Source organism: Coptis chinensis, chromosome 3 (assembly GCF_015680905.1).
Source record: "Coptis chinensis isolate HL-2020 chromosome 3, ASM1568090v1, whole genome shotgun sequence".
Lineage (NCBI taxonomy): Eukaryota > Viridiplantae > Streptophyta > Magnoliopsida > Ranunculales > Ranunculaceae > Coptis > Coptis chinensis.
The window spans coordinates 76,242,164-76,386,342 of record NC_141458.1 but is presented as its reverse complement, the minus strand read 5'-3'; the positions used below and the strand labels follow the sequence as shown (position 1 = coordinate 76,386,342).

Sequence of the window (144,179 nt, the reverse complement as noted above, 5' to 3'; positions counted from 1 at the left end):
TCTCCCTATTGCACGAGGAGTTGGCTACCCAATGCAAATTGAGGAGAAAACTTTGTGCAGAGAATATGGGTACTAAGCCAGCATTCTTGTGGATGTAGACTTGTTAAAGGCAATACCAGAACAGATATATGTTAAAACTCCAAAATTTAATTTTTGACAAACAGTGGAAGTTGGGAAGCTACCAAAAATGTGCAACCACTGCAAAATTGTTGGGCATTTAGTAACGGAATGCAATAAGCTAAAGAGGGCTATGACTACATGTGGGAAGACTGTAGTTACTGACTCTACACCTCCTCCTATAGAAACCACGCACCAAAAGGAAAAAGGGAAACAGGCATAGGCGGGAACATGGGGAAACAAGTACAGAAGTCTGGAAAGTAAAGGAAGGTAGTACCTCAGGTATGGCAAATGGACCTGAAGTAAACAATAGATTTGAGGCTTTGAATATAATCAATGAAGAAGCTGAAGGGGGTGCCAAAGAGGTATTCTTTGATGCAATAGAGCCGCAAATTGTCCATGAACCTGTTGATGTGGTCATGTGGATAAGGATGGATCCTCATCTACACTGGTAGTAACAATGTTAATCACTCCACTCTACCAACATTGGAAGAGCTGGAGAGAGAAGTCATAAATGTGGAGGTAGATATGGTTCTTCATATGGTTGTCCATCAGGGTATTTCATATGGGGAACAAGAAACCTCAAACAATATGAGCCCTCAACAGGTTGAATCAGGTCTAAACAACGCATCATTTAGTACTCCCCCACAGCCAAGAATTAAGGGAATGCAGCACGCGGAACACTCCGAGTTAAATCAAGGTTGAAATACTTCCAATAGCTGGGATGACATGGAAGAGGAAGTATTACCACCTGATAAGGAGGATAACATAGCACAGAAAAGAGGTTATAGGCCTCAATGGAAGTTGCAAAATGCTTCTCCACCCAAGGCAAGGCTTCAATCTGGGGTGAAAGTAGCAAAATAGAACTGAGGCTTGCCTCACTTGATAATAAACTCATCTCTTTTTCTAATGAGGTGTATCTTTTGGAATGTTCGAGGTATCTCGAATGATAAAACACAATGTAGGCTTGCAAAGCTCGTGAAAAAATGGGAGCAAGATATCATAGGAATTTTTTAACCTAAGATTGATCCCTCTAGCTTTTCTTTAGCTTACCTCTGTTCGTTGGGGCTCTGCACCCAAATTGTCCACAATAATAATGATAACAGGGTGCCTAATCTATGGTTACTCTGGAAGAATGACATGATGGCCCCAACTATACACAGTCAATCAAGCCAACACCTCACTGTTGAGTCCCAGAATCGATTGATCACTATCATTCATGCAAGCTCAGTGTATGTGAGAAGAAGGGAACTCTGGGCGGAGTTGAACAACATAAACTCTTAGTCTAAAGCATAGCTCATTATAGGAGATTTCAATGCTTACCTTAGCCCAACGGAAAAAAAAGGCGGAAGAAGTCCCCTATCTGTGGCAATGTCAGACTTCAGAGACATGGTAAGCACAAACCAACTGATGGAGGTGCCTCACTCCGGGTTTCAATTCACATGGTGGAATAAATAGATGGGTGTTGACAAGGTGGTGGGGAAGCTGGATAGAGTATTTTACAATAATGAATGGAACCTTTTGCACCCAGGATGGAGATATAAGGCTCTGTGTAAGTTGTGTTCTGACCACTCACCCATTGTTGGCTGGTCGATTTCTATTCCAAGGCCCAGGAATGTACCTTTCAAATTCTTCAAGATGTGGACCACCCATCCAAGCTTAAAGGACCTGGTGATTCAAAGTTGGTCGGAGCCCATGGAAGGTTATTCAGTATTTGTGCTCACACAAAAACTAAAATGCCTGAAAGGCAAACTGAAATCCTGGAATCGCAATATCTTTGGGAACTTGGGCACAAAAGTCAGAGAGGAATCCAAGGCTCTTGAGAATATGAAAAAAGAGTCGGAGCGGAATTACAATGATACTTTGGCCAATGAAATTATAAATCAAGCGAATAAAGTAGAGGGCTTACTGGAACAAGAAGAATCTTTCTGGAGGCAGAAATCCAAGGTTAAATGAGATAATGATCTTGATAAGAGAACGAAGTTCTTCCATGCTTTAGCTGATATGAACAGGAATAAATCTTACATCACTGAATTGAAAAACAAAGAAGGGTCGACTTTCACTGATCAAAAGGATATTAGAGAATTCATTATGTAGCAGTTTACTAAGAAATTGAAGAGAGTTGAGCTGCAGCTTGACGAAGACCTTATCAATTTGATGCCAAGGTCTGTAACAGATGAGGATAATAAGAACTTGATTAAGATGCCTCCCTTAGAGGAAATCAAGAAGGCAATTTTTTATTTGAATCCAGATATCTTACCAGGGTTGGATGGGTTCACAGCCACTTCTTTCAGACTTGCTGGGACATAGTGGGGTTGGACATGGTCAGAGTTGTATAATACTTCTTCATCAGAAGTCGCATTCCCAGCAGCTTTAATGCTAACTTCTTAGTACTGATTCCAAAAGAAAAGGGTGGAAAGCAACTGGGTAGATATAGACCAATATGTCTTGCAAACTTTGGCTTCAAAGTAATTACAAAAATCTTGGCTTCACGGCTAAATATCCTCGCTCAAAGGATTGTCACAAAAGAGCAATATGGGTTCATTGCCAATCAAAACTCCACTCAAGCAGTGGGGTTGGCCTCTGAGCTCTTTAATGAGCTGAAAGTCAAGAGAAGAGGTAGAAATATAGGTATTAAACTGGATATATCACAAGCATTTGATACCCTGGATTGAAATTTTCTTTAGGTAGTTATGCATAGAATGGGATTTGATGGGAAATTGATAGGGTGGATACAGGGAGTAGTAGCAAATAATACCATCTCCATTCTCTTTAATGGATGCCCTATTGGATGTTTCACAGCGGAGAGAGGACTCAGGCAAGGAGACCCTCTCTCTCCGATATTATTTGCCTTTGTAGAGGATTGTCTGAATAAGGGATTGGAATGGCTTTGTGTGAACAAGAGAATACAAAGAATGGTGATTCAGAGCAGTTACTCTAGCCCTACACACCTTATATATGTTCACAGATGATATCTTCATCTTCTGCAATGCAAGTAGGCAGCATCTCATTAACCTCATGGAACTTCTGGACTCCTACCAGTTGGCCTCGGGACAGCTCATAAGCAAAGAAAAATGTAAGATTTTCTTGAGCCCAATGACACACAGAAGGAAGCATGACATTGAGGAAATCATGGGCATAAAAGAGTATGGAAATCATGACATCTCCCGAAAAATTATTTGGGTATTCCCTTAATTGTGGGTAGGGTTACAAGAGCAACTCTTGCTCCTCTGGTTGACAAGATTAGAAAAAGGGCAGCTAGCTAGGCTGGAAAGATGCTATCCTTCAAAGGTCGAGTGGTTCTAGCTAAGCATGTACTAAATAGTATCCCTGTGCATAACATGACAATTTATAAATGGCCAGCGTCGGTGATCAAAGAATGTGAGGGCATAATCAGGAACTTCATTTGGAGTGGTAGCCCAGCGGATAGGAAATTCATCACAGTTGTTTCGACCAAATATGATCAAAACACTAAGTGTTGATGAAAGAGATGAAGAACATAGAAAAATAGTTAGAAAAATGATGGTGATCGGGAGAATAATGAGACTGTACCTTGCGGTTGCCTACGTACCCAAATTATCAATGGGATCAAGTCTCAAGAACGTAGTTCTGTATGAAAAAAATAGTTTTGTATTTATATATGTAGAGTGGAGATTTATTGTAGCTCAAGTAATTGTAATTGATCATGACTCTTAATTGATGATTATCTCTTTGATACGAAACGAATCTAGACATAAATTAATGTACGTTAGTTGCAAGCCATGTGGTTGAGGTTCAACCTTAGACACATGAGGTAATGAGCTTGTATATCAATCCATGGTATTGCAAATTGGGCTTTAGCCCTGTTGATTAAACGAATAAAGTGGAGACTCCTACCAATGGATGTTTGCCACGTAGGGGGTGGTCGAAATACCGCCCCCTCTTTGGCATGTGAACAAAGTCCATATGACAAAGAAAAGAAAATTGTAAAGAAAAATCGTAAGAAAAAAGAACGAACACAATGATGTTCAAAGAGGTAGACAAACAGAAACTGAATGAGTTGTAAAGTGGTAGACAAATAATGGTGTGAAATGAAAAATTAGTGTGGTGGTGAGATGAAAGTAATGACCTAAAGACTAAATGAAAAGAACTAAAGATGAAAAAGAAATAATTGCAAACTAATTTGTATGTAGGTGTCGAATGTGGAATTAAGTGAAAATGGTGAAGTTAAAGATGGTGGCCTAGGGCAATTAGAGAAAAAGAATTGGCTAATAAAGGTGTTCTTAACCAACTAGAGCTTGGAATATGATAGTGAGTAAAAACAAATTTTGGCAAAACATGTGCGGGCCTAATAATTATTGGAATTGGTGTGGCTGTGAAATTTAATCAGATTTGAAAAGAGATAGAGCTAGTGTCCAGTATAAGTTGTACTTGAATAGTAATTTCACATGAACTAGAATATTTGACCCACAGTATAAGTCTGAACACTTATCTAGTCAGGATCTCATCGTTGAAGACATTGAAGAAAGACTCTGGATTTTCACCACCAGCGCCAAAGAACTCCCTGAATGTGTTGTGGATGTAGAAACAGGTTGAAAGAGTGAGGCAATCTAGAACTTGTCATTGCTATCTCTATTAATTAAGTAGATCAAAGCACTTGCAAGGACCCTAATCACATCTCCACGTTCAAGGTTGTATGACTCCTTGTTCTGTTGGTGGATTAGGTTGATAGTTCCTCTTCCTCTAGCAAGAAAACAATTTCAGCATCAACATGGTGAGGAATCATGAAAGTGCTAGGATTTGCTTCAAAGAGGCCCAAACGCTAGTTTTCAATTCCCCGAAGAAGACTTGAAATTTGAGAGAACCTCTGGTGTATCCATGTTGAGTCCTGAACCGATCTTCAAAGCTTTCTTCATCTAGGAAGTAAATATTGTTTCTCTGCTCTTGTTGTTCCCATCTGCTATCTCCTTGTCGTTGTTGCTGCTGCCCTTGCTCTTGCTGCCGACAGCGGTGTTAGCATTGTTGGTACTCTTGTTGTGACACTGACTGAAACACAAAAATAGAAAGCAATAAAGAAAAGAAATTGTGGAGAAATTATAGAATTATGACAAAATTACGAGCAAAAGATGATGATGAAAAATTCGGGACTTTTGTCGCAGGTTGAGGAACGGCAGAATTATGAGCGAAAGATATCGATGAAAAGTTTCGAGCGGAAAGATCTCATGCATTGTAAAAAATAAAGAAGCTGGAAAAAGTTTTCGCACAGAAAGTTGACGTAATGTGAATTTTTACTGCACAGAAAAATAGTGGTATTACGAGCAAAATATATTCATAAAGAGTCGACGGAGAAAAATTTCGCGCAAAAATATGTCAATTAATGCTGTAGAAGAATTAAAGAAGCTGACAGAAGTTTCGTTGAGAAAAATCGGCTCAGTGCTTTAGAAAAAATAATGAAACTGTTGGAAATGTTCAATTCGCTCGGAAAAATTCTCTCAGAAAAATCGGCGCAATGCCTTAGAAAAAATAATGAAACTATTGGAAATGTTTAATTCCCTCGGAAAGATTTGCTCAGAAAAATCGGCTCAATGCTTTAAAAAAAATAATGAAGCTGTCGAAAAGTTTCACTCATAAAGATTGGCTTAATGTCTTAGAAAAAATAATGAAGCTGTCAAAAAAAATTGCTTAGAAAATTTCTCGTAGAAAGATCGGCACAATGCCTTAGAAAAAATAATGAAACTGTCGAAAATTTTCGCTTGGAAATTTTTTCGTAGAAAGATTGGTAGAATGCCTTAGAAAAAATAATGAAGTTGTCAAAAATTTCACTTGGAAAATTTCTCATAGAAAGATCAGCAGAATGACTTAGAAAAAATAATGAAGCTGTCAAAAAATTTCACTTGAAAAATTTATCGTAGAAAGATCGGTAGAATGCCTTAGAAAAAATAATGACGCTGTCCAAAAATTTCGCTAAGAAAATTTCTCGTAGATAGATCGGCACAATGCCTTAGAAAAAATAACGAAATTGTCGAAAAATTTCGCTCGGAAAATTTCTTGCAAAAAGATCGGCACAAAGATTAACTTAATGCCTTAGAAAAAATAATGAAGCTGTGGAAAACTGATAATGTTGTTGACTTAGGTAGATGAAACGAAATAGAATGAAACTCCCCTAATACTAACTTAACTTGGCAAAATTAGACTAAGCGAGCGTAAAAACGCTCAAACTCAAACTGACGAAACTAAACGTTGTAACTTCATCAGATTTTGTCGTAGCGATAGTAACGAACTAAGTGAGCGTAAAAGCGTTCAAACTTAGACTGACGAAATAAAATATGGTAATGTCGTCAGATTTGATCGTAGCGATAGTAACGAACTAAGCGAGCGTAAAAGCGTTCAAACTTAGATTGACGAAATTAAACATGGTAACTTCGTCAGATTTTGTCGTAGTGATAATAACGAACTAAGCGAGTGTAAAAGTGTTCAAACTTAGACTGACGAAGCTGAACGTGGTAACTTTGTTAGATTTTGTCGTAGCGATAATAACAAACTAAGCGAGCGTAAAAGCATTCAAACTTAGACTGATAAAATTAAACGTGGTAACTTAATCAGATTTTATCGTAGCGATTGTAACGTACTAAGCGAGCGTAAAAACGTTCAAACTTAGACTGACAAAGCTAAACGTGGTAACTTCATCAGATTTTGTCGTAGCAATAGTAACGAACTAAGTGAGCGTAAAAGCGTTCAAACTTAGACTGATGAAATTAAACGTGGTAACTTCGCCAGATTTTGTCGTAGCGATAATAATGAACTAAGTGAGCATAAAAACATTCAAACTTAGACTGACAAAATTAAATGTGGTAGCTTCGTCATATTTTTTCGTAGCGATAATAACGTACTAAGCGAGCGTAAAAACGTTCAAACTTAGACTGACGAAGCTAAACGTGGTAACTTCGTCAGATTTTGTCGTAGCGATAATAACGAACTAAGCGAGCGTAAAAGTATTCAAACTTAGACTGATGAAGCTAAACGTGGTAACTTCGTCAGATTTTTTCGTAGTGATAGTAACGTACTAAGCGAGCATAAAAGCGTTCAAACTTAGACTGACAAAGCTAAAAGTGATAACTTCGTCAGATTTTGTTGTAGCGATAGTAACGAACTAAGCGAGCGTAAAAGCGTTCAAACTTAGACTGATAAAGCTAAACGTGACAACTTTGTCAGATTTTGTCGTAACAATAGTAACGGACTAAGCGAGCGTAAAAGCGTTCAAACTTAGACTGACGAAATTATACGTGGTAATTTCGTCAGATTTTGTCGTAGCAATATTAACGAATTAAGCGAGCGTAAAAGCGTTCAAACTTAGACTGACGAAATTAAACATGGTAATTTCATCAGATTTTGTCATAACGATAATAAGGTTCACTATAACCAAAATAATACCATTGGAACTGAAGTGAAATAACTACTTCTTTATTGATTACCGAGTCTTGAAAAATGCAAAGATAATAACGTAAAATAAATGACTGAACTGGAAACAAACTAAAGATTGTATTATTTTTTGTTTCCAGGATAACGGGAAAACAACAACTAAAATCTACTTATAGAACTTGCGCAAATTAAACGCATTCCATGGCTTATCGAGAGCATTCCCATCTAAATCTCGGAGAAAATAAGATCCTTTGGTGGCGGGGCGATCAATGATGTATGGACCTGTCCAATTTTCTCCAAATTTACCGGAATCTATCAACCTTGTCTTTCGACAGAGTACCCAGTCATCTTTCTCAAACACTTTAAGTCGAACTTTTTTATCATATTTTCGTTTCATATCAGCCTGATAACGAATTAACTGTTGAAGACCAACATCGCTGCGTCTCATCTATCAAGGCTTTGGCTTGAGCAAGTGCTCATATATATAATAGTGAAATGGCAAAAGGTATGTTTGCCAGTGGAAGAGGGTGGTCTCGGACTCCGGAAGCTCAGAGACATAAATCTATCTATGCTTATGAAGCTAGTAGCCTGGAATTTACTTAATGGAACCTTGGATTGGTCAGAGTTTATGAACGGAAAATATAGGAATAAAATGGGGGGTTGGTCTAGCCACAAGAGATATACAGTGTGGACTGGTTTACAATGGGCTCTCAGAGAGATGGATACTCATCAAGGGTGGATCATCGGAAAAGGAGAGAATATTAGTTTATGGAGGGACAACTGGATAGGTGACGTGATCATTGGAAACTTTATCCAGGACAAGAGGCTTATGTAGAAACTCAAATCCCCCCTCAGCGCTTGCATTCAGGGGAATCAATGGAACTTTTCTGAACCTCTGAAACAGATCCTACTTAACCTAGGGGTGGACATCAGCTAGCTGGAGCTTCCAGATCAGCACAGAGAAGATAGCAGAGTTTGGCGTCAATCCACTAATGGTTTGTTCTCTGTGGGGTCGGCATATGAAGCTATTAGAGAGAGGGCTAATGTGTTGCCGTGGACCAAGTTTCTTTGGTCAGCAGAGGTGATGCTAAGGACTCTTGGGACAGGCTGGGAAATTCTTCATGGTGCCATGCGTACATATGAGAAACTAAGGGGGAAGAACTTCCAGATGGCTTCTCGCTGCTGCATTTGTACGGTGGCAGAGGAAACACAAGAACACATTTTATTTGAATGCAGTTTTGCGCAGAGATGCTGGGAGCTCATAGCAAATAATATGCATCACCACACGAGGATTGCCAATCGGGAAGAAATGTTCACAAAATGCAGAAATGAAAGTCCTCTCTTACAAGATTTGTGGAAAGCAGCCTCAATTTCTTGCTTTGCGATTTGGAGGAATAGAAATGGAATCATATATGGAAGCAAGAAGTCGAGCATAAGTTCCGTCATGTCCCAAGTCCGAGGTGCAGTTAAAAGAGCTAATGATCAATCGAAGAAACACATGAATAACACTACCAGAGACTTGGAAGTCCTGAAAGCTTGAAAGCTACCGCCCAAGTTAAGGAAGGCTCCACGCATTTTTGAATGTTATTAGGTGGCACCACCAAGTAACATGATAAAAGTGAATGTTGATGGTTGCTCAAGAGGAAATCCCAGAAACTCAGGTTGGGACATGCTTCTTAGAGATAGTAACGGCAATATTATTGCCGCATATATAGGAGGTCTGGGTATTGCCACAAACTTTATAGCCGAGTTTCGCGATAGTGAAAGGCATATCAAAAGCGGTGGAACTGGGATGGAAACTATCTGGGTGGAATCCGACTCTAGTATGGCAGTAAAATCTTTTCAGAATGATCAGGTACATTGGCAAATTCGTGCAGCTTGGGACAAAGTGAAAGGGCTAGTGGACTGGATCATTGTGACTAACACCTGGCAGGAGGTTAACTTTGGCTCGGACATTTGTTCTAAAGAAGCAGCTAACCTGGCAAAGGGAGAGAAGAAGTGGTGGAATTGTAGGTCAACATTCTTGCACAGAATTGAGGATATGAACATCACGTACTACATATTTGTAAAATAAGCTCAACAACTCTGAGATAGTGATTTACTATCAATCCTATCCATTCTTTGTACTTTGTAACCTTTTATTTTATTAATACAATTACCTTTAGCAAAAAAAAATCCGGATGAGGAGTAATTTCCACCACTTCCCACTCTACTTTTAGGAGGATGCAAAGCCATTGGACTCAGCCTCAAAGTAAACTTGGATAATGTTTTTGGGCCTCCCAAACCCAAGTCTGATGATGTCTGCCTGAGCTCGAGCCCAATTCAAAGTATCACTTATCACAAACAAGTAATTGGACTAGGAGCCCCTTTTTCCAAAAAACAATTCGTCCAAATCCACTATGAATTTGAATTATGAATAAAAAGTGGCTAGTCTAAATAATTATGGATTTACTATTTTGGCCTATATCTAATTGTGGCTCAAGGACATTGACCAATTTGACATGCATTAGAAACTACAATTATACCCTTCGTGTTTATTGTATTTCATCCAAAAATCACTCGCTAAGTTTTCAAACGTCTCTCTCTCTCCTCAAACCATCTTGCCTAAACCCGATAAACCCTCCAAATCAAATCTCATAAAAATGAGGAAGATGAAATAAATAACAAAGAAGGTGAAGAACGGCTTGATGTGAGTTGCAAAAATAGTCTTGAAATATGATATTGATTTCTCCATTTGTGAAACACATTAACTTTGTTTGTTGTTGTTTTTGTTTTTTTCCCCCATTGTTTCCACACTAAAAACAAACATTTGCACCTGATTTAATTTTCTAATTCTATGACGGTTTTTGCCCCCATTAAAAATGTTAAACTCCAACACAATAAAATGTACAAAAAATGGTATTAAAATTCGAGACAGGGGTAAATATGTTATTGCGGTCGAGTGAGTTGTCACTATCACACCCAACTTTTTGGTCCATTTTTTTTTACTATATATTTAAACTCCAACATAATAAATTGTATAAAAAATGGTAATTAAATTTGGGCCAGAGATAAAAATGTAATTGGTGAGTATATTGAGTTGTCACATCCCACTTTACATGAATTTTGTTTTAACTGTTTTGCCCCTATTCTTTTACTATATTAACGATTTTACCCATCTTTATTATGTTTTAAACAAAACGTATGTGTGTGCATCCATCTAGTAAAATATAAAAACTAAACGGCTAAACCTAATTTAATTGTTGGGGAAAAAAAGAACGAGAAAACAAAAAAAAAACCTTATTCATTATGCAACCAACCCACGAGAAGACTTACTCTACAATAATAGAAAAATGCAACATCAACAACCTCCGGTACCTCAACAATCTCCACCACCAACTACAAAAGAAATATTAACTGATAACTTTCTCTCCCCTGACCCCTTTGTCCTGTTTGACAATTTTCCCTAAATATTAAAGTGTCCACACCATAAATCCTTCCTCTCGCAAGAAGAAAGCATATATGTGAACACCATAAATCAATAATCACAATAATTACCTCGCCATTGATTTGATAGCTGATATGATAACCTAAAATGGAAAAATATGAAATGAATTAAAATGGGGAATAGTATATATGTTTGCAGTAACTTTAAACTAAATGAGTATGTTTACCTATTAAGGAAATATGAAGATGGGTGCTTTCGTCTTGGTCTGATAATTTTTTCTTCTTCTTACGAGAGATGGGGTTTTAGGATAAAAACGTGCAAATCACAACTTTGATAGAAATTAAGGTTAAGGACACGTTTTTTATTTTAAAGGGCCTACGCTTTCTTAAAATATCAGGACCCACCAAGTTAATAGCTCGTGTTAAATCATTGCATTCGATATCATAAGACTGAAGATAATTACCCAAAACTGTGTTTTAAACCCCGTAGAGACATTACATTTGGGTCAATTATGTGTTTAATAAATGTAAATTAATTGTATTTTCATGTTTTCACAGGTTTCAACAACGATAAAATAACCACAAAACTTGCGTTTTAGCACATAATATAGTTGAATAAAGATTGGTCTTGAAATCATCCGTCTCAGCCTTGTAAAGCTCACAGATGCCAAAACAAAGCTCATGGACTCAACTGTCATATTTTGGAGAAATTGACGTTCGAGCCCACCAATGGACACATCACATGGACCTACCTTGCGGGCCCATGAGAAGAGATGAGTCATCAATCATGGAGTAAGTCAAGATAAAATTGCCAAATTATTGGCACAAATTGACACCTTGCATGTGGTTAAATACATCATTATCCAAAATAGTGTCAAATAGTAATTATTATTCCTTCAAGTCAAAAAGTTGAATAGTGATCAAATCTCAGTCGTTGGATCAAATTTCTGAGATTCGATCACGACCATCCTTTTAACTATAAATAGAAGGGTCTAGTTTTAGTTTTTCTCATTGAATGGTTAGCATTCAATTATAGCAGTAGAGTATTTTATTGCTTTTTCTAGTGTAATGAAGAATTTAATTAATTTCCAGTTTTTAATTAAAATGTTTTTAATTCAGTTTTATTTTCTATTAATTAGAATAACACTTTAGTTTATGTGATCTTGGAGTAGAAACTCTGCTCGAGTGAGGATTATATCTGTTAGGGAGGGTGTTTCGATAATTATAACGATTAGGAACCGAGTAAGTTCACCCATAGATGGGGTTCTGAATCGATTCCACGTGCTAATAACACTCGTTCAGAGATGAAGAGTCGTTATTAGGGATAAAAAATTGAGACTAACTCTTTTAACGGAGATATGATTCGCTCAAACGGATTTTCTATCTCCGAAATCCAAAGTCTATTTTATTTTATTTTCATCATTTTCTCACCTAAATTCACTCTCACAAATTCACGTGATCATATTAGTTTTGTTTATAAATAACGTTTTGCAATTTTATTGAAATCCGAACGAAATGATAAACCCGACCACTGTTTTATAGACAGATTAATGGTGCCGCTGCGTTTTCAGTAAAATTAGCAAAATATTTAATTTGATCACATACATAAATCATCAAATTCATTTCTTCTCCCTCCACATAATTTTCATTTTCCACAGTTAAAAAAAAAAAAAAAAAAACGCACCCATCTTTTTCTTTTTCTTCTCTTCTCTTCCCATTTTCATTTTTCACTTCAATTCTTCTACTTCTCTGTGACTCCTCTTCACCAACATCAATCAATAATAATCAATTGTCAATTCCTTCTCATATCATGTTAGGGTGTAAACGAAACAACCTCGAAAATAAATAGGATCTTGGAAGCAATGTAACAAGAACGTTACAAATGAATGTGACGAAATTATGGCAACAACAAGAATTTACAAGGTTCGGCAATTTGCCTACGTCCTCAAGAGCACACCAATTTCTCTTATTAAAGATGATAAGCCCTTACAAAGCTCTCTATCTCTTACTCTCTAAATTTTGGTTTCCTTAATGAAACCAAAACACAAAATCACTCAAGACTACTGATTCTTTCTCTCTGAATCATGTATAAAAGAATGAATCAAAGCACTCATTTATAGGCATCTGATTCCCCTCTGCAATACTTGCAATAGTTGCAAATAGTTTGCAAACTATTTTGAATCCACAATTTAAGGCTTGTTGTCTCCATGTTTTTTGTGATTTGCATTTACAAAGAGTCTCCTTTGTTGACAAGCTTAAGTTGGCAGTGGTCACTCATTCACTTTGAATTGAGTTGCTGCTTTAATTGACTTATCAATCAAGCTTAACACTTACCTATCAATCTCCCACTTGGAGACTGAAACCAAATCATCTTTAATCCTGTGAAACCTAGTGCGCTCGTTCCACGATCTTCAAGCTTGAAGACCTACTGAAGTTGAACACAACTTCAGTTTGTCAATTGTGACCATCTTGGTCAACATGTCGGCTGGGTTCTTACTCCCCTGAATCTTCTCAAATTTTAGAGTACCATCTTCCAAAAGTGTACGAATGATATGGTACCTCCGATCTATGTGCTTCGTCCTTGAATGAAACGTCGAGTTTTTCGCAAGATGAATCGCACTTTGACTGTCACTGTATAATGTGTTATTCTCTTGTTCCTTACCCAGTTCCTCTAAAAGACCTTGCAACCAAATCATCTCCTTGCTAGCTTCTGTGACTGCGACATACTCAGCCTCTGTAGTCAATAGAGCTACAATCTTCTGCAGTTGAGTGACCCAACTTACTGCGGTGGAACCCATAGTGAACATATACCCAGTAGTGCTCCGACGATGATCAATTTCACCGGCTAAGTTAACGCTACATAACCCTGTAGTAAACTGTCACCTTGACCAAAGCATAAAGACATATCGTTGGTACCTCTTAAGTACTTGAGAATCCACTTCACTGCATCCCAGTGATGTTTTCCCTGATTGCTCATAAATCGGCTTACTGCTCCCACTGCATTGGCAATGTCTGGTTTGGTACAAACCATAGCATACATTAGACTGCCGATAGCTGATGCGTATGGCACCTTTGCCATAAATTCATTTTCCTACTTTGTCTTTGGTGACTGCTCCTTGGATAACCTAAAATGACTAGCCAAGGGTGTGCTAACTGGTTTAACATCACTCATGTTGAAACGTTTTAGAACTTTTTCAACATACTCTGTTTGAGATAGCTTTAGTGTCCCATTTGCTCTGTCCCTATTGATTCTCATTCCAAGAATCTATTTGGCAGCTCCCAAATCCTTTATAGCAAACTCATTTGCTAGTTGCTTCTTCAAGTTCATTATTTCTTTCATGTTTGACCCTGCCACCAACATGTCATCCACATAGAGTAAAAGGATGATATAGCTGGTGTCAAACTTCTTGAAGTAGTAGCAGTGATCCGCATTGCACCTGTTGTTGCCATTACCATGCATAATGCTGTTGAACTTCTTGTACCATTGCCTGGGAGCTTGCTTTAGTCCATACAAGCTCTTTATTTTCTCCTTGCCATGAATTGAGTAACTCTGTGGTTGCTACATGTAAATCTCTTCCTCCAAATTGCCATGGAGAAATGCATCCTTCACATCAAGCTGCTCAAGATACAAGTCTTCTACAGCCACAATACTCAACACCACTCTGATAGTGGTTAGCTTCACAACTGGGGAGAAAAATTCTATGTAGTTGATGCCTTCCTTCTGTTGAAAGCCTTTGACTACCAATCTGGCCTTGTACCGATTACTCCCATCATGTTCTTCCTTAACTCTGTAAACCCACTTGTTATGTAGAGCCCGTTTTCCTATGGGTAGTTCAGTCAACTCCCAAGTTTGGTTCGAGATGAGAGATTCCATCTCATCCTGCATAGCTAGCTCTCACTTGCTTGCATCATCTACCTCTAATGCTTCATCATAGCATTGGGGTTCACCACCATCAGTAAGCAACAAGAAGTGGACATAAGTAGATGACGGATACCTCGTGCTCGGCACAGGTGGCCTAAATGACTTCCTAGGTTCAGGGGTAGGAGTTGGATTATGTGGTGTTGCATCCTCAACATTACCATTTGTGCCATCTAGTTGAGGAACCTCAACAACTTCTTGTTGAATAATATGACGACTAACTTTGATGTCTTCTAACTCAACATACTCAGTATCACTGAGTTGTGTATCATTTCTGTCTTTGTATATCATCTTCTCATTGAATACCACATCTCTACTTCTTATGATTTTCTGGTTTTGGTAGTCCCAAAAGCAATAACCAAACTCGTCGATACCATATCCAATAAATGTGCATTTCAAGGACTCCCAGCTTGCCCTTAGCATTGTCACTGATATGTACATAGGAAATACAACCAAAAACTTTCAAGTGTGAAAGTTTTACCTCCTTTCCACTCCAAACTTCCTCTAGAATTCCAAAATACAATGGAACTGATGGTCCATGATTCACCAAGTAAGCTGCTGTACTGATTACCTTTGCCCAGAATTGTTTTGGCAATCCAAATGAAATACGCGATGCTTCCAAAGACGCCTTCGACAAAGTTCTCGTTTCATTCCTTACGCAACACCATTATGCTGAAGTGTCCCTGAATAGTCTTTTCCATCCTGATCCCACTGGAAGAACAAAATGCTTTGAACTCTTTGTCGCCATATTCTCCTCCATTATCGGACCGCAAGTATTTTAGCTTAAGCCCTGTTTGATTTTCCACCATGGCTTTCAAAACTTTGAACACGGCGAAGACCTCTGACTTTTGTGTAAGGAAATAGACCCAGACTTTTCTTGTGCAGTCATTGATAAAGGTGACGAAGTAAGACTTCCCACCGATTGAGGCCACAGTAGCTGGCCCCCAAACATCAGTATGAACTAGCTCAAGCTTCTGGCATTTTGGAGTTTTTCCGACTTTATGAAAACTTACCCTTTTCTACTTCCCTAAGATGCAATCTTCACACATGTCAATCTCAATAGATTGTACACCAGGTAGCTTTCCCTTTGAGTGTAAGATTTTTAATCCTTTCTCACTCATGTGCCCAAGTCTTCTATGCCATAGGTTTGGATCATCCTTGCTATGAGCCACTGCAATGGAACCACATGCATTTGTTGTTAAGTAGAGAGTATCGTCTTTCTGGCCACGTGCAACTATCCTTACACCATTCAAAACCTTCCAGGCATCATTTGCAAAGGTTGTAACATAACCTTCATTTGCAAGTTTCCCCACTGAGATTAGATTTCTCCTTAAGTCAGGTACGTGCCTAACTTCCTTCAATCTCCATACATACCCATTTAGCTTGATCTGTATATCACTTTTTCCGATGATACTGCCTGGTTGGTCATCTCCCATATATACCTTTCCGAGATCACCAGGTACATAGTTCTCAAAGAACTCTTTGTGTGCAGTGGCCATTTAGCTTGATCTGTATATCACCTTTTTCGATGATACTGCATGGTTGGTCATCTCCCAGATATACCTTTCCGAGATCACCAGGTACATAGTTTTCAAAGAACTTTTTGTGTGCAGTGGAGTGGAATGAAGCACCAGAGTCCAACACCCAGGACTCGGCTTTGCTCTCCATAGAGCAAATTAAGGCATCCTCAGCAACAATATTTGCTTCGTGATCCTTCTCAGCTTCCCTCTTTGGAGATCGACATTAGCTAGCAAAATGGCCTTTCTTGCCACAATTCCAACATACACCTTTCGGTTTTCTTGACTTTGACTTGCCCCTCTTGGGTTTGGATCCACCGTGACCCGAACTGCTATGTGAGATTCTTCCTCTACTTTCAACATTTAAAGCAGTACCTGAAGACTCCCCAGTAGCTTGTTTTCTAATTTCTTCTGTCAGAATCAAACTTACCACATTGTCGAATTCCAACTTTAACTTTCCGGCAGAGCTACTAATAGTTGTTACCATACCTGCCCAACTCTCGGGCATTTGACTTAGAACCAACAAGGCTCTAATCTCATCGCTGAACGTTATTTCAACTGACGAAAGTTAGTTGAGAAGTCACCGTGTTAAACTCGTTTAAATGTTCTGTGAAAGATCCTCCTTCATGCATCTTTAAAGTAAATAACTTTTTAATAAGATGCACCTTGTTTGCTGCTGAGGGTTGCTCGTACATCTTTGATAGGGCGGCCATGAGAGACGTCGTCGTCTTCTCAGTTGCAATATTGAAAGCAACTGATTTTGTGAGCGATAGTCGAATAGTGCCGAGTGCTTTTCTGTCAAGCACATTCCATTTATCTTGTGTTATGTCTGTCGGTTTTTCACCAAGTGGAAGATAGAGATCCTTTTGATAAAGGTAGTCCTCTATTTGCATCTTCTAGTACCTGAAGTTCGAGCCATTGAACTTCTCCATTTTTAACTTCCCTTCATCTGCAACCATTGCTCCCACTCCAACTAAGCAAGAAATTAATTTCTTCTTAATTAGAAACTAACCGCTCCGATACCAATTGTTAGGGTGTAAATGAAACAACCCCGAAAATAAATAGGATCTTGGAAGCAATGTAACAAGAAAGTTACAAGAGAATTTAAATGAATGCGACGAAATTATGACAACAACAAGAATTTACGAGGTTCGGCAATTTGCCTACGTCCTCAAGAGCACACCAGTTTCTCTTATTAAAGATGATAAGTCCTTACAAAGCTCTCTGTCTCTTATTAATGAAACCAAAACACAAAATCACTCAAGACTACTGATTCTTTCTCTCTGAATCGTGTATAAAAGAATGAATCAAAACACTCATTTATAGGCATCTGATTCCCCTCTGCAATAGTTGCAATAGTTGCAAACTATTTTGAATCCACAATTTAAGGCTTGTTGTCTCCATGTTTTTTGTGATTTGCATTTACAAAGAGTCTCCTTTGTTGACAAGCTTAATTTGGCGGTGGTCACTTATTCACTTTGAATTGAGTTGCTGCTTTAATTGACTTATCAATCAGGTTTCACACTTACCTATCATATCCACCATCAAAACCCATTCCCATCGCCAAATTAACAACCACCATCAATTAAAACGATTTATTTTGTAATTATAATAAAGAATTGTCGACTGTTGTGAGGTGACTGATGCTGGTTGTTTCAGATTAGTTTTGTGATCAGATGATTGGGTGGCGTTTGACCTGTGAAGTGATGACACTAGATGATGGCAGGTGTGCTATGAAGCAGACGGTGATGGAAGGTGCTGGTGGTGATTCGAGATGGGTGCCTAGAAATGGTGGCTATTGGTGTTGAAAGTTGGAGGTCACGGTGGTTGGTAGTGATGATTGGGTATTGAGGTGACTGGGGTGTTGAATTTGTGACTAGAGTAGAACTTTAATTGGTGTCGACTGAAAAACTGAATTAGGTGGTGGCACTTGGTTGATGTGGTGTGCTGCTGCTACCTCTTTGCCACTGCTACGTCCAAGTGAATTGTTCTGGCTTGCCACTGTTACCATGATGGCTTGATGAGTGTTGACTGCTGAAAAAAATGAACTTCGTGTTATTACGAAAGGTGGAGTGGTGCTATGTTCTCTGTGTAGTGGTGGCAATGTTCTGCATACTGTGTGGACTATGGAGGAATATAGGTGGAGCCGCTGCTGCTACTGCCTGCTTGGACTGGTAAGTGCTGTGTGCTTTGCTATGGTGTTGTCATGCACCTGCTTGCTGTTAATCGTCCTGCCCCCTCCTTTTGCTTGTTCTTGTTGGTAGTGTGTGCTATAGAATTTGGGCTTAGTTGTGATGTCTGTTTGAGCTGGAATATTGGTGATGTGTGGTGGTACTAAGAATGTGTTGGTAAGTGCGTGCTCGTGATGCCTTGTGTGTGCACGTCCTCAAAGTGTGCTCACAACTCAATTGGCGTTCGCCAGCTATTTCTTAACCGATTGTAGTAGGCACACGCCTATGAATCATTGTACATACTTGTAAATTTCTAGTTCAAAAAAAAAAAAAAAAAAAAAAAAAAAAAACAAACAAACTCTACTTGTTGTTGCTTAGATTAGATGCTACAGAGAGTGTTTATGGTGGTTGGCAAGATATTGTGATGATGGCTTATGAAAATTAGTGATGGCTATTTTGTGTGTGGTGAAGTGGGAAGTTTGTATGAGGGCAGGATGCCCTGCTCTCCTTGATTGTGTGAGTGTGTAATAAGGTAGAAGAGATGAACTACTAGTGGTGATGGATTGGTTTGGTGTTAAAGGCTTGTTGCTTGGGTTGAGTTAGCTACTGATGCATGTGCGTGGACTGCGTGAGTGTGTGTTTGTGTGGCAGTTGTGGTAGTGAGTGAAGTGTTGGTGGCTGTGTTTGTGTGTGTACTATGGCCAAGTGTAATGCCTTGTGAGTGGAGTGTGTGTCTTTGCCAAGTGAGTGCAAGCTAGAGTGTGTGCTGGAAACTTTTTGTGGTGAGTGTACTAGTGCTAGCATCTGCCTGCAACTGCCCTGGGTGCGGCCTAATAGCCAATGATGTAGAAATGTAAAGAGCGTGCGCCGGTGTTTCATGACTAAATTATTAGTGCACGCCCTATGGATTATTGTAAATAACTGTAATAAAATAAGATAAAATATAAATAAATAATAATAATAATAATAATAAATATTTTTTGTGTGTGTTTAGGATTTAATCCTAGAGGACATTGGACAATGTCTAATGGACCAACAAACTTCGGACTTAATGCCTTTTCGCCTGATCATAATGCCTCCTCTCACGTTTGATTGTGCTGAATGCACAAGGACTGTGGACCCCAATTTTCATCGTCCAAGCACCACACATTTAAAAATAATAATAATAATAATAATAATAAATTAGGATGTAGAATTATTAGGTTCTTATTTTATTTTTTACTTGTAATTTTGTTGTTTTTATTTTTACATATATTCGTGTAATTAAGCCCTCTAAGGCACCAAATTGTAACTTATTGGCCTTGTGCCACCTGACCTACTTCTTTTTTGTGTGTGAGATGTTGGATGGTTTATGGATGATGTAGATAAATGATGGTAGTTGAACAAATAGAAGCGTATCAAAACCTAATTATCCCTCAATAAGTAAAGGATGAGTAGGGTATCGTTCCACTTTTAAGTGTATGTTATATGAAAGACAGGACTGGAAAGGGGGTTGAGGGATTAAAAACTATTATTATAGATATTGTAGATTCTAATGCTAAACTAAACTATTGAGAATTTATAAGAGAGGGAATTCAAGAGATTAGAAACCACTAATACTTTTGATCTATGACCTTCTGCTTCATGGTTGTTCTCACAAGTAGACTACAATTAGGCAATCGAGCGAGTGTCGATGCCCTCTTGGACGAAACATCGTTAACGAATAGCTCTACTTAAGGTTGTTCCTATGTTCATGTTACTAGTATCTTTTTTCCTTTTATGTGAGCTTGGGCAGCTATTCAATAAATCACCATCTAAGGCAAACACAAGGAATACTTCCCTTACTCTAAAACACTACACAACTAGAAGAAAAGTAGAGAATAATAGTATAACATTCAATTACAATAAATAAAACCCTATTCTAGCATTATATTCAATTGCAATAAATAAAAGTATGTCACTAGCAAATATTCAATTGCAATAAATAAAAACCTTAATCTATACTTCCATCCCCTGGTGTGGGCAATAAAACTAATAACTAAAAACATAAAGAACTAACCTGATTGGAGAACACCATGAACCAAAATAATCAACAAACCCTAAGCACCGGCTTCATCTTCTCCTTTGAAGGAGAAGATTAGCCTTCCATAAAGAAGGAAGAACATGAAGAACGAGAAGAAGAAGAGTCGAAGAACATAAGACTAGAAAGACTAATTTATTAAGACTCAGCTAGTTAAAACCAAATATTTTATTATTAATCTCTCTCTGCCTCAAGTTCTGGAGACAAGAGTATAAGTGAATTGGCAAATTACATGAGGCACTTAGGTCCTCTATTTATAGGGGTTACAATGAGTTCTAGAAGCATTCCAAACCGTCATTTGTTTCCTAATACAAATAGACTTCTTTCAGAGTCCAACTTCGTCTTCAAAACTGAGAAGGAATCGGCTACAGTGTCGTTTCATGCGTCTGGACACACGATCCATGCGTCTCGAACCACATCGAACAATGCGTCACGGGCCATCCATCCATCGTCCCGCACGCGAAGTCTATTTTGTCTTTTCTGCTCTTTTCTTCTATCCTCTTTTGCGGGCTTTGGTCCAAGCAATGAATCCTTTGGCCTTGGGCTTCCAAATAGGCTTTAAAATAGGTCCAAGTCGCATCTTTAATAGCTTCAATTCCTTGGCCTTCTCCACGATTGTCCACGGGCTTCCCATGTGATCCTTAATGCTCCGAATTGCTCTGTTTTACCCCTTTTTCTCTAATATTCTACAAAACTCTCTCTTTCACCTGTAGAATCAGAAAACATAACTTACAAAAACTATTAGTCCACTAAGATGGCTAAACAAGAGGCATAATTGAGGGTTAAATTGCACTTTTTGAGCACTTATCACCACCATTTCAGCCTGGTTTGTGGGCTTTTATATGTTTGTAAATAATTTTCTAAATCAGGTGAGTGGCATTGACCCCGACTTGTCAACAGGTCAATGACCACTCAAGTCATCTTCGACCCTAAGTGTGTGTAAGCACAACTTGGGAAGGTATATTTTCTTTTATCTCTCCCTTGAATCTCCTGTCAAAGAGTCATATGCAATTTCCAAACATGATTAGGCTACTTTAACAAAAATCAATCTTAGCCTTTTGGAAATGATATGATAGCATGTTTAGAATCATGATTTAACGTTAATACATGTTTAGAACGTAGGATTAGCAAACATGATTAGAATTCAAATTTTATGAATGCTTAATAATTTTGCACACATGATCAACTTTAAACACATGCTTTTATATCGGGTATTTGAAACATACTTTTAGGGGCAAAAAAAAAAAAAAAACTACCATAACGGCAAATCAAAATGTAGACTAGCCTAAGAGTAACGAATCTTTACCCTGCTTACAAGAGATAATTCAATCATTCTCGTAGTTGAGAACAATTTTTCAACTGAACATCTTCAAAATGCTAGTTGTCCTATTTTATATATCTAAGCTTCATGAAGGAAAATTTCTGATGCATTTTTCATTTTCTATCTCGACACGGATGTGTAAAAATACCAATTTTTGGGGATTACTCGCTAAACCCCCAAATCTTTCAACTATTCCCTTATAGTTGATCAAGAAACATGACACCCCAGTTTCATCCTATTTGGGGGTGTGCATAGTCTAGGGGAATCTGACATAAAAAGACCCCAAAAACCTAGTCTAGGGGAATCTGACGTAAAAACACCCCAAAAAACTAGTCTCGGGAATCTGACTTAAATAGACCCAATATATAGTCTTGAGTATTTGACTTAAAACGACTCATTTTTCCTTGCATTCAAGTAATGCCACAATAAGGTAATCGCGCCCTTCTATTTGGAGAGATAGTTGTAAGCGTCGGTTCCTTCGTCCAAATAACTCATGTATTCCAATTAAGTAATGTTTATCAACGACACGAGTTTATTTGTTCAACATATTTGCGAATAATCTATATTCGCTAAACATTCCACCATCTGGGTGCGAATGCCAAGGGTTTCTACAAACCTTTATGCTTGATAAAAGTTTTAGGAATATGACTATAAACGACCTAAATTATTATGTATGTATATATATGTGTGTATTTTGGTTGTTTTCTTTGATTGGTTTGCTATTTTCAAAATTTTCTTGTTGCATGCTGTAATTTTTTCAACCAAATTTTTGCTCACGTTTCTCAGGTACTTTCTTTCCCTATCTCTCTTGATATTTTGAGGACAAAACATCTATCTGTTTGGGGGTGGGAGAGAAACATTTTGCAAAAATTAGACACTTTTAAGTTATTTATTTTTCTTTCTTTCTAAAAAAATTTAAAAAAAAAATAAAAATAAAAAGTTAGTTGTATTTAGTAATAAAGGTCTTGTTTCCTTTTATGTGATGAAAATTGTCTAGAAATCTCACATTAGCATTAGAATTAGGATTGGTTTTTAGAAACTTAAGTTAATACGAACGCAATAATTTTTACATCTTTTCATGAATATTCATGCAATGAGTGTCATTGACTGCACATAACAGTAAGTTTCTGGGACCCACGGTTAGAATACTTAATTTCAAAATCCAGTGAGAATCTAGCCAAAAAGCCTCAACATAAATGTATCTAATCGAGTAATGACCTAAGGATGAAGCAATTCCGAATATAAAGAAATCACACGTCCACTTGCTTTATCACTATACCATATCCTAGGCGAGAATTTAGGCATTATTTGGACCGATATAGCCAAATAAAAAAAATATACAAACCCAAAAAAAATGTATTTCCCCTAGTTTTCCCCGTTGAGCCTTTATATTAGCCATTTCATTTTTCAACCATTATTTCCTTTCCCATATCCATATCTGATGAGTTCGAGAAATATGATGAAGAGCATAAAAGAGAAGAGAAAGACCTATACAAATACGAAAATTTGTTCTATTAGTTGGCATCGATTGATGAATTCAGTTAGTTGTGTCAAAACCAAGTAAAAGTAAATTCCATGACAGGAAAAAAAAAAAAAAAAAAAAAAAAGTTATAAACTCCAAAAATAAAATCAAATGGAGTAGAAAAGCCAAAAAAGGCCAAGTATGGAACAGTTTTGAAACAAAAGAACACTAGGTTTTCTCCAGTAATTATATATTTGAAGACCATATTTTCTCTAACTCATTGTTTTGTTATCCCTTTCATTCATTCTAAACCATTTCCTAAGCCTCGTAATACCTAATAAAAGTCTTCTAGCTCAATTAGGATAGGTTAGTGTGATAGTAAGTGGTAGTCGTGATTGATCAACCTCGGCTTCCTTGGACGTCATTGAGAATGTGAGAAAACGTGTGCCCACTGCACACTGGAGTAAGAAAAACCTGAGTGGTAAAAATTATGAGAGAATTTGTGTTTTGACACATACCTGTGAGAACCTACTTAGGGACGCTCTCCAAAGGATCTAGAAATGGCCATGCTTGTACATTTCATTGTAAAGTTCACTGCATGCATATTCATATGTAGATGTTTTGATTATTGTACATTTATTAACGTAGCTTTCAAAGGAATTAATCTTCGTTCCCCACTAGTGAGATGTATAGATATCTGATATCTAATTTAGGGAACAAGCTTTTGTTACTGAGTCGTTGTAGTATAGGTGAAGTTTGTGGGTATCTTCTCTGGAAAACTCTCACGGGGCTAAAACTCATCCACTAGGGAATTCCTAGTGGTTTAAGGCCTTGTTGCATATGGTTAATGCAATCGCACTCTGCGAAACGAGAATTAGCTTAGGACTACACATTTTTGGCCTCTTATCTATTTTAGTGTTTCTTCTTTGCTTGAGGACAAGCAAAGTATTGTTTGGGAGTGGTTGATAAGTACCCAAAACTGTGTTTTAAACCCCGTAGAGACATTACATTTGGGTCAATTATGTGTTTAATAAATGTAAATTAATTGTATTTTCATGTTTTCATAGGTTTCGATAGTCAACGATAAAATACACACAAAACCTGCGTTTTAGCACATAATACGGTTGAATAAAGCTTGGTCTTGAAATCTTCCGTCTCAGCCTTGTAAAGCTCACAGATGCCAAAATAAAGCTCATGGACTCAACTGGCCATATTTTACATAAATTGATGTCTGGGCCCACTAATGGACACAACACATGGACCTACCTTGCAGGCCCACCAAAAGAGATGAGTCATCAATCATGGAGCAAGTCAAGACAAAAGTGCCAAATTATTGGCACAAATTGACACCTTGCATGTGGTTAAACGCATCATTATCCAAAATAGTGTCCAATAGTGTTGAATAGTGTCAAATAGTAATTACTATTCCTTCAAGTCAAAAAGTTGAATAGTGATCAAATCTCAGTCGTTGGATCAGATTTATGAGATTCGATCACGACCGTCCTTTTAACTATAAATAGAAGGGTCTAGTTTTAGTTTTTCTAATTGAATAGTTAGCATTCAATCATAGGAGTAGAGTAGTTTATTGCTTTTCTACTGTAATGAAGAATTTAATTTCCAGTTTTTAATTAAAATATTTTTAATTCAGTTTAATTTTCTGTTAATTAGAATAACACTTTAGTTTCTGTGATCTTGGAGAAGAAACTCTGCCCGAGTGAGGATTATATCCTTTAGGGAGGGTGTTTCGATAATTATAACGATTAGGAACCGAGTAGGTTCACCCGGAGATGGGATTCTGAATCGATTCCACGCGCTAATAATGCTCGTTTAGAGATGAAGAGTCGTTATTAAGGATAAAAAATCGAGACTAACTCTTTTAACGGAGATATGATTCGCTCAAACGGATTTTCTATCTCCGAAATCCAAAGTCTATTTTATTTTATTTTCATCATTTTCTCACCTAAATTCACTCTCACAAATTCACGTGATCATATTAGTTTTGTTTATAAATAACGTTTTGCAATTTTATTGAAATGTGAACGAAATGATAAACCCGACCACTGTTTTACAGACATATCAACTAACGTCAAGGGTATATTTGACCTTTCAGCTACTCAGTCCTTGTGAGTGATTAAAAAAAAATGTGGTGTTGAGAGTGACTTTTTCGTCCGATTTGTCCTTGAGAGTCACTCCTTGTAATTTTTAGCACCAACAATTCTTTGTTATTAAACACATCAAGGTATAAAGAGTTTCAAGGAACAATTGTAATAATTTGGGAACAATTGTAATTTTCACCAACTGTAATTACCTTTATTATCTACAAAATCCAAATTAAATCAATAATCACAATAATTACCTCGCCATTGATTTGATAGCTGATATGATAACCTAAAATAGAAAAATATGAAATGAAATAAAATGGGGAATAGTATATATATATATGTTTGCAGTAACTTTAAACTAAATTCCAACAAAAAAAAAAACTTTAAACTAAATGAGTATGTTTACCTATTGAGGAAGGAGGAAGATGGGTGCTTTCTTCTTGGTCTGGTAAACTTTTTTTTCTTCTTGTGAGAGATGGGGTTTTTGGATAAAAAGGTGAAACACAACTTTGACATAAAGGTGAAAAACATGTTTTTTATTTTAAAGAGCCTATGTTTCTGATAAGCACCCAAAACTGTAATACTAAATCCCGTAGAGACATAGCATTTTGGTTAATTATGTGTTTAATAATCATAAAATAATTATATTTTCGTACTTTTTTAGGTTTTCGCAGTTAACGTGAATATGATGATAAAACCTGCATCAAAGTACGGGAATATTGTGCATACTTGAAGTCTTCCCACTCAGCCCCAGTGAAGCCCAACAAAGCCTGACTAGAGCCGAAGATTCCAAAGGGACAAAACCAATGCAAAATGGGACCACGTGTAAAGAAGCAGCAAACTTCCGAAACTCACATCTTTCAAACCTGGACTCCGATTTCGGCAAGTGTACTGCCAGAATGACTAGGGCGACGAGCTCTACGCAAAGGCAGAAAGTTGTAAAAATGCCAACAATCTGGGCTACCACTAGACACAGCACGTGGACCCATAAGAAATAATGAGTCATCATGCATAAACAAGTGACAAGTTATGGACACTTTTGTGACACCTTGCAAGAAAAGAAAAGACAAAACAATAAATGTTTGACTAGACTTGTGGGTAGGAAAGGTGTGCTAATTTTTGGCGTGGTTTGGTGGAAAAAGACAAATTTGAAATAAAAGGTGGGAAGGATTCACGTGAGAGAGGGGGATTTATATTTTGGGATGTTGGAGAAATTCACATCTTCTTGCATTCCATTTTTTGTTGTTTACATTTTATGCATAGTATTTTTGGAACTTTTTGTATTAGGTTGGTGTAGGAAGTCTTGAACTTCTAATAAAATCTATTTTCTTCAAGTTAAATTTCCAGTTCTTCCTTTGCTTCTTTTCACTTTTCCATTTCATACATGCAAGACATAAAATCCATCCAATGACTGTCACACCTCGAATTTCGACAAAATCGGAAAAACAATATTTGTTCCCGACTCTTCGATTTTCGAGGTGTGATGCACTCTCAACTTCCAAAAATCCATTATCCGTTTAACTATTCTAATAATTTGAAACCAATAAAAAATTTAAATAAACAAAAGTTCTCTTCATTACACAAATTCACAAATATGATTAAGTTACAAATTTCCTTTCAACAACCCTTTAATTATAATTACAACTGAAAATATAACATATTGTCTCAACTAAAATCTATTGTACCTTAAAGGAAAATAAAACATATCCTGTAATGAGACGTTAACGCGAACCATAAGCAACAACCAACCTTCTTCAACACTAATTCTGTCAAGACTTATCAACTGGGTTTATTTTATGAACACACCCGATAAGTAAACATGCAAATCGGGCCAGCATTATAAACAATGCTGGTATAAGTAGCCATAAAATACAAAATATACTTATACATATATATATACACAATCCATAAGGCAATTAGTTCCTCCACTGAGGCGCCTTAACTTCCAACGACTAATATAACATTCTTAATTACAATATATTAAGGTAGGTAGTTCATCCACTAAGGTGCTTTAGCTTTCAATTCAATAATAATAAGGCATTTAGTTCCTCCACTAAGGCGCCTTAGCTTCAAACCGTACTAAATCAACTGCATCTAATAATAAAATAACAAAACTAAAACTTACTATATACTTACACTAGTGTAGGCCTAATCACAGAGTGGGTCACACCTGCATAAATAATCAATTCAACCCACCCTTCTGCAAAATCATTGTGAATGCAACATAAATTACAATAAAAACATTTATTATAGATTTAACGTACACTTTGATATATCATCACAATTATTGTTTAGAGTTTCTTCAAGTGTCTCTAGAATCACGTCGTCTCTATGTCTTACCCAGTTTCCCTGGCTACCACAATCGTTTCCCAATGCCGAACATGTACATCCACATGCATCCCTTCACATAATGAACCACTACGTGCGTAGTCTCCCTAAGCGGGATATCGCATACCAGGTAACCCCCACACGAACGCCATTATGTGGGTACTGCCACTATTCGGTATAAAATATCGCGCGTCTCGTTCTAATTTTGCGAACGAGATAATCAAGCCACTATATATTCGGCTACGATTGCCCTACACAAGGGCCAATCAACATCTCATACACCCTACACAAGGGCCAATCATATCACATATGCCCAACACATGGGCCAAATCACATGAGTTGTGGTAGCTAGGTTCTAGGATTTTCGTTATGTAATTTATTCAGGTATCATACATTAGTATCTCATAACCATTTCACTTTATCACGTGCATGCCAAATAAATTATTGCACTAAGCCACAATATTTATAAATATCTCAATATATCTCATAATAACTTTCATTCTTTCACGTGCTAAATAAATTATTGCACTAATCCACAATCCCTTGGGAAATATCCACAAATATTATACTACCTCATAGTAGCATCTCACATATATAATGATGGAGCGTTTACATTTATTTCTCTAAAAAATATCACATTTAATAGATATCCTAACATATAATCTTATTTAACAGAACAACAATTTTAGCATACCACATAATGTCACAATTGCTCCAAACATACCGCATAACATTTTTATAGTGTTTTAGGAATATCATGTCTCTTAAAATTTCAATCTCGTCACGTGTCAAAAATTGCACAATATCAACGTCAAATCTTTCTTAAATAATGACAAACCAGTTTATACAGACTTCCACAACATTCTACCATTTGATTAGTCCATACAATTTAATATATAAAAAATAGTACAATAAATAGTCAACAGTCAAAGGGTTGACTGGTCAACAGGTCAAGCCCAACAGTCCCAAACCGGTATTCATCCATAAACCCGTATGTAAAACACTTCAACCCATAGTCCTAATCCAACTAACCAAAACAAAGCCCAACACTAAGGCCCAAAACGAAAGCCCAAAAGTCTAAACAACTTAAAGACTCAATTGGACCCATTTTAAGTCATATGGACCCAGCCCAAACAAAATAGAAACTGTCCCAAAGAACTAATAGGTTTCGGCCCAAAACAGCTAATAAGTTTCGGCCCAATAACAAAACTAAAAATTTCGGCCCAAGGCCCAACTAAGAGGTCGTCTTCCTCCCCTCACCAATAGCTCTCCTCCACCACCAGCCACCACGAGTTCCACCCACCAGCACTCCCAAAACAAACCGAAATAGTTCGGTTTTGAACCCCCAGAAAAACCCAACCTCTAGACATAACCAAAACTCGATTCCCCTCACCCTCACCAGTGCACCAACGCAAATTCCGGCCACCACCAACCTCTCTTCCTCCACTCTTATCCCACCAATTTTGATCCTGGTGAATAACCCTCACACTTCAATGAACACAAAAACCCAATACATTACATCGATCCCCTTCCTCTAATCTAGATTTGGATTCCCATTAACGAATCCTTCAAGCTTCAACAACCCCATTCTTCAATACTCACACACACCCACTACCACCAACCATTTGTTCAACCCAAAACAAACTATATTATGACCACCTGCAATTTCAATTAATAGTTCTAACGATTTTTTTTTGCTCGCGCCGCCATTAATGCACATAACAGAGTATCAACAATAGTTCAGCAAAACAATATACCAACAGTGAACCATTTTTAACAATTCGACGAGACCGCAGGATAATATAGAATAACTACATAATAATAAGCAGAAAAACATACTGCACGGAAAAACTTTTGATAGTAAAGCTATTTATGTGTATACGTAAAATAGAAAAACTAACTACTCACCTCTTGTATTCCCGCAAAGAGTATATATACTAGTATGAAACCCCAGATAGATGAGCCAATTAGGATCCCACTAGATGGCCAATTAGGGTCTCCCCCCTAAATAAACGGTCAATTTGGATTGCCCGTTAAATTTCAAGTCAAGCAACTAAAAATTACACAAATGCCCTCATTATTTTCAAAGAACAAATGTTTAATTTTAATTAGGTGGGGGCAATTGTGTCATTTTTAACCATTTGACTTAAAAGTTAATAGTCAAACCAAGTTGACCGTGTGTTTTGGGGGAGGAGACCCTAATTTCACATCTATTGGGGGGGGGGGGGATCCTAATTAGCTCATCTAGTGGGGGGTAATACTACTTAATCTTATAGAATATGAAAGAAAACCGAGCCCAAGCTAGCTGCTAAAAGATGCACAAATCCGTCCTATCTCTGTTTTTTTTTCTTCTTTTAGTTAATGTGTTTAGTTCTTAAGAAAACCTTATTTTTATGAAAACCCTGAATTTTTTGATAAACCATTCAATTCTAAACAATTTATATTCTGCTTAACATTTTAGAAACTTCATATTTTACCAACTATCTATATTCATAATTATAAAATATTCTTCTATACTATAAGTACTATATTTATTATATACCTTATATTAATATATCTTTTGAAAATTTTCCAAATATTAAAAATCTCTACCCAAAAATTCAAAATTCAAAATACTAATTTTCCCTCATTTCTCTTTCTATCAAAAAGTCAAACCTACATTTACTAGCACGTTGACCAAGAAATAAATATCAAATTCCGAAATGCTAAATATTGTTACGAAATAATGGAAAAATAATTGGGGTCTTACAATGACCATGAGCTAAAACTTTCCCAAGGGGAGGGTTAATGATGCTCATATGAGGATAAGGCTGCATTTTAGTAGTCTAGAATTACTACTTAGGAAATAAGTTTAATTATACATCCGGTCCCAAAATGACTGACACTAATCAAGGTTGGTGTCACAGCCCGAATTTCTAAACAATAACAAAGTGAATATTTGAAATATAATTATCTCAAACATCACTAGGTTCACTTGTTTAAAAAAAACAGACTATGACGGAGAATACTACACATACAAACCCTAATAGCCATGTCATAAAAGAACAACTTAAAATAAAATCATCCCCATAATTATCCGAAATCTCTTTATTTAGATAACATCCTTCCAAATAAAACATCAAACAAACTCTCCAAATAAAGTTCATCACTACCATGTCCTCATGCCATGAAAAAGGTAAACTACGTTATTACATTCTTCCAACAAAGAAATCAAACCTAAAAGAAAACTAACGAACCGCCCGGGCACGAATCCCAATCACACGCATTTCCATTTGCCTTCCACCTATGTTCCCAAAGAACACACCCACGTTGCCAAAATAAAGCAAACATGGGTCAAAAAATGGAATTTTTTGGTATGAAGAGAACTAACTACATATAAACATTTCAAAACCTTACTTATCCCACTAACACTTTAAATCTATCATAACCTAATCATTCTCAGCTTGGAAGACAAGTAGTTCCGTCATCTCAAACGGCATAGTTTCTTCCCAAGCAAAACTTCCATTTTTATTAACCTCCATTTTATTAATTCATTCTAATAACTCCATTTTAATATCTAAATAATTGAATTACACTTACCGATATCTGCCGCTGTATAAGGGTAGGACCGCGTCCCTGCACAAAATATTATTAAGTCCTACCCTCCTGCAAAAGAAAGTTAGAACTTGTATATATAACATATGTAAATATCCTATATGCATTCAAAAGTAAATGACACTTGCATCATCAAATAAATTTCTCTTATCACTTAATCAATTACTTTTCTTATACACCCACCCTTTAGTACCTACTCCACGATTTGCACTCCACACATTTGCCAAATCACACATTCCTCGTGTGCCTCTCCCAATCAATACCACAATATCATAGCCATCTCCGGGCTTTCATACACATATTTCACGACCTCTTTTTGGCACAAAAACTTCGGTCATTCATGGCACATTCAATGAATACCTTAGGTCATTCCCCACATTCAAGGAATACCTATCATATCACTAATCGGGGCATTCATGGCACATTCAATGAATGCCCCGGTCATTCTGCCACATTCAAGGAATACCCAATCCTACATTCCCGTACATTCAAGGAATACAACTCACCCGCAAGGCGAAATACCTTAGTTCCTCTTTAGGGCAGTCAACTACAATTTGGTCATTCATGGCACATTCAATGAATACCCTTATATAACACTAACGGGCCATTTATGGCACATTCAATAAATGCCTACCTACATATGACTTCATCAGTCATAAACTCAATTCTAAAACTTGAGGCGTGGAGAGTTCTAAAAGGGTGCGGTAGGTTCTAACTAAACAAAAACCAACAAAGCATATTATATCATCTATCTAGAGATATATCATTTACCAACATATTACCATAATTATATTAATTAAAGCTTTATTTGTGTGTCCCTAAAATCACGTCATTATCTATGTCTTACCTAGTTTCCGCTACCACAATCGCTACCCAACCGAATATGTACATCCATTATGCCTCCCCACATAATGAACCACTCGCGTGCGTAACCACCACTGGCGGGATGCCGCGACACCGTAAATCCTCACACTAAAGCAATTATGTAAGTAATGCCACTATTCGGCATAAAATATTAGCGCATCATCGCTCTATTTTGCGAACGGAATAATCAAGCCACTATTCGCTTTCTACGCCGAGGGCCATTCAAATTTTATTGAAACGCCCGGGCGGGCCGTTCGGCCATTCGATTAACTCAAAAGCGCCGGAAGGGCCAATCACATGAGTTGTGGTAGCTAGGTTCTGGATTTTCGTTACGTAATTTATTCAGTGTCATACATTAATTACTCATAATAAATCCACTATATCAATGCGGTCAATTGCCTTATTGCACTAAGCCACAATATATAGAAATATCTCAATATATCTCATAACTATTTTCATACTTTCACGTACCAATATATTATTGACTACACCACACTCCCGCAAATATTCACTTCAATACTATCTACCTTCATAGTAAGATCTCACATATATAATAATGGAGTGTTTATACGTTTATTTCTCCAAAACTATTCCATTTAATATATATATCCCAACATATATATGTTTTACACACTACTCACGCGTCAAATCTTAATTAGATAATGACAACTAAATTTATATCGGCTTCCACAAAGATTTCCACATTTAATTTGTCCATACAATTTACAACATAAAATGTAAAGCACAATTATCTGATCTACAATCCACAATCAAAGCCCAATATATATATCTTTCTACACACTACTTCACGCCAAATCATAATTAGATAATAATGACAAACAACGTTATATAATGTTCGACAATATTTTATTACTTATATTAGTCCATATAATCAAATATGTGAAAAAGCGGAAAAGCGATCGACATTCCACATCAACGGTCAACGGTCAAAATCAACGGTCAAAGTCAATGGTCAATCACAAAGTCAACACGCGTCATGGTCAAAGTCAAACTTGCATGGTCAAAATCAAACTGGCATGGTCAAAAGTCAACATGTCATGGTCAAAAGTCAAACCGGTTCAGGTGTTAAACCGAGGTTGGTCATACCCGTAGTTACGGTTCATGGTAAGAAAAGAAAGATCGTGGCTATGGCTCATGACCCAGGTAATGGTTCGGACCCAACTCCCAAGCCTCCAAACCTTATAACCCGAAAGTCCAAACATTTAAAGACCCAATTAGATCTATTTTAAGTCCTATGGACTGGCCTCCAGCAATATTAGAAACGGGCCCAAAAATTTGTATTGAACTGGCCCAAAACATAATTGGATTCGGCCCAAAAACTTTAATATAAACTGGTCCACAAATTTAAAACAAAACCGGGCCCAACATCAACTGAATTGGCCCATAGGCTAAGCCAAATTAGTCTGGCCCCAAACAAAACAAGCTAGGGCCCAAGAACTTAAAACAAAACCGGCCCAATAACTAAACAAACTAGAATCGGGCCTAAACAAAACCGACCCACTTGGTCTTGACCCAAGCCCAAGCCCAATTCGGTCAACAGTTCCCCTTCTTCCCTAATTCTCTCCTCCACCACCTTCCAGCCACCAGCCACCACTCACCGGCACTCCAACCCAAACTAAACCAACTCGGATTTGCAATCCCATGAAAACCCAACATTTCGATACCCTCCAACTCGATTTTCCTCTCACCCTCACCAGCGCCAGCGCGAATTTCAACCAAATCGCGCCGCCATTAACGGCTTCTACCACTTCCGACAGCCCCCCACACACCCTACACTACCCCACTTCAATCCATTATTAACCAACCAACGAAATCCCTCCAAAACAGTTCGAATTATGTTTTACAGGAGGATGATGGGCGAGCCACCATTACTGCCGGTTCAAAGCTTCAACAACACCTACCCAATCAACCCTCAACAGCCAAACATAAACCCAATCATCCCCAATCAATACCACAAGAGGAATTTAAAACCACCGGATGAACTGTACAAGACGATTTCTACTTACTGGCTTGCGCCACCATTAATGCTACTCGAAGCTTCAACAGTTTTCCCGATTTTTTTTTGGGGTATTTAGCTTTTGGGCCACATTATAAATGGGTAATATGCAGTTGGTCATCAATTTTTCGTTTATTAGCTATTGGGCCAAAATTGACGGTTGACTGCGTTGACTTTGCGTTGACCGTGACTGGACTGTTAGTCTGAAAAACTGATTTTTTGTAATGCCTAAAACACCCCTCGCACGTGTCTATGATGTGAAATTTGAAATCAAACAAAAAAACGGTAAAATTAAGATGGGGCTGATCCAATGGCCCCAATCAATATAGCTGTTAGAACTTAGAAGCTGTCTTCTTCCACTCCCTATAATTTTCATAGTCTCCCTAACAGCTTTCACCTACAATTACACCAAAAAAAATTCAACAAATTCATCACTAAAATTTCAAAAAACCAAAAAAAAATCTTATTTTTCCATAGATTCATAATTACCTTATCAAATCTCCTTGATTCAAAACTCAATAGACCGCGACGATTTAAACTCCGAAACTAGATCTCTCTCAACAACAGCCACTCTCTCTAGTGCCTCGGCCGCCGTCTTCCTAGATGCCCAATCATCACTGCCCAAAAACTCAACCAAACAAGGAATCAAATTCCCCAACAAACTCCGACTCAAAACTCCTCCCTTCCCAACAACACTTCCAACCAAAGTCAACAAACCAGCCTTCCCTTTAAAACTCTCATTCCTTAACAACTTCATCAACTTCATCACACATCTCTCCAACTGAACAACACCCGGATCACTACAACTATCAATAGCTTTAGCAAGACATAAAGAAACGACCCATCTGTGAATGCACTTCTTGTTCAACCGATATCGCTTCCATCAACGGTTTCAAGAAAGCGTAAAACGGAACTTTCAAATATGTAACACCATACTAGAAACCGCATTGATCAATGCGGTCGAACCGATGAATCGAAATCACGCAGTCTTTTTATTATATTACTAAGCATTTTCGCGACAAATGGCTAAGTCATTCCCATGCGCCTCGGACATGAAACCAAGTAGACGTGCACATTGTTTACGTGTCTTGGAGATTTCGAGATGGATCGATTGTAGTTTATACGCTTAAGGTATATAGAATATGAGTCATGATGACTCAATGATTTAGCTATTGATTCAAGTTCAGTTATAGCTATAGTGTAAGTGTCACGATCAGATAGTTTGTTTATACATGTTATAACTCTTTGTTTTAAATCACGAGTTTGATGAGTTGATCTAGACATTGATGAAGTGTGAAAATGTGTTAAGTTGGTTCTTAGTGTTTGAAAACAGGTTGTCTGAAATAGGTTTGCTACCCTCGCACACAAACAGGTTGTCTGAAAAAATGATGTAAGTGAAAGAAGTGAGTGTTTGTCTGAAAGAAGTGAGTGTTTTTGGGCGGTTAATTAGTGTTTTTCCCGCTAATAGTTAGTGATTAGGACGCGTGTCACAAATAAACGGTTAGGATAAAACGTTATGGTGGCTGTTGATTTGAAAATAACTTTGATCTTAGCCGTTTATTTCAATCACGTGCAATACACGTGGAAGGGTAAATGTGCCATTTTAGAAAATATGGATGGATCACCGTCAATTTTGGCCCAATAGCTAATAAACGAACAATTGGTGACCAACTGCATATTACCCATTTATAATGTGGCCCAAAAGCTAAATACCCCTTTTTTTTTTTTAAAGCTTCGACAGTTCTATATCAACTCCGAGTTTCACTCGAGTTTTAACAACTCGACAACACGACGTCGAATCAAAACAATATAATGAATGATATAAAAAAAGCGAAACATTAAATAGTATACCAATATCACTAAAATCAAATCGGTGAAATAGCAAAATAGCTACTCACCAATTAAAACCCGACGAATCCTCCGTAGTCTGAACCATCGCGCTCCACCGCTCGAGCAAACGAGCTGCCTCCATTTTCATTATTTTTCTCTGAACCCTATTTTCTAGAAAAATGTGTTTATATACTTGGGTCCAAACCCAAGCCCAACACCAACTCGGACCCCAAAACCAGGCCCGCGTATCCCGAAATCCAATCCGGCCAAATTTTTAAATAAATAATTAATTTAATTAATTAATAAATAGATAAAAACGTATTTTAAAAATACGGGCGTTACAGTTGTGGTTTGGATCGGGTGTGTGAGCTTGTGATGGCAGAGAAGTGCTGCATAAAGCTCGAAACTTGACTCAAAGTTGCGGTGGTTGGAACTTTGGAGGTGACCGTTGGCGAGGAGATGACCTTTACAACTTATCCGGGCGGGTTTGTGTTGGATTGGGATCGTGAGTTGGCTTCTTGGATCACGAAACTTGGTTTCTATGGTAGAATTTGGACGCTTAAATGGGTTAGTTGGGGCAAATGACATTGTATGGAGGGGGGTTGGTTGATTGGTGGCGGCTAGGAAAGAGTTCTTTGCCATAATTGGTGTTGGCTAGTTGTTGGCGGGTAGAGAAGATGGAGGTGGGTTGTTTCGATCCAGATCCAATTCTCTGGCGGTTTGTATTGGTTGGGCTCGGGTTGACTGGATACTAGCTGTTATTAGCTGATATCTACGTAGACTTTAGCCTGGACAAAGGTTTTTCAACAGATGGGGATGAGAACGCCTTAGGCGTTGGTGGTTGCAGGCGGGTAGAGATGGTGTAGTTCGGGTCGCCCAGATCCATACTCTTATCTTGGGCCTGAATCCTGTTGGGCCGATAGACATGAAGACTTGGTCCTTGTTTAGTCTTCCGGCTTGGCTTGGGTTGTTTATTCATGGACATGTTTCTAGCCCAGGAAAAGTCTTTGGGCTTGGCTAGGTTGGTCATGGGCATGTGTATAGAATAGGAAAATAGCATTTGAATGGTCCAATTTGGGCATTCTCTAGTTAAAGTTTTTTAAGCCCATGTAAAAGAGGATGCTAGTGGACTTGTCTATGTAAAAAGTTCGTGTTTTTAATACAGGTGAGGGTCTGCCTAACCCTAACTTATTTGGAAATATATATATATATATATCTTATATATAATGGGAAAACTTGCCCCGTTTATTAGTCCCCGTATTCTTCTTTTTAGACCAAGCTTTTAAATCAAAAAGGTACCCAAAAGTTTCACCCACGAAATTTTCTACACTTCACGTTTGAAGGGTAAATCGGTAATTTAAAATATTTCCAGAACTATAAGACTCAACGTCTTCACAAAAGAAACGAGACGCCCACTCAACGTCTTCAGAAAAGAAACGAGACGCAGTTGTGCGGTTTCCCAATTAAGCAAAAAGTAAACCGTTCGTTCGCTTCACAGTTCCTAATATTCCCAAACACTTTGCCCCAACCAACGAAACCCTATTTTCATTTTCCCAAATCACAATTTCCATCAAGTTTCTTCAATTATTCTGGAAACTATAAAGGTCAACTTATTCAGCAAACAGAGACAAAGACACCGTTTCGGCAGTTTCAAACGTTTTTTCATCTTCGACCCAACTTTCCTCATCAGCCCTTTCGTTGGTATATTGGTAAAACGAACTCACAGAATAATAACCCGGAACAGACGCATTGTTTCGATAATTTTTTCATAAAGCGATAATCCACATTCTTTTCAAATACTCTTTTCAAATTTGAGTCTTCCTCCTGCTCAGAGATTTTATTTCTGGAAAAAGGTAAGTGAACTTCTTCAGAATAAAACTTTCTTTGTTGGAAATTACATTCAATTTTCTTATTTTGATTTGCAAGCAATCGCAGAAAATAAATTCTCCTTTTGATTTGGCAAAAGGAATGTTTCATTATGTACCACTTTGTCACTTGAACTGCGATTATGGACCACTTTAAGATATTGTTAGAATAACTCAGTTTGGTAGTTTTCGTTCCTTTATGTACTTTTGTTTGAGAGTACGTACTCATGCTTTAGATTCCTATGTTTCTACAGTTTACAACTTTGGTTTGGTACAATTTATTTTGCGATGCTCTATTCCGGTCTACAGTTCGTCATATGTTTTCTTCAATATTGAAAACCCTGACTATAAAATACAACCTCTTCAGCAAACTGCAGAGACACCGTTTCGCGGTTTCCCAATTAAGAAAGGGAAAACCGTTAGTCTAATACATGGGAGGTTATAGAAGCGAGTTTACTACCTTTTGCTTTGAGGTTCGTTGGTCTTTGTATAGACATGCATCCTAATGAAGAGTTGGCTATTTATCAGTGGAGTGGACATTCGGTATTGTCATTAGCAGGTTGGGAAGTTTTTGATGTATGTACGCAAAAGTATTTTTTAAATAAAATTGGTTAAAGTTTTTGATATTATACTTTTGACCCCAAGTAATATTGATAAAGACAAATGAAGAAGGTGTTGTGCTTGCTTTCGAAAAGCGCATTACTTCGCCATTACTGGTAAAGTTTATTCGTTAAAATGGTTTTCCTTCCTTATTGAGGTATAGGTTAAATTATATAATTTTAAGTAAGATTGGGGATCTCTGTGTATGCATGATATGGTTAAGGACTAATGAGTTTGGAACGTTTATGGGTGTAAAAATAAGTTGATTGTTTCATTCAAAAAACACGAAGATTGAATTTGTTTCATCACAGTTTGGTCTTATGGGAATCCCTATGAATCCAGGAGGTACTGTTGTTTGCCACACCCTTTAATAGTGAAGAAATAGTCGAGTCCTACCACACCTAGGACTCACTGATCTTATAAGCTTTAAGCTTTATGTGATTTAACGAGGGGTTGGGAGCTTGCAAATCCAAAATTTATTTTGCCGAGATTTCCATTAAAATTTCTAACTAAACATCACTTTTATTATTTGTGTAAGTTGATTTATAGTCTTCTTGGATCATTGGTGTTGAATATATTGTATTTTATCCCAAGTGCTAGCATAAATTGATTTATATTCTTGGTGTTTAATATATTGTGTTGATTATATTGAGTTTTATCCCAAGTGATAGTTGTCATTGAATGTTTTCTTTTCTACCTTTTCAGTTAGCTTCAGAGTGATGTATTGAGAGAATGTATCACCCAAATCGTGACTACTTTAAAGGAAAAAAAATGAAAAATTGTGGATATAGTTAAACTTTAGATTGGGCTGAAGAACTATGACCCATAGAAGACAAGTGTTTCAGTGGTTCTGTAAGCTTCCCTCTATCCCTTGGCGTAAGATGAAGGTCTGCATGCTTGGTGATGCTCAACACGTTGAAGAAGTAAGTATTGGTGTACTTGAACATAGAATTTTTGATACAGAAGTAAATTGCTCATGTGTGTGTTATGCCTTATGACAAATTGTTTGAGATGCGGTTCCATTAATTATATGTTCACGACAAATTTTTATTTTTTATTTTATTTTATTTTTCCTTTTTTTTGAAGGACAACTGCTCTAAGCTGAAATTATTGTGTAGAACTAGAATTGTGCCAATATATGTTATGTGGATATATGCTCTGCACACATTTCTATTTTATAAATCACATTTGTTGTAGTTTTGGTTTGAGAATGACGGTACTGGGTTAGGTATGTTAAAGAGGATGTAAAGCCTCATTTTATTTTTGGTTTGTGATTGAGGTTGAACTAAATAAGGCATGGGAGGCTCACATGTAATATGCAGAAAATTTAGAATTTTGTTCAAGTCATTTGACTTGGGTCCACGTATATTTTTGATTCACAGAATGGGTTGGATACCAAGGTGAAGAAGTCAAGAACGCAATTGAAGGAGAGGAAGAATAGGGCTAAGAAGGTCCGTGGAGTGTTACTGTAATTTCAAATATATAGCTGTATTAGACTCCCTGTGTTGCACCTTTGGCATAATTCTTATGTCTTTTCCTGTTTTGCCGACCAAGGCTGGGGATGCTACCAAGAAGAAGTAAAGCGAATGATCAAGATGTGTCTATGGCACCTGTTTTTGTTTAATTGAATCCAAATAAGTTCAGAGATGAATTTACTTAAACTCTTCAATTCCTTTCTTTCCTTCTTTATTATCTTCATCTATTTGATATTTTTTGTTTCACGATCATTATCGTTGTTGTTTGATGATTAGAATGACATGTGACTACAAAGGTGACGAAGAGCAACGATGACATGGGACTACTAGCAACTAGGTATGCATCCTCTTCTTCAAACCAAATCGTATGAGTTATGTTGGAATGTTTATGAGTTACGTATCAAATTGCTGTTTTGGATTGGATTTCAATGTTAAAATTGGTTGTCTTGCATAATTGGTTCGAATTTCTTTCACTAAGTTGGATTTTATCTTTACAATAGGTTTAAAGCTTGATCTAAAATGTGGGAATAATGTCAAACAGGGAAGGTTATGCCAAATTTATTGGGACGAACGGTGTTCATGGGCGTTGAGGAGATATCTACCATTCCACGAATGCAGAGGTAATGTAGAATGCGCACACGCCAAGATACAAGACGGAGACATTAGAACCTTTATCATGAGAATTACTATCTTCAGTTTTTATAATTGTTTTATTTGAATTGTTTGTTAGTATATATTTTTGTTTTCCTTAAATATAAACTTATTTTTGTATATATAATTAGAGAAATCGTCAGATGTACCTATAGAGAAATCGTCAGATGTACCTATAGTATGAACTGAGTCACATGCCAGTGTGTAAAATGTTCCAGCATAGGAACAAAATCAGGCTGATCTTTTAGTGCTCCAAATGTCCATTAACAGCCTTGGTCACTGTTAGCAGATTGCATTGAAGCTGCTGATCACTCGGCAATTCAGAAGAAACGTAGATGGTCTGCTTATCTCCTAGCCCACAGATCTGTCTAATTTTATACCCGTGTTCTCTTGCAGTTTAGCTCTGACCTCCAAAGGGAGCGTCTCCAATACCTCCTGACAGAACCCAGAAATCAAGGCTTTGACAGCCTTATCGTGGCCATTGCCTCTTTGCAGGAAGTAGAAAAGCTGATCTTCATTAACTTTGGACGTACTTGCTTCATGCTCAATACGAGATGCTGGATTCTTTGCCTGTTAAAGGGGGAAGAAATCATCTTAGAGGAATGCATACATCTAGATACCCAAATTTATTACATTTCCACATTGAAGAAAAAATATAAAGATTGAAACCAGACAATCATAGATTCATAGCTTAATATTTTATTTCCTCTCCCAGAAGCTCTGGTTTATCAAAAGATGATAATATATATAGTATCTAAACAAGCCATCTATAGGAATTCCTCGATTTCCCAGCTGAAATATCCTTGGAGAGTATTGTACTTTTAGTGATCTTCCCCTTATGTATCATCTTTGCTGATAATTTTTGTCAACGCCATAGAATAAAGCTCACCCACTGCATTATCGCCTTCCAAAACAACACTTGGGTACTTCGAAGTAATGGCAGACCCAGTCTCAACCTGAGTCTACTACATCCTTGAGCGATCACCAGCACAAATACCACGCTTCGTGACAAAGTTGTAAATCCCACTTATTCCTTCTTCGTCTCCTGCATACCAGTTCTGCACTGTGGAATATTTAATTTCATCTCCTGCATACCAGTTCTGCACTGTGGAATATTTAATTTCAGTACCTTCTGCTGTATACAACTAAACCACAGAGGCATGAAGCTGGTTTATATCGGAAGAAGGCACTGTACACCCCTCCAAATAGCCAAATAGTGATCTTTACTTCCCTCATCATCAACTATAAGTGTCCTCTCAAATTGTCCAGTTTCCATATCATTGATCCGAAAATAAGTCTGAATCAGCATTAGGCACATGATGTCTTTCAGGATATAACAAAAGACACATCTCTAAACACCGCAGAGTTTAGTTCAGCGTAAAAATTATCTTCACAAGCTAGGAACAACTTTGCCTAAATACTTCCTAACTAAATTTGGATACTCCCTAATAGCCTCAGAAATTGAACATAATATAACTAACAAACGATGTTGGATTTTTGTTTTTTAGGTTTTCACAAACAGAACTATGTTAGATCTTTGTTTAATTTGTAATCTATAGTGATTATTGCTTCTTGCTTCAAGGTGGATTCATCGAGCCAGGTTGGATTATTCTGTTCAGTAGAAATGGTGTATGTTTGTTTAACAGAGAATGGATTTGTGCTCTAAAGACTGCCAACTCCAGTAAAGTCCATAAACTCACGTGTTACAGTCACATACATTTATAGCCTTTGAATTATGTTTTGGGTTAAGAATCAGCTCAATCTATTCTCGTGGGGTTTAGATAAAGAAACTAATGTATATCTTGCAATATTTTTAGGACTTGATGGGAGGAAGAATGGAGGAGCATACTCTTTTAGATGAGTTAGATTTTTTTTTTTGCTTTGCAAGCCATTTACAAGCTCAATTTTTTCGCTCTCTCATAGTGAACTATTGTAGTATGGATAGGCTTCGATGTTAGACACTAAAGTTGACCTCGGTATGGGTAACATTGAAATTCCTAAACCGGAGGAATGGATTCCTCATCCTCGACCTAGGTTTTCATAAGGTTAACCTTGATGGAGTTCTTGACAAAAGAAAAATATGGCTTGCTTGTGCTTTCGATCACTAGGATTGTGGGATGGGAGCAGCCGTGTTTAGGCTACAAAGCCAACAAACCTTCTACAGGGATTGCATTGCGACAACAGAGCGAAATAGAAGAATGTGCAAATGGAGTGTTGAAGACTTTTGGAAATAGAAATACTTTTGTGGATTGGAGGCTTAGAGCATCTCTAGGTGGTGGTAGCATACTCTTCATATTTGAAGAATTTTTTTTAACTAGGAGCTTATACTTGCATTTCTTTCTTTTTCTGGACATGTTAAACTTGCTACTACAAACTTGGCAATTAAAAGGGGCCCAACATCTATGTATGTGGACTAGGAGCCACGGAGTGGTAATGTTACCACTTAACTTATTAGTAGAATTTCAACTGATAAAAAATAAATAAAATAAATGATGATGATGATGCTGACGATGACCACCACCACATTAGTGCTATTCTCTCCCACATCTGCAACAGCTTCTCCCCTATTGCACATTGATTCACCATGGAATAGGTCACATTACTTTTCAATTTTTCGTTAACTCATATTCGTCATAATTCATTCTACAATTTCGCATATTTTTTTATAAATTTTTTGTTTTACTTTTAGTTTGGATTTTGAATTACTTTTCATCTTTCTGCCTCCCCCTTCAATTCATTACTGTTAACGTTAACGTTAACCTTTCTTATTAACAGAATCATATCATAGCTTGCCAAAGTGGCAATGCGACTCACTCAACAAGAATTCTTACCTTTAATTTGCCACTAAAGGTAATGATCTAACCTCAAACTATAACATTAATATTCTTTATTTTTATTTTTTCCATTTGTTGTGCCCACTCTATATTAGCACGAGATTCTCCCTAAAAAAAATTTTGCATTTTGATTGTATAATTGCACTCTCTTCCTAAATTTCCGTTACGTGGAATTACGGCTAAGCATATCTTGCACTTTTATTGTTTTCCGTGAGTTTGGGTGTTGTCCGGATATCAATTTTTTTTTTTTTTAGAAAGTGTTTAATGATTTGGGGTGTTGATGGTTTACTCATAGATTTCTTCCTAAATCATGTTGTCATTATCGGAGACAGTCATTTATCAATAGTTTTGGTACCAATCAATTTTGAATAGTGGTTACCGTTATATGAACATCTTTTTCCAAGGTTTGACACAATTCTGGTGACCCTATTATTGCTTCAAATACTTGACTGTTTCATAATAATTCTTTGTTTATTTTTTTGGCTTTTTTTTTGTCTTATCCATTTTCTTGGTCAAGTGGAGATTCTTCATTGTATCTCACGGCTTTTCTTTGTCGTCTTTGATGTTTTTATTATTACTTTGTGAGTGTAATGACTTTGTCATACACAGGCTGCTTGCTTAGATAAATACTATGTCGCAATGTAAGACAGTGATCAAATGGTGTCAACGTGTCTTGCTCCGTACATATTGTATAACATCTGCATCGCAAAATGCTTAGGTGCTTTATTGTCATTTTCATCTCACATTTTAGTCTTAGTAAGTATTTTGCCTTTCCGTATTTTTGTTCTCCAATCCCAAGGGATTATTCTCCACGAATAAACTCCATAAAACGGTGGCGTTCTTTGCTTCCTTATTAATGCACGTGAATAAAACTCTTCAATACTATTCTCTTCTTTAATTTCTAGGCAAATGCCAAAATGGTCTTCTTTGTCTTCAGATTAAGGTTTTACTCCCTTTTAAATTTTCTTCCTTTTTCCCCATTTATTTGTTGCTAATTAATGCTTTGCCTCGAACTGTGAATGTATTTACTCCAAGGCGACTACATTGTGGGTTTCGTATAATTTCTATTTGATATTGTTTTCTTGCCGTTTCCAATGCTTATTTATGTTTTGATTACTCATTTGGATTGTAAAATTCCATAATAGTTCTGCTCAATCAAGGCTTTTAACCGACAGTTTATGCTCAAACTCGTTGGTATGGTATATTGTCCCTTCTACATTGAAGAACTTCTATAATATTTTTATATTGTAGGAATACCCTTTCGTTTTTCCTCAACTTTGAATATAATCAATGTTATGGTTCCTTTCTAAACATTCCATGAATCTCTTTTTGGGTTTTCCACTATCCATCATTGGACGCAATTTTCATCCTAGAGTGTGCAAATATAAAAAAAAATGGCATTTGTTAGTAGCTACAATTTCTTTCTTTGTCCAAACTACCTGTTTATTTAAGCCGACAAAAAAAAATAACGAATGTATTCGTTAGATCATATTGAAGACAATAATAGTAATAATAATAATAAAAGTTACTATTCTTGCATTTTTTTAAAGATATTTTATTCTGCAGTGTAGAATAGTAATTATGTTGCAGACCATGATATAATATTCTTATATCTTACAGGTAGTACACTCATATGAATCCAACAATGTTCTTCAATCACATATAAATGCTCGACAAGATAATTACACAACCAGCAGCACAAAAGTTAATCTCATCAACATAATACCTATTTTTTTGGTAAATTAGGTTGTGGCATATGTGGCATATGCACTAATAATTATATATTGACTAAATTACAGACGGTTAAATACCTTTTTTGATATAGTTATTCTCAACATAGAAGGGTAGCATAAATCGAATTGAAGTGTTTTTTTTTTCTTATATATATATATATATATATATATTTTTAAAAAAAAAAAAAAATGAATATGAGCTTTGTCAGACCTTGACCTGTATTAATCTAAAACATGTTACATAATCCATTCAAACAGATGTAATATGTTACTATTCTATTTTACATACGTTCGTTCCTTTAATTTTCTCCACCCTATTTTCTTTTTTATCACGTGCAACGCACGTGCCCGTTTACTAGTATATATAATGAAATAAAATGGGGAATAGTATATATATTTGCCGTAATTTTAAACTAAATTCCGGCAAAAAAAAAAAAGAAAAAACTTTAAACTAAATGAGTATGTTACCTATTGAGGAAGGAGGAAGATGGGTGCTTTCTTCTTGGTCTGATATATTTTTTTTTTCTCCTTGCAAGAGATGGGGTTGTCGTCCATACTAAAAATCGAGCTTTAGACACGCATAACTATGTATTACAATCCAATATTTTAATCGACTTCATCTAATTTCACAACATTTTCTTAATTTACAATGATATAATTTCCCTTTCAAACAATTACATTACAATATTAACATCATTCTAACATTGGAAAGTTATGAACATGGTTTCTTTCACCCCATAACCAAAACAACACAATCCACGGATAAACTAACAACCCAATTTCAGAAAACCAACAACTGAATCATTATTTTAACATAGTCTAAACTATAAAAGAAGAGAAGAAATGTCCTTTGAGAACGCATAGTTTCTGGCCTTGACTGTTTCAATGACATTGTCGCATATATTCCCACCCAAGAGAGTAGTTGAAGAGAGGTTTATATCACTGTTACAAAACACGGTTAGGAGTTTGAAACACATTAAACTGATTCACTGTCTAATTATCACTAACGGATTTGAACAAAATGAATATATTGCACCTAAGTTTATTTCCGCATGTGCTGGACTGAAGAAAATGTTGTATGCCCAAAGAGTTTTCTATCGAGTTTTCGAACCCAATGTGCTTCTTTGGAATGCCATGTTTAAAGGGTATGCTGACAATGAGTTTTATAGACAAACACTGGTTTTGTTTAATCAGATGAATACCAAATATGTGAGACCCAATTGTTTTACATTCCCTGTTGTGTTAAAGTCATGTACCAAGTGTTCTGCTTTGAGTGAAGGGAAGGAAGTCCATTGCATTGTGGTGAAAATTGGGTTTAGTGATAACCATTTTATAGGTACAAATTTGGTTGATATGTATTCAAGTGGGGGAGAAGTTGAATCTGCTTATCTTGTATTTGTTGAAATGACCGTGAAGAATATAGTTGCGTGGACTACAATTATATCTGCGTACATTTCATACGGTGACATTGAATCTGCTCGTGGCCTCTTTGATAAGACGTGTGAGCGTGATGTTATCTTGTGGAACATTATGATTTCTGGTTATATTGGTAAAGGTGACATGGGTATGGCAAGGAAGCTTTTCGATGAGATGAACGTGAGAGATGTCATGTCATGGAACACTATTATGACTGGTTATTTTAATAATGATGACCTTGAGGAAGGTGAGAGGTTCTTTGAAGAGATACCTCAGAAGAATGTATTCTCTTGGAATGGGTTGATTGCGGGGTATGCCAGTAAAGGTAGGTTCTTTCAGGTTTTGGAAGCTTTCAAAAGAATGTTGGCTGAGTCAAGTGTTTGTCCCAGTGATGCAACACTTGTTTACGCCTTATCTGCTTGCTCACGATTAGGAGCTCTAGGATTGGGTAAGTGGATACATACTTATGCGGAGAGCAATGGCTTAAAAGAAAATGTCTTCATTGGGAATGCATTGATTGATATGTACTCGAGAGGTGGAAGCATAGACACTGCAGTTGCCGTGTTCAATGGCATGGGATTAAAGGACTTGATCACTTGGAATAGCATGATCGGTGGCTTAGCAACACATGGTCGTGGTACTGATGCTTTATACATATTTGAGCAGATGAGGAATAATGGAGAGACACCCGATAGGATCACCTTCATTGGTGTCTTGAGTGCATGTTCACATATGGGTCTAATTGATGTAGGGCTTTCATATTTTAACTCGATGACTAAAGATTACTCCATTGTGCCTGAGATCGAGCATTACGGATGCATGGTTGATCTCTTAGCACGTTCTGGTCAGCTTAATGAAGCTGTTTATTTCATTAGGAAGATGCCTATTGAAGCAGACGATGTTATTTGGAGTACCTTACTTGGCGCTTGCAAGACTTATGGAAATGTTCAACTGGCTGAGCTTGCTCTTGAATGGCTTATCAAACTCGAGCCAAAGGACCCTGCAAACTATGTCATGCTTTCAAACATATATGGGGATACCAAGAGGTGGGCAGATCTTGCCAGATTGAAATTAGTGATGAGGGGAACGGGGATCAAGAAACCACCAGGGTGTAGCTTGATTGAGGTGGATGACAGTGTTACTGAGTTCTTCTCATCAGATAAGAGGCACCCTGCTAGTGCTAATATTTACCAAGTGTTGAATGGTTTGAGAGTGCTTTTAAAATCATCTTGGTGTGGACCAGAGCTTGAGGAGCTCGTAGAAGGAAACTGAAGAAAAGACGAGCAGCTATGAAGACTGAGGAAAACATCTTTCTTTCTACCCTCTTATCATGCGGGCCAGTGTTTTATCAACCTGCAAAGTTTCTCTACTTGCCATGAAACTTGATGATTACAAATTTTCAAGTACATTATCGGAATATGATATTTCACTTCCCTGCAGGTAGTAGTACCATATCACAAATCTCAGAATGTTGGTTAAATGTCGAAGTGATAGTCTACATTTAATACCCTATATTCGGTAGTTTGTCATTTGACTATGTGAGCCAGTGTCATTCTTCTCCCTTTCATACCATGCAGTTGGACGCCATGGTAAGCTAGATGAAGGTTTGCTTTGAAACTTTTGTACCTTTAGCACCCACAGCAAGAGTGAACTAGCAAAACAGAACAAATCTCATCTTTTCACTTGGAAAAAAGAAATCTAATGGCTGCCAGCCTTAATTCAGCTGTGAAGGTACAATATTACTTTATCCTACCATTTTCTTTTATTAGTTGTACCTTCCTGTCAGGCTGTGGTTAATTGTTTAATATCTTCTTGCTGCAATTTTACTGTTCTTGAAATATTTAGTGTGAATTATATTTGCATGAAGTCACGTTTAAATTGTTTTTGGGGAGCAGGAATGTATATCATACATTGTGCTGGCAATTATTATATTCCTTCTTAACTATCATATTCAGGACTTGCAAGCAGTATATGTGAACTATCGGCTAAAGCTGATCAGGTGGCTGTTAGTTGTGTTTGTCCAAGATTCATTAGTTAGTGATTTTGGTGATATTTAATAATTTTTTATTATTATGGTGATGAAGTACTTCTTGAAAAAACATATATGTTTTGGTTCATATGTTAAGCGACATGTGTTTCGTTTGTTTGTAGTTTTTATTCATTCTAAATTCTAATGAGTATATATTCTTATACTTTTGTCCAGAATGATATATTAGCTGTCACAATCTAGTACTTCGTAATTATCTAATATTATTTGTTTAGTTGAATTGGGATTCTAGGTTACTAGGTTAGTGTCTGTAAATGATTTTAGTGAAGTCTAGCTGCGTTAAATAGTACGTAAAATGCACGACTTGTATGCACTTTCAATTATTTCTTTTACTATGTATGCACAGCCTGTATAGATCATAAACTTATGCACTCTTTTTTACTCCTAATTAGCTTCTGAAATCAACTATTGAGAAGTTCTGAGAAAACAAGATGGATTTTCACATGGTTTTTGTTGGCTTTAGATACGACATGATCTGATAGGGTGCCCAAAGTCTGATTTGGTGGATTGTGGAACAGAAATGAGTGTCTGTAGGATAAAAAAAATAATCAAGAACATTTGTTATGGATTTGTAACCAGTATGAGAATAGTTGTGGTTGAGAAGTCTCGTGCTCTTGGGAGGACGGCTGTAGCAGACCTTGATGTATCTTGTTGGCGGAAGCTTCAACAATAGATGAACATCAATAAGATTTAATAAATCAAACACCTAAATCTAGGGTTTAGACCTTCAAACATGATGAAAGAATAATATTCAATAACAACCATCTTATAATGAAGGCTGGCATGCCTTTATATAATAATCCACGTTCCTAATTCTAGTTGGACTCCAAATAGAAACTACTAAACAACCTATTACTAAAACCAATAAAGACTAAGGAAATAGAGAGTAGTTACTAATTCTTAAACTAATAACCAATTAAGAAACAGGAGGCAGCCATCTTGACATTAGGATGACTTCAGCATGATGTCATCAATGCTCATGCATCAGACCTTCTTCTAGTTTGACAGCTTTCGTTACTAGAGCTTTGCTAGGCTCTCCTTCTGTCTCCAGTCCCTCATCCCTGTTCCTGTGGATAATTAACTGGCCTAACCGCTATTCACCAGCTTCTGACCTTCTCTTCCAAGCTCTCCTGCTTCTGCAGGATTGCGATCAGCCACAGTTCCAAATCCAGTTACAGTTGTGCTTGTAGTTTCAATTTTTGCACACCTACGATTGGCAGTCAGCTCGTAAATATACCTGCTTTAGCGATAAATGAAGTGATGAACTCACCACTCACATTCGAGAAGAAGTTCATTGGTGTATTTTATTCTGGTGACATACTCTTAGTTTATTGTACTGTACTCCGAAGGAAAATAACTGAAACGTAAGAAACTTGACGAGATGCTTTAGAGCCAACCTTTATGAAATAAGTGAAAGCAACATATTGTGGATAGGTTAAACTTTAGTAAGAATGTAGTTACAGATGTACAGTAGATTCTAAAATATGACAAGTTCCAATATTGTGTGTCTACATTTACAAGGATGAGTTGATTATGATGATGCGACCCAATGAGTTTAAGCTGGATGGTTGAAATGGAGGTGTTCTGGGGAGTGGTTTGGGATATTGTTAAAAAATGATGGACACTGATTACTTGATAGTGACAACTTCCGATATCTTGGGCCTATTATTCATTAGTATCGGATGATGTGGCCCAAAGAGTTTAAGCTGGATGGTTGAAGTGGAGGTCTGCTGGGGATTGGTTTGGGACCAGCACATCTGGATAAAAAGGAAAGTCAAGTTTTTGTAAAGAGCATTACGAGCATCAATGATTTCATGGAGCATAATGTTGAGCAATTAAAAAGATGTGCGCAGAGTTACTATAGCAAAGATGGGACTTTCCAGATAGATGCTTTAAAGGAGTATACAGGTTGAGAGTTTCAACTTCTAAAAGAGCAAGAGATAGACTAACAATGGCATGGAATAGAGTGTGACAAAGATGGACTTTAATTACCAGAGACTATGGTATTGGACCACATTAGATGGAAGAATAGGATGCCTTCAGGCTCAGCTGGCTCTGACTATTTGGATCAAGGCATTGAGGTTGTTGCTGTTGGCTGCGTCTGCTATATGGTTGGCATGTAGCCAGGTTGGTCTCTTCCCCTCATAGTAGCATTTTAGCAGCCCCTGTTATATTTTACCTGAATCATGTATACCCAAATCCAAAGGACAAGGCAAATCAATTTCTTATAGGTCAAAACTCGTACTTGTAGAAATGGTTATTAAGTAGCGTCATCCTTGATGATTGAAATTTTACAAAACTTGGGAAGAAAAGCTTCATTGTCATGAATGAGACTAGCCGTTTTATACATTGTTGTGTCAAACAATCATGATCAAAGATGACATGCAAGTTTTCTTTAATTGCTTTTGTTATGTAATTAGTATGTGGTTATTGTTATTTCCAATTTGTTCCAAAACTAGCATATTTGATAATTTTTATTTTGGTTTTTCTAAACCAATTAAGGATAGGACTTAGGTGCTTTCCTATTGGATTTTCAAATAGAGTTAGGAGTCATTGGTGCTTAATTATCAGTGCGCTGATCTCCTAAAAGGCTTGATGCACGCCTTAAGGCACAAGCCTCAATGCGTTTTTTTAAATAATACCTGAAAAGATTACAGTTGCTAACTATATTTTAATCAATTTAAGCATTTAAGCTGTGTCATTTTACTCTTTCAAGTTAGACAAAGGATTTTGTATTAATCTTTCTACCAAACAATTTAAGCAGAAGACAGATTTAGGTAAGCAAAACACCTAACACGTCCATGAGAATTTTAAAAGATTGAAGTTTATAATGTGACCCTCAGAATGCCTTTCCTTGAGACAGTTTGGGTGAAGAAAGTTTGATGGTTATTGATGGTACTGGGTTTGGCCCATTTGTGATAAGGATTCCTTAGTTCATATGATAGAAGGTCCAAAGAGAGCCAGAACTGCAATGTTTAGAAGGCTCTAGGTGAGTTGCATTACCTTTTCGTCTACTCGATTCACAAGAGTGATGTAATTGACTGAAGCTATTAAGCTGACATTTTACTTTTTTAAACTTACACAAAGGGTTTTGTATGAATATTTTAACAAACACTTAGAGCAGAAGACAGATGTAGGTATGAAAACAGTTTACACGTCCATATGAGATTTAAGAGATTGAAATTTTTATTGTGGCCTGTGTAATTACTTTCCATGAGACGGTTTCGGTGACTAAAGTTTGATGTCCAATTGATGGTACTGGGTTGGCCCGTTTGTGAGAAGGATCCCTCAACATGACAGATCATATTATAGAAGTTCCAAAGAGAGCCAGAACCACGTCATAGAAGGCTCTACGAGTTGCATTTCCCTTTCTTCTACATGATTCACAAGAGTGAAATAATTGATTTAAGCAATTAAGCTGTGACATTTTACTCTTTTAAGTTAGACAATGGGGTTCCTATTAATCTTTCAACAAACAGTTAGAGCAGGAGACAGATGTAGGTAAGCAAAACACTTTACTCGTCCATATGAGATTAAGGAGATAAAAGTTTTTATTGTGAACTGCGAAATGCTTTTCCATCAGACGATTTGCGTGGCAAAGGTCTGATGTCCACTGATGGTGGTGGGTGGTCCGTTTGTGAGAATGATCCCTCTAACCATATAATGGAAGGTCTAAAGAAAGCCACAACCGGAGCTCTACTTGAGTTGCATTATTATCCAGAACTGCACTTTTTAATAACATGCATCTGTTATGCTTGTCAGGGGTAAAAGGTATCTTTTCTTTTGCCCCTTAATAATGGAGCCTTTTAGACCTTTCTTATGTTTAATTGAGGGTATATAAGTATTATGAGGTTGTAGTAGGAGTTTCTAGTCCTTGCTTTAGTTTGCATCCTTAGGCTGTGTTGGTGATGCAAATTCTTGGGAAAACGATGCAAGAAAGTTAGCTATGATTGAGAGGAAAGAGGGAGAGAGAAAAAAAATCCCCTCATTGAAAAAGGGAGTTACTATACTTTTTTTCTGCTCCTATTAATTTTGAGTGTTTTGTCCCTCTTTTCTTTTTGTAGCAGAATTCTATCTCGTTTTGAACTTTTGATGCAAAATTTTGATCCAGCAAACCAAACACAGCAGTAGTACTTGCATGTTAAACAAAGCTGTTATCCTGGTTGAATCAAATTCCTCAAGGGCATGTATTACACATCTCAGTTAGTCTGCAATATAAAATGGAGAACCTGGATAAGCATGGTGTTGTTGCAGTATGGTTATTTTGTTTTGCTTTCGTTATTTCCTTCTGTTTTTGTTTTTTATATTTGTTTTTCTCCCCATTTTAAACTGGAATAAACTTATCACCATGTATTGAATTTCTTATGTAATTATGTATACAAACCCATGTTGACCAAGAGTTGAATGGTGCTAGTGCTAATAGTTACTGAACTTATACCATCTTCATTGCTGCTAGTGCTAATATTTACCAAGTGTTGGATGGTTTGAGAGTGCTTTAAAAATTGTCTTGGTATGGACCAGAGCTTGAGGAGCTCGTAAAACGACAAGCAGCCATGAAGACTGAGGAAAACATCTTTCTTTCTACCCTCTTATCATGCGGGCCAGTGTTTTATCTATCGGCAAAGTTTCTCTACTTGTCATGAATGATTACAAATATTCAAGCATATTGTCGGAATATGAAATGTCACTACCTTACAGGTAGTTCCATATCATAAATCTCAAAATATTGTGCGGTTAAGTAGTGAATAGCAATAGACTGATGCAACTGATCCAATAACATAGTGTTGCATCTTTACACTGTCTAGTTGGTGTTTGCAGTCTGACATTGGTCGGCTGCACATGTAACTCCATTCTTCTCCCTTTCATACCATGCAGTTGGATGCCATGATAAGCTAAATGAAGATTTGTATTGAAAGTTGTTGCACCTTGACTGCCCGCAGCAGGAGTGAACTAGCAAAACAGAACAAAATATTGTCTTTCCGCTTAGAAAAAGTGATCTAATGGCTGCCATCCATAGTTCAGCTGCGAAGGTACTTCATGACTTTACCCTTCCATTTTCTTTTATTACTTCTATCTTCCTGTCAGGCTGTGGTTAATTTGTTAATATTTTACCGCTGTAATTTTTCTGTTCTTGAAATATTTATTGTGAATGATATTCGCTTGAAGTCATGTTTAAATTGTTTTTGGGGAGCACCAAAATATATCATGCATTGCGCTGGCAATTATGATATTCCTTCTTAACTATCATATTCTGAACTTGCAAGGAGTATTTGTGAACTATCTGCACAGGTGTCTGTTAGTTGTGTTACAACTTACATGTGCTCACTTTAGTTGATCCTGCCATAACAAATAAAGGAAAGTGGCTTTGACAAAACTTATAGATATGTGTACATTGTCAAAGATGAAGTGGCAATGAGAAATTTTGGACAGGTCTTTTTTGTTCTTTTTGGGGATCGTATAAACTTGAAACCCTTTTGACAATGCTATAAATATTCAAGCGAATTACTTTCACAGGGTGGTCATAGATCAGAAAATGCCATAGAGAATCACTTGTAACAGTTACAATATTCGGTGAGAATAAATATTTGTGATGGTGGCATTGATATCCTGTGAAGGTCTGTTCTCATGTGAAGCTGCATCAGTTTGACCATTATCCAAGTTATGGCAGAATCTTGCTGTTATTATACTTGAGTAGTGTAACTTGTTAGTATTAAAAGTTGTGTTGGTGAACATGTGGTGGAATTTGATATTTCATCTTAAATGTTTGCAGGTTGACCACTAATGGAGGATCTGGTCAGAGTTACTAAGACGACTGGTGGTTCGTGATAAAAACAATGTCCTGAAAAGCTCATTTTTAATGACTCTGTATTCTATTTTGAGGTGTATGGTAGATTTGGCAAATGGGTTCTGGTTTTGGCAAGTAATTTCTCATATATTGCACAACTGTTCTTAAGTAAATTTTGTAGGTAGGGATGATTGAATGGCTACTTTGTCTGAAATTATACAAATATCTAGTCAGTCTCTCTTACATGGTTCATGACCGGAAGAGGAGCTCTACTTGGAGAACAACAAAGTGGACAAGAGGGTACGGTACCTTTAATGTAATTGTTTTTACCCAGTAAACATACGTTTGTGTAAACTTTATATCTTTTGTAATTTGTAATGTATATGTACTAGTTAGTGCCCATGCCTTCGGCACGGATTTCATAGAGTGGCATTCCAGATAGATTGATTCAAAAGTACACATGTATTAGTATAATGGAAATGGAGATTTGAGAAGTAGGTAACTCGAAAAGTATAATGCGTTAATAAATAACAACTTATTTAGTAATGAGCAGTTTTATTTTAAAAATTGTGTCACTAATTTACTGAAAGCATTTGGGAAATAGGTGAATATAATGTATAACATTTTTAGTAAGGAAAACACGGGTAATTGGATAACATAAAAAAAAAAATTAAAATGTCTTGAAAAGTAGTTTGTTGTTGGCAAACTATTCATCAAGTTGAAGTCGATGTAATAAGGTTATTTGATAATTTGGTTGAACTTTATCCATATAAGGTTACGGTTGTGAAATGGTAGAAGTACTATGAAATCCATAAAGCATTTTGAAATGAGGCAAATTGCAAAGCTTATATCAACTATCAAGTAGGTCAGTGCCTCCGATTATTTCTCTAAATACAGAAGCTCTATGTTTTCTAAATTTGCCATCAATGCACTTCTAGAAGCTTGGATGTGATGGAGATACCAAGAACATTATTGTTGGCTTATTATAATTTATTTGTATACACAAATCTCTTGGAATTTGAATACACTAAGTTTTGTAATGTTAATCTGATCTGCTGCTATCATACTAAAATCTAAACCTTTCAACTCCATTAAGTATAATATATCTATCATCTCGACCATTATATAAAGATAAAGTCAGTCTTTCTATTGTTTTTCCTTAATAAGAACTCCACGCCCAATTCTATTCATAATCATTTAAATATTCTGCATTCAACTTCCAAGTTTCTTCAAGCAATCTGGCCTAATTGCATGAAATATTGGGTGTCTCGATATGCTTCAATTGTATATATACGAACCCAGTCATCCTAAAGAGTATTAGAACACGCAGTTGTAGCACATTCTAAATGTTGTACACGATAGCACATACCAATGCCCTAATCGTGTCAGATTTTGCATTATTGTTTTTGGTACTCATAATCCAATACTGGACCATCCTAAGTTAAGACAATAAGCAAAATAGGCCAAGAGTAATCACTTCATTTCCAAAATAAGATCATTTTTTAAAAAGGCATTGTGCATAATGAATGGCATGACATTTCCGAAAAAAGGGAGCTCAATGAAAGGAATGTAATATCTTAGTGCATTTTGGGTGGTAAACATTGTGCAAAAATATCTTAGTGCACTTGTAAGTTGTTAACATATTTTGATATAGAAAGGCAAGCTATTTGTTATTGAATTGTGTTGATTGTTTAAATCAACCAACAGTGTGTGTGCTTGTGATAGTATGAACTGTAGGACAGTCTGCCTATCTGGTACGGTTGACGCATGGCTAGTGGAGCAACTCTTTTTTTAGAGTTGTATGGACTTTCATCTTCTAAAGAGTATTAGAACACGCAGTTGTAGCACATTCTAAATGTTGTACACGATAGCACATACCAATGCCCTAATTGTGTCAGATTTTGCATTATCGTTTTTGGTACTCATAATCCAATACCGGACCATCCTAAGTTAAGACAATAAGCAAAATAGGCCAACAACAATCACTTCATTTCCAAAATGAGATCATTTTTAAAAAAGGCATTGTGCATAGAAATAAGATCATTTAAAAAAGGCATTGTGCATAGAAATAAGATCATTTAAAAAAGGCATTGTGCATAATGAATGGCATGGCATTGCCAAAAAAAGGCAGCTCAATGAAAGGAATGTAATATCTTAGTGCATTTTGGGTGGTAAACATTGTGCTAAAATATCTTAGTGCACTTGTAAGTTGTTAACATATTTTGATGTAGAAAGGCAAGTTATTTGTTATTGAATTGTGTTGATTGTTTAAATCAACCGACAGTGTGTGTGTGCTTGTGATAGTATGAACTGTAGGACAGTCTGCCTATCTGGTACGGTTGACGCATGGCTAGTGGAGCAATTCTTTTTTTTTTTGCGCATCGAAGTTCTTATAAGTGTAATAAACCCATCATACAACTCGTGCTAACGGGAAAATGGTGAATAACAGCTCCAGCGACAATTCACAGGTTTCTTAGCCGTACAATATAAGTATGTGTGTCTAACTCACAAACTCTATAACTAAATGACCTAAATGTTTGATTTCAAGGGAGAAAAACACCAACAGTATACCAATCCAAAGGAACCTTCGAATATTATTTTAAAAAAAAAGGGAACCTAAGAATCGAGTGCAACTCTCACAGCAATCAGATTTAAAACTTTGAATATAACGAAAAAACAGGGCAACTAAGTTAGTACATAACAACTTTAAATAGAAACATGGTATACCAAATCTCAAAATCTCCGTATCTTTTTCACACAGCCAAACTCCAAATTGTTTTTTGGTAACTGGTATTCTGCTAAGTGGTAACATCATTTGATATATCAAGCAACACAGCAAGCAGCATCAGCAATAGCAGCAGCAGCATCAGCATGAGCAGCAGCGCAGCAGCATCTGCATCTGCATCAGCGCAGCAGCAGCATCTGCATCAGCCCAGCATCAGCATCAGCAGCAGCAGCATCTGCATCAGCATCAGCAGCAACATCAACGCAGCAGCATCAACATCAGCACAGCAGCAGCATCTGCAGGAGGCAGCAGCAGCAGACATCAATCCACACACACCAAACACTATACCACTAAACCACCTGCCACCTACACGACTTACCAGCACCACCTACACCAAGTAGTAGACACCAGCACCACCTACACCAAGCAGTAGACACTAGCACCACTACACCACCTCCCAGGCTCCCAACGCACATGACCACCACACACACAAAAACCAACCAACACACACTCACCACACTACTACCACTTGCCAGCACCACCACACTACCAGCACCTGCCACCTGCAGCACACACGTAACACCACAGTTACACACCAGCCAGCACATTCACACACACCTAACAATAAAACATCATCTTCGCTAGACCTTCAGTTTAACTTCCATGACATTTCAATATATTACAAACACAACCCAAATCTATAGTTATCAACCCAAAAGTTATCAAATTCGGCTCAAATTAACAAGATTTGACTATAAAAGGAAACAAATTAACTTACAGTGAAAAATTAGTGCCACCATCTCAAAAGCCACTTCAATTCAAGCACATCAAAGTAGAAGAAACGTAGGGTGTTGCCTTCAATTGAATCCTACGCCAAGCACATTAAAGTAGAAGATCTCCGCCACTTCAAATCCACTTCAATTCAATCAATGTGAATGTGGGGTACGGAAACGTAGAAGCATCAATGAGCAGAACCCATATGCACATCAAAGTAAAGTGCACACCAAAAAAGGAACCCTTCGCTAGAAATATTTAAGCAATCATCATTCATTCCCGTGTTCAAGTTAAATGAATAATGCCAACACCATATTCAAATAAGAAAGTTCTAAAACACACATAAAACAGAAAGTTCAAAGCATAGTGAAAACTGTAAATGTAGACAACGCGATTAAAGAGTAAATTAAAAAGCAAACGACTCAAGCAAAATGAGTTCCTACTCCGAAGCACAAAAGCCCAAACCGTGAAGCAGGAAGAAAATGACAGGAGTGGGTAGTCGCGTAGCACACATGTCCTACATCAGGGAGGAGACAGTCATGTGATATGTTGATGAATATATTTTTGGAAACAATGAAGCAAAAATAACTGAACTGGATTGAACCAAATGGTTGAATAAGTGCTGACCCACTAATGAACCCTTGTTTTTTTTGCTTGGTGGAGCTCAGATTCCATATCTTGGCTTGAAAGCTCTTTTCCGTGTACTCCATCTTCTAAATTGGGTGCCACTTTTTGGGTCCCAGATTTAACCACAATAAGTTTAATGTAGGTGAAACAATACTATTTTTGTAAATAAAGGAATCAAAAGAATACCTCATCAATAATTTCTTTCATAAGTGGGTCATCAACATCCATAGTAGCTGGGAAAATCTTGTAGATAACAAAAGACTGGCTTTCCTTCATACTCCGACTGAAATAATTTATTTTAACTTGGAAAATAAACTCTTTTCCAGCAACCTGCTGCAATGCATCCTGAACGATTTGTGGGCCGTTTTTCTGTGTTAGGAAGCACTTTATTAATATTTGGTGAGAAGCATGTGTTTTGTGTTTAAAAGCAGAACATTAGTGATAAAAGATAAGTTATAGGGTTGTGCCTTCTTGTAGGTGTCCACCAATTCTTTAACCGGCTTCTGAATAAGGTATTCAGCTTCCCGATCAAAAGCAACAAATTGAGTAACCCCTGACGAATCTTCCACATCCATTCTTAGAAGGTACCTGGACACTCCAAATAAAATTTATAAAAAGTGGATCCGCCAAAAGTAAAAAATTCAATAAGGAATTAATGATCGACCTCTCATTGCGGCTCTTGATTTCAAGGTTACAGTTTGGGCAAACGCGCTTAAACAACCTTCTTGTTACAATTGTTGTTGGTGCATGAAGTGTAATACCAATTCGTGTTGAAGACATATCCTATGGTTGCTTTGCAAGTGTAGGTTGCTCCCTGTTTTACGATCGTAATGAACTTTAATAGAATCTTGGGCAACGAAACAAAGTTGGCTCTAATGGATTGAATGTTACCTTATTGGATTCATCTAGTCCCATTTCCTTTAATTTGTCTACTGAAACCCTACGGTTTCTAAGCAGTTCTTCCTCAGAGAAGCCCTCTTTTGCAGATGAATGTTGCTTTGCTATTTGCACTTTGGTATCCCCCAAGCTATAGAATTAAGAATGACAAATATTGTAACGCATGACATGATCATGAGGTAAAATGATAAATACGAAGAATAAGATGATACACTGACCTGTTTTTATAGTCGATAACAGCCTGAGTGTCCAAATCTATGTAGACCTTCGTTCCACTAAGCGATGAAAGAGAAAACTGGCCTACAACATAGTATTAAGACATGAAATATGCATCATTTTGCTTTGTGTAGTTAAAAAAAAAAACTGAGTACATGAAGGTGGAATAAATGTGTACCTTGGAAATCTTTTGGATTAAGTGAAGTGGCAATGATGACCACATCTTCTTGTGTCAAAAGATCATCCGGAAACTCTTCGGTTAAAGCACCCCATAAAGCAATAGTCAATTCCGCGGCACTGATTATAGGATCAATTGTGTTAGGAAAAAAAAATACATAGTGCTTATTAGATACGAACGTCGGCAAGTTACCTTTGATCCATGAGCACAATCTCTCGAAAAGTAGTTTCATTTTTTTGTGTGATCTCACCGATTCGCTTAAGGAGTCCAATAACATCTAATTTTTTGGTTGACATAAAATGTTAGATTACATTCTTTAAGGGTTAATTAAGAGGTGAAAGTGAAACTCGTAGCAAACTATTACCTATAAGGTGAGTCTTGTCGTGAACTCTACTCAAAAGGGTGTCGAACTGTGAGAAGTTGAATTTGTGCCTTGCAATGTGGGTGCCTTCCACATCATCTGGTGTGATCACCGTTCTAGCATTAAAAAAAATCTTGTGTTCATTCTTAACTGGGCGATAATCTTTTGCAAGCCATACATCGAATTTCTCCATGGTGTAGACATTGCCTTCTTTTAACACACCATCCGTAAGCAAATCGTGGAAATCCCCAAAATATTTCTTTAGTAAAACGACATGGATGTCAGCACCCTGTGTACGATGCGGGAAACAACAATAAAGTCAGCAAACCATTATAGCATGGTTTTGGCAAACAAATGGCACACATAGAAATATAATCACCTTTGGATCTAAAAGAAGAAACTCCAAACTAAGAGTGTCATTATATTTCAAATGCACTGACTCCCACAGCCTTGTAATGCGGCCCCTCACTTTATATCGGTTTGATCCGTTGCGGAGTTTGTCAAGGTCTTGATAGTTTTGCATCGACATCGGGAGAATCTTAAGGATGGGAAAAGGCCCAAATTAGAATAGTATCGTATTAAAAAAAAACAAAATGGAGCAGAAAAGAAAGAAAAATTATAACCAAAACAACAACAAAGCGCGAATTGTTTAAAAGTGCGTTTGTCGATGAAACGACAGTGAATGCAGACGCGACAACTATTTAACAACCCATTCAAGAATGACAATAAGTTGACCGTACAACTGGGTTAGGATGGGCAGCAGCAACGCTTGATTAAATTATACAAACAACTCAAGAGGGAAACGGATGTAACTAAATGTAGATTGCGCAAGGAAATACTGCAAATTAATTTTTTTTAGTAAGTCTGAGGAGGCATAGCACATGAATCAGGTTATCTTACGCAATTTTGATACCATCTTCAATCTACAATCCCACATATTCCTACGAATAAACTATCTTGATAATGGTGGCCATCTAACAATTTCTTAAAGGTTAGGTTCATGCCCTCTCAAATTTCTACGATGCAAAGAGTCATTCTAGTGGCCTACATTGTTGTTGTTGCATATTGAATTAAAGTGCAAGGCAGTTGTCCTTAATACTGTTTCTGTCTCTAAAAATCAATTCATAACACAAACAAAATTTTCACCCAGGCCAATTAAGTCATGAAGCATTTCCACCAATAATTTCGTACCCAACAAAGCATTGAACTAAGCATGTCATGCCCTTTGTATAAACAATGAACTAAACCATGCCCTTCGTATAAGTATTGAACAAAACTATGTTGATGCAAAATGTGTAAATACAATAGCATCTCAAATCGAAGTCACCTATAGGCTATAGTAGATTTGTCAAGAATTTAATCACAATCCAACAATGCTTCCTCTTCTTGTCGTCCACCCTAAGTATATTTGTTCTACAAAATCTGCAAATGTGACTACAAAAGAAACAACTAATAAAATTCTTACTTAGCATAGGTTAACACAACTTTTAAATTTTTGAAAAACAAAAGCTATAAAGCATTTCCATGCATTCTATTTCACTAATTCTTACTTGCTTCCACATGCTTGTAATATGAACAGTGGTTTGTTCCAGACTGAAGTTTAGAATGGTCTTGGTAAACTTGCACTACCATTTCAAGATCGTCACTATAAGATATAATAAGATAAAAAGGTTTTACAAAAGAAGGTCGTCACTTATTTTTTACATGTGATGTATACATATCACATATCCAAACCCAAAAAACTGAAAAAACTGAATAACATTTCTCAAGGCATGTGAAACATTGGGTACTCTCAATAAACTTCAGGTGACCACATATACTAAGCTGGTCAACTTCAGGTGACCAGGTTTGGTTACTGATTATACTTGAACCTTTTGTCCTTTTGGTACTTACAAATAACAATTGGTTTTATTCATAATGAACTAAATGCATTCAGAACAGAATATTTGATTAGAGACCATTACTCTAGCTACACCTCATACATGGAAATAACAATAGTAAAATTCAAAAATCAAATCTGAATATGGTGATCAATTAATTGATGTTGTATTCTTTTCATCTTTAGATTTATAGTAAGTGCAATCAAAAGCATGAAAAAATGGATTTATATACAAAAATGATAACATATATAATAATTAATTAACCTATTTATATTGAATATATCTGAAATATTGGGTATCAATTAGCATTTGATATATTGAAATCCATTAAAGGTGATGAGTAGCCGGAATGAAGTAAGGAATAAGAGGGAATAAACACAAAACCTGATTGCTGAGGTTGTAACACGAAAAGTAGCTTGATACGAAGAAGGTGAACAAATGGAGCGGATACAGAATTCCGATACTAATTTATAGATTGTGGGAAAAAACGTATAGAAGGAGAAGGAGAAGAGCCCCATCCGTTACAGTGATGATGAGGATGTGGTTACAGAAGTTGGAGGAGTTTAATTGAATTGTGAATGATGGTGGAGAAAAAAGAGGAGTGCGAGATATATATTATTGAGGTTAAGCGGGCTGGAAATTGTTGAGGCCCAAGGAAATAAATCAACATGCAGTAAAAGTCACAACAATAGTTCGGGATTTCGGAATTCTCGGAATTTCGATAAATCTAAAAACCGAAATCCATTAACTTTCGACTCTATCACATTCGGAAATTCGAATGCATTCGGAATTTCGGATATTTCGACTCTATATTTGGAATTTCGGTTTTTTGGAAAACCGAAATTCTGAGGAAAATTCCGGAGTTTCGTTCGGAATCACGAACTATGGTCACAACTACGGCACATTTAAGAATCAACACATTGCTGATCCTTAATTGTATATCACTCCCTTAAGTGTATAACATATATTGAAAGGTCGATCCTTAAGTGTATTTGTCAAAAAGCAAGTGCTTATATTAATGAAAACACAAACTGACCAGCTAATTCCAAAAGGAAAACCCCAGACAAAAAAATGGTTGTTTTCTGAGAATGATGAAACACCAATATTGGGACAAAGGTTTTTTTTGCTTCAAATGATCAAGCCATTGTGATGGTAAAAGTCACAACCATAGTTCGGGATTTCGGAATTCTCGGAATTCCGATAAATACAAAAACCGAAATCCATTAACTTTCGACTCTATCACATTCGGAATTTCGAATATTTCGACTCTATATTTGGAATTTCGGTTTTTTGGAAAATCGAAATGCCGGGCGGGATTCCGGAGTTTCATTCGGAATCACGAACTATGGTCACAACTACGGCACATTTAAGAATCAACACATTGCTGATCCTTAATTGTATATCACTCCCTTAAGTGTATAACATATATTGAAGGCTGATCCTTAAGTGTGACTGTCAAAAGCAAGTGCTTATATTAATGAAAACACAAACTGACCAGCTAATTCCAATAGGAAAACCCCAGGCAAAAAAATGGTTGTTTTCTGAGAATGATGAAACACCAATATTGGGACAAAAGTTTTTTTTGCTTCAGCGCTAGCAGTCAAGCCATTGTGATGCCACTTAGACGACCAAAGAAAGGAGAAAACTGTTGTGTGCGAGAGAGTTTGGCATAGCACACCGTTCAAAATCAGTTGCAACAAATTATTAAAAAGCAGTAAATTCATATGGTTATTGGTTAGTATAGTAATGATCTACATGGACGATGAGTTGATGCTGCGCAAAACAATATATTGAGTCGTGCAGTTTAGGTTAAAGATCAAAATTTTGGCAATGCTTGATAGAAAGCATTGGGCAACAGGTCAATAACATTTCATGCATTTAACGTTTTGAATCGGGAAATAATTATTATTTAAAAAACTAAATAGTCAAAAATTTATTGGTGAAGGTGAAACGGAAGCAAGTGAGGATTACAACTTAATCTATGTCTTCCATGGAAGTGGGATTAAACTCTTTATCATAGGAGGTTTTGATCGGCGTCTTGGTGCTTTTGGCAGGGGTCTCTTCAACCTTGAGTTTTGGTTTAAGGTAGTTTAGGTGTGACTTGGTGAGATAATAAAAAACATACATCATTGCTTTTAGACCGGCAATGCCTGGTGGAGTTTCGGGCTTATAAATTGGGAAGTTGTCCTCATAGGATGTTGTCGGTGGCTTGCTTGTATCTGGGCTTTCGTTTGATAAGTGAGACATTTGCTGCAAAAGATACATGAGAGCCACCAAACATTAGGCACATAAATAGATGACAATGTACAAATTAGATGAACAATGAAGAAGAGCAAGTGGGAATCGTACCTGTGGACTGGGTGTTGGTAAGGGAAGGCTTGCTTCTATGGCGAGGTAATGAGAAATAGATACCAAGTTTTATCGCATGAAAGGGAATTGAGGGTGATTTTTTATAGGGGAAGGAAGTAATGTAGTAAATGTAAAAGGGTGGGGAATTGATGAGTATGGGAGTTACATATACATATAGGATGAAGTGAGTCAAAAGAAGTAGAATGAAATGTTTTTAATGTAATAATTGCGGTAGTTTTCATACCAACAATGTATAATAGATAAGGTACAAAGCGGGATTAATTTGTTTGAAAAGCAATGTAACTGAATATAATGTGAGTAATGATTCCCATAACAACGAATTTAATCAGACAAATCGACCTACTAAAGATAATCTCTGATTTGTCTTGACACATGCGCCCATGTGTATCAATGCAAGGTAACGTTTAACAAACAGTGTGTCGCAAATAGGTGGTAAAAAAAGTAGGTCTGCTAGCGATACATGCATGCTCATCATGTTGGTTAATAGAGATGCATATTCGTTATGCGGGGGATAGGAAGCAACCGAGGTCTTTTCTAACGCACCTAACAAAGATTGTTTGTGCATGCTAGTATGTTTTGTAAAAAAAGAGCTAGTTTGGGAACCTTATTTTCATGGACGCTTGGAATGATGCATTTATTTTTGGGTGGATCCTGTAGGCATTGGCTTATGTGGTTAAGTTGGGATGTAAACAATTTTTTGAGCACATTATTAATCTGGTCATGAATCCAATCTCAAGTCGCACAACAATGCGGGCTCTCAAGAGCAATTGGAGAGTGGCGATAATTTTGGTTTTTTTAGGCGTTAACTAATGTCTTAGATGCTTTGTTTAAGAGCTCAACCGTCGGACCACTGAATTAAAATACCATCCGCTATTCTTGCTGGACTAATGAGCTGAAAGACAATAAAATAATAAAGGCTTGGCTAGATTGTGACTAAAATGGTTAGTTGTATACCTGACTTATGACTCGGTACTGGTAAAAGGCTTTGTCAACTTAACCTTAAGTAGACACGGCTGTTTAATAGAAGAAGGAAGCAGTAATTAACTGAGAAGTAGATATATATTGGTTGCTGGCAGAAGGGTATGTGCTAAGCAAACAACATTGATTTTGGCCGAAAGAAAAAGGGAAAGGGGGGGGAAATAACCAAAAAAAAAAGCCAAACAACACTGATGAGATAGATAGGGGAAAAAGCTCAATAAGATAGATAGAGGTTCGTTCAAACTTGGTATACATAAACGACACTCCATAATGCACTAAACACTAACAAAGCATGTTAAGATAAAGCAAGTTGAAAACATAGTTGTGCAATCTAGGAAGCAAAGGGAAACTAAAAAATTGATAGGTAGGAAAGAATTAATTTCCTTCTTTTTCTTCAAGGGTCGCCTTATGCCCCCATGTCCATCGAAGATGGTACGTAGTCAGAGTCGTCAGCGACGCTCTCCTCATCATCACTAATGATGATCACATTAGGAATGACATGCTGTGCTTGCAGAGTTGCAATCTGTTGAAGTAGGGTAGTGTTCTGGGTTTGAAGTTGTTGAGTCTCGGCTTGGAGCTGTTGATTTCGAAGGCGCATTTGGCATAGTTCCCTTGAGTTGAAGTCAATAAGATCAAAATGGTAGATAGAACGAAGGTATTCGATCGATCTCCGGGCGGCAACCTCATCAGAACCATTTTGGCTGATAGATGGATCTCCGAAACATCTCTTCTTAGATGTGATGAATGTAAGGGTCTGTATATCGACCCAAGATTCGTAACGGCCGAACCTGAAGACTACATCATAGATAGGTAGTGGTAATCCTATTTGATGGGTAACGTCATTTAGCAAGTGTTTGAAAGAAATTGCAACTGTGCTGCCATTTTCCATTGCCTGTGACGAATTGTGTAAAAAAAGAAGATGTAATTAGAAAAAAAACATAACTGAATGAAATTGGTAAGTGTGTAGTACAATATGAAATTGTTATTAGCAAATGGGGAAGAAAAATTACGGGGTAACTTGTCGGAACTATGTACTTGGAGGACCTGGCCATTAAAAGAGACAGAATTGTAAGTATAAAAAAAATGTTAGCTCAATATGGCAAATGGGCGGGGGGAAAAAACGAACCTCGTGGAAGAGAGGACAGAATTATGAACAACTGGCTGGTTATGAACTCATTCCGACAATGTATTTATAGGAGTTGAGGAGACCTTTCAATGACGATATATAGTGGGAAGGCATGGGTGAAAAGCTATTTAAAAACTGTTAAAGGAGTTGTTTAAAAACTTAAATAAGAGGAAGAGGAAAGGAACAGTTTTTTGGAATGGGAGGGGAGACGAAGTGTATGGGCCAAGCGTTAAGAACTGAAGTGTTGTGTTTTCATATAGGAACCCCGCTAAAGGCGGGAAATGATATATTGGCTCTGGCATATTTTAAAAGACTGGGTGCCTAAGGTTTTCAATTCATAAAAAAGAGTGTTTCTCCAACGCTAAAATTCTTTTGCTGATAAGCCCTATAAAACCACGCCGGGTAAATATGCCAAGTTAATTGACGATTCTTTTGGGTGTCTGTAACATGGGAAGTCCATGTTGCAAATCAGAAGCAAACCAATCTGGACAGAGGAACAAATGCATGCGCATTCTCTAAATACTACGTAGCTGAGCGAAAGGTTTTAATTACCTAATAAATAGTCTTGCGTTATCGGGTGCTCGTCAGTGAGAGAAGAATGCGCAGAAAGAGAGTAGGTATTGAAAACATGCGAAGTAGTTTAAAGCCATTAAAATTGTGTTGAAAGTGCGAACTGAAAACTGAAGAAACAGTATAAAGACACTAGCATTTTGGTGAATGTGTGCATGAACATTGTCAACGCAACTAACAAAACGGGTGTGTTTGCCAGATTTTGTAACCTACCTATAAATCATGCTGGAAACCAATTAATTAGAAAGTTGTTGGTGCATACGTTATTTACCAAAAGAAGGCGTCTCAAACATGCCCAAAGCAGGTGCTTTATAAGAACGTCGATAGAATTACAATTGTTGAGGGTCTAAAAGGTTTCACGCATTCTTGAAGACATTCTTAGAAGCGAAGAACAAAACATGTACATGAGAACTGAGCAAGTTCAAGAAAACACTGCAACTTTGCTCGCAGGCACTTTTTATTACACATTACAAAGCACATGTGAAACCGAATGCTTGATCACCACAGTCAGCGTCCACACTGGAACACTGTTAGCTAATACCCCAAAGTCTCATGCTTGTGAAGGAAGCATTTATGTAAGGATCCTTGTGCGACTTCTTTCCATAACTCTATAAAGAGAACAAAAAATAATCGAACCATAGAAACTCCTGGACGCATACCTGTTTTAAAAAAGGGAAAGAACAAACGTGAGATTTAAAATACCCAAATGAATAAGAACACACCGTACCCGAGGCAAAATTCATTCAGGAGGCACAATTTAAAAGTTTTTCCTACAACAATTAACTAATTAACAATCGGTAACCTCGGCTAAACAAAAAAGAAAAGAAGAAGGAAAACCCTTGTATTAAAACCTCATGCGGGACTCCTATCTCCTCATGGATACCTTCCACAATTACAGCGTCCCTTATCACCTAAACATGGTTGCAGGCGCATACAGCCACATAGACAGTTTAAGTTCAATAAACAATTGTTTTAAGTGTCCTACAATTGCTGTTTTCACATTGTCTGCCTCTTGGATCATTAAATTGGATATCATCCTTGGTGGTGACCAACATGGAACTCAGAAACACGGTTTCAGTGCGTCCATGTGTGGAAAAGATTCCCACGGAGAATAGAGGGCATAAAGAGAGACTTGACCCACACTAAAGTTTCTAGGAAAGAACCAACATGCATGTTTACCTACACAACTTGATCCGCTGCATAGATCACAAATCCTCAAATAACAGGAAAAGCTAAAATCTGATGATTACTAACAATTCATGATATTTGAATTACGTTCTTAACTTGATTTTGTTACGTTACAATGTCGCGTCATAGTCGGTCACAACTTGATATGGATTCAAATTGCCACAGTTTTTGCACTGTTACCATACATAATACATACACGATCACATAGTTGCAATAAGGGAAGTTGCAATGATAACCAATAAGGGATTGACAATTGTTAATGACACAACGTTAACAATATCATTACGAATTGCTATCCAGCCATGAACGCCATGAAGGCACAAATTATAATGAGCTATGAAGGCACTATGTGATAATCTAATAACACTTCTAAGAACGCAATGTACCTCTTATTCACAATGACAATCTTTCGCAAAAAAAATTCCAATTCTTTTGGGTGCTTCTACCGAGTAAGATTTGACCAACAATCTAGTCTAACTTTGTGTGACAGCCCCCAATGAACACCTTCAATGACACTAAAGATTCAGCAAGGTAATTGGTAGTTCTAAGGGACAGTTGGGACATTTCCCACCAAAGGGTCCCCACGACCCAAACTTTTTTATGTTTCTATCATGTAAACCTTACTATTTTCCTATATAAAGATGCGTGAGAGAAGGCTGAAATGAAATCCGTGCCATACTCTTTTTTTCCAAGATTTATTCTTCATTAACATTAATATAATTTTACTTGAACATACGACAACCATGCTTCTTTAGAGATTCAGAATATGACAATGATGCTAATAAATATGTTTTTTTGATAATTAATGCTAATAAATAATAATTATAATAGCTCCGGTTTCTTACCTGTTGAGACTGAAGATCAGATGGTGAAGGTCGAAACATGATTGGATCGAATCCATGCACTTGCTCAGCAGTTCTCCTCGCAGTTTATGTCCCCAGATAATCCAGAATGCAAGATTCAATTTCATCCTCTGTCAAATCTCCCACAATACTCACCTGAAAGAAGACATTGATGGGGATCAAGGCAACAAAGGGGGATATATAGTTTTGAGTTCTTATGTACTAACCTCATGGTTACTGCTTGATGAATCGTGTCTAATGGGCCTTCTTAATTTTCCTCCAAATCACTGCTGTAGAGTTCTTATGTACAATTAATTTTCTTAATTGTGGTGGAAGACCGATCCGGCGTCGAAAAAGGATCAAACAGAAGTTACCATTGTGATTTGCCATTCTCAAATAGCCTTGGGCTGATCCACAGCAGAAACTCCGACTTGCTAACTTTGGCAGCTTAAGATTATAGATTGTACCTTCTGAGAGACTTAAGAACATTCCAGTTTGTGTGGTTTCATCACGAGAGATCATTAACCAAGGAAGTCGATTGAGTCCACGAAGGTAGTGTATGTGCTCTACTGCAATGGACCTCCATGCATGCCAAACTGCAGCAAAACGGATATAATCTCTCAGACATAGTCTACGCAAAATCATGTTCTTCGTTGGTCACCTTATTACAACTTCCCTTTTTTTTTTGTTATAACTCGATTCCCATATCACCTCTAAAAAAAATGACATGAATCCATGAAAAAGAAGGCAGCATAGCACTTGGTCACATGAACCAAGAACAAATGGAAAAGAAACCGGCCTCATATTTCCTTCATGAGTTCATCTCCTCTGGCAATCTGGGAAACAATCAGGGGCAACAAAAATTGATTAAAAATAAAATTCTGGAATGTGTTTTCACATAAAAAACGTTCTAGCTAGCAAAAAGTGCGAATCTACCAATGGCCTTCAATGCAGAATAACATCAGAACGTGTACAAAGTTCAGAGATGCTTAATCTGAAAAAAAAAAATATATTAAATTTAATCCACGCGCTTAATCTGAAAAAGTACCTGCAGTATTCTTCTCAAGAAGATCAAATTACGATTTTAGGCTTTTCGAGAAATCTGAAAATAGACAATGAAAATCTTCAGAGATTCACCCATTTAGGAACTCATTACCTACAAAATAATGCAGAATAACATCAGAACGTGTACAAAGTATCTAGATGCTTAATCTGAAAAAGTATATTAAATCTAATCCACGCGCTTAATCTGAAAAAGTACATGCAGTATTCTTCTCAAGAAGATCAAATTACGATATGAGGCTTTTCGAGAAATCTGAAAATAGACAATGAAAATCTTCAGAGTTCCCTACAAATCATTTAAACATATAGGCCCCAGATCCCAAACTAAGGAGGTAGCATGCGTATTTAGAGACCTGATAGTTTATAGGCTTCCAGATACTGACTTGCAGCTACCTGATGCTTCTCGATCAATGTAAACCGATGCCCTGAAATGACTATTGGTGCCACACACTCTGGATCTGAACGCATCATTATATTCAAAAACTTAGAGAATGATTTTTCAAGTAACTCTTCAACTTAACTTTGTAATAGTAGTTCCGGCACTAATACATTTGGGATTTCTCAACGATGGCCTCTACCTCGGATGCACATCGGTTGCATCGGTGGCAATAGATGCTATTTGAGTTTCAAGTATCTCAAGCTCCTCTTTCTTCTCGGTCGATGGTGTATTAGATGCCACTTTTAGTATCTTTAATAACTTTGAATGCTTCTAAGTACCGCCCAAGGATGCCAATGCTTTGCATAGGTCTATTATAAGTTGGTAATGTTATGTTAGTCCTTCATAAGATTTGGCAAGGGCGGCTCAATTATTGTTGGTCGTGTAGATTCTTCATCCGAATCATCATTGTACCATTCACTCTTGACGGCCCGGTACGCATCTCTTATTTCTTCCTTCAAAGCTTTCCTTTCTTGAAGTGATCTCTTTCCTCTTGCAGCTTTTGATAACGCAAATGAGAGCGCTAGTGGCCCGAGACCTTGAAATATGAAACCACCTTTATGGTCATCTAATACTTAACTTTATCAAAAAGTGTGCTTTTCGGAAGCCTATTTTTGGGTCTAATTGTTTTGGCCGCATGTTCAACTCTCAAAGTTTCAAAAATAAGTGGAAAGATCGGATGGCAGCCTAAAAAAGAAAATTACCATCTTTCCTTGGAACAGCTAAGATAACTGCTACTTCAGCAGCACTAAGGTCAGCATGTTCCACATATTGTGCGCCCCAAATTTTCCTTAAGCGCAGCTCCTGTTGTAGCTACTGCACAACCATGCTTCCCGTCAAAAGTAGTATCTAAAGTCAACTTAGTATATGCTAGAGATTAGACTACAGTCTTGCATAATTCAAATATAGACCATAAATCAAAAGGGTTGAGCAGTAGTATGGAAGAAATGCCCTCTGTATAAGGAGGCTTCACATGAATGAAGCATTGTTCATACCATTTAGATAAATGCTTTGCAGGTTACTATACAGCAATCACCGACAGGTTTTGCAAATGATAACATTATCTATTGTATATAACAGTGCAAAAATCTATATAGAATAATCTATCATCAGAACCTATTAACCCACCCACATAGCATATAGGTCAATGGGCCATACTACAACTCCTGACTTATCTCCTAATAAGCTAAAGCGCCTGTATTGGCAATTCACATACATTGATATGTGGAAAATTTTGAGTGTTAGTTGATATGTGGTATGTGAAAAGATGTGGTATAATATATTTCTTGAATGGCATCTACAATTGAACAATGTGAAAACCACTCGATTGTGAACAATACCAAGACATATTTTCGTATCATTTAACGGCGTTATTAATAGTTTCTCATAAAACTAAAAATGACAAAAAAAAACATCATACCTGAAACCTGATTTATGTGTTATTCCTAATAATTGATCGGATAATTTTGTAGGGGTCGAAAGCAAGCAAGGAAAAAGACACAGAACTACTGAAGTTGTCATTGTTTAGTAACTTGATGCACCTAATGTGAAAACCACTTGATTGTGAACAATACCAAGACATATTTCCGTATCATTTAACGGCGTTATTAATAGTTTCTCATAAAACTAAAATGACAAAAAAAACATCATACCTGAAACCTGATTTATGTGTTGTGCCTAATAACTGATCGGATAATTTTGTAGGGCTCGAAAGCAAGCAAGGAAAAAGACATAGAACTACTGAAGTTGTCATTATTTAGTAACTTGATGCACTATGCAAATTACAAAGATGCTTTCCCTAATAAGCAAAACGTGAGAAGTGGGATGAGGAAGGGGAAACCAACTTCAACATAAATAACAACTTCTAGAATAATCGAAGACAATTTAGCATAAGTTCATTACAATAGAACTTCTGGGTACACGATATTGGTGGTACATCTAGAAGAGTTTGGTGGAAGGACTACACTAATTCTCTTGAAGATGTGCACTGGAGAGAGCGCCATATAACTGTCCATGGCTGAATACAGGAGTTCGTAAATCTATCCCAACATACTTCACTGACTGCCCTTGGGATTTATTTATTGTCATACCGTACGCAAGTCTAACTGGAAACTGGCGGCGTGTCATTGGGACGGCCAGCTCAGTAGATGAAGGGGGTCAAAGAGATCCTAGGTAGAAGTCTTTGGCTCGCTGCGTGTTCCCGGTTATAATGATTGCTTCAATCACTTTAGGGGCACATTGGAGAACAATCGGTAGCGTTCCACTACAAAGGCCAGCTTTGGGACCAATGTTTCTGAGCAACATAATTGGGCACCCAAGTTTCAACTTGAGCCCGAAAGGAGGTAAACCTGGATGGGTCAAGCGAGTTAAGGAACTTCGGTTTGGATAGTCGCCAATAGGTGCGGGAGACTTATCACGGTTTTTCCTTTCATTTGATTGAGAGTCAGCAACATCTGGAGTTGAGTTGGTTGTTTTCCTTTTTTTTGTGGACGTAGGTTTAAAATCAGTATCAACAGCTTTATCTGCAGCCAAATATTTGAGAACTTCGCCAGGAAACAAACGCAAGGCCATGTCATTAATATCCTTGACATCATCGTTCCTTGCAGCTAGAATAGTACGTTCTCTTAGGAATTCTGGTGTAGCCGTGCCCTCCTTGTCCAACTCAGGGTATACAGAGAGAATTAGGTGTCTTAGATCTATACAGTTTTGTATACCTGATGGCAGCTCAACTGTTTCTTCTGGATTTGTGCCTATCTACACGATCACGTAAAAGTAAAGTGCTTAGTTCAACGTTAAGTATTTGCGGCAACAACATTTCAAAGGCAATGTTGTCATAAGTATTTACCTCGGTAAGATAGGTTCCAAAGTCAATGTTGTCTACATCCGACATGTCCAGGCGCATGTTTTGAAATAGATGCAAAACTTCCACATGCCTCCAGAGTTGAGACCTACGCAAAGATGCAGCAACAAAATCTTCACGGACCCCTTTTGGTATAACGGGCAATGTTTGCCGGAAATCCCCTCCTAGAATAACGGTTATGCCACCGAAATTATTTTTGTTTTCATAGATATCTTGAAGCGACCGATCAACGGCTTCAACGCAATATCTATGTTACATGGGGACTTCATCCCAAATTATAAGTTTTGCCTCTCTGAAAAGTCCGGCCTGCAATGAATCTTTGCCAAACCCACACATGGTGTTGTTGAAGACGTTTAAGGGCAAACTAAATGTCGAGTGAGCAGTGCGGCCCCCAGACAATAGTAAAGATGCAATTCCAGAGGAAGCCACTATTATAACGATATTACCAATACAACGACATGACGCTGCAATTGTATTGTACAGGAATGTCTTCCCTGTGCCCGCGGCTCCATTCAAGAAAAAAATCTTCCCTTGAGCATTGTGTACGGATTCTGTCACCGCATTAAAAGCATTGCGTTGCTCTTCATTGAGACGACTAATATTAGCATCAGTTGATTCTTGTAAGCCCTGATGGTTTAGCTGCTGATGCTCCCAGATGAGTCTGTTTCCAACAACACGGCTCCAATCTTCCTTTGGTAGGGGCATGTTAGGGAAATTCGATAGATTCTTCCTACTTTATTGTAGCAACTGTTCCAACAAAAACAAACCGTAGTCTGTAACTCGGGCCTCAGATGGATTCTCTATAAGAAACTCAGTTTTCATCCTGTGCCGAAGGTCATCACATATATTAACGGCAAATCTGTTCCACAATACTTCCGGACGCGTTGGAGAGCACTCTGTTAGGATAATGCTGAACAATCGGCGCAGCTGATACCCCGTCCGCATGCAAGATGCCTCCTGCAAACATTGGCTCCACTCTTGGTCATCTTCCAATAGCCCTCGTGCAATACATGCTTCCTTAAACGTACTGTATCGAACACCGTCCACCAATTTAAGTGATGCGAATGATGTGGGCCCTTTAACAACGGTTAGCAGCATGCGTAGATAAAAACGCTCCCCGGCATTAGGTTTCTCAAAAAACATTCGGCCAATAGCGAAACAACTATCTCGACTCCTGAGTGTCCATTTTTTAAAACCCCTGTTGTAAATGAAGGCTCCAGGCATCTCTGAATAAGTGGACTCTCGGGCTTTTGGATTTTCAACACAACATTTAAAGAATGCGGTTAGAGTTGATTGTTGATGTTCAGCTCGAGCGAGAATTTCATCCAGTGGTTCGGTTGGGTCGTACAGAACCCGATGCATCCCAGGCAAATGTATTGCTAAGCGAATAACGTTGGGTACCTCTTGGTGCATGTTAAACTCTAGAAGCCGCCAGACAGCTTCCTGTGGGCCGATATACCTCGCGTCGATGTATTGTTGTATCTCATCATTTGCTCCAGTTAACACCATGGTTGTTTTGTCAAAACCCTTGTAAATGTATTTATGGATATATTTGACTGCCCGAACTGATGCACACACTTCAACATTAATGTGGCAATCAAACAGCTCAGATAGGTACGGATTATATGGAGCTACATTTTGGTTGGTCACTTTATGTTTCTTGCGCTTATACTCTATGCCGGTGTTGCGACGCATATAAAGCGGGTATCCTTCTTGATCCATCGTTGTTTTCTCAGCAAATTCCCGCGGGTATTGGAACCTGTAACGACCATCTTGCATGCAGGGCGCTTTTGGATATTCAGAACCACACGGACCATGAATCATACATTTAATAACTGTTTGAAAGAGAGCAGGTTGTGTGTCAGGATTTGGAATCTCAGCAGAAACAATTCGATCGACTTGTTCAGTGGTACGAATCTTGTCTTCGTGTTGTAGGAATATGAGAGCGTGCATGTGTGGAAGGCCCGCTTTTGGAATTCAATGGTGTAAAAATGTGCGACCGCACGACCGAAAATGTGTTTCTTGGTGATTTCATCCATTATTGCTCTACGCTTCATCTCAAAAACACGCGCCACTATCGTTGGTTTATCATTCGATTTTTGATGTTTTTTAAGCTCCGTTAGAACTTCAGGCCAATTCGGATTCGCAGTTGCTGTAAGAAAAACATCCGGATGTTTATGGTAGCGTGTGATGGCCATTGAATCTTGGTAGATCTCGTACATATGCCTTGGACTGCCTGTATAAGATGATGGCAGGATAACACACTGCCCAACTTGGCTTGGATGCAGGCCCTGTGCTGCAATATCTGTTAATCCCTGGTATAACTCTGCACGAATTTGAGCTTGTCGATCTCTAAGAAAACGCACGCGGTTCTGGTCTGTTGCAGCCCAAGCATCGACTAAAAATTGTTGGCCTAGGGCGCCCGCATTCAAAATAGGGGAATACTCTGATGCGCGATCAAACATACGATAGGCATAGTATTGCGCTTGTGTCAAATGCGCATCGGTGGGACAATTGTTAACGACATTCCACTGACGCAGGTCAGGAGACCAACCGAGATCCCCTCACGGAAAGAGAAGAACATAATGGAGGGGAGAATACGCGGGGTTACACTCGCTGATCCTTTCTAACCGACCTTCTCGCAAGCGAAGAACAATATCTCGCATGCTATCAAACGTACTCCCCTCTCCTAGCAAAATCACAGCTATCTCTGTTGTGGATGGAAGGTTGTAGCGACGCCGGTCACTCCCAGAGCTACAATGCAATCGGGCTGGGACATTGTTATTTGGAGAATCACTTGTATTCAAAATCTCAAAAGCATTCATATACAACCTGTAAAAGTTGTTGTTTTGGATAAGAGTGTCCTGAATGATGCTCAAAACGTCCTTTGATAGATGAGGGTTCCTATGAAGACGGTGATTCAAAGCCTCGTTTCCATCATAGAAGTAAAGTTGTGAATAGACGGGATCCCTGCCTAGAGATGGAAGGAGTGACCCGACTCTGTGGTAGAGTTCTCCATGGATGACAAATGATTGTGGGCCACGTCCACTCAATACGCGTTGGTCCGGATCCACACCAAGGCTTGTAAAAGCATTACATGCATTATATGCACGAATGTGCTCACGGAATGACACTACGAGTCCATCATTTCCTTCGTATAGTGAGTGGAGAGCAGGTGGCAATGGCGATAGCAAGGGCAGTCTGACTTTCCCTTGTAAACAACACATCCCAAATTTAGGGTTTTTTTTTTATGAATGTGTCAATTTCTCAGCCATCCAGTGAAGAGCTGAACAATGTGGGCAACACACATCCATCCGTCCCAGATAATGGCGTCCTTCTGGCAAATCAGTCAACGGTTTCGCGAGGAGATTTGTCGCAACGCCTTCGCTTAGGCAGACCGAATCAAATGAATTCCTCATTTCAACCCCAAACGCATCTCCAGCGGTACAATTGGCTCTTTCGTGACATCGCTCAAACGGGGTACTATACATGAAAAAGTATTTAGTGCATAAGTTTTCTCCAAAGTAGCATAAAGCTTTGAGGGGGCAATCCAAACGGAAGAGAAAATACGTACTTGAAGAATTTTAAGGAGGCTGATCTTTTTTGACTAACACACATGGGTGGATCAAAGGTGCTAACATCCTTAATTTGTTCTCGAAAAAAAACTTCATTCTCTCGTGTGCAGTCCCCTTTAGATGATGACCCAACCAAATACGTGATTGTGTAATGCCGTGGTTGCGGAGCCAAATCATAAACGATATCCTTCCCATTTTTTTTATTTCCATTTTACGCTGATGGGGAACCCTCAACGACAGGTGCGTAGCAATGGGACCGATGAGTTGATGGTGGCTCACAGCCGCGCTTAATTAAAGTTGAGCTAGGAAGGCGGGCCATTTTGTCTCTGTCGCTTCGGACACGGCGCGCTAGTGTCTTTCGGTTAGGTGTCACAGTTGGGCTCAAATGGATACGAATATCTTTAGATGGTAGTTGCATTCCCTGAGATGTGGTTGAAGATGAAAGGCGCTCTCTTTCCCTCCGAGCACGTTGTGCGATGGTGCGGCGAGAAAGCAGAGGAGCAGATCTTGGAGCAAGTTGGTGTTGGAGCTGCACTCGTGGCGTTTCGTTGGAGCTTGCAACCGGCTTTGAACAGTAATCAATCGAAATAAGCACAGTTAAAACGACACGCTATGATCGAAATAAGAGATGTTATGGTCATAATAAGACATTGTATTAACAACGACACAATGATCAAATGTTTTTTTGGCTGTTTAAAAACCGGGGAGGTAGCCACACGCAGAATGGGTTAATTAATAGGTTAAGGCAGCAAGTTCTCCCCAACCATTGGGTGTTGTGCTTGTACAGTTTACGGTGGGAAAAAGAAAACTAAATGAATACATGTGCGGGGAATAAGCAAAAAGAAAAATATATCATGCTCGAAAATATAAACGCACCTTCATTTCGTTAACAGCTTCAGTGCGAAGCTGCGCCCATGCCCCTGATCGACGAACTTGTGAGCCCGACTACCGGCAAAAATAAAGAAAGCAGACAATTTATTGGTTGAGTTAGTAATGGGGATTAGATACGCTAGCATCGGATATATTAATTAGATCATGGGAAACAGTAACACCGGAAATAAAAAAATAAAAAGTGAAACAGTTGTTCCACTTTAAAACAGTCTAATCTCTAGCAATAACCCCATCTCATGATGGTACCACCATTCAAGCACCATGATACAAAAATCTAGCCCCAAAGCAAACTATAAGTGGTATAACCTCCTAGCCCCTGCTACTCTCGAATGGAGAACTGAAGGCGTTTCTATTGTTCAATGGTTTTCATAATTCTCACAATTAATTTCTAATCCTACGCCATTGTGGTTGAGGCTTTACAACATTCCAGTATCATGCCACTTGAATCAAGGGCATATCAATCATTTTGCATTTACTTGGATCACACAATTAATGTGTAAATATATAATACACCTAAAATAGCAAGCCCACATCAATTAAAATTATATAGCAAGAACAACATAATCATGTTATAATCATGTTGTAGCAAAGCAAGTACCCCATTCGCAAAAAATTAATTTTTGACTAAACAAAGTAATTACTTGGAAATATATAGCCATATTTAATTAGTTAATAATGAGACTCCATGTTAGTTGAGCTGAAATGTATTAATAAAGAAGAACCTGAAACCCGTAAAATATGCATGGTTGCCACTGGAACTTAAAAAAATGCATTACAAAGATATATTAAATGGTTATCCATGGTGTTTCTAAGATTGGTTAACTTCAATTGAAACCGAGAAGAAGCTGAAAAAAATATTGTAGAACTAAAGCGGATTATAATTTGTCCCAAATGATACAATTTCAAGGGTTTACAAAATCTCAAGTGCAATTAAATGGACATACCTCAATACCTAGACGTCAACTCCTCATAAGAAGAGCCGCTTACAACATCCTTGTTGGCCATGGTTTCCTCATCAATGGACCTCCTCCCATTAAACCTTAAGAGTTAGATACGAAGGAATCAATGGTTAGAGTTTCCTCTTGAGAGTATGATCCTAACATAACAAAAATGAGAAAAATAGCCCACCAAAAAGATGCAAATTCATGTCAAATTGTATTATTTGTACAAACAAATATGTTCTACACTATGACGAAGTAAAAAAGAATAGCCCTCAACTTATTTGATTCTTGTATAAATTTATAACGACTATTTTTTTTAAGACTGTAATTTCATTCTATAAGGAATAACAAAAACCAAATCCACAAAGGATCAAATCAAACTGCAATATAGCATAGAACCTTACATGTTTGAAGTTCTTCTATAACCAATCAAAACTATAAGCCGGTCATTAACTAAAATCCCAAAGAAAAGTTGAGTTCCCACATCTCCAAATACTGATAAAAAAAGAACAACACATTCCCAAAATCATATTCTGCGAGTTCGCCTTGTTGTGACCTTACTATGTTCATCATCAATTAAAGACTACTCAAAGTTTCCTGCTAAAGGGGGCTTCTTATTTTCAACTGCTTCTCAAAGAATATCTCGGAGCAACAATTGGAGTCTCAGATCGACTTACAGAGAAGTTTGAAGGCAAAGACTTCCTCACACTCTCAAACCTTTTCGAATTGCTTTTCTTTCCAGATTCCATACTAACACCAAGACCATAAGGTGTTTTCTTCTCTTGCCCAATCACACCCTTCTTTCTCTTAAGCCTTTTATTCCTTCTAGCAGAATATTTGAATTACAAAAACCAAATAAATCGGCGAGACACGCACACTTTGAACTGAATAGTTTCTTTCATAGTTTTGTGAGACCCAAATTCAGCTAATAAAATACCAATAGTTTAATTGAATCAAAACATAAACCATTTGAAATTCGAGGGAAAAGAACAACCAAAGCAAAAGAAGAAAGGCTGATAGAAACTTTACCTTGTATACACATGCGTTGGCTTTGGGTGAAGAAGACAACACATTGATCTTTCTAACAGAATCATAGCTTGAGAGAGATCGGAAGTAGTTTGGATAACTGGAGAAGGTGAACAGAGAGAATGACTATTCGGTTCAACTTCTAATTAATTGCAAGCCGTTTTCTTTGATTTGAGAGAGAGAAAGAGAGTTGAAGGAGCGAAAGAGTAGTTAGGAGTGAGGAGACGAAGGGTGGGTTTTTGATATTTGGGATAACAGTAATAATTAACACTTTAAGACTTTTAATTAATTCTTAATTCAACATGGCGGCATGACAACCCTCGATTTATACTGCCTGAAACTCAATCCCAGCCGCGAGTCAGAAAAGAGCTCTGTTTTGTTAGATTGATATATATATATGATGTAATAGAGGTTAATGAATAAAATTTATGTTAATGCTTATATAGTGTTTTCGTAAGTCAAGCTTATACAGTGTTGGCCCAAAACCTTTTAGTTTTGGGCTTATTAACTTGTTTAAGGAATGACACTGTATAAGCTTATGAAGACACTATATAAACTTTCAAACTTTCAATGACCATGTCCGTCGGTTTAATAAGAGAAAGCCTGATTGCATCTATTATTACTTTCATATTTTATTTGATTTGATCATTATGAATTCCATTTGCACAGCGTTGAGGTAAACAGGAATTAACATTTCAATATAAAATGAAATTCAAAATTGACATCTTAGAGTGTGTTTGTTATGATGGAAACACTATAGAAAGGAAATGAAAATAAGAGTGGTCCACCTTTTCCATAGTTTTTAAGGCGTTTGTTTACCCATGGAAAGGAAATAAGTTTTTCCATATGGAAACAAAATCATGGAAATGGAAAAGGTTTTGTGTCCTTAGCTAACTTCTGAAAATTTTGTGGAAAGGAAAGGAAAGAAAATAGATAGATAGGGACTTACTACTAATACACCCATGACCCAACAATACAATTATTCCTTTCCATAGCTTTTGCAAAACAAACATGATTATTCTTTTCCCCAGTTTTTACTTTCCTTTCCCCAGTTTACCAAACACATACCATTTAAAATTATTTCTTTTCCATTCCATTCCATTCCATAGTGGACCACCCATTTTATTTTCTTTCCTTTCCATGAGTTAAAATTTAACAAATACACCCTTAGGTAGTTTTCTGGAGGACATAACTGATAATTTTAATAGTAGTGGTTTGAGCAACCATTAGTCGCTACAAACTAAAACAGCTGAAGTTCAAGTTCAACAGCGAACATGTCAATGATGTCTATCTTTAGTATATAAAGTAGCAGTCTTGCATATTAGTCTATGAATGAACATTCAAGTCAAGGAAAACTAAAGATCATCATGAAATCATGCTCAAGGAACATAGTCACAAAGTTAAACGAGCACAATTCAACAACTTGCTTGCATCCTGACTTTCTCAAGACTTTTGACACAATGTTTGGTTGGTTGGGGTATAGCAGGGAAGGCCAATCTCTTGTATAAGTTGGAGGATATACTCCTTGCAAACAAAGTAAATGGTTGTATTTTCATTGAAGTACATTGCAAATGCAAATGCAAACACATTACGGTTACCAAACTTAAGCATGGAGAGATTTCAATCACAGACAGAACACTCAAAGCAAAGGTAAGTCTTCACTAGGTCATCATCTAGAAAGACAGAGTATACAAAAGTATATGTGCTGGATTTTCCACCAAAGTTGCAAAGCAGCACGATAAAGTACAGTAAACTTGCCTAATGAAACTGTTAACCAAGCTTCATACAACAATACAAAAGTTAAAATGTGTTGTCAAAATGTTGCCAAAATAGAAACTGTCTAGCATTGGACAATCTCAAGTCAGACTTGGTGAGGAGCTTTGCTTTCGCGTTTAACATCACCCAGTTTAGTAACTTGTTGAGTCTGGGATGAAGGGGTAGTCTTTGAAGCTGCATAAGAAGTCATATTTTTCTGGAAGGCAATCTTATAAGCTTTTATCTTGATAGCAGCTTGTGATTGGAACTTTTCATATTGATTGTCCTGCTTTAGCTGCTTGATCTGCCAAGGCTTTTTCCTTCTCTGCTTCAAGTTTTTTTCTTAGTTCATCCAATGCCTTCTTGTGGGAAATTCGAGTTTGGTCAGCCACCCCTCTTTGAAATTGGATCATACTTTCCAAATCAGCAACTTCTCTCTGTAATGCTTCTTTAGCAGTGGTGACAACCTTCAATTCCGACTCAAGTTTTCCAACTCTCTCTTGGAGAGCAGAGATATCGTTCCTTGCTTCTGCTTCTTTGATGCCAGCCACTTTCAGTTGATCAAAGGCGAAAAGGGTAGATAGCCCCACCTAAATTTAATAAACTATTGATTAGCATGTGAAACCAAATTCAAAAGTACATAAGGAAAGCAGAGAAGTTTGTCACCTGTTCAAGAGATGAACTAAATTGACACTTATGAAAGTCAGTATCTTGTTTCATTGTGAAACGAAGATCACTGTCAAGATGACATGCACTACTCAAACAAAAGGCCACCTTTGGATCATTCAAGGCAGAAGCAGACGTAGATAATGGTTTTCCATCAATGATAAAATCTGGTTTGAATGGGAGGATGGTATCCTCACTTGTGTATTTCTGTTGAGTTTGAGAGCTCGTGTTGAGATCTTCCATTTGCTTAGAGGATGAAGGAACTGCTCCCACATTAAAATTTAGTAAATACCTACATACACATTAATTGAACAATTATAGGCAGTGTAACAAGAAGAGACAATACCGATATTTTCTGTTGAGTTTGAGAGCTCATGTTCATAAGCTTTGTCTTGACTGGTTTCAGTAGTCTCCTCAGCATTCTTGCGTTTTCTAGACTTGTTCTTTTCAGAAATTTCTGACATTTGAGACTTCGAAATAACTTCGCATTCATTTTCACTGTCTCCTGGAGTGACTATTATATATGAAACACGTTCATTCTCGGAATCCAAATGTATGCTCAAATCACTATCAACACCCATTGGTTCTGACGTTCTAGGAACGGGATATTCACTTACATCTCCTAACTGACTCAAGCAACCAACAAATTCTCCTTCCTTAGTTCTTTTCCTCTTTTTCTTTATAATAGCCCGGTAAGTTTTCTCTTCGGAACATAAAGAGGACGAAGGAGATTGTTGTTGTCAAAATCAGTAGCAACCGGAGGGGATCTCCCACAGAATTCACACCAGTTAAATTCTCCAAGTCATCCCAAGATTCAGAAATAAGGTTGTCAATCAAGGCGGACGATGTTAATCCTGGGTCACCACCATCGTTATTGACACCTGAAGCCAGAATGAACAATAAAGTTAAATACATGCATATCACTAAAATGCACTTTACATAATTAAAAGTTTCCAATCAAAGAATACAAATGATTACCTCTAAGCTTTGTGAGTTTACATGTAAGAGGTGGAACAACATTTTCTTCCTCAGATTGCCATTTACCACTAGCAATGACTGGAAAATCAGGCCATTGCTTATCCGAATCACGAAGATCCTTTATAAGGGACTTCCTATCTTTCCTCCTACAGAAGTAATAATAAGGAAAAATCTGGCCACCTGTTTCCCTAGGACTCTTTCTCAAAGTATACTAACTCCGAATATCAGTGTGTAATTTTACTACCCCCCAGTACATTCCGATTATAGTAGTTAGCAGCATAAAGAATGCACCAAAAGTTTCCAGTTCCTTGACCGGGAGAAATCTTATAGAAGTTGAGCACTTCTCGGTCAAGCTGAGTTAATGGAAAGCGCAAACCAGCAGCGATTTGGCCAACAGTTACTATTATAGAGTTTGGAGTGGCTTGACCTGCATTGAGTTGGTGGTGAGTATACCTAAGCTGGCTACTTAAGTGGTGTAAAGAAACAGCACTTGGAATTAGGTATGCTTTTCTTACAACATTTAACTTAGGTCTGTACTCGTATGAGACGGGATCAAATTTTTCTAAAAAATGTCGTGGAACACCATTTTTGCTTTTGCTGGGATACTTGATCTTCCTAGGATTAGAAGAATCATTTTCATATCGCAACCTGTACTTACTTTTATCCATAGTTTCTTTTTAAAAAGATAAAAATGGAAATAGACTCTAACCTGGGGTGAAGTACGGAGAGTGTGCACTGAGCAGCTTACATATACGGCTTGTGGTGAAAATGTGGAAAAGCTAAAGAAATTGGAAGAAACACCAGTAGCTATGAAAAGGTAAAGAGGAAAGGTTTTTAGGGAAGAGGAAAGGTTTTTGGGTCCTGGTATCCTGTAATCATGAATAACCTTTGGGACTCTGGGAGAGCTGCATGGTCTAGACTCTACACTATCAACACTGGAGCCTTGATGAGATGTCTTGCACGGATAAACAAATTCAACTGTGAAGTAAACAACTGGATTACTTTCTTTTTGGGTTGCGATATTGACACTCTACTTTATAGAATTGACCCCTTTCACCAATTCAAAGGTAACGACACTCTTCTATTAATCACATAAAAAAACAGTCACCGTAAGAAGTTGTTGTGAGATCGCACAATTCACAACATTTGATTGACGCCGAGATCCCATATCCCATGGAAGTTTGTTGCCGTGGATCTTTTTTTCTTTTAAATTTTTTTGAATAGCCACCGTAAAAAAAGTTAGTTGCCGCGAGATGGTTGTATTCACTAAAATGAAGTCTTTGCTTGTGATAATTATTAAAACTCTTCTTCATTAATTTGATCACAAATTTTTCTTATAACATATGAAAATATTTGCCGCGAGATAGCAAAATTATGTCTCGATTGTACATTTTTTTTGTCATGGTTTTGGTGTTGTGTATTGGAGTGTATAAAGAAGCTTTAAAGAAAAAAATGAGGTATCCATATGTCGTGTGTGTTAAATATATAAAATTTGAAGTGAAAAAAAAAACAAAAAATACAAAAAAAATGTTTTGCAACAACTCCCTCACGGCAGCTCGAAACTGTAGAACTATCAAGTATGTGGAGTGTAAAAGGACATATAAGAAATAATCATTATTGTTTTACTTTTTGCCAAAGGGTGTCAATCCCATATAGTGGGGTGCCAACACCGCACCCCTACTACAAGTTGATTACTTATAATTGTAATATATACAGTCTAACAAAGATAAGTTTTTATTAGAGCATCAGTATCTGCATTGTTCATTGAAAGAGTGTAGTAAAGCTAAGTCTAATAGCTCTGTAATCTGCATCTCTATCCCTCCAAAAAACAATATTATACGGATAGAGATGAGGTTTCGCTAAATTAATGGGTTGAACAATCCTACGCCACTTGAACCGGCGCGGTTTGAAACCCACATGTTTTTCAACGCCACTTCGACCAGCGCCGTATGAAATTGTATTTCAAAATCGGTTTGGTGGAAACACTTCGCAAACCACTTTACTTCAAATGGCGCCGTATGAAATTATTTTTACATTCCACACCACTTTAAGTGGCGCCATTTGGGTTTTTATAAACCACGTCATTTAAACTCGCGTGGAATGCACTCTCCATTCCTCGATAATACTCTCTATATATAATATATATATAGTTAAATGCGGATAGGGAGAGAAAACCACCGCAACTCCCACCGATTTTGAGGGAATGCGAAGCCATTGCACCCAGCCTAAGCTAATATCGATATTATTCCATACGTGGCGGGAAAGTTTTAACTTGAATTTCAGTTTACTAAATAATTAAATTTCATTGTTTATGTCAAAGTTGGTAAAGAAACATTGTATTGTGTAAGATTTAACCAAAGGTCAAGCGAATTGAGAAATGAAATTCGGTTTTGTATATCCTGCCCGATATATGACCTCCACTTATACAAACTCCAAAGAAACTCTACCATAAAAAACAATGAATAGAAGCTGATTTTTGGTAGAGATGTTTTTCTTACAATATAGATCATCTTTAGAAAAAATTAGCACATTTGAAGATGTCTAGACGGATCAAAATTTACTTATAGTGTTATAAAATTATACAACGGTACAAATTTTTCAAATTTCAAAACAACTTTTGACTAAACATTTTCGTTTTGGCTAATTTTTTGTAGGAAAATTCTCTATTATGAGAAGACTATTGTCACAAAAAATTAGCCTTCAATTCATCTTATAAATCCACTTTTGGTAGTGGAGTTCATATAACGGGCTCGTTTGTGTATAGACTATATTGCAACACATTTGCCAATAGTAACCGAACTAGGGATGTTGCCCAGCCCTTAAACCATAAAAATCCTCATGATTGAAGTCCAGGTCAGCCCGTCCCTATTGTATATTGAGGGTCAGGTCATAACAGGAAAACTCAAGCCCTTAACCTGCTCCTCGACCATCGTTTTTGAGGGCTAGCGGGGTCAAATTATACTTTACTAGTTTACTTAATTGTTTTGGTGATTTTTTATTTATTTTTATCATACTTTGGTTATATATATCAATTTTAATTAAGTATACAAAACTAATTCTTATGTATTTAGAAAAAAAAAATGATATAGGAGAGATGGTGGAAGAGATGATACTCTTAAAACGTCTATATTTTTCATACTTAATTATGTTGTTAGAGCATCTCTAGGTGGACGCATTCGTGGTCGCATTCTTCAAAGAGTTGGAATTCCGAGAAATTCCGACGCATTTCTTCAAATTTGAAGAAATGCGTCGGAATTTCTAATTCCAACTCTAGGTGGACGATTCGCGGTCGCATCACCGCTTGTTCGCATTCTTGTTAAAATTTGGCAATTTGGATCTCGATCTTGTGCGACATTGACATTGTAATGTCGCGCCATTGCAAATGTCGCCCCACAACTTTTTGACTTTGACCCGGCACCACACGCCGCCCGGCCACTTGCCGCGCCAATCTAATCTCGCGTAGGGTTTTTTTTTTTTCACTTGCGCCACCCTCCCTAATGTCGCGTGGGTTGTTTTCAAATTATACATGGGCGACATTACAACCGCCGCTACGGCAAGGCTAATATCGCGTGGGTTGTTTTTTTGTAATCGAATTTGCGACCACCTAGAGTTGGTCGAAATTTGCGACCAACTTCTTCATTCGCATTCTTCAAATATGAAGAGTATGCTACCACCACCTAGAGATGCTCTTAGGTTGGATTTGTTTTTATGTATTGCTTATATATCTATTATTTAATCAATTACAAAAAACGCATATATTATGTTATAATTTATCTCCTATTGTAAAATAACAAAAGAACGTATGAAGGCTGGTGATGGCTTAATGAGGGTCGAGCTTATGCTTCAGAACCTAAGTCCTTATCACCCTTAAATAAGAGAGTTTGGACACATGGGCCAACATTTGCAAATTGGGCTAAAACCACAGCCCCGGCAGAGTAGACGGTGAGAACAAAATCAAGAAATACGGTAAAACCAAAACTTTATGATTGGATCATTAAATGACGCAGTAGGCCCCACACTTATTATTTGCTTTGTTTTATAATAAAATAATAATAATAAAAATATAAATGAAACCGATCTATAAATACGAGGGGGGCTTGTGGAAACAAAATCTTGGCTTCTTTGGCTCCACCAAATAGTGATCAATTTGTTTAAAGGTGAGTTAAGTTTCAATTCCCATCTTTAGATGCTTTAAGGTTTAAATTAAAAATTTTAATCTTCTTTTTCCTTGACGTTAAAAAAGAATTTACATCTTGATTATTCTGTAAATGTTTTTCAACTATTGACAAGTTGAGAGAAAACAAGATGGATTTTATATTTGTACACCCGAGGGGGTTGGCAATCAGATCGAAGAGGTTCGTCGGTGTATATTTTATATTCTGGTAACATACTCTTAGTTTATTCTACTTTACTAGACAAGGAAATTAACTTCCAATGAGTTTAATCTGGATGGTTGAAATGGGGAATGGTTTGGGATATTGTCAAAAATTGATAGACATTGACTAAAATTGATGTAAGAGAGAATGGTTTTCCTATTAGGGCAGAAGACAGATGTAGGAGATAAATTTAACGTCCATATGAGATTTAGGAGATAAATTTTTTTTATTGTGGACCATGGAATGCCTTTCCATGAGACAGTTTGGGTGACAAACGTCTGATGTCCACTGATGGTAGTGGGTGGTCCGTTTATTTGAATGATCCCTCTGAACATATGATAGAAGGTCCAAAGAGAGCCACAACCGGAACACATACACGAGTTGCATTATTATCCAGACCTCCGCTTTTAAGAACATGCATCCGATATGCTGGTCAGGGGTAAATGGTATATTACCTTTTGCCCCTTAATAATGAACAAACCTTTCTTACGTTAAATTGAGGGGTATATAACTGTGTGTTATGGAGTTGTAGTAGGAGTTTCTGATTCCTTTCTTTAGTAGTTGCATCCTTAGGCTGTGTTGGTGATGCAAATTCTTGAAAAAACATTGCAAGAGAGTAAGCCATGATCGAGAGGAAAGAGAGACAGAAAAAAGAAAATCACTCATTGAAAAAGCAAGTTACTGGACAAGCATGGTGATGTTGCAGTATGGTTCTTTTGTTTTGCTTTTGTTATTTCCCTCACTTTTTTTTTTACGAAATTTGTTTTTCTCCCCATTTTTAAACTGGCATAAACTTATCACCATGTTCTAAATTTCTCATGTACTTATGTATACAAAGTCATGTAGTTTGGATGTTATTGTGTTATCTTTGTGTTCCTTCAATTTCTGATGTCATTTAAACACAATTTTTTACTTTGTTGTAACGGACAGATATCTTGAATGAACTGAAACAATGGATCCAAAAAAGTCTTCTTTGAATCCGTATGCATCATCTTATATACCACTCTCCAAACGAGGAAAAGGGAGTGAAAACAGACCAGCTTATGTGTATCCTGAAGACTCTGTTGGTGATGATAAGACTTCCTTGACCAAACATCCTGCAATCCACAAGCGGTGGACAAACAGAAACCTGAGTGAAGAATCCGAGATGGATCTGGCAATTCTTTCGAGGAACTATCCTGGGGTATCAGATCAGTCCATTGTTGATGTCTACTTTGCAAATGCGGGTGATCTGGAAGCCTCTCTTGACATGCTGAAGCAACTTGAGGTAGTCATCTTTACGCACCACTGGCCTTTTAGTTGAGAGTGGGAACGGGAAAGGTATCACTGTATTAACTTGCTCATAATCCCCTCAAGTCCCTTAACCACCCTTTGCAGCAAGAAAACATGAATGACAAAAGAAAGAGGAGAAATTAATAGTATATAGAATAAAATAAAGGATGATAATATTTTTAACAGTTTTACTTGGGCAAAATGAAAAAATAACACTTCATAATTGCTACCTAAAATCTAAATTTTTCTTATTTACTTAAACTTGAAGCTAGAACCAGCAGATTCTTAGAACTGAACCTACAAAGACAAGTTTAGATGTTATATTATGATATTTGGCATGTGTGATTTGTAACGACCAGGTTTGTTTACTCGTATGAACAGTTTCCTGTGGAATTTGATCAATGCCTTCCAGACACTTTGGATATTGGCGATGTAGCAGACTTTGGATCTTCAGCTGAAGTTACAACTGTGATACCGAAGGCTATCTTGGGTGAAGCAAGTGGGTCTTCATCTGGTGCTTCAAAATATGTGCAGTGATGGGACAACTGTTAATATAGAGATGTAAATGTAGACATACTTAGATCAGCCTTGTTTGTTGGTGTGGTTATTGAATGCGATATTACTTCCTTTTCTCAGCGAAAAGTGGAAATTGGTCTCTGGTTTGTTTTGTAGTTTGATATGTTGGTTCTTTCTGCTATGTTTGGGATGCATCTTGCCCATGTCATGAGTGATGAATCATGATGCAGATTTTCTGCGGCTGTTTCATTCAAAATGATAATCGAGATTGAGACTCCCCATCTGTGAACCTTTGTACAAAGCCAGTGAACATGGAATGAAGCCAGTGCTTTGTTCCATCAGGGCCTTTACCCTGTGTCTGCTATCTTTCTCCTTAGTACTAGCTTTATACTAAAATACATGTTCACCAGCTTCCCGGATGTGGCTGTAACCATACTAAGAGTTATATGCTCCCCAGACTTGGATTCATTTTCAGGATTTGTAGCGTTACTGTGGATGCTGCCCTCCATTTCAAGTGCTTTATCCTTGAGTGCTTTTGTTTGTCAGACCTGTTTTCATAGTATCATCTGGGTGCCTTAATCACACCTTTGTTCAAAAGCTGTGCAAACAGTTCACTTTCGGGGGAGTCTGTCGGTAATCAACCTTCACTATAATCTGCAGCTTGCTCTTTGACATCATTAAAGTCTCCTCCATAGACCACGATACATCATTTGCTGAAGCTGTAGAAATCCATTATCCATTCAACCCACCGTCTAATTATGTTGTTAGGATCTCGGGTTCTTGTAATGGATTGTTATTTATTTATATTGTGAGCGGATTCATACAATAATAACGTGTCAGAGGAAGAGGAGGAAATAGATTCAGAAATTGTGTATGGTTTTGGGTTATGACAAGATAGATGATTATAATAAACTCGTGAAAATTGGTTGACAATGCTGATGAGTTCTGAAACCTATCTGTATGTATACCCTTGGGGCAAGATTGATAATGTTTGTGAATGGGAATCTCTATTGGCTAGCCTCAGTTATGTCTCATTCCAGTCCAGACCGTGCTTTTATTGCATCTTTTGATTTCGGGAATAATATAATGGATTACAATGTTCTGGAAGGGAAGCTTTGCTTACTGACTGAATTCAATAGTTCTCAAAGTGATGTATGGGTGAGTGATGGAGTATGGTGTGAGGGATTCATGGACTAAACTATTTACAATCCCATCGATAGGAAAATATCATAGATTCTTGAAGGTGCTGTCTTTTTCCGAATCAGGACAAGTTGTTGTAGTCTACGATATGTTCACAAATCTCTATTTTTGTATTACCCAAAACTGGGAAAAGCTGTGATTCTTCACATCCGTGGTACTCCAGGTTTATTTATGGCAATCCCGTATGTGAAGTGACTTGTATCACTCAAATCGGGTACTTATGTTGAGGGGCAAAACAAGCAAAAGCAGATAGATGACAAAGTATAGAAAGAGGAAAATGAGGTAAAACATCTACTTTTAGATAAAGTCGAATGGAGGCTATATGGGTTGCTAAATGGAAATATAGTACTCCAACCACAAAAACATCATTTTAATGGGGCTGTTAAAAGTGTCTTAAATTTGGAAGGAGGTAAAAACCCAACCAAATTTAAGATTTTCGCTAGTTGCTATAATAAATTCGGGAGATGGACGGCATAGTTTCCGTCATCCGTGTGTTAAATTTTGATGGATGGCAGAAACTGTACCGTTCATCCAAAAAAATTTCAAAAAATAATAGACGGACAGCAGAAACTATACCGTCTGTATCATTTAGCACTTCAAAACAGACAAGGCGATTGGATTTGTTTTTTGATTTTGGGGAGCCAAATTTAAGTGGACAAGCTAAAAGGCCTATATAGCACTTTTAGCAGCCCAATTTAACATTTATCCGTTCGACTTGCTTTTATGACTATTTCAATCTTTTAGTTTTCCTTCTGCACGTGTGTTTTGCACTAGAAGTTAAGGTACACTGATGTTAATGTGTTTAGACTTTAATAACAGTTCATTTATAGTATAAATTAACTGAGTCGGGCACTCGGGCAGTTACCTGTTTGACTATAAGTATTGCTTAAAATCTTATTGCCCCTTTTTATCGATTGTATGTTAATGTTTAATTTCGGACATAGGCTTGTTAATGTGTAGTTGAGGGTTGGTATGATGTTAAGTGCAGTAGAACAACTTGACTGAGTGACCTCTGTAGAAGGTCAACAAGAGAGGGGAACTACAATTAAAGGGCTAAAGTCCTAAACCTCTTATCACACGGAGAGGAAATAGAGTCAACCCTTCCTGTCTTAAAAGAGAAAGAAAACCTACACCTATTGTGTTTGGTAGTTTAGGGTGTGTTGTGGCCTGGGTTGCTATACCATACTTCTTTTTCATTTTTGTTTTCGCTTGTTTCTGTAAGCTACGAGCAGAAGGTACAGAGGGTGCTCTATTTGCAGTTAGCTTGTTGATTGCAAAATAATTTTGATTTTTCACACATCCTACTGTGTTTGGGTTTTCCTCGCAACACGAGACCTTGAAAAGAACCACATGGTACATGTTATTATGACAATTTCCTGTGATATTCTCCCAGGAGGCGGTCTGTCGTGGGCAAATATCGTCAACCCGATATTCCAGCCCAAATATCGTGATTAATAAGAAATATCGATGTGACTGTCGATATTTCACACTGTAGTTTGTATGTTGTAGATTCAAAGCCGGGAAAAGAGGAAGAAGAAGGGAAGGGACACGTGGTAGGAAATGATTGGGCAAAGCTACCATTGCAACACTATATAAAGATTGGAAAGAGGAAGAAAGATTCATTCCAAATTCATTCGAGAAAAATCTGAAAACCATAGCAGAGAGAGAGAAAAAGAAAAATGTATAACTACCATTGCTACTAAGTAATAAAAGCTTAATTCCAGTTCTTTCAATCTTTGTTCTCGATCTTCATCAGTTTCTTGTTATTGATCTTAAAGAAACATCTTCTCCAACTACATTGGCGCCGTCCGTGTTTCAAGGATTAAAAAAGAACACTCTTTTCTTGTTTTCTTTGGAGTTTCAAATCTACTGTTAAGGGGTTGAAGGAGTTTCGATAGGATCAGTGAAGAATAGTGAATTTGTTTAGAGAGATATTTGGTTTCTTATCAAGATGCCTCCCAAACAAGCGACATCAAGTAAAACATTAATGGTTAATGAAGCAAGCACGTATCAAGCAGTATCTAAGAATGCAGAGCGAAGAACTAGACGATCAGTGAGTAGACTGGCGGAAGAAGTGGATGAGATACGAGAGGAAGAAGTGTCTTTGCAAGATTTGTTGAGAAGGATGGCTGAATTGGAAAAACAAAATCAGATGTTAATTGCTGAAAATAAACCGATGAGGGAAGAAAATGAGAAGCGTGTTGAAGACGCTATGTATGATAAGGATGGCGAGGAGTTGAGCTCAGGCACCCCAGTGGTGAGAAAGAGTCACCTCGAGGAGGTGAGAAGAAGCCATCCTAAAAAAGTACAATCTATAGCGAGAGCGACACCAAAGGTGGTGCAAGAAGAAGAAGTTAAGGTACCAATCACGAAGGAAATGGTGAAAGAAATGATGCAGAAGCAGTTTGGAGATTAGTTGCTGGAAAAGGTCTCAGCCTCGATACGAAAGCTGACAGATGATGTGAGTAGGAATCTATTGAAAAAGGAGATAGAAAGGGCCCCTTTACCTCCAAAGTTCAAGAATCCAAAGTTCAATCAGTATGAGGGGGCCACTGATCCAATGGACCATCTTTTTAGTTATCGACATCAGTTCTCGATATATCAGGGTACCGAGTATTGGGATACTGTACTATATCGATCGTTTTCTTCAAACTTAAAAGGCAAAGCACTAAAATGGTTTTGCACAATTCCGGAGGAATCCATTTCATGCTTTCGTGAAATTGAAGAAATGTTCCTCACCAATTACGGTCACCAAAGGGTGAAGCCAAAGCAGGTGTCGGCCTTATGTCAATTAAAGCAAGCAAAGAAGGAATCATTGAAAGATTTCTTGGCAAGGTTCAAGGCCGAAACCCAATTGGTAGAAAGGTTGGATGAGTCAGAAATGACAGCTGTCATCGCCTTCCAAGCAGGTGTAATACCAGGATCTTTTATGCACAAGTATCTGTTGAGAAAAGAGGTTAAAACTCTGCAAGAATTGTATGATAAAGCTGATAGAGACATCAGAGTTGAGGAAGGATTGAAGACAGCCACCGCTCAAGCAGTGTTGCAAGTCACTGATGCAGGGAGAAGAGATAAAGATAGTACTGATCGATATGAAAGTCGAGATTCCCCGAGGTCAGATAATAAAAGACCTCAGGAGCATTACATAAACAGAGATAATCAGCCGCAACAAAGAAGGAAGTATGAGAGAACACTGAAGGAGGATTTGGATCCTAGTAATTTCATAGCTCTTAATTCCACACCGAAAGATATATTGAGGAGGATAGCGAAAGAAGATTTCGTGATTTGGCCGAAATACACTCTCAGGGAAATGAAAGGCAAACCTTACTATCAATTTCATAAGGTTGAGAACCATGAAACTAATAGGTGTCTGCAACTGGTAAAAGAGATTGACAGGCTCATGAAGGAGGGGAAGTTGAGAGAATTTCGAGCTGAAGTTAGACCTGAAGAAACAGCGACCATACATGAGAAGCCACTGGGGGTAATAAACATGATTTACAAAGGAGAAATTCTCTAGAAAAAAATCCTTCGAGATAAAATAAGAAAGATATCGACGGTGAAAGAGGTGCTCGAGGTCAATGTCGAGCCAAGTCCGGTGAATCAGTAGTTGGTGTCGGCTAGCATTCCTAAGGCAATTATGTTCATACCAGAGGACCTGTCTAAGGTAATGTTATCACATGACAATGCTTTGTTAATCATGATGAAAGTAAAATGATAGTTTTACCCACGAATAAATGATGAAACTTAAACGCAAGTAAAACTAAAACTATTTTTGTGTTTAATTTATCAAAGATTATTCTACTCTCGATTCTGTTGAAATAGAGTTGGAGTAAAAGATTCGTTCCAATCCTAGTTCTTTAGTATTAACGTTTTTTATTATTATCGGTCTTATCCAAAGTTAATGAGAGTAATGAGGGGAATTATACTACGATGTAAATTATGCTAACAAGATACGAATAACGAAATGACGGAAATACTAAGGTTTGAATCTAGATAAAAAATTAGGGGGGATTGAATCCACCTTAAATCCAACTTAATTAAACTAGCATAGATTGTGTAATCAAATTCTTATGTTCTTACGATAAGAATTGGTTGTTCTAATCCCTAATCATTCATGGCAATCTCTACTAACTAATGACTAGCATGTGAGGAAGTTCTACCCATTCTCATGACGAATTAACTACCTTCTAGAGTGGAATAGATTCTTACAACGATTCTACACTACACAATCAAGTTTTCATCAAGGCTTCATCAAACTCCTCTAATGGAGGTTTAGCCTTGATTCATAAAACTATCATTTCTATATGAATTTAAGCAAGACATGATATAAAGATTCAAAATTTACTAATTTGAACTATAATAGTAATGATTTCAATCAAATTTAACAATACTAAAACTAAATAAGAATTTAATTGATAAACTAAATTGAGATGAAAATGAATACTTTATTATGAAACTAATATTTAATTCCAAAATAACAATCTACTTGTTCTAACTAATCTATTGGAATTGAAAAATCTAATTAACTGAATGAAATAAATCTAGTTCTAAAAACAAGCTATTCTCTAATGGCTACCTTCTACCTAACCTAATTTCCATGCTTAAGAGTTAAGTCTTGTGTCTTGAAATGGAGGAGACCAGATCCACATTTTTGTGCATGGGCTGAGGAGCCATGTTTTGGGTCGGAAAATCGAGCCCAAAACCCAATTTCTTCAATCCACATATGCCTTTTCAGCTGGATTTGACTTCCATAGACTTTTCGTCCACTTTTACTCCTCTGATTGGGTCAAGGCTTAAACCATTGGAAAGCTTATTCCATGACGGTCGTTTTGACATAAGGTAGGCCTAATTCTGAGATTTGAGCCCAAATATACGGTCTTTGGAAGTTCTACTGACTTTTGTGTGTTGTTTCTGCCCGCGTTGACTTTGACTTTTCAGCTTTAACCAGGATTTACAAAGGCTTTTTCTCCTTGAATCTTGGTCTTTAATCATAGAACTTCTTAGCAACCAACCCTTGCTCCTTTATCTCATCAAAATGACACATTTCTGTACACAATTGACTTCAATGCCTGAAATACATAAAAAACACGTAATCAGTATTAACTCTTATTTATTACTCGCATAATTGGTCTAAAAGTATTATTATTAAGGGGTTAAAACTACAGTTTTGGGCTCTTATCAAACCACCCTCAAACAGCATTTTGCTTGTCCTCAAGCAAATATGAGAAATTAGAATAAGTGACCAAAAATAGAGTTCTAACTACTCTCGTTTCACTGAGTGCGATTGCATTGACCATATGCAACAAGGCCTTAAACCTCTAGGAATTCCCTAGTGGACGAGTTATAGCCTCGTGAGAGTTTTCCAGTGAAGGTACTCACAAACTTCATCTATACTACAACGACTAAGAAATAAAACTATTGTCTCCTTATTTATGCTCCCAATTGTCTACATATCTCACTAGCAATGATATAGAATAATCAAGTCGAAACCTAAGCTAATATATGTATAATAATCAATCATCTACGAATAAACATATATACAATGAGTAATACTATGAAATGCACTAGCAGGTTCATTTATGAAAACTCAGAATAGTGTCCTTAAGTAGGTCCTCACATAAATGTCAAGACAAGAACCACTCTGATTTTTCCGCTCAAGTTTCGTTACTCCAGTGTGCAGTGGGCACACTTTACCTTACAATCTCAATGATACACAAGGAAGCCGGAGTCGATCAAACACATCTGCCACTTATTATCACACTAACCTATTCCTAATTGAGCTAGAAGTCTTTATTAGGTGTTGCGGGGATTAGGAGATGGTTTAAGAAAGAAGGAAATGGATATTCAAAAAGGACAAGTCTGAGATAATAGAGTCTTCATATTATGTAACTAGAGAAAACCTTGTTATTTACTTTTGCTTCTATACTTTGTTTCCATCCTTAGCCATATTTTTTATTTTTCTTTTCTTAGGCTTTTGACTCCTTTGATTATATTTTTGGAGTTCTAACTCTTTATTTTCTTTTATTTATTTATTTATTTGAATGGAAACTTTCTTTTCTTATTTGAAGCGACTAACAATTCTTGATTTCAAAGGTCTTTCTCTTTTCTATTATTCATCTCTATTCTCAGACTCATTTAAAGAATAGGTAGGCTGATTTTTATTTTTATTTTGTTTTGTAACAGGTTAAAGGATTTGCGGTTTATGAAAGGCTAAAGAAAGGCTCAGAGGGGCGACTAGCGGAATATAATTTCATAAGGTTTGAATTTCTGGCTATATCGATCCAAAGAGGGCCTAAATTCTCGCTTAGGATATGGTATAGTGATCAAGCAAGTGGACGTGTGATTTCTCTATCCGGATTTTACTTATCCCTTGTGTCATTTATCAAATATTTCACTTATATAAAGCTTTAGGATATATTTTCACAGGATTTGTAGAATAAGTACTATAGCCTAGATTTTAGAAATTTATTGCCAAATAATCATAGATACTCATGTTATATATTTATAGATAGATGCAAGGATTATTACCTACATATTAATCTAAGTTTCTAAAAACTATTCTAATGCAAAAGCTACGTGAGATTTTTAGATTATTAAAAGCATAGAGAAGGAAAATAATATCAATATTCCTAAGTGTACATCATACTTTTTATTTATATTTTTTAAATATTTTTTGAATTTTTAACTAGAAAACAAGTGCATATTATATATATCTATATCCTAACAGATGCCTTAATTACACGTGTTTCTATGCCCCCCCTCAAATAAGAAACATGCTTTGTCCTTAAAGTATTTAAATAAATAGGGTAGAGAAATACCATGGAAATGTTTGAAATTCTGGAACATCTACAAAACAAGGTTAAAACATACTAATATAGAAAAAGAAAAACAGACGCAACTCTATATGAGTTCCACCTGTTATGGGGTTAACAAGAATCAAATTGCTTGGGACATAAGCAGACACTAACTGAAACTAAAAACTTACCTTAACTCCAGCGTTTACTCATCATCATCCTCTTTAAAGAGATGAGGTTCCTTCGCGTCCTGCCATGCCATGATAACTTGCCAAGCCCATCGCCGTGTGTTATCAACACGTGCTAACCTGTTGAGTGTTACTATGTCTGATAGGGTGTAAGGAGCAACCAAATGAGGTTGCACCTGCCATCCCGGTCAAGTCATTGCTCGAAATGAGCGAACCACCCAATTGGTGGGTCTCATGACTTCAACCCTTTTCTAATCCGTGAACTGGGTACAGAATTTAGGTAAACAAGCACCCATGATGCGGCAAACCAAAACAGACATAAGAAGATACTTATGCCTCATGCTATGGGCTCTCTTAAGACTAGACACTAATACTCGGGGAATGTCATAGCGGCGACGTCCCTCAGCTAAAACAAGGAAAACGTCACCAGCGGTACTATTTGCAGAAGTAAACTGCCACTCCCCTAAAATATTCATCATAATGAATAACATGGTGGTGCCTACATTTAGGGATAGGCTACCAAGGGCTATGTTATAACGCCCTTAGTCCATTATACAAAACACCCCTCCCCCATAATACTCATGGAAATATGTATAGTCATAGAGGTAAGCATTATCGGTCATATATCCCCACGTGAGCATAGGGTCAGGCAAGGGCAGTCCTGAAACTAACACTAACAAATACTTATTGAATTCTAGTGGCGTGTTATCAACCACGAAGGAGAATTCTTGTTCTCCATCCTGGTTACAATAGAAACTAACATTATTGTAAAAATATTCAGTAAGCTTAGGTGAATATGAGTCGTCTTCACTTACCAGTAGATGCCGCCATCTTAACTGTAATATCCTATCGTGGAACCAATGTCCATAAGACTCACTTCCCAACAAGTCGTCAAAAGATTGTTCAGGTATGACTGTAGGAGATGTCATCATAAAACTACTCTCTAGAACAACCACAACCGATCCTAGAATAACCCACGAAAAATCAGAATTTTTCGTGTCTACGGAGGTCAGGGCGCGGGGGCTCTCCACTGAGGCGCAAACGCGCTCCGGAGAAAATTGACTCATAGTGTTTTGGGCGCGGGTCGTGCTCAAGTTTGGTCTTGGTAGGGCGCGGTCACGCTCAAGGGAAAACTGGACTTACAGTGATTTGGGCGCTGGTGACGCTCCACTGAGGCGCAGGCGCGCTCCGAGCTACTTGAGTGCTGAAGTGAGAAGGAAAAAGAAGAAAAACTTGGGAGTGAAAGGTGAGAGATAAAAGTGAGAGATGTGAGTTTTGTGTGAAGAATGAATGAAGTTTATATAAGTTTTGGGTTTCCAAAACGAATCGGGAAGTTGCCAAAAAGTTTTAAGGCAATTGCCGGAAACAAAAAATTTCCAAAACCGAAAACGGAAACAACCCATATTCTTGATTCTAAAACAACCCTAATATCTTTTATACTGAATTTAGAATAGTAACTTCTAAACTCTTTTAGATTTCATCCTACCACCATATCTATTCATAGCCTGCCAATATTGGCAATATTCCCAACAATCACTCCAAAATAACTTCTAAAATTGAGGTTCCTATAAAAATCATGCCAGATTTAATAATACCACCCCTAAACAATTCGGGAAGGTGGGATTAACAATAACAACAATGCACAATTTGAAAAGAACCACATTATATTAAAATTGAAATTCAAACAACATTTAACTACCCAATTCAAATTTAACTATGGAATTCAAAAAATAACATTCAACTAAATAAAAACAAATACAAAATAACATCAACTCATAAGATCCCTAAACAACGCGCTGCTAGTAGTGGATGGCACATGAGCAGGAGATGACTCCTGGGCTCCCGATGGGCCAAAGCCATCCATCTTTCGACGACGACGCTCGTGCCTCACAGACGCCTCCTCCTCAGAAGAACCCCCCTGGGGTGGGAAGCGTTCATGCATATCTTCACCGAACTTTTGCTGAGCTTCCATCTCGGCCTTCATCTCCTCCTAACGCTCATCTTCGCGCTGGGCACGAGTCTTATAGTTACGATGGATGGCAGTCTGGCGAGTCCGGAGGTCCTCACAAATTGTATTAAGAGAATGCATGCCACGGTGAAGCACCGACATGCGTTCTGCATCAGACTTACACCTCTCCAAGGCATCGGCATCAAAACATGCCGTGTCCTCTTCATCCTCCGACTCATCCTCTTCAACTACCCTCTCTTCAGGCAACGTCCACGTCTTCTTGATACACTCCGTATAAATAGTAGGATTTTTGTGCCTTTTCAGGCAAATCCGATCAGACTTCGGAGTCGCTTTCAACCTCATCATGATCTTTGTTATCGGAACAGGGAGAGGTGCAATACTCTTCCCGACTCCTCTAATCATAGTAATAAAAAACTCGAGGATATAGAAATCATACTCTCTCGTGTGGAGTATCCAAAGCACGTGGAGACAATTCAGGCTGATGTCACTGACTTTCTCCTTTCCAATGACATTCCTCCTAATCCACTGAGCGATAGCCAGCTAGTTGGTTCGCAGAGACGACTGGCGAACACAATGTGAGCTCGCATTATAGTTACCCTCCAAAACGGTCTCGTTCATCAAGGCCTCGATCCCAGTAAATTAGGATTCCTGCACTGTGGCTACTAGAGTGCGTCTTTCCTCCATTCCAAAGATACGAGCCAACAAATTTCTAAATCCACTTCTCTCCTTACTTTATTCACCTTCACAAAAATTTTATTCCCAACCAACTTCCTTGTCCTATAAAATTGTTGGACCAAATTTTCGTGATAAAAATCGTTCGTAGTATACCACAAATGTGTCCAATCTCTATGAATCATCTCCTCACTGTAAAACGGCTCAAAGTGGTCGGCACGAAAAGCTTGTTCCGGCAAAATTCTTCGTCTTTGAGCCATTGGAGTTTTGATAGGATTTGATAGTTTGAATAAGGTAGGGAGACGAGTTTTGAAACAACCTCACTAAAAAACAATGGTGGTGGTGTAGTGTGGGCGGTGGCAGTTCAAATTCTTGTGAATTTTTGTATGTTTTCTGTGGTGGGAAAGGTATGAAAATGGTGTGGGAGAGGTTTGGAGAAGATTTGGGGTTGTTTTAAATTGTTGGGCGTGGGTATAGTTAGGTTTTCTTTTTCTGTTTTTATTTTTATTTTTACTTAGGGTTTGTAAAGCTTTGTTAATGGCGGTGGGGAAGAAATCGCGATTATGTTTTTGGGTTGAAGATGGAGACGCACGTGCGTGCGAGATTGGGCCCATGCCTAATTCGATTTTTCGCACAACTTCAAACTAAAATTGCCGCTTCGTTACCGGTCTGATTTATGAGAATGAGATATGGAAACGATCAGGAGAGAATTTCCAATCCAATGATACATAAAACACTCTATTACAACTGTGGGTGACATATCAGAAGATGGAAAACGCGTCAAAATGTGTGCATGACGTAAGTTATGTGAGTGAATGAAATCTAAATTAATAGATAATGTCAACCCAAATCGAAATACTATTAAACGGCCTAAGCAACACAAATGGAAACTTAAACAATCAAGGACGGAAAAATGAACATCCCACCCCCAAACAAATTTTTGGCAACGAAGTTTAGAAAATTTGTTTTAAAAGCGGGTCTTTTAAAGTCAGATTCCCGAGACTTCCTAAATTACTATTTTTATGACTTTAGAATTTATTTTTATTTTTTATGAAAAATATTTAATAGAGAAAAATAATAAAGCAATAAATACATAATTCACACCATATAGAAACATGACTCAAAAATCGAGAAAACATGCAAGAGTGGAAAACGTGAATTATGTTAACCATGGACTTAGGATCCGGTACTTACAACCACACACTCCATAGGGAGGGCCCGGCTACCTGAATGGTGCACTAACCAATATATGAAATTGTAAGGAAGTACACCAAACAACAAAATGAGTCTTTTATAGTCAGATACTCAAGACTATATTTAAAACATATGTATATACTTAACATGCAGTTTACCATATATCAACAACTGAAATAGTTGTGGGTCTGTCCATAAATAAATAACATGGAATGCACCCCCAAACAGAATCAATCACCAAGATTTTCTATGACGCAGCTTAGTGAAATGAAAGCGAAGTTTGATAGATCTAGAACGTAACCGAGCATGCACCTTCTTTTTCCTCTAACGAAACGGTGGCCAAGTGAATGAGTGTGAAAAAATGGATGGTTATGGAAGATATGGTGGATATGGATAAATTTTAGAAGTAAGGAATTGAAAAAATGAGAATGTGGGTTTAGCATAAAACTCATTTGTGGAATGGGTTGGTATTATCACACAACTAAAAATGAAAGTGTCAGGTGGCTCTTTAGGTAGTATTTTCTTAACAGGAGAGTTTAGAAAATCATGAAGCACAGGAGAAACAAGAGGATCAAGTGCAAACTCTAAGTTCCTTTGAAAGGGTGGAAGGAGGGGAATCAAGGCGGATGGTTTGCAAGGTAGTTCTTGATAGGGTGAATCATCACCTGCTCTAAGAAACTCGTCGAATTCCTCATCCAGCTTGGTCACATCCACATTACTATGGTATTCCTCTGTATCTTTGAGAAAGTAATCAATCTCGTCCTCATCCATAAGATGGATATCGACTAGTGTAGGGACGAAAACTTCAGAGTCTGAACTTCCAAAGGAAAGAAATTTGGGCATCTGACTATCAGGAAATGTGTTGTCGAAATAATCTCAAGCGAAGCTCTCGATCATACTAACCTCTCCATCGACAGTCGTATCTGGGTACTGTTGAAACGTCTTAAAAACATTTACCTGAACAGAAAGATGGCCAAAGGATAAGGACATCGAACCATTGCAACAATTTATGAGCGCGTTGGCAGTAGCCAAGAGGGGACGCTCTAAAATGATAGGAACATAGTCGTTAGCGACTTCTGTGTCGAGGATAATGAAGTTGGCTGGGTAGTAAAATTTTTAAACTTTAACTAGTACGTTTTCAACCACACCCTTGGGATACTTAATAGAACGATCCGCTAATTGCAACGTTATTTTCGTTGGTTGCATCTCTTGTAGACCGATTTGTTTATATAAATAATAAGGGAGTAAGTTAACACTTGCCCCCAGGTTTAATAGAGCAATTATCGTGTGATTATCCCCAAGGTGCATTGTACAGTAGGACGACTAGGGTCCTTGTACTTAACGATTCCATTATTTTCAGATAGAGTTGGAAACTGTTCAGTTAAAAATGCGTCTTTAGGAATATTTGTCTTACGCCTAGTAGTGCATAACTCTTTATGAAACTTAGCATGGTGAGATAACTTTTTTATCGCTTCAAGAAAAGGAAGGTTTATCGTTAGATTTTTGAAAACTTCCCTAATCTCATCGAAATTTGTATCTTTGGTTAACATTGCTAATCTCTGGGGAAACGGTGGTTTCTCTCTATATTTAGCATAAGGATCAGCATGATGCTTAACCTTGGCTTTTTGTTTCTTAGGTTGTGGTTTAACTGGTACATCTACAAGGGTAGGATCTTTAGTTTCTATTTCGGTATCTAGTTCAATAGCCGGTGTAGGGACTACTGGTGGGGTAACTATAGGCATAGTCACGTTGTTATCAACCACTCTGCCAGAACGGAGAGTGGTGATAGCATTTAACTCACATACGTTTCTATTTTCATTACTAGTATTACCGATTACCTCAAAGGCTGTGTTTGGTGTTTTATGATTAGGTAACGCTTGACCTGAAAACACGCCTTTTGGTTGGGCTTTCTCTTGGGCTAACTGTTGGGTTAAATGATTAACGAATTGTAAAACATGTTGGTTAGATTGAGCCATGGATTGGAAAAGTTGTTGGCTAACTTGTATGAAGGCGTCAAGATGATCCGGTTGTGTAGGTGTAGTGGTCACAGGTGGTGTGACTGGAACTATCTCACGTTGATTAATAACAGGTGGGTTGTGATAGTTATTATTAATCGGAACGATACTTCTATTAGTATTATAATTATTATTGTTATAATTATTATAATTACCTTGTCCTTGTCCTTGTCGGTGGGGAGCTTGGTTGTAATTGGGTGCTAGCCTAACGTTTTGATTATTATAGCCTGGAGGTGTAACTTGTTGATTATTTTGCCCACCGAAATTGAGGTTTTGTCTCCAAGGTGCGTTAGGTTCGCTATTAATAAAATAAACATTGTCCGGCTGTGCGGATGGATGTTCATAGACTAGAGGACAATAAGAGTCGGGATGCCCATGACTCAAATAGAAATTACAGGGAATAGAGTTGACATTCATGACAGGGGTATGCTTTTGTTGAACAACAATAGCCTCTACCTTTTTAGTGAGAGATTTGATTAAAATTTTAAGCTCAGGATCGGGTTTCATTTCAAACATACCGGCGGCCTTAACTGTTGAAGAAAAACTAGCGGAACGGGGGATATCGTCACTACCCCCCCAGTTATTATTATGCTTTGTTTGATCTTCTAGAAATTTATAAGCCTCTGAGGCTCCTTTACTGAGGAAACTACCCCCGTTCATTATGTCAAACACCACTTTGTGGTGGTGTAACAGCCCCTTGAAAAAGGCACGAACTAACGTGTCTTTCGCGAGGTTATGGTGTGAACACTCTATAAGAAGATCAGTGAAACGATTCCAAGCCTTTGAAAATGATTCATGAGGATTCTGTCGAAAGAAATGAATCTTGGAAAGAATTTCATCTGTCTTCAGTGGTGGGTAAAAATGTTCCATAAATAGTTGAACAAGTTTGGCCCATGAGTCCACAGAATTAGGTGTTTGGGCAGTTAACCAAGACGCTGCCTTATCGGCTAAAGTGAAAGGAAACACCCTTAGTTTAATTTGTTTAGCACCGACCGTAGGATAGTGGAATGTAGTAAGGACTTGGTCAATCCTACGCATGTGCTGATAAGGCTTTCCATGGTCTACGCATGTGCTGATAAGGCTTTTCATGGTCTAACCCATGAAAAATGGGTAACAAATTAAATATATTTGGGGGGATTCGAAAATCCCCCACTGGGTCTGATAGAACGATGCAAGATTTTGAGCTATTATTCAAGGCTTTGTAAAAGTCAAAGAGAGGAAACTCTCTTTCTTCAGCCATTATTTCAGGTGTGGTGTGTGGTATACTAGATAGGTGTGTGTGTTGACGTTCACGATATATTATGTTAGTCGTTTTTTCTCTACCTGACCTTAATCTCATGCAAGGCTAAGGCCAATATTTAAGATACACGACAACAATCAAAACAACCCTGATATGCTAGTATAAGAACTCCTCTAACAGAAGATTCGAGGAGTGGAAGAAAGAAGTACTTGAATGCCTCCTTGCTTCGCTTATTAATAACGTCTTGTTTATGCGAGCTCAGTGTATATAATGAGTTAGAAACACTGAATAACTTGAAGAAATGGAAGTTTGAACTAACTTGCGGAAATCGAGCCGGTTCAGAGTAGGGCGTGGGTCGTATTCTGGTTCAGCCTTGGGAGGGCGCGGGTCGCGCTCAGGTCTAGTGAATTGGGTGCGGGTGGCGCTCCACTGAGGCGCAGGTGCGCTCCGTAGTTCACTAATGTCCAGTGATTTGGGTCGCGAGTGGCGCTCCACTGAGGCGCAGGTGCGCTCCGTACTTCACTGATGTCTAGTGATTTGGGCGCGGGTGGCACTCCACTGAGGCACAGGCGCGCTCCGTACTTCACTGATGTACAGTGATTTGGGCGCGGGTGGTGCTCCAAGTTAGGCTACCAAATGCGCGGGCGCGCTCCGTGTAATCCTGCGAGGAAAATTTCAGTTATGAAACGAATAACCACAGTTAGAATCAAACAAGGGTGGGTGGGTTTAATGGGACTTGGAAAAGACTAATTATACTAATGAAAACAATTCTAAATGGAATTAAGATGGCAACGGTGCCATCTGATAAAAGTAAAATTGATAGTTTTACTTACGAATAAGATTACAATGAGACTCAAATGCAAGTAAAACTAAAACTGAACTCGTGTGTATTTATCAAAGATTATTCTACTATCGATTCTATCGAAATAGAGTTGGAGTAAAAGATTCGTTCCACTCCTAGTTCTTTAGTATTAGAGTTTTCTGTTATTATCAGTCTTATCCAAAGTAAATGAAATTAATGAGGGGAATTATACTACGATGCAAATTATGCTAACAAGATACGAATAACGAAATGACGAAAATACTAAGGTTTGAATCTAGATAAAGAATTAGGGGGGATTGAATCCACCTTAAATCCAACTTAATTAAACTAGCATAGATTGTGTAATCAAATTCTTATGTTCTTACAATAAGAATTGGTTGTTCTAATCCCTAATCATTCATGACAATCTCTACCAACTAATGACTAGCATGTGAGGAAGTTCTACCCATTCACATGGCGAGTCAACTACCTTCTAGAGTGGAATAGACTCTTACAACGATTCTACACTACACAATCAAGTTTTCATCAAGGCTTTATCAACCCCTCTAATGGAGGTTTAGCCTATATTCATAAAACTATCATTTCTATATGAATTTAAGCAAGACATGATATAAAGATTCGAAATTTACTAATTTGAACTACAATAGTAATGATTTCAATCAAATTTAATAATACTAAAACTAAATAAGAATTTAATTGATCAACTAAATTGAGATGAAAATGAATACTTTATTATGAAACTAATATTTGATTCTAAAATAACAATCTATTTGTTTTAACTAATCTATTGGAATTGAAAAAACTAATTAACTGAATGAAATAAATCTAGATCTAAAAACAAGTTATTCTCTAATGGCTACCTTCTACCTAACCTAATTTCTATGCTTAAGAGTTAAGTCTTGTGTCTTGAAATGGAGGAGACCAGATCCACATTTTCGTGCATGGGCTAAGGAGCCATGTTTCGGGCCCAAAAATCGAGCCCAAAACCCAATTTTTTCAGTCCACATAGGCCTTTTCAACTAGATTTGACTTCCATAGACTTTTCTTCCACTTTTGCTCCTCTGATTAGGTCAAGGCTTGGACCATTGGAAAGTCGATTCCAAGACGGTCGTTTTGACATAAGGTAGGCCCAATTCCAAGCTCTGAGCCCAAAGATACGGTATTCAGAAGTTTTGCTGACTTTTGTGTGCTGTTTCTGCCCACGTTGATTTTGACTTTTCAGCTTTGAACGGGCTTTACAAAGGCTTTTTCTCCTTGAATCTTGGCTTTTTATCACAAAACTTCTTAGCAACCAACTCTTGCTCCTTTATCTCACCAAAGTGACACATTTCTGCACATAATTGACTTCAATGCCTGAAATACATAAAAAACACGAAATCAGTATTAACTCTTATTTATTACTTGCATAATTGGTCTAAAAGTATTATTGTTAAGGGGTTAAAACTACAGTTTTGGGCTTTTATTTTGGAAAGCCTTCGAAAGAATTGGTCTCGATGATTCTCATTTAAAACCACTAAAGTTTAGTTTATATGGTTTTAATGGAACTTCTACCAAGCCCGCTGGAGAGATAAAATTGCTAGTTTGAGCTGGACCTTAAACGGCGATGATGACATTCGTGGTCATCAAGCACCATTCTGATCACAATGCCATATTGGGAAGGAAGTGGATACATAAAATGCGGGCTGTGCCTAGTACATTTTATCAAGTCATCCGATTCCCGACTGTATATGGATTGCATGAAATTAGGGGCAATCAGTCCGAGTCAGAAAAATGAAATTTGGTCACAGTAAAGGGAATGATGAAGGGGAAAAGCCAAGACACTGGGGGCGTCTTGGAAAACTCTAACTAGCAGTTACAACAAGCTTTGCCTGTCGACGCCAATATGCAGATACATAAGCAGGTAAAGTTCACTCAAGAGATAAAGCAACATGAAGAACCCCTCTGGGAAAGAAAGACCGTAGAAACGGTGGAGAAAGTTAATATTAGTACAGGAGAAAGTGAGCGTTATATGTTCATTGGTACAGAGATGGAGGAAAACATAAGAAATGAGTTGATGTTTTTTTTGAAAGAGAATCAGGATGTTTTCGCATGGTCGATGTCGGACCTCACTGGTATCAATCCAGATGTCTGTTCACACAAGTTGAATATGGAAGAAAATGCAATTCTGGTGCATCAAAAACATCAGAAGGTGAGACCGATGTATGAAGAAGCGGTGCAAGTTGAGATACAGAAGATGTTAAAAAATGGCATAATCAGAGAGGTGGAGCATTCTCAATAGGTAGAAAACATCGTGGTAGTACCTAAGAAAGATGGTAGAGTTTGAATTTGTGTCGACTTTACTGATGTAAATAAAAAGTGTCCAAAGGATCATTATCCCATGCCTAGAATTGATGAGTTGGTTGATCGAACTGCTAGTTTTGAGTTTATCAGTTTTTGCAATGGGTATTCGGGGTATTTTCAGATTCTAATGGCTATTATGGACCAACTAAAAATGGCGTTCATCGTTAATGGAGGGATATACTATTTTATCAGAATGCCATTTGGGTTGAAGAATGCGGGAGCCACTTATCAAAGACTAGTAGAGAAAATGTTTAAAATACTCATCAAACGAATTGTTTAGGTTTATATAGATGATATGGTCATCAAATCTATGAAAGATGTAGATCATGTAAAGGACCTCGATACCGTATTCAAAATATTGCGAGAGTTTAATATGAAGCTTAATCTTGAAACATGTACCTTCGGGGCTAGTTCTAGCAAATTTTTGGGGTACATCATTACGAAGCGAGGTATTGATGCTAATCCGGATCAAATATGAGCGCTTCAGCAAATGCCATCACCTACAACTAGAAAGCATATACAAAGGTTGACAGGAAGAATACTTGCACTTAATAGATTTATTTCCAGAACTTTGGATCGATGTAGACCACTTTTTAAGTTGCTTAAAAAGAATGATAAATTCTATTGGAATAAGGAATGTGAAGAAGCATTTTCTGAATTAAAGAAATATTTGTAAGAAATGCCAACACTTACAAAACCAGATGAGGGAAAAAGTTTGCTATTTTATTTGGCTGTATCAGATTTTGCTATAAGTTCTGTCTTCGTGAAAGTAGAAAATGGGTGGAAAGACCGGTATATTTTCAAAGCAAAACAATGCTCGAGGCGAAGACTCGGTACTCCATTATGGAGAAATATGCTCTAGCACTTTTATTTTCATCTCAGAGACTGAAACCATATTTTCAAGCACATTCTGTGATAGTGATGATGAATCTACCGTTAAAGCAAACTCTAGCAAAAACTGCTAAGTCAGGAAGGATGTCTAAATGGTCGGTACTAATAAACGAATTCGGAGTAGAGTATCGAAACCAAGTATCAGAGAAAAGTCAGGTATTGGCCGATTTCCTAGCAGATTTTCTATCTGAGGATGCTAGTTGGGGCATGGAAGAGGAGGAATTCTCAATGCTGTAAGAGCCTGAAGACGTTATCGATACAATCCATGGGCAGGAACTAATGGTTGGAGATTATTTGTCGATGGATCATCTGGAGGTAAGGGGTGTGGCGTCAGAGTGGTGCTGGTCACTCTTGAAAATCAAAGACTCGAAACGACAATAACATTGGGTTTCCATGCATCTAATAATGAGGCTGAGTATGAAGCTTTAATAGCTGGTCTCAAAATGGCTAAATCTCTCAACATAAAAGAGTGGTCAATTTTCAGTGACTCGATGCTCCTGGTCAGCCAGATTAATGGAGGATATTCGGCAGAATGTGAAAATATGGTGGATTATTTGAGCTTCATAAAATCCAAATTGAGGGACTTCAATAAGATAAAGCTTCAACATCTCAATAGAAATGAGAACAGGCATGCTGATGCCCTGGCATATGTTGCAGCGATGCTGGAAAACATAGAAGGTTGCACTCTACATATCAGATTTCAACAGAGGCCGAGCATCAACATCGACGACTCAGAAGTTGTGGAGATTGATACACTGGGGGCGTTATGGATGGAAGCATATATCTCATGCTTATATGAGGGGAAAGTAATGGAGGACAAAAATGAGGCCAGAAGGATTAAGTCTGGTGCTCAAAGATATGCATTAATTGATAATGAGTTATATCGAAAGAATCCTGGAGGTCCACATTTGAAATGCATATCGCCTGAGGAAGCGCCGCTAATTATTGTCGAGCTTTATGAAGGCGAATGTGGAAACCACTCAGTTAGTAGATCGTTGGCTAATAAAATCATGAGGTAGGGATATTTCTAGCCTCAGATGCGAAGAGACTCTCTTCGATATGTGAAAAAATGTATACAGTGCCAAATCCATGGGAAAGCCATACATGTTCCAGGTGAAGAGTTACATTGTGTCTCAAACCCCCGACCTTTTGCTCTATGGGGTATGGATATTGTCGGTCCGCTAACACCAGGGAGAGGCAAAAGAAGGTTCATGTTGGCGGTCACAGACTATTTCACAAAGTGGGTAGAAGTCATCGCTTTGCAGCACATCAAAGAGCAGGATGTCATAAACTTCCTTTTTGAACGAGTCATATGTCGATATGGGGTGCCCTATGCCATTATATCAGATAATGGGCCGCAGTTCGAGGGAGGAAAGGTGAAAGCTTTCTTGGAATCGTACAAGGTAAAACATTTCACATCTGCGCCATACTATGCTCAGGGTAACGGGCAAGCAAAGGCAACAAATAAAACCATTATGGATAATATAAAGAAAAAGTTAGAAGACGAGAAAGGTCTTTGGGTGGATGAGATAAACAACGTTTTATGGGCTTATAGATCGACACCTCAAACGGCCACAGGTGAATCACCTTTTACTTTGGCCTATAGCATGGAAGCAGTAACTCCATCTGAAATGGTGGTGTTGACATCTAGAATCAAAATCTTAGTGAATGGTCAAAATGATGAAGGAATGGCTTCATAAGTTCTCAATATCGAAAAAACAAGGGATCAAGTAAGGGTAAGGATCGACACCTATCATAGGCAGCTCAGAAAAGCTTTCAACAAGAGAGTAAGAGAAAGGCATTTTCAGGAACGTGATTTGGTCTTGAAAGTGGTCACTCAAGCTACTAAAGAAAAAGGGGCTGGCAAACTAGCAGCAAGCTGGGATGGGCCTTACATCATTCACAAAGTGGGAATCAATGGAGCTTACTACTTAAAAACGGTTGAAGGTGTAATATTACCAAAGCCTCAAAATGTAAGCAATTTGAAATTATTTTATCAATAAAGACTATTTCAAGTATCATGATGTATTTTTTTTTAATCGAAGTTATACATTCAATAAAGATATTGTCATTCTCAAAATTGATATCTATACAAATATAGCAGATCTTCGTATCTCTAGAATTATATGATTGATAACATGTCAAACAAAAATTCTGGTGATCTGTAGATCCTCATCTCGATACCAGGTCAAACAAAAATCCTGGTGATCTGTAAATCCTCATCTCGATACCAGGTCAAACAAAAATCCTGGTGATCTGTAGATCCTCATCTCGATACCAGGTCAAACAAAAATCCTAGTGATTTGTAGATCCTCATCTCGATACCAAGTCAAACAAAAATCCTGGTGATCTGTAGATCCTTATCTCGGTACCTGGTCAAAAATCCTGTTCTTGGCAGCAATGGAAGTTCAGGTAAAAAAATCTAGTTCTTGGCAGCAATGTCAAGTTTGGGTAAAAAAATCTAGTTCTTGACAGCAATGTCGAGTTCGGGTAAAAAAATCCTGTTTTTGGCAGCAATGTCAAGTTCGGGTAAAAAAATCCAGTTCTTGGCAACAATATCGAGTTCGGGTAAAAAAATCCTGTTCTTGGCAGCAATGCGAGTTCAGGTCATAAAATCCTGGTATTGGTTGTAATATCAATACCAGGTCAAGATCATGATGACAGAAAGTATGAAATATGTGGTCTCAGGTGATCGATACCAGGTTAAAGAATAAGGAGAAAATAAGGTATGTTTTTATAAGTGATATTTTGGTTTTTTCTTTTGGTAAAGAGATCAGAAATGCGATGTCGGTGTCGATGTCGAAGTTGAATGTCGACATTAGATTTTAATTATGGATACAATGTTGAAGGTCGAAGCACGTATTAATAATTAAGAATGCCAGTGGACGGATAGTGCAATATTATTTCATTAAGGCCAAACAGCCTATTACAAAGTGAAATAAAAACTAAAAATATAGAAAACAAGGCTAATCATCAACTTCATTGTCATTGTCATCTTCTTCTTCATCTTCATCTTCATCATCACCATCTTCACCATCACGGGTGGTGGAAGACCTATCGCCATCTTTACCATAATCATAGCAGTATGGGTCTCTCAACTATTCGTCATCATATTCTTCTTCTTTATTTTCTTTTTCTTTTTCTGCTTCTTCTTCTGGTTTTTCCTCATCATCGGAGTAATTTGTAGTAGGACAGTCAAACCAGTGGGGAGGCCAGTCTGGCAGAACCATAAAAATGGCTAAGGTAATAAGGAAGAGGGAGATGGGAGACATGTTTTTTTTTAGTCGGTAAAATAATGAGGATTGATCAGTAGGGAAATTGTAAGAGATGATTCAAAATTAGATGTGTAAAGGGTTTTTATATTAGTAAAAATTATACAAACGAGATAATTTAATGGTGATTTGCAAGAAAACATGGAATATTAATGGTAGGTGAGTAAGAAAACGAGGAACATTAATGAAAAAGTAACTCTTCGATTTTTGTGCGCGGGACAATTTAAAGTTTGAATGATAATTAAATAAGGGTTAATGACATGGTTTAATTCAACGGATGTTGGTTTATGAGCCAGTTGGTTAGAGTTATTGTTTGTCAAATATAAATATTTATTTATTACATCTAAGCATGGTGAAAGGTGCAAAGGTGAACAAAAAAATCCTGGTGATCTGTAGATCCTCATCTCGATACTAGGTCAGAAAATTGTGATTCAAAAGTAAAGGTATATATATTGATATATCGATGTTAAACTTAAGTATCGATACTGCTTTTGGTTGGAGTGGTATCAAAATTCGATTGTAATTTTTAAAATATGTACTAAGTATCGATATTGCTTTTGGTTGGAGTGGTATCGAAACTTGAAAGTGATTTTCAAAATATGTACTAAGTATCGATACTGCTTTTGGTTGGAGTGGTATCGAAACTTGAAGGTGATTTTTAAAAGATGTACTAAGTATCGATACTGCTTTTGGTTAGAGTGGTATCGAAACTCGAAGGTGATTTTCAAAACATGTACTGAGTATCGATATTGCTTTTGGTTGGAGTTGTATCGAAACTCGAAGGTAATTTTTAAAATATGTACTCAATATCGATACTGCTTTTGGTTGGAGTGGTATCGAAACTCGAAAGTAATTTTTAAAATATGTACTAAATATCAATACTATTTTTGGTTGGAGTGATATCGAAACTCGAAGGTGATTTTAAAAATATTTACTAAGTATCGATACTGTTTTTTGGTTAGGAGTGGTATCAAAAATTATATTTTTTTTCATAGATGGTAAATATCAGATATATTGCATATATAAGCAGATTATAGCAAGCAAAATGATCTATTTGCATAATTCAAAAGGAGTTTAAAGAAATCTAGAGAGATAGTTAGATCATTGTATTAATATTACAATCAAGAACTATTAGAAAAATAAGACTAGAGCTGGGAGGAGTTATTGGTGGGATTTGCATCAAGGCATTTGGTTTTAAGAAGGGTGTTGAGGGCAAGAAGATGCGCTTCGACTCTCAAACAAAATTTAGGTACCTTGATGAACGAGTCTGGATTGAAAGGTGGGGTACTCATTGCTGTATCGACAGCTTCAACAGTAGGGGTAGCAGAGTCCACAACATTTTTTTCTAGATTAGGGGCAACAATGTCGGAAGGTATCTCGCTCTCGTCATCAGAATCAAAATTGCATTCAGCGATAACATCAGTAGGGAGGTATGGTCTGAAATTCCTCATCGTGGTAACACAATATTTCATATGAGTGTCAGCTGTAACCAAATCAAGATTAGCTTGTTGAAGTTCTGCCTCAAGACCAGCCGTTTTTGTTTCGAGATTAGCTATTTTTGTTTTTTCTTGCTCGAGGCTCGCTATATTTTCATCATAAGATTTCTTCAACTTCGAGACCAACTCGGTATTCTCATTAATAAATTTCTTCATCTCGGCGCTCACAGAATTGAGTTGGGAGCAAGTGAAAGCATGTTTTTTCTTTTCTTCTTCCAAAGAATGTTGTATTCTCTCTTTCTCTTGTTTCAGTTTGTCATTATCTTCCCGGAAAAGGCGGAAGGTATTCATATCATGCTCAAACTGGCCAACAGCAGCAACTTTAACTTGAAATGAAGATATGGTTCATGAATACATTATACATAATGAGCAAACTGGGACAGGAGTATGACCAAAGCTGTTTCCTTACCTTTTTTAGGGAGGAGCACAATATTTGAAAGTGTTCAGTTGTGCAAATTTCAGCCATTGCTGATCTATCACGAGGGAGTCTAGTATTCATGACAAGAGCTTCTTCGAGTCTAGGTGTCGGAGGATCAGAGAATAAAGAAGCAGATTTAAGTACCTTTTGTTTGTTTCGAAGGACAAAATCAGCGACGAATACTTCATGATGAGAAGAGGAACCTGAAGCTGTGGATGGAATAGTGGTTTGGTGAGTGGCCAGTATAGTTAATGATTTGGCAGGCACAGGGACAGCTATTTCAGTGGTGGTAGTTTTGGCAGCTTTCGGTACCCTCGAGGTTGGTGGTATGACAGTGGAACCAAGTTCTTTTCTTTTATTTTGGTGAAGATTGGTATCGACAGGTTGTTCTTGAGAAAGGGTAGGAGCCTGGGAGGAACTACCACTTGTTGATATTTGCAGAAACCTTTTCAGGTGTTTGGTTGATTTGTCTTGAACATGAGGAATGCGAGAGCCCATATCTGTGTACAATAAGCAGTAGTGATCAAACCCATCTTGCAAAAGTGGATAATTATAGAAATCGGAAATCTCTTGTTTGATTTTGGGAAAAAGATCTTCAGTCATTTTAAAACCATTTAACATATAATCAAAATAACATCGAGGAGTGTTAGCAGGCAATTCAGCGGAATCAAAAGTTTTTCTCAATACTTTTTTAGATGAACAAGGTTGTAAGGAACATGGATTAGTTTTGCATGGCATAATAGATTGGGGAGGTAAAGGATCTTGACCTCGAAGGAAGGTACTTTTTAGGAAATATAGAGGAGCAACATAATTATCGATATCTGGAAGATCGATATTCGATATTGGATTGCCATATTTATCAACATCAGTTCGAGCAGTTATTTCTTCATTAGTGCCTCTTAGAAGGTCCGATACTCTATAAGAGTTGCCACGACTTGGCGGTGTTGTCAGTTTTAATAATGAAACAAGGTCACAATTTTAGATCCATCACATAGTAGGTCCGTGATGAAAGCTGGTTTCAAGAAAGAGGGTAGTGAACAACATACCTCTAAGGTTAAAAACATGATGGGCCAGGGAAGGAATCGCGATTGGAGCAGCTGACTCCCATTGACCAGATACCATGATAGGATAGAGTGGCCATCTAAAATCACTATCTCGGTTTACTTTAATGATACCTTGTTGGTGGCTTCGTTTCTTGGGATAGAAAAATCCACTGGGCTTCGGTCAACCGTTTTTGTTTTTTTCGATACGCTCAACAAAGGTATAATGATTTATAATGTCGGTAAGCCTGATTTTTTGGGATCTCTGCACATCGGGTTCCAGATGAGAATTATAATAGTTGCAAATATGTAATAGTCTCCAGAAATTGTCAGTGCCTTGACCAGGAGAGATAGTCAAGTGGTTCAATACATGTCGATCGAGGTCATTTAAAGGGAGTCGCAAACCAGCAGCTAGTTGCCCCACAGTAATGATGATTGTTTGGGCATCGCCACTTTGGCATTTGGTCCCTTTCCTACATCCAGCATAGTGTTGGATGGTGATCGTATCTGGTATTTGATATGCAGCTCTAATTATTTCTAGGTTGGGTCCTTTTGGAAAGTAAGGATTTAAACCACCACTCCATTTGCTGTTGTCATCCATTATGTCCCGTTTTGACTCTGAGGCCACAGTCTCAAAAGGATGGCATGCTAAACCATCAGCAAGATACGATGGGCGCCAGACGGGTTCGTCTGTCTAAGTACGTTGTGAGGATGACGCTGAGGAAGAAGAGGTGATTCGAGTTGCAGAATCGTTGCCTTCATTCGACATAGTGGTATCACTAGAAACAATAAATTTTTTATTAGAAGTATATCCCTCATCTATACTACTATCACTATACTCAGTATAATTGTATAATATATTATTTACTAAACACGTATCGAGGTCTCTTGATGATAATGTCGGGATTCAAGGTGAAGAACTGTGTCTCAAACGCATACGTTCTTGACGTACGTCAAAGCCAGGATTGTTTCGAGAGGGTGCGTATAAAGTTAACACAAGTTTTTCTCCTAGCCATACTGTCCAAAATTATAATTTAAGGTCTAATTAGTATAAAAATACATAGATAATATGTGAATACTCAAAACTTTAACCCTAAATATAGTAATTTAGAAAGAAAAACAGGTGAAATTATTCAAGATATTTAAATACAACGATAAAGTTTGGCCAGTATGTAGCTTATTAAGTTACTTTTTTTACTAACCTGATAAATGTGCAGAAAGATTTGGTGATGGCGACAGCGAGTACAACCAAGGTTAAGCTTTCCAGGTGTTGTTAATGGTGGTGGGGTTTTGTTTTCTCTCAAGCTTTTTCGCAAATAAGTTAAGAGAGAGAAAACAAAATAAAGCTTTTTATAATTTTGATATAACTGTTCTGTTTCCAGCCATAATCGCTTGATTTTTTGAAATTGTTCTGGTTCTCGGAGCATTAAAATTTTTTCGTGGTCGAAATTTGAAAGTTTTGAGAGAGGGCGATGTCGTGGGCAAATATCGTCAACCTGAAATTCGAGCCTAAATATCGTGATTAATAAGAAATATCGACGTGACTGTCGATATTTCGCATTGTAGTTTGTATGTTGCAGGTTCAAAGCGGGAAAAGGAGGAAGAAGAAGGGAAGGGACACGTGGCAGGAAATGATTGGGCGAAGCTACCATTGCAACATTATATAAAGATTCGAAAGAGGAAGAAAGATTAATTCCAAATTCATTCGAGAAAAACCTGAAAACCAGAGCAGAGAGAGAGAGAAAAAGAAAAATGTATAACCACCATTTCTACTATGTAATAAAAGCTTAATTCCACTTCTTTCAATCTTTGTTCTCGATCTTCATCAGTTTCTTGTTATTGATCTTAGAGAAACATCTTCTCAAACTACATCATCTATTATTATTTTTTATTTTAAGTATAAGAAACACTCACGACATGTAGAAGGTAGGATACAACTTGTTTATGTAAGTGATGTGTAGCTAACTAGCTATAACATAACAATAATTCTGACTCAAAATTTTAAATGCAAGTTTTAATCCAATTCCTTTGTTCATATTGCCTGTTGTATATTGTGATTATGTGATAATTTATTTGCACTATGCACTCTGAATTTTTGGATTTTCATTATGTTAACAATTTAAACTATTTGGGTTTATACCAATACCAATCGATTCCCCCACTACACAGATAACTTGTATTTGAACACAATTCAACTCCAAACAAATTCTAAATATCAACTTCAACCTATACTTACATGCCTAACTCGCTAAACAACTATTAACAACAAATAATAATGTAAAGCAGAATTAAAGCAAACCACAACACAAAGATATACCGTGGTTCGGCCAATGGTGCCTACTTCCACAAGTGCTAGTTCTTTATAAAGTGAGAAGGAAGATTACAATCTCTCCTTTCAGTCTCTCACCTTACTAGATCACTCTTATCTCTTTACAAGGTTGTCTCTCTGTAAAGGTTATCTCTCAATCTTGATAGCATTCAAGATTGGGTTTTCTCTGACTTTTGTGCCGCCTCTCGTGTATTTTCTTGGTGTTAGGTTTTACCAAAAACTCTAACTCTTATTGCAAACTCGCGGTCCACAATTTCTTCTGAAAATAGACTTGGGTGCGGGTCGCGCCTTGGGCAAGACCAAGTCGAGCGCTGAAGGTACTAGAGGTCTACCAAGGCATGAGCATGGGTCGCGCCTTGGTCAAGGCCAATCTGAGCGTGGGTCGCGCTCAAACATTTCCACGCAGAATGAACTTCGTTCTCTCCTCATGTGAGGGATAACGCCAACAATCTCCCCCTCCCGAATAGTGAGGGGGGCTTCCTCCATGCAATTTCCAAATCAATAGGAGGAGTGTGCTGCCATTCCGGCAATAGCACAACAAACATCAAACTTACTTTTCGATAAGACTTTGGTCATCATATCTGACCCGTTCTTGTCGGTATGGATCTTCTCGATACATAAATGTTTGTCTTCGAGCACTTCTCTAATCCAATGATAACGCACGTGTATGTGCTTGGATCTAGAATGAAAACTCGAATTCTTGCTCAAATGGATGGCGCTCTGACTGTCACATAGAACTACAAACTGTTTCTGCTTTAGCCCTAGTTCATCGAAGAACTTCTTCATCCATAGCAACTCTTTGCAACACTCAGTAGCTGCAATATACTCGGCTTCTGTAGTGGAGAGGGCAACAAACTTTTGCAACTTTGATTGCCAAGAAACTGCTCCCCCTGTAAAAGTAACCAGATAACCGGAGGTGGACTTCATCGAAATCAACATCACCGCCATGTTCCGAGCATCAGTGTAGCCTTCAAGTAAGGGCTTACTTCCACCAAAACACAAACACGATTTAGAAGTGCCTTTGAGATATCTCAATATCCACTTAACACCTTCCCAATGCTCCTTCCCCGGATTTGACAGAAATCAGCTTACAACGCCCACGGCGAAAGCTATATCCAGTCTTGTACACACCATTGCGTACATCAAGCTGCCCACTGCGGATGCATAAGGAATCTTTTCCATCTGACTCTACTCATGCTCACCCTTTGGACACATCTCTTTGGTCATGCGGAACTGGACACCAAGCGGACAACTAACTGGCTTCGCTTGATCCATGTTGAATCTCTTCAACACCTTCTCAATGTAGCTTTCTTGAGAAAGCCACAACTTCCCACTCTTTTTGTCACTAGTGATCCGCATCCCAAGTATCTGCTTTGCTTGGCCAAAATCCTTCATCTCAAAGGACTTACTCAAGTATTTCTTCAGTTTGGATATCTTGTTGATGTTTGGGCCAACTATCAACATATCCTCCACATACAGCAATAGCACTATGAAATCCCCATCTGGAAATCTCTGAACAAACACACAATAATCGAAATCAGACTTCTTATATCCTTGCTTTGCCATAAAAGAATCAAACTTTATGTACCACTGCCTCGGTGCTTGCTTTAACCTATACAAGCTCTTTATCAGCTTGCATACTAGGTGCTCCTTGCCTTTGACCTCAAACCCCTATGGCTGGTCCATGTAGACATCTTCTTCAAGGTCTCCATAAAGAAAAGCTGTCTTAACATCTAGATGCTCAACCTCTAGGTTTATACTTGCGGTCATACCCAATACCACCCGGATAGAAGTCATCTTCACTACAGGAGAGAAAATCTCATCAAAGTCAATCCCTTTCCTTTGACCGAATCCCTTCATAACAAGGCGAGCTTTGTGCCTTGGGTGAGGATTGTTCTCCTCATGCTTGACTTTGTATATCCACTTATTCTTGAGAATTTTTTCGTCCTTGCGGTTTTTCAACTAACTCATAAGTGTGATTCTTATGCAAAGAATCCATCTCGTCATGCATGGCCTTCAACCACTATTCTTTGTCTGTACCTTCAAGTGCCTCTTGATAGTACATAGGTTCTCCACCATTCGATAGTAGCACGTACATATGTGGTGGATACCTGGTTGAAGCTAGTCTCTCTCTATTTGACCTCCTTGCCCCATCTGCTAGTGCCTCAGGAGGATGCACTTCTGGTTGCTCTGGTGGTGGTTCATGCATTTCATATGCATCTTCTATACCTATAGGTTCTATCCTATCATGAGCAATAAGATTCTCATCATGAGCTTCAAACTCATGGTTCTCTGCATTCTCAATGCTTTCTACACGTTCCACAGTAGGAACTTCTGGTTCTGAATCAACAAGATCATTGGTGAAAGCCTGTAGCTTCTCACCCTCCTCAAAGTCTGCTATGATTTGGTCTTCCAGGAACATAACATCTCGACTTCGGATTACTTTCTTGTTAATTAGATCATAGAGTTTGTAACCAAACTTTTCATCTCCATAACCCAGAAAAATGCACTGCTTGGCTTTGTCATCAAGCTTGGATCTCTCATCCTTCGGAATATGCACAAATGCCCTGCACCCAAATACCCTCAAGTATCCATAATCAACATCTCTTCCTGACCATACTCTCTCTGGATAGTCATTATTCAGAGGCTTCAAAGGCGATAGGTTGATCACATGCACGGCTGTACGCATTGCTTCTACCCAGTAGGTTCTAGGTAGCTTAGAGTGAGATAGCATGCATCTTATCCTCTCTACAATGGTACGGCTCATTCTCTCTGCTATTCCATTATGTTGCAGTGTCTTGGGAACGGTCTGCTCATGACGAATCCCATGACTCTAGCAATACTCTTCAAACTGCCCAATGTACTCACCCCCATTATCTGAGCGAATACACTTCAACAACTTCCTTGTCTCTCTTTCCACCATGTTGTGAAATTTCTCAAACACGCCAGATACTTCATCCTTGGTCTTCAGACTATAGGCCCATATCTTTCTTGACGCATCGTCAATGAAGGTCCGAAGTATGAAGCTGCCCCCTGGGACTTCACTTTTATAGGACCACATAAGTCTGTGTGCACTAGTTCAAGGACATTGTCCTTTCTGTGAGACGGGAATCTTTGGAAAGACACCCTGTGTTGCTTTTCTACCAAACAATGAGTACATATATTTAAATGTGTACCTTTGATGTCTGGCAAGGCCTTTTGTTTAACAAGAACTTCCATCCATTTTATGCCCATATGACACAGTCTCTAGTGCCACAGTTCGGAGGAAGCTTCTTCTTCTACCGCATTCACTTCTGCTTTACACAAACTAGCCTGTGTTTTGTAAAGAGAGCAAATTTTCTTCCCTCTGGCTGCTACAATGGAACCTCTGCTCAGTTTCCATACCCCATTACCAAATGAGTTTACAAAGCCATTGTCATCTAATTTCCCAGCCAAAATTAGGCTTAACCGAATGTCAGGGACATGTCTTACATCCTTTAGTGTCAAGGTGTAGCCGACATTGGTTTCTACATGAACATCACTAATGCCTATAATCTTCGAGACGCCACTGTTACCCATCTTTACTTCACCATATTCACCACAACTGTAGGTAGTGAAGAATTCCCTATGCGGTGTGACGTGATAGGATGCTCTCAGATCTATCACCCTCTCAGATATCGACATGAGGTACTAAGACAGCACACACCACAATCTGACATAATTTCCACTAGGTCGTCGACTAGTGCGGTAGTATCTCTGCCTGTGTCCGTTCCTCTGCACCATGTCTTCATGTACACAATTATTCTTCTCATCCCTCTTCAGTGTTCTGCACTCATATTTGAAGTTGCCTTTGGTGGCACTTGGTGGCACAATAGTAACATTGCCTCTATGCCTTAGGAGTTCTAGCTTCACCCCTAGATTTACTTCTGTCATCACCTCTAAAATGAGATGCTTTTCTGTATCTACCTCTCTCCTGGTTCTCTGTGATAAGGATCTCTGAGCGAGAGGAGTTGCCTTTTGAACTCCTTTTAGTCTCCTCATTCAACAAAGATGCGGTAGCCATCTCCATGGTAACGATTCCATCCTTGGCTGCTCCGTGTAGAGAGACTTCTAATGTCTTCCAACTTTCGGGTAGAGAGCCTAATAGAAACAAAGCCTCAACTTCGTCTCCCAAATTAATCTTCATCAAATGCATCTAATTGATGGTATTCTGTAATTCGTTAAGATGCTCAGACATTGAAGAACCTTCTTGGTACTTCGTGTCGGCAAACTTCTTAACGACCAGCACTTTGTTTCCGCCCGACTTCCTCTAATAAAGGTCTTCAAGTTTCTTCCACAAGCCAAAAGTTGTAGTCTCTTGGGATACATGGTGAAGGACACTGTCGTCAATCCACTGTCGAATATACCTAATTGCTTTTCTGTCAAGCTTGCTCCACTCAGCCGCAGCAACCGTTTCTAGTCTTTCTCCTCCATTCTCAATGGATTGTGCCAAGTCCTTGCAATAAAGCAAGTCTTCCATCTTGGCTTTCCAAATGGTGTAGTTCTTCCTATTCAGACTCGTCATGTGAGTGTTCATGTAATGGTCTATTTCTACAAGTTATTTAAACTCAAATCTTCTCTCAGGAATTTTGTCAAACACCTTCCGACCAAGATTTGGATAACACCCTAGGCTAATCTAATCTGGGCTCCGATACCACTTGTTGGGGTTTATATTAATACAAATCGATTCTCCCACTACACAGATAACTTGTATTTGAACATAATTCAACTCCAGACAAATTCGAAATATCAACTACAACCTATACTAACATGCCCAACTCGCTAAACAACTATTAACAACAAATAATAATATAAAGCAGAATTAAAGCAAACCACAATACAAAGATATACCGTGGTTCAGCCAATGGTGCCTACTTCTACAAGAGCTAGTTCTTTATAAAGTGGGAAGGAAGATTACAATCTCTCCTTTCAGTCTCTCACCTTACTAGATCACTCTTATCTCTTTACAGGGTTGTCTCTCTGTAAAGGTTATCTCTCAATCTTGATAGCTTTCAAGATTGGGTTTTCTCTGACTTTTGTGCTGCCTCTCGTGTATTTTCCTGGTGTTAGGTTTTGCCAAAAACTCTAACTCTTATTGCAAACTCGCGGTCCACAATTTCTTCTGAAAATAGACTTGGTTGGTCGCTACAAGGCAAGACCAAGTCGAAGCCGCAGTAATCGGAGGTCTACCAAGGCATGAGCGCAGGTCGCGCTCAAACATTTCCACGCAGAATGAACTTCGTTCTCTCCTCATGTGAGGGATAACGCCAACATAAACATGATCGCTTACACAAAGCATAGAGAGGTGTTGGCTTACCTCTTGACCTCAATGCTCAGTAGATCAGTTTTTCATTACTATTCATTCGTTATACTTGAAGAACAGTTCACAAATTCGAAGAAGTTTTGGAAACTTTTGACACTTGTCTAGACAGCAGTGCTGAAACCTGCAGTGTCTCGTACTAACTATTTCGTGAAAATTTGCAAAATTTTATGATCTTCTGTTCGTTGAGCTAGAGAGTCAAATGAAGCTGTTAGATTACCTGTGGTTAGTGAAGTTGGTAATTATTCCCCCTTTATTATATTAGACTTTTTTCGGATTTCTTGGACAATGGCGAGGTGTGTATGAAAGACTGGTATTTTGATTAGTTCTTGGTTATGAAATGTAGTGATAGTGCCCCATGATGTATGGTCGCTGTACTGTATTTTTTTCGAGGCAAATATGGTCGCTGTACTTACGCAGCTTTCATGCTGAATTTATTGGAGTTTAGGATATGTCATCAATCTGTATATTTGAATTTAAACAATAGGAAGCAATGTCGAAAGCCCTTGATCCAACCCAGGTTCCACCTTCTTAATCTTTCCTACAGTGAAAAGACCTATTGTTAGAGAATCTTGAGATCTGTGCCGTACAAGAAAATTTTGACTATGTGATAGAGTTCAAATTCCTGTACTCAATCTTGTGTCCGAATAAGGCATAAATCACGACTATGATGATGTTTTTGTGTTTCTTCTAGTGTAGTTAGACATAGTGCAAACTTGTCTTTTTCATCAGCACTTGTAGTTTGTTCATACATGCTCAGTTCTCATTTCTCAAATAATGCTGTAATGATGCTCTCTGTTTATATGCAGAACTAAAAGTGGTCTTTTATAATACTCAAAGCTAATCAGGGGACGATTCTCACAAACAGAGAGAAGTAATCAATTCAGAACACAGATTTTCATATGTACTCAAGTACTTCACCAAAGAATCCTCTTCTTTGCCAAATGTTTTGGGATGTTATGATCATCTACTCATTTTAATGAAATAGGAGGTTCATATTCCCATACATTTCCGTGTACTCTGGTTTATATATAGTAGCAATATCTACGTGCTATGCACGCGATGTTAAACAAAACTTGCCGAAAAGTGTAAACATAATTTGGGTGAGCACACTTACAATTGACATTATGTCTGAGCAGATACACTGGCAGCCGTTTAAATTTTAAATTGAATGGAACTCCATTTCTATTTGATTTCCAGACATATCTAAACAATAAACTTTTAAGTATAACTCCAAATAACATGTACTTTGAGCCTCTCATCCTAGCAAGTGCATGTTGCAAACGACAAAGATAAGTGCATCAAAAACATCTATGTAACGCTATTCACTGAAATCAGTATCCAACTCTTAGGTAAATTGGGCACGCTCGATGAGCCTGAACTGGAGAGGTAGTCGATTGCCATGATGACATGTGTTGTAGAACGTAGACAACGAAAATTTTGAATATTTAAACAAAAAAATTTATTTGTGTATCTCAAATACATGGCAGCAAATTAAAAATAATGGTGATATACATGGTAAGAGAAAAAAAAAATGTTGAGCTATGCTATCAGAAGAGAAAGGATGAAGCCTTGTGAACTGCATACCGCTTCAAGTTGGGAAATGCTCCGAGCAAGTAATATGACACTTGGATGTTGGAATAGTGTTCTATAGTAGAAACACAAACTTATATATCTGACCATCATAATCCAATATGTTCAATATTTTACTTGGCAAAGCAACGACATCGATCCTAGATAGAAGAAGCACTAAGAGTCATGCAACTGAAATACATATTGTTGTTTTTGTTATGTATGCAATAATTTGGCAGTTCAACCGTACACTGCAAATTAAATAGTAAGATGAATTTGAGTATTTACATGTGTCACATTAATATTAAAGCAACATCAAAAGTAGATTACAGACTAGGTTTTCATGTTTATACAACATAAGTAAAACTCAGCCTAAAATTACAAAATTGTTTATACTACTAATTTGTTAGTCTCTTGCAAGGTTTGATAATTTTAAATCGAGTTTTTTAACTTAGTTGCCAATGATGGTTCAAAGTTGTTTGGCTCACGCAGCTTGCCCTTGACCAATGACTCTACAAAAAAAAAGGAGTCCAGATTTAATTTTATATAAGGAGGAAGAGCATGGTACTAAATAAATTAAATAAAGAAGAGCTTATTAAAAGTTCAAATGCAATTAAATGAGTCTGCCTAATGATAAATGTATAAAACAACCACATTCAGAAGTATGAGCCTTTGCTAATCCCCAGTTGAATGGAGATGTAATAATGGTATCTTTGAGGGTTCACTAAGAAAGACTAAAAATCAAAGGTGAGAGCATCTATGGGATTGCGAAATCATTGGAGGTGTTAATTTGCAAAGCCATCCAATTGAAGAATCGAAGTCTATTACCCTGGGGACTTCAAGATAAAGTTTAGTTACTGATCCCATTGAGGTAACACGGTTTCTAGCTTAACTTCTACATTCAATATTACTATAGAAGCTATTGTCTTCCAATAATAGAGATAAGATAAAAAAAAGTTATATTTTATTCTTTGAATATGCAATTATATATCTCAACAAACACTCAAACTAACTCCATACATCAGCCCAAATATACTAAGAGATTCTCACCTTATACCTTATACATTTCTTTGTCTTGTTTGGAATTGTATCCACATTTATATTCCTTCTGACAGTAGCATCGTGAAATAGATATTCCTCCTGAGTTGTTGAGCCAATTTCAATTATGTATGGTATATGACTTACAGAACTATGGCTAGCTAGCATGACCCCGTAAGAGGGGAGGAAATCAAAGAAAGTAGATTTTACAATATAAAATCACAATCACCTAGAAACATGCCGAATAATAATTATTAGATATATTGATAAAATAGATATCAGCATGTGCATGGTGAAGTATTCGTATCTACAACATCTTGCCTGAGTGATAAAATTACTAAAGAAGCAAAATTCATCTCCTCCAACAAATATAGTGTCCAGAAGTTCAAAGAAATAGGTCCTACTTGGTGAAAATAAAAAGTTATATACCTTGACTATCCATAGTCATATTATGCTAAAAACTATGCTTGCTCCTCAAAGAGGTTGTTACCGCGTTTAAGGTGAATATATCATAGATATCCTATATATGCAATAACATTTTGTCCATCTTAAAATTGTGAGTTATAGTTAATCTCTACAAATGACCATGTTATTTATGTTTCGCTACCCATTTGTTAATCAGGTACAATATTAAACTAATGGTCATGCTTCTTTTCAGGTGTGCAATGTTTTCTCCTATCCTATCTATCAATGGTGTCGCCAGTAACATGTGATGAATTTAAAGGAATAGAAGAATGCATGCATGCTTTGGACCATACCATTAAAAAAAATCGGTTACCACCCCATAAAAATTCAAAATTACGGTGGACGTGGCATTAAATCTACGTAAGAATACATACAGTTTTAATAAAGAAACTTTTGAATAAAAAAAATTTGAAGCCCTATTTGAAGCTCATACATATAGTAAACATTCACCTAACTAACCTAAGGATCATCTCAATATAAATGGAAGAAAAAAAATCTACCTCAGTTTACCTCTCTCCATTTAGACATGAGCTGAGCGACCCAAAAACACAAAAAGTGACTGCTATAGGAAGATGATGGGAGAAAGTGGTTCCTCTACATACCTCTCAACACGTCATATTGCAGTGATATTATATATCCATTCAATTCTATGGTTATAACCAAGCTACTGTCAGAACCAAAAACGGAATTGATGAAACAACGAGCTAAATCAAGAACACACCATATTCAATCAGCATGAATTAAGAGCTAACCCAACAATCTAAAGATTCTGCTAGGAAAAAATTTGAGAGCATAGATTTGAATGAAGACCATAATCTTTGTAACTATTATAATCATGCTAAAGTAGTGATGTTGTAACCTTAATCCTCTGTATTGTCATATATACTGAAAAACAGCATAACAACCTTGATCGTTATGATTTTTTCTATGCAACACAGAAGCTTAAATTTCCAATTGAAACAAACAATATGATAAAATTCACTTACGAGCAAAAAAAAACCATAGTTATCATACTTGGATTCCAACACACTTCAAACCACATGCGCATCCAAAGCAACTATCCATTGGTACAAAAGATTAAACAGTAGATGCGTTGCATAAAGTAGGAAGATCTGTATGTAGAACTAACCTTGAGTTCCAAGTGACTACACCTTGATAGTGTTTGATCTTTATGAAGAACTAACATTCAGTTCCTAGAACTAACCTTGTCCAATGGGGGTATGGAATACTTGCGCTTTATTCGCATACTTACTTTAAGTGTGAAACACTTTTTGCTTCAACTTTGGGACGTGGTCATGAAAAATGACGCCTGCTAAACATAATATAAAAAGCAAATCAGCAGACTTATTAACTCATTTAATAGTAGAAAATCTAAGAAAGGTCACATTAGATTTGTATTATAAATCAGCATGGAGGTAAAAAAAAAAAGTCCACTAATCTACTTTAAACTTTTAACCTGCAAAACTAAAATCCGTTGATGGCATGACCCTATTAGTTCTTCATAGATAGTGCTTTGGTGGTATGCTCAATGAGAGGGCTAACTTCGATTTCGTTTTCTGCTTCTTCGAATCTAATGAAGCTAAACCAGTGCCCAATCCAACAAGAGCCTTATCTTCTCGACCTGTGACAGCTCCATTTTTTTTAACATCACCTTGCTTATCCAAAGGACCAACTGTCTCTTTCTTAGGTTCCTCTGACTTTGCATTTGTCACACCCCAAATTTCCAGAAAATTTAAAATAAGGAATTATCCTCACCCTATTCCATCTTCTGAAAATCCAGGATGAAACAAAACCCTAATAACCCATTACTAAACACGATATAAAAAAAATGAGATCAAATTAAAACCGAAAGAACAACTCTTCATTTGCGAATAACACACTATTACAATCATTTCAACTTGGAAGACAAATTAGTTTCGTTTTCTCAAAACGGCATGTAGTTTCTTCCCAAGTAAGATTTAAATCCCAAAATACATTTCCAAGAAACTCATATAACAGTACTCATCATTCCCATTTTCCAAATTAACTTACAATATAAATACCACTTACATTCCACTTATCAAATCCATATATGATAATTTAATTAAATATGAGTTTGATACACCTTACCTTTAAGCTAGTACGTCGTTTAAGGATAGGATATTTACGTCCCCTGCATACAAGATTAACAAATCCTACCCTCTTGCAAAACAGAGTTATACTTCACAAAAACAGAATTTATTTCAGCCATTCAAATTTTCGTTCATAATCAAACCTTATTTAAGACATTGAAGTCTAATTGATAAAACATGGTTTGTCCCTCATATTCGGGGAATACCACTTATCATAACACTAATAGGTCATTCATGGCACATTCAATGAATACCTTAGGTCATTCCCGCCACATTCAAGGAATACCCATCATAACACCAACATGTCATTCATGGCACATTCAATGAATACCTTGGGTCATTCCTACCACATTCAAGGAATACCCATCGTAACACCAACAGGTTATTCATGGCACATTCAATGAATACCTTGGGTCATTCCCACCATATTCAAGGAATACTCATCGTAACACCAACAGATCATTCATGGCACATTCAATGAATACCTTGGGTCATTCCCACCACATTCAAGGAATACCCATCGTAACACCAACAGGTCATTCATGGCATATTCAATGAATACCTTGGGTCATTCCCGCCACATTCAAAAAATACCCATTGTAACACTAACAGGTCATTCATGGCACATTCAATAAATACCTTGGGTCATTCCTGCCACATTCAAAGAATACCCATCGTAACACCAACATGTCATTCATGGCACATTCAATGAATACCTTTTTAAACAACCATTATCACGTACACATATAATTATCACGAAACTAATATATAATATATAATATGGTGGCTGCACCTTTTCATAAGGCTGCCTACGTATCCAATCTTTCCAGATTAGAATCAAGTCTTACATAGCTCTTAACCAATAAATATTAACATCTTTGTATGTATCTTTAAGGAAAACAACAATTTCTACTATATAGAATTACATACAATAAGTTCAAATACTCCTACAATCATATACATAAAATTTTATACCCAAAAATACACTGTAAACTTTTAAATCCAAAAACTCATAAATGGATATTCCATCATAGAGACAATGTTCCAACTTTCGCTTAGTTAGAACTACAACAAGAATATTGATATATTTGAAAGGATCAGTTGGTGAAGGTCTTATATACCAAAAAAAGCTCAAGTCAAATCACAAAGATTCTCGGATCTTTGATTGACTTGATGCCCCATTAATGAAGATCACTACAACTTGTTTTTGCATCTAACCTAGTTAGTTGTTGTGAAAAAAAGAAATTGACAGAAGCAGAGATTGCTTGGATAAGAGAGCAATGAACATTTATATGTTCCAGTTTTTAAACGAAACTTTATTTTTTTGTGCCGTGCCAAGTCCATTTCCATTCTTATCTAAGTCCACTGTTCTCAGTAGAAGTTCATGTAAAAACAAAGGTTAAGATAGACCTTGAGTGGTAGAAGCTAAATAAAAGAGCAAAAGAAAACACTATCTAGCTTTGGGCTTAAGCAAGTATAACCTCTAAATTTAAGATCACATCATCAGGAAACCATATAAGTCTACTTTTGTCATTTTATGAAGTTTGGATTTTTATACTACTCAGAGATCTTCATTATAACTTGCAAGACCAAATTATCACAGTGACCGGCCTATTTTTTCCTGCTAATTTAACAACGTACTATTGAATCAAATTCAATTTCATACGCAACACAAATTTCCGTAAACTAAAGGCCAACTTGGCCTTTTTTTTTCTCAACTGTTGTGGGTAAAATAATTAAACCAAGGAGAGAAAACACTTGATACCACAAGACCTGACCCAACTCCACCGTCCCAATTCTCAAAGACATCAACTGTTGTCACACTTAATCGGTATATTTCATTAACATTATTAGTAAGATGGGCTCAAGAAAATTCATATCAATCTGCAGGTAATATATATAATACTATATACTACAAACAGTAAAATGAAATAATGGTAATTCATTCCTTACCCCTTAGCCCTTGCCTAACGAGAGAGCTGATAAAGTTGCACTGCCTCATTTGAGGCAGGATATACAAGAAGCAGATAGTTACGTGGCTGAACCATCCATGAACATCTCATAACCAACCCCGAGTAAACACACATGACTGCAGTCATATTGCCAAGGATTATTTCAGGAGGCTTTTGCATGTCCACCAACCTAGCAACAATAAATCCCCAATTGGCAATAGGTCCCAAAAAAAAAAAAGTTGTTTTGGGACCTACAGGACTGTTCAAGAATGACTTGAAAGCCAACATTTACAACTGTTCTTGAGATTGGAAACCAGAGAGATAGAGAGAGAGATTTGTGATTGGTCATTGGTTGGTTCTTTTTTTTTCTTCGTCTATTTGTTTTAAACCTAGAACTTTCCCTCTCCCCCTTCTTTCTCGTGCATCTTTTTTTTTAAAAGAAAAAAAATCCCCCAATACAAGGAAAGAGGTTCAGTGGTTATAATCCCCTATCCCTCTATCTACTCACGTTTTTCTCTTTCACTATTTATCCTCCTTTTTTTTTCCTAATTAAAGCCCACTTAAGCCCATGTCCAAATAATATTGATAAAATAAAATAAAATACTTGCTATAAATATTTATTTATTTAATTAACAAAAATAGGATTGTTATAGCATTGCTAAGAGATTATGCAGTTACCCCAGAATTGATGATATTAAGAATTTGTGAGTGGAGGCACAATTTGAACTGGAACACCATGTGGGCGTACAGGAAGGCCCTTTGCTGCCGCTTTCTTCCTAACCTCTGTTGTCGCACGGGCAGCCTGTTCATCGACACCCCTACCTCGATTCAAGTTCTCCCCCATTATTGATGTACCAAAGGGTTTGTTGGCTGTTAATCCAGTATTTTCAGACCCTCCACTTGCAATGGCTTGGAAAGCTTGAATCAGCTCTGGAGCTCTGGATTGGCCTGCTATCCAAAACACATTTCTTCATTACCTCGCATATATTTTCAAAATTTTCATATGAAGCTATCTTATCAAGATAATAATAATCAGCAAGTACCTTCAATATATTAAAAGACTTTTAAGCAGAAGCAACATTGGCTGCTTGCCCTTTTTGCTTATGTGCAGTTGCCTATATAAGTTAAAACTACCAAGTGAGGGGTGAAACAAAGATCTTTTTGTGAATTGACAAACTCCAATTTAGCACTTAAAGGTAACACTTGTAACTTTAAGACGTCCTTTGACCTAAAGATCGTGCATCTTAAATGTCTTGATCCAGTTCTAAGAATCCCGCAACCTTGAACCTCTTCACCAAGCTGTTTCACAAGTATGTCGTATGGCTTCTTTTCATGCTACAAACAAAAAACTCCGTATGATTTTACAATCATTCGATTTCCTGGGCATACTACCCTATACATGAAACAATCCTTACAAAGACTTACATAGAGAGAAAGTTTGAAAGCCCCCATACAACTGAATGCAATGGCCAGAGCAGGATAGCATGTAGCGGTCTGAATATGCTCCTCACCAAGAAGGCGCTCATTCTTTTTTAAGGCTTCTTGCAAATAATGAAGAGCTGTATTCATCTTCCCAATGTCCTAGTACATCATAACAACATTTATGAAAGTTACAGCCATGTCAGGATGATCAGGACCACATAAATACATAGAATTTGATATGGTGAGATGACTACTAACCATTCTTTACAGATAGTACTACCCTATACATGAAACAATCCTTACAAAGACTTACCTGGAGAGAAAGTTTGAAAGCCCCCATATAATTGAATGTAATGGCCAGAGGATGATAACATGTGATAAGAGCCCAAAACTGTACTTTTATCCCCTTTAACAATATTGCTTTAGACCAATTATGTGATTAATTTTTTAAGAGTTAGTACTATTATCGTGCTTTTGTGTATTTCAGGCATTAGAGTCGAATATGTGCAGAAATACGTCCCTTTTTCTAGATAAAGGAGCAAGGGTTGGTTGCTAAGAAGTTCTATGATAAAAGGCCAAGATTCAAGGAGAAAAAGCCTTTTTAAAGCTTGGTCAAAGGTAAAAAGTCAAAGTCAACGCGGTCAGAAACAACGCATAAAAGTCAGCAGAACTTTCGCGTTCAGCATAAAAGTCGGCAGAACGTCAAAACGGCCGGCACAGAAAGATATTTCCAATGGTCCAAGCCTTGACCTAATCAGAGGAGCAGAAGTGGATGAAAAGGCTGTTGAAGTCATTTCTAGCTGAAAACCCCTTGGTGGACTGAAGTAATAAGGTTTTGGGCTCGATTTTTTGGCCCAAAACATGGCTCCTCAGCCTATGCACGAATTTGTGGATCTTGTCTCTTCTATATCAAGAGACAAAGACTTAGCTCTTAAGTTACCTAGTTCTAGATCAGAAAACTTAGTTTTTAGTTAGTCAATTAGTTCCTAGTTAGTTTTTTTTAATGAGTTTAGAATCAATAATTAGTTTGTATTTTAAGTTTTAGTTTCTAATTCAATATTTGATTCATAGATTTAGTTTGTCTTGAATTTATAATTAGTATTCATAATCTTAGTTCTACATTAGTTTTAATTTCAGTTTTAATTCATTTGATTCTTAGACTATTGTTCTATCGTTTAATCAAGTTTATTTCAAGTTTATTTTAATCAAGATTAGTTTAATTTAATTATGTCTTCCTATTATTGTTTATTGTCAATAAATCCAATGAAACTAGTCTAAAAACTCCATTAGAGGAGGTTAAAGAAACCATGTGAGGATGATTGCTTGTTAGAATAGTTGTTATTTAGAATAGAATTTCAAGTTCATTATTATGAGTGTTTAGAGATAAACCTTATAATGATGAACTAGAGTTTAGAGCCACCATCAAAGAGATTTGTGGTGGAACTAAACTCTCATGCTATTGGAACCTTGATTCGAAAGGACTTGGTATTCACTAGGGATCAATATTCGATTCGATGACTAACTAATAGCCAATCAAATTGCATGGTGAAATTTCCCTCCTCTATGTTCTTCCAATTTCATTAAATTCACCTTTTAATTGCTTAGTTAAATTAGTTTAATTTATAATTAGTTTTAGTTTAAATAAATCACAACACTACTCTCATTGGTCTCACCATTGGTTCCTTGTGTTTGATTAATTGAATTCATTTATGTCTTGCTAGTTTAAGAATGGAATGAATCCTAACTCTCTATATTGCATAAGGAATTAAGAGTAGGAAAATCTGATTAAGCACTTGTTTATGTTGATTGACTATTTGTGTTTACGCATAGATAGTTAGTTTACATAACTTTTGTCTTTATCAAATGGCGCCACTGCCATCTTAGTCTCGTTCAAGACAAGAATTCAATTGCTTGAATTCAAGGGGCAATCCCCCATTCTCTACCCACCCACCTTTTTCATTTTTCTTTCTTTTTTTCTCATACTTTTTGTTACTATTCACTGTTTTAAGCACAGAGTGCACCCGCCTTCCCTTGTGTCTGCGGAATCACAGCGAAGAATACTGGGGTAAAGGCTACTTGATAGACGTCTTAGCAAACTACTGTAAAAATTTCAAATTTTTTGGAGCGCGCCCTGCGCCCTAAATAGCCTATTTTCGAGCGTGACCCGCGCCTAAAACACTGGACATCATCCAAGGTTGAGCGCGCCCCGCGCCCAACCAAGGCAAAGTTCGAGCACCCCCCCATGCTCAAGCGCCTGGAACTCGAGTTTTACCTGAGTGCGACCCGCGCCCTCCCAAGGCTGAACCAGAGCCCGCCCCGCGCCCTCTTCTGGAGCAGCCCGATTTTCATAGGTCAGTCCAAATTTTCATTTCTTCAAGTTATTCAGTGTTTCTAACATCATACAAACACTGAGATCACATATACAAGACGCTATTCAAACGCGTAGCAAGGAGGCATTCAGGTACTCCTTCTTCCACTCCTCGCCTCTTCTGTCAGAGGAGTTTTAATTCTAGTATAATCAGGCTTGCTCTTCGTAGACATAAATACCACATGCCTATCTAGAATTTAACACACTACACCTGCATCAATGGCTAAAGAACAAGAGACTCCTCTCTCTGATTTTTATAAAGCCCTAAACGATGACCCTAAGTCGTGCACTTTCTTGCAGACCTAGTGGGGGATTTTCGAATTCCCTCTAATATATTTAACTTGTTATTGGTTTTTCATGGTTTAGACCACGAGAAGCCTTACCAGCATATGTGTGGGATAGAGCAAGTTCTCACTACATTCCATCATCCTAGAGTAAGTCCGAATCAAGTTAAACTTAGGGTGTTTCCTTTCACCCTAGCCGACAAGGCGGCTTCTTGGTTAACTGCCCAAACGCCAAACTCTGTGGACTCATGGGTTCAACTTGTTCAATTGTTCATGGAACAGTTTTACCCACCACTAAAGACATATGAAATGCTTCACAAGATTCATTTCTTCTACTAGAATCCTCATGAATCCTTTTCAGAGGCTTGGAATCGTTTCACTGATCTTCTCATTGAATGCCCGCATCATAATCTTGCGAAAGACACGCTTGTTCATGCTTTCTTCAAGGGGCTTTCACATTATCATAAGGAGGTTCTAGATATCATGACTGGGGGTAATTTTCTTAGTAAAGGAGCCTTGGAGGCTTATAAATTCTTAGAAGATCAATCTAAAAGGAACAACAATTGGGGAGGTAACGACTCTTCCCGCTCCACTCTTTCTTCTTTTGAGGCTATACTTGATCCCAAGCTTAAAACTCTTATCGATGCCCTCACTAAAAAGGTAGATGCCATCTCTGTTAAACAACAACCCACTCCTGTCATGAACATTAACTCTACTCGTTGTAATGTCTGTTTTAGTCTCGAGTATTTCGACTTCTATTGTCCTCTTGTCTATGCACAACCACCACCACAACCATCAAACTTCCACCAGTTAACTCAACCTCAAGGACAAAGAAACTTAGGTGACCAGAATAGAGGTTTAGTGCCCATGACCCAGTATTATCAACATCAAGACATGAACGCTCAACAAGCCTTAATTCCAGTTCAACCATCTATAGACAAATTAGTAGTGACCTTGTTGGAAAAACAAAATCAAATTATGCAACAAAACTCCAACTTGATGAAAGATCAGCATGATCAAAACTCTAATATGATGAAACAAACGATGCAAATGATGCAGTCTTTGTGCCAAAAGGTTATTGACATGTCTCTTAACCAAAATAATAACCAAACAGGTGTATTTCCAGGTCAAACAGTGCCTAATCCTAAGTCAACAAGCACTGCATTCGAAATAAAAAGTATTTAGTGTAATGGTAATATAACCCCAGGGGACCTACAGGCAGTCACTACCCTTCGTTCAGGGCGAGTAGTTGATAACCAAGTGACTATGCCTAAAGATCGCCAACAAATAGAAGCTGAAAATGAAACCATACCAAATACTGTCATAGAAACTAAAGACCTTACAACTGTAGAAGTTTCAACCCAACCACAACCAAAAGGCACAACTTTACCGAATACCACCATAGATATTGATGATCCTACACCTGTAGAGGTTCCAATATGGACACCTAGATGGAAAATGGCTAAAAATAACGCAAAAACTAATAATACTTTTGAACCTTATGCTAAATATAGAGATAAACTACCGTATCCCTAGAAACTAGTTGTGTCTAAAAAGGACGAGAATTTTGATGAGATTAAGAAAGTGTTTAAAAATCTGACTATAAACCTACCTTTTCTAGATGCTATAAAAAGTCTATCTGGACACGCTAAGTTTCTAAAAAAGTTTTGCACCAAGAAGAGGAAAACCAACATACCCCACGAAACATTCTTAACTGAATAATATCTCTCTTTATATGAACATAACGGAATTGTTAAGTACAAGGACCCTGGTCGTCCTACCGTACAATGCACTTTAGGTGATACCTTCATAAGAACTACTTTATTAGACCTGGGGGTGAGTGTTAACTTACTTCCTTTTTATTTATATAAATAACTAGATCTAACAAAACTTCAACCAACCAAAATGACTTTGCAGTTAGCCGATCGTTCTATTAAGTATCCCAAAGGCGTAGTTGAAAACATTCTCGTTAAAGTTCAAGATTTTTACTACCCCGTTGATTTTGTTATTCTCGACATAGAAGCTTCTCATGATTCTATTCCCATCATCTTAGGGCATCCTTTCTTGGCAACCGCCAATGCCCAAATCAATTGCCGGGATGGCTCAATGACTCTTTCTTTTAGAAATTTTTCTGTGGAAGTTAACATGTTTAGACAAAAACAGAGACAACTAGGTTTTCCTGTAGAAGGTGGAGTCAAGTCTATTGAGAGTTTTGTATATCACATTAGTACTTCTGACGATCTCGTCCCCACACTAGTATATACCTCTCTTATGGAAGAAGACAAAAATCACAATTTTGACTCTTTGAACATAACTGAACTAACGAAAGAATTTTCCACCCTACCTTCTGACCTTATGATAGATAGAGTCAATCTCACAATAGACGAGATAGATGAATTCCTCAAAGATGGAGATAAATACCATATTTATGTGGATGCGAACAACCTAGATGAGGACTTCAATGAATTTCTAAGTGTCTGTGATGATCCACCCTCTCAAGCACTACCTAGAGCACCACCCTACCACCATCCACATGAGCTAATCCCTCACAGAATCCAATCATTCTTCCCACCCTTTTCTTTTAACACTTATCCACATTCCAAGTATCTTCCACAACCATCCATTTTCTCACGATCATTCACTTGGACACCTTTTCGTTCAAAGAAAAAGAAGAAACTTTATGCTCAATTAGGTTCTAGATCCATCAGAATTCACTCCCATTCTACTAAGTCATGCCATAGAAAATCTTGGTGCTTAATTTTGTTTGATGGTGCATTCCATATTAACTATTTATGGAAAGATCCACAATTATTTAGATTATTGATATATGGGAAACTGCATGTTAATACATAACAATCACATTAAGTCTAGGGAATCTGACTTTAACAGACCCAAGTTTTTGTACAATACCAACTTTCTGGAGTATAGACCAAACAAAAAATTTCAAACTTAAAAAGTGTTTTCCAATTTTGTTTGGGGGTGGCGTATTTTGGTATTTCATTTCAATTCTTTTTTCCACCCTTTGATTGTCATGTTTACTCTAGTAGAGTTTGTGTTAGCTCGTACATAACAGTTTAATTATGATTCATGTTATCATATCATTTTTACAATATTTCTGTTACAAGTACTGCCAATTTTTGCCACGTTTCTATGGTAAATTCTTTCCTTATCTCTTTACATTTTGAGAACAAAGCATTCGATTGTTTGGGGGTGGGATAGAAACATTTGCAAAAATTAGGCACTTTTAGGATGTAAATTATGCACTTTTCTTTATATAAAAAAAAATTAAAAATCATAAATATTGTTTATACTATGCACTTAATGATAATGGTATTGTTCCCTTCTCCATGATGATATTAGTCTAGAAATCTCACGCAATACTTGAATTAGGATTTAATTTTTGAAACATAGATTAATACATAAGTAATAGTCATTGCATCTTTTCATGAACATCTTGCATGAGCATCTTTGATTGTACTTGGCAATATTTTTCTGAGACCTAGGTTAGAGTACTTAATACATATCCTGTGAGCATCTAGCCTAAAAGTCTCATAAAAGTGAAATATCTGAGTAATGACACAAGGGAGAAGTCAATTCCGAGTAGAGAAATCACACATCCACTTGTTTGATCACCACACCATATCCTAAGCGAGAATTTAGGCCCTCTTTGGATCGATATAGTCATAAATTCACACCTATATGAAATTTATTATCCGCTAGTCGCCCCACTGAGCCTTTTATTAACCTGTTCACAAACCACAAATCCTTTACCCAATAAAACAAAATAAAAAATAAAATCAGTCTACCTATATGGATAAGTATGAGAAATAGGAAGAGTGAAGAAAAGAAAAGAGAAAAACCTGTGTAAACAAAAATTAGTTAGTTGCTTCAGAAAAGAAAAAGAAAAGAAGTTTCCATCCAAAGAAAAGAAAAGAAAAGAAAGAGAAAAATAGAAATAAAATAAAAACTCCAAAAATAGAATAAAAAAAGTCAAAAAGCCAAAATAAAAAGGCGAAGGATGGAAACAAAGTGTAGAAGCAAAAGAACAAGGTTTTCTCTAGTTACATAAAATGAAGACCCTATTTTCTCAGACTTGTCTTTTTGAATATCCATTTCCTTCATTCTTTAACCAATACCTACGCCCCGTATCACCTAATAAAGACCTCTAGCTCAATTAGGAATAGGTTGGTATGATAGTAAGTGGTAGATGTGTTTGATTGACCTCGACTTCCTTGGATTGTCATTGAGATTATGAGGAAACATGTGCCCACTGCACACTGGAGTTAGCAAACTTGAGTGGAAAAATCAGAGTATTATGTGTTTTGACACATTCCTTGTGAGAACCTACTTAGGCACGCTACCCAAAAGTTTCAGAAATGGACCTACCATTGCATTTTATATCATAGTTCATTGTATAGTTGTTTATCTTAGATGATTTGATTATTATGCATGTATTAGTTTAAGTTTTAGAATTATCATTCTTGTTTAAATACTAGTGTGATGTAAGATCATTGAGACATAAATAAGGAAACAATAGTTTTATTTCTTAGTCGTTGTAGTATAGATCAAGTTTGTGAGTATCTTCACTGGAAAACTCTCACGAGGCTATAACTTGTCCACTAGGGAATTCCTAGTAGTTTAAGGCCTTGTTGCATATGGTCAATGCAATCGCACTCGGCGAAACGAGATTAGTTAGAACTCCATTTTTGGTCACTTATTCTAATTTCTCATATTTGCTTGAGGACAAGCAAAATGCTATTTGGGGGTGGTTTGATAAGAGCCTAAAACTGTAGTTTTAACCCTTTTAACAATATTGTTTTAGACCAATTATGTGATTAATAAGTAAAAGTTAGTACTGTTATTATGCTTTTGTGTATTTCAGGCATTGGAGTCTAATATGTGCAGAAATGCGTCCTTTTTGCGAGATAAAGGAGCAAAGGTTGGTTGCTAAGAAGTTCTATGATAAAAGGCCAAGATTCAAGGAGAAAAAACCTTTTTAAATCCCGGTCAAAGCTGAAAAGTCAAAGTCAATGCGGACAGAAACAGCAGATAAAAGTCAGCAGAACTTCCGAAAGCCATATCTTTGGACTCAGACCTCGGAATTGGGCCTACCTTACTTCAAAACGACCGGCTCGGAAAGAGATTTCCAATGGTCCAAGCCTTGACCCAATCAGAGGAGCAAAAGTGGATGAAAAGGCTGTTGAAGTTATTTCTAGCTGAAAACCCCTTGGTGGACTGAAGTAATAAGGTTTTGGGCTCGATTTTTTGGCCCAAAACATGGCTCCTCAGCCCATGCACGAATTTGTGGATCTTTTCTCTTCTATATCAAGAGACAAAGACTTAGCTTTTAAGTTACCTAGTTCTAGATCAGAAAACTTAGTTTTCAGTTAGTCAATTAGTTTTTAGTTAGTTTTTTTAATGAGTTTAGAATCAATAATTAGTTTGTATTTCAAGTTTTAGTTTCTAATTCAATATTTGATTCATAGATTTAGTTTGTCTTAAATTTATAAATAGTATTCATAATCTTAGTTCTACATTAGTTTTAATTCATTTGATTCTTAGACTATTGTTCTATTCGTTTAATCAAGTTTATTTTAATCAAGATTAGTTTAATTTAATTATGTCTTCCTATTATTGTTTATTGTCAATGAATTCAATGAAACTAGGCTAAAAACTCTATTAGAGGAGGTTAAAGAAGCCATATGAGGATGATTACTTGTTAGAATAGTTGTTATTTAGAATAGAATTTCAAGTTCATTATTATGCATGTTTAGAGATAAACCTCATAATGATGAACTAGAGTTTAGAGCCACCATCAAAGAGATTTGTGGTGGAGCTAAACTCTCATGCTAGTAGAACATTAATTCGAGAGGACTTGGTATTCACTAGGGATCAATATTCGATTCGATGACTAACTAATAGCCAATCGAATTGCATGGTGGAATTTCCCCCCTCTATGTTCTTCCAATTCATTAAATTCACATTTTAATTACTTAGTTAAATTAGTTTAATTTATAATTAGTTTTAGTTTAAATAAATCACAACACTACTCTCATTGTTCTCACAATTGGTTCCTTGTGTTTGATTAATTGAATTCATTTATGTCTTGCTAGTTTAAGAGTGGAATGAATCCTGACTCTCTATATTGCATAAGGAATTGAGAGTAGGAAAATCTGATTAAGCACTTGTTTATGTTGATTGACTATTTATGTTTACGCATAGATAGTTAGTTTACATAACTTTTGTCTTTATTAGCATGCAGCGGTCTGAATATGCTCCTTACCAAGAAAGTGCTCATTCTTTTTTAAGGCTTCTTGCAAATAACGAAGAGCTGTATTCATCTTCCCAATGTCCTGGTACATTATAGCTACATTTATGAAAGTTGCAGCCACATCAGGATGATCGGGACCACATGATAAACTTAGTAGGAGCAATGTCCGGGTCATATGCCTTAGAGCGAGCTCCGTTTGGTTCAGACCATGATAGAAGAGAGCCATATTGCCATAGTTGTAACAATGAAAAACACACATACACAAACCAACAATAATCTGATCGAAAGCTAGTATACAATGTTAAATAAGGGATCAGAAAGCTCTTTGTGTGTTGCTTTATAGATGAGTTTTCCCTTCTACAACTATAATTATGAGGGTATTGACAGATTAATTGGTACCTATGAAGCGATATCACGGGTGGTCCAATCCGGTGGTAGCTCATTTTATGATAAGTTCTTTGTCTTTTGCTACATTATTGCTCCTGCCATGTCTCCACCATTGCAAGGTACCTAATGATAGAAAAATTACATTATCAACACCATGCACATAAAAAAAATTATAGACACTATAAATACCAGATCTACTCACTACATTATGTTCTTAGTTCAAAAACCCATCAATGCAAGAGTCGAACAGAAAAGATAATATATGGGCAGTCTCTTGCATTGACGATGAGACCTTAGTTTTCAAAGAAAATTCAGAAAAAAATTTATGGTACCACTAAGATAGTTGGTAAGGAAGAACAATAGATGTCTCATCCACCCAACAGATATGTATCACAGAAAAAGAAACCAAGGGGTATATATGAAGGGATAAAAGTCAATATATAAATGTTAATTACCAGCAGCAATTTGCAACCTCTCGATGCATGGGACCAGTAACCTGCTCTACACCCGCGATCAAACAGAAGCACAAAGAAGTTAAATTATTTTATTGGTAGCACTAAAACGTGATGCTTAATATAAAAAGGAAAAAAGAAAATGGAAACCAACTGTGGGTATATGGAACGAGCATACTTGCTGAAGCATGGAAAATGCTTCCAAAAACAAAGTGTAAGCCTTATTAAGCATTCCCTTAAACAATTCCCAAAGCAAAACATAGTATCCACTACCAATTACTAAACAAAACAAAAATAAAATCTCTACGAAAATGAATCGCTCAGAGAGGATGAAACACAAAAAAAAAAATACCTCTGCCAACCGAACTTTCCCAGTTTCCACAAGATCCCTAGCTTCTGAACATACATGCACTGAATGCTTCACCACATGTTGGAGATCAAATATATCTGAAGTTTGGAATGGTTCTGCTGCATCCAAAATCATATTTGTGTGTTGTAACTGTAACGCCCACCTGTTAATTAAGATATGAGCAACCCACGCTTAGCATATAAACAGTAAAAGAATTTCAAAACTAATACATCTGTGCATCTATGCTAAGAAATCTCATTCGGGACAAAGCAGATATAAGAAGTTAAATGACTTACCTCAAAACTATAATGCACAACAACTTGTTGCGACAGTGCGCTTAATCCAAAATATATCAACATCATATGTTAAAAGACCAAAAATTCAATAAAAAAATAGAAAAAAAATTAGGCAGAAGACCATACCTTTGCATTTGAAATGAGAAGTTGCAAATTGCACTTAATGAGACAGCAATACCCTGGCATAAAAATATCAAGTTGTTTTACAGGTGATACTACAGACAATATTGTGTTAATTTGAAATGACATATAAGGAAGCCAGGATGACTAATAATTCTATTTACTCCTTCCATGTAGTGTGACACATGAAACCTTATTAAACTTTTGATAACGGTGCATAAAAATAGATAGAAAGACATATGAATGCCAAATTCATAGGACAGTACATTATAATACAAAATCCATGGTACTATCTTCAAAATGTAAACCTAATACAATGATTATAGAACAAAAAATATTAAAGTAGAACAAACATAAACATCAAATAAGCATTTTATCAAACAGTTCGTGATTACCAACATAAATTCCAAAAAAACCATATACAGAAGGCTACGCAACAATTTAGTGTGTGGGAATTTATTTTTGCCTAAAGTGAACACTAAAAGTTAAACAGGTGATTACAAAAAAAAGCTAATGCATTTAACTAACTGAACTGGTTAGTAGTATCTCAACAACATATGTTGAAAGGCAAAAAATTCAATAAAAAAATAGAAAAAATTTACGCAGAAGACCATACCTTTGCATTTGAAATGAGAAGTTGCAAATTGCACTTGATGAGACAGCAGTACCCTGAAATTGGAACAATCCTTGAAATGACTATTCGAAGTGTAAACCGTAAAAAAGGAAAAATCAAAACATAAATTATATGATTATTTGGAACACAATTAAAGTTAACCAGAAAAGAGAATAACGTGCGTACCTTATGGATTTATCATACGGTAAGTAAGGTGATCTCGGTCTTTCATTGTGTAGTGATCCCTACTCTTCCTTGTCTTTATCTTCATTGAGTTTGAGTGATTGACTGACTATAAACTGTAATAGTACCTCATTAAGAACATGATTTATTTCAAGATTGAACCTTATTTTGTGTCTAGCGTTTGTCTCTCCCGAAAATCTGAAATCAACTCGCCGAGGTGAATAATCAGTTGCATCTACAAAATAAAAACTAAATAATCATATGGAATATTGAAAAGAGGAGAGCAACCTTTCATTGGTGAGAGAGAAGTTTAAGGTCTTTTCGTTTCTTTTTAACAGCTAATAAATTAAATTGCTTAATTAAATGCCTAATTAAATGCATTTATGCGTAAGAAAAAAACCCGGATGAATTTAAGAGACCACGATCATTATAGGATATGCTACTAGTAGAGATTTGACAGTAGTCACTTGGCATTCTTCTTCTCTGAAGTGTAAATAAATCATACAAAGGATTTAAAGGTGAAACCGCCTACAAATTGAGCCACACGCCCTATTTTCAAAGGCGAATTTCGCCAGGCAAAACAAGGGGGCATTTGCCACACTTGGAAAATAATTGCGACTAAATATTTAACAAATAAACATGCACTGTAAATCATAACATCCGGCCTCACTATGATTTCCCATGAAAAAGTTGCCATCGATTCAATATTAATTCTGGACTTTTGTATGAAATCAAAGATGGCTGGGTGATTGGGTGCGCTCTAATGTTACATAGTTCGTCTTATAAGTTGAAATGGTTGAATTGCGATTGTTGATGATTACTAGTGGATCATTCTTGCTAACTGCACGTTCCCAATTTGGAAACGAGTTAGTAATCCAGTCTCGGATAAATTGTCTGTAAGAATTTGAAATTTTTTTAACATCATTATTAGACGCTATAATGAGCAAGAGTTAAATCAATGTCATTGACGACGACTAGTCTTCCTGAAGATATTATTACCAGCATCCCATCTAGACTTCCCGTCAAGTCTCTGCTATGTTTTAAGCATGTGTCTAAGTTTTGGTGTCTTAAAAGTAGCTACTTAAGTTAACTTTAAAATAAGTACGTAAGTAAAATTTCACCTACAAAATGAATTTAAACCTATTTTTTTTGTGGATATGATATACTCAATATTAAGATCATCTCTACAAAATTTCAGCTCATTTGGAAATTTCTAACAATGGCAAAAAACAATTACAAAAATTCAACATTTATGGACCGTTAGATTTCTTTTTAAAGATGATAACAATTTTTATCTATGTTAGAGGTTTCCAAATGAGCTAAAATTTTGGGAAGATAATCATTATGGTGAGTGTTTCATAACTACAAAAAATTAGGTTTGAATTCATTTTGTAGGTGAAGTTTTACATACGTACTTATTTTAAGTTAACTTAAGTAGCTACTTTTTAAAGAATTATTAT

The 144,179-nt window shown here is 37.2% G+C and overlaps 6 protein-coding genes, 1 long non-coding RNA gene and 2 pseudogenes across 16 annotated transcripts; 5 read left to right on the top strand and 4 right to left on the bottom strand.

The window, feature by feature from the left end:
- Positions 1-9,124: 9,124 nt before the first annotated feature.
- Positions 9,125-9,589, top strand: LOC147510866 (uncharacterized). The gene has a single exon (XM_086598276.1). It carries the CDS (start codon positions 9,125-9,127, stop codon positions 9,587-9,589), a length of 465 nt encoding a protein of 154 aa, XP_086454402.1.
- Positions 9,590-37,515: 27,926 nt separating this feature from the next.
- Positions 37,516-43,509, top strand: LOC147510865 (uncharacterized). 6 transcript variants are annotated; one of them, XR_015219051.1, is made up of 5 exons: positions 37,516-37,978; positions 39,296-39,513; positions 39,973-40,402; positions 40,566-40,685; positions 41,113-41,392. It is a non-coding gene; the product is annotated as an uncharacterized LOC147510865 (long non-coding RNA). The 6 variants fall into 6 exon arrangements; XR_015219050.1 differs by lacking the exon at positions 41,113-41,392 and adding an exon at positions 43,492-43,509 and having other exon boundaries at positions 37,517-37,978; positions 40,607-40,685; XR_015219049.1 differs by lacking the exon at positions 41,113-41,392 and adding an exon at positions 42,534-42,795 and having other exon boundaries at positions 37,517-37,978; positions 40,607-40,685.
- Positions 43,510-46,154: 2,645 nt separating this feature from the next.
- Positions 46,155-55,077, top strand: LOC147510864 (pentatricopeptide repeat-containing protein At2g20540 pseudogene; annotated as a pseudogene). Of its 3 annotated transcripts, XR_015219046.1 has the most exons (5): positions 46,155-48,139; positions 48,277-48,430; positions 53,268-53,444; positions 53,622-53,776; positions 54,517-55,077. The product of XR_015219046.1 is annotated as a pentatricopeptide repeat-containing protein At2g20540 pseudogene, transcript variant X3 (transcript). The 3 variants fall into 3 exon arrangements; XR_015219044.1 differs by lacking the exon at positions 53,268-53,444; XR_015219045.1 differs by lacking the exon at positions 53,268-53,444 and having other exon boundaries at positions 46,155-48,142.
- A 2,252-nt stretch (positions 55,078-57,329) lies between these two features.
- Positions 57,330-60,838, bottom strand: LOC147510863 (replication protein A 70 kDa DNA-binding subunit A-like). Its single transcript, XM_086598275.1, has 12 exons — positions 60,689-60,838; positions 60,313-60,598; positions 60,141-60,225; positions 59,949-60,067; positions 59,773-59,854; positions 59,549-59,684; positions 59,419-59,471; positions 59,125-59,245; positions 58,844-59,026; positions 57,772-57,819; positions 57,514-57,644; positions 57,330-57,453 (listed from the first exon to the last, which is right to left on the bottom strand). Exons 1-12 carry the CDS (start codon positions 60,836-60,838, stop codon positions 57,330-57,332), a joined length of 1,518 nt encoding a protein of 505 aa, XP_086454401.1.
- Positions 60,839-72,918: 12,080 nt separating this feature from the next.
- Positions 72,919-74,326, bottom strand: LOC147510862 (uncharacterized). The gene is made up of 3 exons (XM_086598274.1): positions 73,956-74,326; positions 73,607-73,868; positions 72,919-73,515 (listed from the first exon to the last, which is right to left on the bottom strand). The coding sequence occupies exons 1-3, from the start codon at positions 74,324-74,326 to the stop codon at positions 72,919-72,921; spliced, it is 1,230 nt and encodes a 409-aa protein (XP_086454400.1).
- A 30-nt stretch (positions 74,327-74,356) lies between these two features.
- LOC147510861 (uncharacterized) lies at positions 74,357-75,343 on the bottom strand. Its single transcript, XM_086598273.1, has one exon. It carries the CDS (start codon positions 75,341-75,343, stop codon positions 74,357-74,359), a length of 987 nt encoding a protein of 328 aa, XP_086454399.1.
- Positions 75,344-87,441: 12,098 nt separating this feature from the next.
- Positions 87,442-89,772, top strand: CID5 (CTC-interacting domain 5). 2 transcript variants are annotated; one of them, XM_086602696.1, is made up of 3 exons: positions 87,442-87,610; positions 88,760-89,096; positions 89,483-89,772. In XM_086602696.1, the coding sequence occupies exons 2-3, from the start codon at positions 88,782-88,784 to the stop codon at positions 89,636-89,638; spliced, it is 471 nt and encodes a 156-aa protein (XP_086458822.1). In that variant the 5' UTR covers positions 87,442-87,610; positions 88,760-88,781; the 3' UTR covers positions 89,639-89,772. The 2 variants fall into 2 exon arrangements, with proteins under 2 accessions (XP_086458822.1, XP_086458824.1); XM_086602698.1 differs by lacking the exon at positions 87,442-87,610 and adding an exon at positions 87,740-87,808.
- A 3,605-nt stretch (positions 89,773-93,377) lies between these two features.
- LOC147510859 (uncharacterized) lies at positions 93,378-94,334 on the top strand. Its single transcript, XM_086598272.1, has one exon. It carries the CDS (start codon positions 93,378-93,380, stop codon positions 94,332-94,334), a length of 957 nt encoding a protein of 318 aa, XP_086454398.1.
- Positions 94,335-129,971: 35,637 nt separating this feature from the next.
- LOC147510858 (mitochondrial pyruvate carrier 1 pseudogene) lies at positions 129,972-130,262 on the bottom strand (annotated as a pseudogene).
- Between the last annotated feature and the right edge of the window lie 13,917 nt (positions 130,263-144,179).

Excerpts from the sequence above, each read along its gene's own strand:
- LOC147510861 (XM_086598273.1), bottom strand. The coding sequence starts at position 75,343 with ATGGATCAAGAAGGATACCCGCTTTATATGCGTCGCAACACCGGCATA.
- LOC147510862 (XM_086598274.1), bottom strand. The coding sequence starts at position 74,326 with ATGCCCCTACCAAAGGAAGATTGGAGCCGTGTTGTTGGAAACAGACTC. Across the intron at positions 73,869-73,955 it reads AACGTCTTCAACAACACCAT|ATATTGCGTTGAAGCCGTTG; the intron begins GTGTGGGTTTGG and ends CATGTAACATAG. Across the intron at positions 73,516-73,606 it reads TTGGAACCTATCTTACCGAG|ATAGGCACAAATCCAGAAGA; the intron begins GTAAATACTTAT and ends GTGATCGTGTAG.
- LOC147510866 (XM_086598276.1), top strand. The coding sequence starts at position 9,125 with ATGATAAAAGTGAATGTTGATGGTTGCTCAAGAGGAAATCCCAGAAAC.
- LOC147510859 (XM_086598272.1), top strand. The coding sequence starts at position 93,378 with ATGGACCATCTTTTTAGTTATCGACATCAGTTCTCGATATATCAGGGT.
- CID5 (XM_086602696.1), top strand. The coding sequence starts at position 88,782 with ATGGATCCAAAAAAGTCTTCTTTGAATCCGTATGCATCATCTTATATA. Across the intron at positions 89,097-89,482 it reads ACATGCTGAAGCAACTTGAG|TTTCCTGTGGAATTTGATCA; the intron begins GTAGTCATCTTT and ends TCGTATGAACAG.
- LOC147510863 (XM_086598275.1), bottom strand. The coding sequence starts at position 60,838 with ATGTCGATGCAAAACTATCAAGACCTTGACAAACTCCGCAACGGATCA. Across the intron at positions 60,068-60,140 it reads ATTGTGCTCATGGATCAAAG|TGCCGCGGAATTGACTATTG; the intron begins GTAACTTGCCGA and ends TCCTATAATCAG. Across the intron at positions 57,820-58,843 it reads TGAAAGAAATTATTGATGAG|GTGGCAGGTGCTGGTAGTGT; the intron begins GTATTCTTTTGA and ends TGTGTGCTGCAG.